The sequence below is a fragment of the Microtus pennsylvanicus genome, chromosome 11 (assembly GCF_037038515.1).
Source record: "Microtus pennsylvanicus isolate mMicPen1 chromosome 11, mMicPen1.hap1, whole genome shotgun sequence".
In the NCBI taxonomy this organism is placed as follows: Eukaryota; Metazoa; Chordata; class Mammalia; order Rodentia; family Cricetidae; genus Microtus; species Microtus pennsylvanicus.
Window position 1 is genome coordinate 58,569,274 of NC_134589.1, and position 126,394 is coordinate 58,695,667.

The 126,394-nt window shown below is 46.7% G+C and overlaps 3 protein-coding genes across 4 annotated transcripts; all 3 read right to left on the bottom strand.

Annotated features, from left to right (window-relative positions):
• Window positions 1-46,495: 46,495 nt before the first annotated feature.
• Tvp23c (trans-golgi network vesicle protein 23 homolog C) lies at window positions 46,496-58,458 on the bottom strand. Of its 2 annotated transcripts, none has more exons than XM_075992167.1 (7): window positions 58,377-58,458; window positions 55,250-55,332; window positions 53,411-53,555; window positions 51,492-51,581; window positions 50,423-50,554; window positions 48,027-48,155; window positions 46,496-47,325 (listed from the first exon to the last, which is right to left on the bottom strand). In XM_075992167.1, exons 1-7 carry the CDS (start codon window positions 58,386-58,388, stop codon window positions 47,299-47,301), a joined length of 618 nt encoding a protein of 205 aa, XP_075848282.1. In that variant the 5' UTR covers window positions 58,389-58,458; the 3' UTR covers window positions 46,496-47,298. The 2 variants fall into 2 exon arrangements, with proteins under 2 accessions (XP_075848282.1, XP_075848283.1); XM_075992168.1 differs by having other exon boundaries at window positions 58,134-58,378.
• A 1,985-nt stretch (window positions 58,459-60,443) lies between these two features.
• On the bottom strand, window positions 60,444-91,974 carry Fbxw10b (F-box and WD repeat domain containing 10B). Its single transcript, XM_075989584.1, has 13 exons — window positions 91,278-91,974; window positions 88,289-88,456; window positions 86,098-86,298; window positions 85,876-86,003; window positions 83,905-84,027; window positions 81,228-81,337; window positions 79,994-80,194; window positions 77,804-77,925; window positions 74,043-74,191; window positions 72,224-72,366; window positions 66,617-66,775; window positions 65,212-65,474; window positions 60,444-61,276 (listed from the first exon to the last, which is right to left on the bottom strand). The coding sequence occupies exons 1-13, from the start codon at window positions 91,789-91,791 to the stop codon at window positions 60,477-60,479; spliced, it is 3,081 nt and encodes a 1,026-aa protein (XP_075845699.1). The 5' UTR covers window positions 91,792-91,974; the 3' UTR covers window positions 60,444-60,476.
• A 7,227-nt stretch (window positions 91,975-99,201) lies between these two features.
• On the bottom strand, window positions 99,202-119,255 carry Trim16 (tripartite motif containing 16). Its single transcript, XM_075992169.1, has 6 exons — window positions 118,456-119,255; window positions 110,119-110,214; window positions 104,495-104,728; window positions 102,716-102,881; window positions 102,268-102,363; window positions 99,202-100,115 (listed from the first exon to the last, which is right to left on the bottom strand). Exons 1-6 carry the CDS (start codon window positions 118,954-118,956, stop codon window positions 99,532-99,534), a joined length of 1,677 nt encoding a protein of 558 aa, XP_075848284.1. The 5' UTR covers window positions 118,957-119,255; the 3' UTR covers window positions 99,202-99,531.
• Between the last annotated feature and the right edge of the window lie 7,139 nt (window positions 119,256-126,394).

Below are 126,394 nucleotides of genomic sequence, written 5' to 3' on the forward strand. Positions count from 1 at the left end.
GTTTCAGTGGTAAACCGTTGTCTAGTCCACGAGGTTCAGAATTCCATTCTTGGCACTGAAGGAAGAAAAAAAGGTTCAAAATATTTGCCTTGTGAAAGGAAGAGTGATAAAGTATACATTTAGACACTGAAATATGCTTTTAGATACACATTTAGGATGCATGCGGCGGCTCTTAGACTGCAAAGAGCTCCTAACTAATGACGGGGAGGAAATGGGAGACCCGCAAATGTGGAGACAGGCTTTTCCAGAAGTCAGTGCGGCACAGTCAGTACGGAAACACCAACCTCGAGGAAGAAGCGCCTGAAAGTGACACCAGACATCTGGTAAGTGTGCACACACTGGAGTAAGCCAGCGAGTGTGAAATCTGTACCAACCTGTTCTAGGTCAAAGGTCACTTCCCTCACATGGCACAGCACTTAAAGCAATGGTATAAATATCCCAAACAAGTTGGTTTGAATCTTTAGGAAATGATAGAAGTTTCAATTTGCCTAAAGTGATGAACTACAAAAGTCTTTGAAAGAGGACAGCAGGGTCCCAAAAATCAACAATGGCCTGGTTATAGATATAGGCTCTAGTAGCGATCATTTAAAACAAGGCTCCCTCCCCTCTGCGGAACTGAGGGTCCCTGCTGCTGTGCCCCATGGCCTTTCGGCATAGTCCTCTCATGAACTTTCAGTGTATGACAGCCATTCGTGTGCCTCTGGAGCTTACAGCTCTTTGAACAATTAATGGCAGTCAGTGCCAGCCTTATTGCAAGCCTATCAGGGACTGGGCAACAGGCCAAGAGTTTTACAGCGATGCCCTCATTTGGATCTCATGGGCACTCTTGAAATAAGCAGCAAATTTCTTATCCCTGTTTCCTAGTAAGAAGACTGAATCCAACATGGTAAAATAATTTGCTTCATCTCAGACAGCTAGCCATGGGGCCTGTGGGCAGAGCTGGATTTGAACCCAGGCTGTCTGACTCCAGAATCTATCCATTTGGTCAGCACATTATGTTAAGAAGACAGGATTGGTGTTCTGTGCTCTACCATGTGGATCAATCTTATAAACATTGGCTAAGTGAAAAGCCTGTCACCAAAACAAGGTCTAGGATTCCATTTATAGGAACTGTTCAGCGTAGACACTTCTTTAGGGCTGAGGGGACACAGCAATGCCGGAAGGTGACGGCTAAAGTGTACAGGGCTCATGTTGGGGTGACAAAAATATCCTAAAATTGATTGTGGTGATGGCTACATAATCTGGGAGGATATAAAAAGTTAAATGGTAAGTGTTCAGCTGGTAAGTCATATGGAATGAGAATTTCATCACAATAAAGCTTTTCAGGAAAACTACTGGACTGTGTTCTAACATATGCCAAAGTGGAGATGAAGCAGAATAAATGAAAGACATCGCTGATGAGTAGTTAATAAGAGCTAGTGGGGCCATCAGCAGGCGACTGTGAAAATTATGTCACTTGTAGGAAAATAGGTGACCAGGACATCCTGTAAGCCACTCTCAGAAGCGCAAATATAAAATGAGGCATGTTTGCTTTCTCTTCTCTCTCTCTCTCTCTCTCTCTCTTTCTCTCCCTCCCTCCACCCCTCTCTCCTCTCCCTCCTGTGTGTGTGTGTAAGGGGGGAGGGAGAAAGACAGAGAAGAGAGAAAGGTAGAAGGAAACCTTGTAGGGGAAAAAAAGAGTTCTACAGGAAAGCGAGTGGAAATAAAAAGATAATGAGGGAGGCCAAATATTGCATGTTTTCTCTCGTAGATGGAACCCAGATTTAAATACATATACATACATATAGCATGAAACAGAAGGGGAAGCACTCAGCAATGAGGAAGGAGATCATCAAGAGATGGGGTGGGGAAATAGGAAAGGCAATTGAAGGGAGGGCTATGAACAAGGAACAGTGATAGTTACGTATGAAAAAGCTAGTTACTGGAACTGGAGAGATGGTTCCGCAGTTAAGAACACTTGTTGCTCTTCCAGAGGACCCATGTTGGTTCCTAGCACCCACACTAGGCAGCTTACAACTGCCTGTGACTCCAAATCCCAGGGGTTCAGCGCCCTCTTCTGGCCTCTTCAGACAGTTGCACACCTGTGAATGTACACGCATGCACATGCATATAAATCTTTTTTTTAAAACTAGTCAGATATACAACTGTCTAGAGAGTGGGATGGTTGATAGATTTAGAGACCAATGTTTGTTTCTTTCTCTTCTCATGCCCTGCTCTAGCAACCTGGGAGGACAGAAGACTATCAATAAATCACGAAGGTGGCTTAGTCATCAAGACAACAGCAGAGCACCACCCAAACACACACAAGCGCTGCATCCTCTGGCTGCCCCACGTCCTCATCAGCCCTGACAGCCTTCTTCTTTTGGATGTCAGTTTCCTCTCCTGGGTATACATCAAACATCCAGCTTCCAGCTATGCTGTCCCGACAAAGCCGAGCCAGAGTCTCCCGGACTCAACCCTCAGCTCTCAGCTCCAGAAAGAACGCTGTGGGGTCGTTGCCCAGAGTCGCAGACAATCTCATGGAGCTGCTTTTATCTTTGGAACACATTACGTCATTTATTTTGCAAGACAGTCTCATTGTTAATTAATTCCATTTTCCATTGGCAAGTTCCTATAAGGTTCCACTCCCGGGACAGTTCTGAAGAAAGACACAGAGCACCAAGGCTAGAGGAGTCCAGGAAGTGAGAGAATGTTTGCCCTGCTGTGTCTGCAGACCGCAGGGGATGCACAGAAAAACACAGGGCTGACTTACAGTCACTTGCACACAGATTTCAAGGAAGGCCTGGGAGATCTCCTGTTCTCTTTTCCAAATCTATAAAGTGGCCACACAACTGCTTGTCAGCCAGTCCCAAAAAATGTGTACAACCTCAAAGGAGACAGTTCCCTAGGTCTCAGGTCTGGGACCCTTGTTTGGCGTTCTCAGTCTTTCCTCTCGGTGTTGTAGCCTTAAATTCCCGATTCTGTGAAATATCCATCCAAATAACTTAGGGGAAAGTTACAAACACAGATTTCCACGGTCTACACCAGGAATGGCTCTCAGTAGCTCTGGCGCACTGTCTGGGAAGCTTTGTGCTTTAGTTTGTTTCTGTTTACGTTTTTATTGATAAATAATTGTGTTGCCTGTGGGGTACAATGTATTTGATGTTTTTTGATCTATGTGTACTCTACCCAAAAATCCACCAGCAGTTGTCCACCAGCTCACATATTTATTACTTTTACAGTAAGAATATCTTTAAATGGGCTAAGGGTCGGAAGGAAGGAAGGAAGGAAGGAAGGAAGGAAGGAAGGAAGGAAGGAAGGAAGGAAGATGGTCATCAGAGACATGAAAGATACTTAACAACTGTAATAACCAAAGAAGTAAAATTAAAATCACAGTGAGATCACACTTGGCACCGCTGGAATGACTCAAAAAGACAAATGATACCTTGTAGCATGGATTCTAATTGGTATTAATAATAAAAGCCCAGAGTCAGATACAGGAGTTAATGCTGAAGATAAGAGCATCAGAGAACCAGCCACTAGAGAGTTTTTTACTTCTACCAATGTTCAGACCGAAGGGGCTATCTTGTTCTCAGACTGCATCTCCAGACTGTGTCTCCACCAAACCTCAGACTCCATTGCTCTCCTGTCTCCTTCTGCCTTATATTCCTCTCTCCACACAGCCATATCCTTCCTGTCTCCTCTCCCTCTTTTCAAGCCATTTTGAGCCAGCTTCCAAAGTCTGCCCTCCTCTTCCCAGAAAGCCTCATGCTTCCTTTACATCCCTTTTGGCATGTATGATGCCAGTGGCCGTGACACTGGAACTAAATTTGGGGTGACCACAGCATCTGGCCTCTCAGCACTAGGGAAGATTCCCATGTGGCTGCTGGAGTTCTTTCAAAGCCACAGTTTTGCTCTGGGCCCAGCTGTTCTCCACAAAGGCTCCTCCCCACCTATTCTCCCAGTAATAGACAACACCCACACCCCACCTCAGCGCAGAACCCCATCTCATCAGCTTCCCGGCCTCAGCACCACTCTCACAGAGCCCACACAGCAACCAGGCCACAGGAGTGGTGTTGAATTTTAAAGTGCTAATTAGTTTATTTCCTACATATTCCCTCAGGATGCTTTTTCATGTAAAGCAGCTCAAAGAAACCACAAAGAAACCAAATCACTTCCCTAGTTGAAAAGGAAATCTGGAAGCAAGTCAACAAAGGGCATGCATGATTCTGTCGACCAAGGCTAGATTGGAGCCTAGGAAGTAGAGAGGGCCCAGCGGGATGAACGTGAGCAGGCCGGAAGTGGGGAGAAAGCTGGTGCTCAGAGGGGAGCAACTGGACCCTCCGGTCAGGGCTCTCTCCCTCCCTGTGACCTTCTCAGGTCCTGTGGGCACAGCTGAACTGTCCTTCAGGGTAGCCTCCCTGACAACCCCGTCCTTCTGATCCCATTGTCACGTGAGTTATGTAAGAGGTTGGTGCTGGGCCTGACTCCTCTCCTGCTGTGAGCTATTGACGGAACCATCTTTTGAAATCCCACAATTTATGCAAAATAATGCCCTTGTATGGCAAGGCATTTTGCATGTTTTGATTGGCATTGCTTTTTCAGTGTGAGCATCAAGATTGCCACAAGGAGGGCTAGAGAGATAGCTCAGTAGTTAAGAGTGCCTCTTGCTCTCCCAGACCAGTATCCATCCACGTGGGCAGCTCACAACTTCTTGCAATTCCAGCTCCAGGGGATCCACCATTCTCTTCTGGCCTCTATAGTTGCACACAAACACACACACACACACACACACACACACACCCATGTGTGCACGTACACTAGCATAATATACTCACACAGACACATACAAATAAAATTTTAAAATATTTGAAAGAACACTACAAAGTGTTTAGAATCTTCTCATTTCTGCTTACTGCGATTCCAGGAACCTGGCGTGACCTGCCTTTGTGAACACAGAAATCTTACACAGAAAATGCCTGAGAAACAACTACCGGTCAATGGCTGGCTCACTGCGTGAGCCCTTCAGGACAGGGCCATGCCAGAAGGTAGTGGGCTTTCTTTTCTTTTTTCTTTTCTTTTTATGCATGCAGAATCCTGTCTGCATGTATACCTGCAAGCCAGAAGAGAGTACCAGATCTCATTACAGATGTGAGCCACCATGTGGTTGCTGGGAATTGAACTCAGGACCTCTGGAAGAGCAGCTAGTGCTCTTAACCTCTGAGCCATCTCTCCAGCCCCACTAGTGGGCTTTCTGTGGGAAATAAATTTGGTATTTCTCTCTTTCCTTGCTAGTTCCATTAAAAGACATGCTACCTACCCCAGAGAGCAGACCTGCCTGCTGACCCACGTCACTCTCTGAGTACCTGCTGGGGCTGGGCATTCCACACACCTGTTCCAAGCAGTTGGCAGCAGGCTACCCGGTTCTGCTTCCCCCTCTTAAAACCTCTGCGCCCCTGGAAAATCTCTTTCCTCTGGGGAAGCTTGACTTCTTCCTTTCTAAGGGGAGCTGGGATAATATCTGCACTATTCATGTAGCAAGGGTGCTCCCGAGTCCCTTACCGAAGGAACCATTTCAGGGATTCCTATCGGGCCACACAGATGGACAAGTTCTGCCATAAGCTTCTACTACCATGTATATGGAACCTGTCTTGGTGCTGAGAACATTGCCATTTACGGGCCAAAAAGAGTCAAGGCATGTTGGGACCCTTTGGAGTCCTGGCCTCCAGCTGCTCTTTCCCGCTAGTGACCTTTTCTTGCCCTTCTGACTTGAGCTTCTGAAAGCTGCGTCAGGGTTGCTTGCCAACCCTGCTTCCTGAGCTCACACTGCCCTGGCCTTGATTGAGGATCAGGCCATGAGGTCTTCGCCTGTTGGCCCACCTGACTGTGTTAGGTATAAAAACCTCCATGCGGCCGTTCAATAAAGGGCTTCTTTTACCAGAAACTAGAGTGGTGTATGTGTGTTTAATCCTGACGTCCTTTGCTCGGTTTCGGCTCCAGGCCGGGCAGACACAGCAAACGCAGAGCATGGAGACACTATAGTAAGCAAGAGTTGATGGTGCACAGAGCGATAGGAAGCTGATTTTGTTGTGTGATAGGCTGGCTTCTGCAACTTTTTTTTTTTTAACTCGTCTTTGGAAAAAAATTGCACATATAATTTAATACTATTTTGAGATTTAAAAATATTGAATATCATGATTCCAATATAACCCTTTGCTCTCTTGGGGTCATGAGCTGTTTTATTTGATTTCCAGATAGTTATTATAATAAAAGCTAATGCCCCTTACAAATACTATCTCAATTACTGGTGACTCCCTAAGAGGGCAGCAGGACCAAGCTCCAAACCCCAGTCTGCCCCAAGGTCACCCTTCTTCATCTTCCCACATCCCAGACAGAGCTCTGAGAGCCCAAGAGCCTCCACTCCCCGGGGATGACCGGGATGACCGTGCTCCACCCTGGGTAGGGAACAGCTGTGCGCTTTTATCTCTGGGACAGAACCGAGGTCATTTCTGCTTTCCTGAAAGCCCAACTCCCTTCTGAGGAATCAGCCTCCACCCAGAGGCTTAAAACACTCTCTAGAAAGTCTTAAAAACGCCCTGAATTAAAACATTCATTACGTTTCCGTGTAGGTTTGTTCTACACTTTGTGAGTGGAACCCGCTAAAGCTAAGGGAACTCTGTGAGTCTCTTGATCCGTGCTGACTTCGGTACTGAAACACTGGAAATAACTTGCATTGTCAGGAGCGTAGGAACCATGACAACCAATGCTGAAAACTGAAAACAACAGTTCCTGGGCTTTGTGGCCTTTTGGAAAAGCGTCTGGTGCGATGAAATCCAGAGGAGAGCACATGGGAGCTGGGGACACCAGAGCAGACACCTGCCCCTGCTCACAAGCTGAGAGAAACTATTTAGCAGAGGAAAAGGTTACCTTGGCTCACATTTCAGGAGAATTTCAATCCATTATACCAGTGAAGGTCTGGCAGTGGTGCAGCTCAGGCCAGGGCTACAGGAGTATAGGGGTGGAATCAGCTGGTTCCCATGGTAACATGAAGAGCAGAGAAAGGAGACCAAGCAAAACCTTCAAAGTCCTTCCACTGGCCAGACCTCACCTGCTAAAGTCTCCCCAGCTGTTAAATTAGTGCTATGTGCAAGGGACCAGGTATTCAAACCATGAGCCCACAGAGGACACCACAGGTTCCAACCTTGCTTACTATAGCAAATACTCGTTCCTGCTCACAGGCTCAGATGAGGCCCCGGTGTGGCGAGGATGCCACCAAAACCCTCTCTATACAAGGCTAGGCCTGCAGCTTCACAAACTGGAGTTTTCTTGATGAAGAAAATGAGAGCGGGCTGGGAGCATGGACCCGGAACTCTGGGAACAACAAGAAGGGCAAGGTTTCTCCATTCTGCTTTTTCCGTTAAACCGTGTGGGACTGGCGCTCTGCTAAATAGGACTGGCTTCTCCCCACTGAGACAGAAAGAAAACAAGGTCCGTGAACATGCAAGCCCGTGCTGCCTCCTGAGCCCCTAGAACAAGATCTGATCAGAAACCACTCTAGCTATTTCTGGTTGCCTCACAAGCCCCCTGAAAGAAGGGCTAAGACTGTGAGGGATAAAGTGAGCTTTGAAGTTTAAATTACTGTGCTGAAGAGATCTATTAAACAAAATGCCTCTAACCTGCAAGCCCCTCTTTGCCTGAGGATGGATAACTTCCTAGAATGCTGGGGGCCGTTGTTTCCCCAAGATAACAAGCCGGGTGGTTTTGCTTCTGTAAACAAGCTTGCTTGCCCAACTGCACAGAATGGGATTGATCACACGTAGGCGGGAGGTGTGTAGGCAGGAAGTACATCAGGATGTATGCTTGCCCCAGATTGGACGAAGGTGGGAAGTACATAGCCTTGTGGGGTTTGTCTTTATAAGCCCCTGACTAATGTGGTTCATGGCCTTATCCTAGGAATTCCCGGTATGGATCTGACCAGTATTTAATAAAGCTTGCTTCAAACTTGGCTCAAAAATTGCAGAAGTGGTCTTATTCACACCCAGTGGGATTAACAGTAACTGTTCACCCACTGTACCTGGACCATCAGTCAGAGAAGACAACAAGCAAGGAGATGAGCTTCCCTGCAAAGGCAGCTGGAGTTGTATGTACCTAGAGACAGACACCATGCTGCCCTCCCCCACCCCGACATCCAGTGTCTTCTGTTTCTGGTCTCCTGCTTCCCATCATATGGAAAGATCAAGTAGAAAGTAGTGGAATTTTTCCCCACCCTTTCTTTGAACAGCTTTTCTGCAAAATATAGGATTTGCTTTAGATAACTTAATCCCTAAGCAGAGAAGGCTCTCAGCCACAAGCGAATGTCACAGAGTGAAGCACCTGTGTGGGTGGGGTTATTTGCAAACTGTGAGGTCCTAATCAGTGTGACTAGGGCAGGGGGCACTCAGACAGAGTAATACATCTGTAGGAAGCCAGAAACAAGAGGAGGGGGAAAGAGACAGGACCCCCTCAGAGCCCTCAGAAGCCATCAAAGCCTGCAGAAGTTGACATTGAACTACTTACACTGGGAGCAAGGTGTTCTGGTTGTTTAAGATGTCATGTTTAACTGGTGTGGTATTGCATGCCTTTAGTTTCAGAACTCAGGAAGCAGAGGCAAGAGGATCTCTATCCGATCAAGGCCAACCCTGTTTACATAGCAATTTCCAGGATAGCCAGGGCTACATAGTGAGGCCCTGTCTTTAATAAAAATAAATAAATAAATAGTATTCAGTTTGTAGCACTTGGTACAGCAGCCCCAGGAATCTGAGATCTTACCCGGAAAAAGAGCAAAGTCATCAGAACCCAGCCCATCTGGATTGTTTTAATGTCTGCCTTCCTTATTCTGGGCTCCACCAACAGGCAAGCAGCTATGACATGATGATCCACAGCAGTGCCAGCCTGTTTCAAGTTCTCTCAGGGGAGAGATGGAGGTTTCTGAAGGCTGTGAGGGAGGCCCGCTCCCTGCCCCTCACCTTGTGTCTGGTGGTTTTCTGGGGAACTGCTTCTGTATATCGGTTTGTCTGTATATCGGTCTGTGGATGGGTCACCCTGTCTTTTGCCTTTGTCCTCACTGCGTCTCTTTTGTCCACATTTGTTCTGCTCTAGGCTGGGAATCAAGTCAACTGATTTGAACTCGAAGTGGAGTTAGCTCCATCACGCACAGGCTCTAAACTCAATCGAAAGATTTTCCTATATGGCTAGAGTATTTACTGTGTACAACTGAGGTCCTGGGTTACATGCTCAGTGCATCACACACACACACACACACACACACACACACAGAGAGAGAGAGAGAGAGAGAGAGAGAGAGAGAGAGAGAGAGAGAGAGAGAGAGAATCAAGCTTCCAGTACCAAGCAGAGAGAAGAGGATGCCGAGCGTTAGGCAGTCAATCAGGAAGGTACCCAAACACAGTCACCTATGGTGTCCATATAGTTACTAAGTTATTAAGTATAAGTCATTATTCTAGTAAGGAAAATGCACCTCTGGAACTTTTCACTCTAATGGAAGGAAAGTAAGTCACAGAAGGCCAGGAAGCCACAATGGCCAGTTTAGGGCCTGCCCTCTCATGTGTTCTAAAGGTTTATTGAATGAATAAATACACAGAAATAAGAAAAGTGAAGACATAGGGGTGGATTATAGGTTCCCAATGCTCCATAGATTGGGACATCAGTGAATGAAGAAGAAGTTGGCTTCTGTGTCTCCGGAAGGTGATTGTAACTTCACTCTCAGTAAAGAGTGTGTTTGTTAAGGAACGGCACACGAGAAGCGGGTATGTAAGAACCTTATGACAAAATCAATCATGAGCTGCTCAGCACTCCCAGGCCTGAGTGGGCACAGTGAGAACAGAGACAGCTTCTTCACAGGTGAAAATCAACCACGAGCCCACCCCCTTTGGTGCCCGCCAGTCGGGCACCATTGTGGTGAGGAAATGGGAGAGAAGGGGCAGAAAGATTCACGTACCAGAGAGGTGGATCTGCAGAGATGAGGACAATGAGGAACAGGCTGACACAGATGGCCTGCTTGCCATCCAGGGCCATGCCGATCCGGGCAAATCTACAATACCACCTAGGGCCACGATGACATCTGAGCCTAGGCTGCTACCCAGGACCACGCCTAGGTTCATGGTCGTACATGTAACAGTTGATGTCTGTGGCCTGTGCTGCCACCAAAGGCCACGCAGATGACTGGGATCTGGGCTACCACTTAGCCTTGTTGATGTCAGAGGGTTGCACTGCTCCTGGGCCCATACAGACCTAAATGACATCAGGGGCCATGCCAAGGGCCATGTCTGGGTCTGAGGCCCTGCTACAGCCAGGATCTGTGTTGATGAATAGGTTCCTGTCACCACCGAAGGTCATGTGATGACCCAGAGTCTGAGCTACCACCTCAGGCCAGGTAAGTGTTCAAGCAGCACTCTGTGACTGGGCCTGTAGGCAGTTTCTCTGTATCTTGGCAGTCACTCCCAAATAGCCATTCAGAGACTGATTATTAATTATAAATGCTCAGCTGATAGCTCAGGCTTGTTACTAGCTAACTCTTACATTTTAAATTATCCCTTATTTCTTCTGTACCCCTTGCTATGTAGCAGTACCTTCTTTTAACATTTTGCTTCCTCTGCGTCTACTCACAACTCCCAAGATTCCGCCCTTCTTTTTCCCAGTGTCTTCTGTGTCCTGCTGTCCTGCCTACATCTTCTATCTAGCTACCAGTCAACCAGACATTTTATTAAACCAATCAGGGTCAATGCCAGTGGTCTGTGCTGCCAACTGGGGCCATGGTGGATCCGGACCTGGGCTGCCGCCAAGGACCATATCTGGGTCCATGGTCCATGGTCCATCTGCAGCTGGATCTGTGTAGATATTCATGGCCTGTATTGCCACCAAGGGCCATGTGAATGACAGGGGTCTGGGCCACCACCTAGAGCTATCTTAGCGCCCAAGGGTTGAGCCTCTGCTGTGCCATGCAGACCTGAGCGGCCTATGCTACTATCCAGAGCCATGGTGTCATGCAGGCCTGGGCTTCTGCCAGGAGCCATGTCTAAGCACATGATCCTGCTGCAGCTACTGTCTATGGTGAGGTCTCTGTGGCTCCTGTTGCCCCCGAAAGCAGTAAGGCTAGGGCTGCACAGAGTTGGTCCCACCCCTCACTAATTGCAGCACTAGGGAGAGCAGGTCCTGCCCCTCACTGGCTGTGGCACTCAGAAGAGCAGGCCCTGCGCCTCACCTGGGCATCACAGTAGAGGTGACCCTGTTGATGGGGGCACAGGTGATCCACCCCCATGAAAGTGTCTAGGAGATCTGGCCCCATCCTCATCTGTCATATGACAGAGTAGGCAAAGGAGAGAAGACCCACCTCCCCCCATCCTCGCCACCTGTGATGGGCGGGAGAGCTGGCCTGGGGTCATGTGAGTAGGGGAACTGGCATTGCACCTCACCCATGCAGCATGGTATTACTGACCCTCTTGCCTTGGTGAGGTGCAGGAGAGGCAGCCTGAAGGGTATGAAAGCAAGCCACCTATGTGCTGGCATGGGGGAGGGAGAGATGCCCTCCCCGCCTCACCCCTGCCACCTGCAGTAGACAGGAGAACTGGTCCCTGGGTCACAAGAGCAGGAGAGCTGGTCCTGCCACTCACCAGCTGCAGTTCAAGGGAGAGCAGGCTCTGCACCTCATCTGGGGTGCACATCAGAGCTGATGCGATTGGCAGAGGGAGGAGAGGCACAGGCGAATGTGGTAGACAGGAAAACAAGCCTGCGGGGGGGGGGGGGAGCATGAGAATGGAAGAGATGGCCCTCTCCTTCGCCGGCTGCAACAATCAGGAGATCATACCGCACACCTTACCTGGGCAAAACAGTAGAACTGGCCCAGGCGACAGGAGTATGGGAGAGCCCGGCCTGGGGACATGAGAACAGAACTGGCCTGGCTCCTTGCTGCCTGCTGAATTGGGTGAACTAGCCGGGGCCATGCTGGAGAACTCTCTCATCATGGTGGAGTCAATGAAAGCTGGCGAGCTGACCAACCCAGCTCCAACCCTGGCCCAGAACCAGTGCTATGAGTTAACCCACCCCAACAGCCACCTTGTCTAGGACCTGCTGGAGCATGTGAAGGGGCTGGATCAGCAGATATAAAGCTACAGGATCTCCCTGACACAGGGCAACAACAGGACATCCAGGAGGAGCCCCAGTGAGGGCCCAGTATCAACAGCGTAGCCGAGGCCAGAGGCCTCGAGCCAGAGTGATGGTCCACTGCAATGAACACGTTGCAAAGATGTGTGGACTAAGATGGACTCTCTGGGCCATACTACAGCTTCCACACTGAGATTTTTATTTTGTTTCATTTGGGGGGAGGCATCCACAAAGGCAGGGGGTGCAGTTGAGGGGAGAGGGGATGAGTGGGATCAGGATTCACGATGTGAAATCCACAAAGAATCAATAATTTAAAAAAAAAAGAACCTTATGACACTAATCCTTTTATGGAGTGAAAACGGGATGTCTCCTCGATGCTGTTTTTCTGTTCCCCTAACGAGCTCTTGCCAAGCTGCCCCAGTGCCATGAGAACTGTGTCCACTCTAAGGAAGAAAGGAAGGAGCATGAAGTCACCAGATTTTGCAATCTGGATCGTGCAACAGCCAAATGTGTTGGGCTCCAAATGCTCCCTCCCTGGATGAGATCACAGACGCAGTGAGTGCTTACAGCTGAGCTGATGAGCTTCAGGGGAGAATTCAGGAACAAGAGCTCCCCGTGAGGGAGGTTCTGAGCCACTGAGAAAGATTCCTGTGCCAAGGCAAAGCCAGTGACACCGGCTTTAAAGCACATTCGCCACCTTCAGAGCCCTCAGTGTTCGTGGCTGCCTCCGCTAATCAGAAGATCCTTTTCTGAGCTGTAATGTCCGCCCAAGAACGCGAGCCCGAGAGACTAGGGCCTGAGCCCTCTGACGCCATGAGCCAAAATAAATATTTCCCAAAGTTGTTTCTGTCAGTATTTGGTCACCACTATGCAAAAGTAACTAAAACACCTAGTTACTGTTTGTACAACCTGGAGACTGGCCTCAGTCCATCTCACACAATTACAGATTGTTTAAAGCCCAGATGTGGAGACTTGACCCCATTGGGAAAGTCAAAGCAGGCGTCTCTGAGGGAGGGCCTACTATGTTAAGATTTTGGGGGTTGAGTAGAAGATAAGTTGAAAAGAAAGGGGAACCTTTCCAGAAGGAATAGAGTGCCCAGTAGTCCGTGGTAAAGACAGCAAGACCCTGGCATGAGACACACAAGGGCAGTATGTAGACAGAAGTTTCTGTCCCCCAGCCTCTCCCAAGCAGCCACTCAGAAGCTTAAGAGTTATGACTTCCTGTCAATAAATGCTTGGTTCTATATAACTATGCATCCTCATACACACCAGTTTCTCAGGCTGAAAGGGGCCATGAGTGGGAACAGTTTCAGCACCCTGCTCCATAGTAATCTTAGTCTGCCATAAGTGAAACGCTATGAACTGGGTGATTTCTAAGTTACGGAAATGAGCTTCTCAAAGTTTGGAGATATGGCATCAGGGTGACAGCGTGATTCTCGTGGAAGCCCTTTCCTGGGTGGCAGACCGCTGCTGGCTTCTTATTGTACCTTCACAAGGCAAACACACTGGGCTCCCTCTCTTAACCCTGCTAACTCTGTTCTTGAGGGCTCCACTCTGGTGACCTAGTTGTTCCTTGGAGGTCTCGTTCTAACCCTACTGGGTATGAGGATTTCAATGCCTGAGTTTAGAGGAGGGAAAGGTGATTGTTCCATTAGCATTTGTAACAGTTGGAGACTGGGCTGGGGCACGGCTCAGTTGGCAGGGTACTTGTTGTACACGCATAAGGATCTGAGTTCGGATTCCCAGCAGCCCAGTAAAAAGAAATACCAGATGAGGCGATACATACCTAGAATTTTAGAACTGAAGAGGCCGAGACAGGGGGATGCCTGGAGCTAGCAGGCCAGCTAATCTTGCCAAGTCAGTGAACTCCAGGTTCAGAGACCCCAGTCTCAAAAGAGTGGGTGAAATAATGATCTAGGGGGCTGGAGAGGGGGCTCAAGAGTTATGAACACTGTCTGTTCTTGCAGAGGTCTTGAGTTTGTTTCCCAGCACCTACATGGAGGTTTACAACCTTCTTTAACTCTAGTTGGGGGGGAAGGGGGTTGAACACCCTCTTGTGGCTTCCGCAGGCACTGCATGCATGTGGTGCACAGACACACAGGCAAAACACTCATACATAAAATAAAACCAAATAACTATTTTTTAGAAACTAAAATGGCAGAAGGCACCCAACATCAACCTCTAGTCTACACACCTGTGTGTCTGTGCACTTATAAAAGCATACACAAACATGTGTTTTACATACACACACACATGCACACATGCATATACAAAACAAAGCAACCCTAGGGAACTAATACAACCTAAGAAGTAAATGTAAGAGAGGAAAAAGAAACAGGACCAATCCCTGGAGCATTTGACACTTCTTACCACTTCCGGTGCCATCACCTGGCTCCAAGCTCAACACCCCAACCACATTCCACCTCCTCCCGGTCAGCTTCCCTGGGTCCACACTCACTCACCTCAGTCCATTCTCCATGAAGAGGCCACAGTGTCCCCCTCAAGGTCAGGTCCCATTGCTTCTCTCTGCTCAGAAGTCGCCATGGGGAGGGGGATGGTAAACCTAGATATGGTACATCATGCAGTGGAACATTTTTGAGGACTAAAAGTAAAGTGTAGATAGTTTACAATGTGCTTAAAACCTGACCTTGCCAACCTGCCGTGAAAGAAACCGATGACGACAGAACCCATGCCATATTATACAACATTCATGCCATTTATGTGAAGTGTCCAGAACAGGGAAACCGTCAGGGTCAGAAGGCCGACTGATGAGGTCAAGGACTGGAGGAGGGACAGACAATGACTGATGACTGGGGTGATGTTTCTAGAATTACATCCCAGTTGACAGCACGACTCTATGTATGCCGTAGAAAACACTCGGTGGAGTCATTTGCATGAGTTCATTTGGTGGCCACTTAAAAGCATTACCACCGTATCCTCTATCTTACAAGCAAAGCCCATGCGTGCAAGGCCCCATCCTGCCCACAGTAGTTCTCTAGTATTTCATTTCTCCTCTGCCAATCCTCTTCAGCCATTCCAGCCACCATTGCTCCCCTCACTGGGACTGCTATGGGGACAATTTCCCTCCCCTCTGCTGAGTCTCCAGGGTGCACCGTCCACATCTCTCTCTTGCTCCACACTTGGCCCTTCTGCGTGTGTTATTTCTTTTTTATGCAGGTTTCACTCTTTTGCCTCTCTCAATTCCTCACCCCAAACCCATCCAGTTGCCTGGTCCAGGCAGCCCCCACACCCATACCTGCAGTGAGACGCCCCCCCCGCCCCCATTGTCTCTCACTGTGCTTGCTTCTCGGCCTTCCCTCACTGCTTCCTCTGCTGCAGCCTTATTCGTTTTGTCTGTCCATAGTTTGTGTCCACAACCAGAGGGTAAAATGAAGGAGAGTGGAATCAGCTGTGTTCCGTGTGCCCAGAGCAGGAATGGTCCCCAGAACAGACTCTGTACCCACACCCATCCGTGGTTGAAGAACACCTCTGTGCCCCGCTCAGTAGGAAAGTGTGGGTTTGTTTTCTCCTGTTTCTCCTTCCTTCTAATGTTGAAACCTTTTACTTATGCACTAGAAAAAAAAAAAACTTTTACAAGGCAGGCAGGGCCCCAACTGTCCACATCACCTCCTGGATGAAACGTTAGACTCCTGAGCCTTTTGAAAATCGTGTTCTCCTCCCTCCCTACCTAGGCCAAAAGGAATCCAACCAAGCTCAGGTTCCCGGAGTGGGAATATCTTTTCTGACACAAAAAGAGGGAGTACCTCTCTTTAAAATGGCCAAAGGGTTTTGTCTTGTTTTCTTTGTTTCAATAATGACCTTCAATAAGCTGCCACGAATCACAGAACTCTAAGAAAGCCACCAAGGAGGCAAACTCCAAACAATTTGACCCACGATCCCCTTGCAATGGTTCATCTCCAGGGCCTGGAGTTCCATGGAACATGTCTTAAGGACACCACCCTCATCAAACAGGACTCCTGGCAGCTCAGAAGTCTCGGCTTGCTCCCCAGTTCTAGCTCCTAGAGTCCTCTCCCTTTCCTGGCAGCAGAAATCACACTCCTGCTTCAGAACCCAGTTTGACACTGACCTGTCTGGGAAGACCCTTGATCTAATGCAAAGTCTCAAGTTTCAACCGAACTTTATTCACACCCATAACACGCCTGCCATAGTCATGATGGCAGTGTTTGTTAGATGCCAGCCGGTAAGCCCCGTATAGTTAGCCACAGTGCCTTCTCTGCATGGCGTTCGACATGGTCACACATTCATTCTGATCACCATATCACGCTGTCTCAGGCAACAAAACTCCAAGGTCCCCACCACCATTGACAAGCAAACCCCAATGGGGTGGTTTATTTCCCATGCTAGACCCTTCCGGCTTGGTCTCTCTGTAATGAGCCTCTGCCTGAGCCAAGGAGAAGAGACTCAGCCCAGGGACAGTGTGCGTGGGGTTTGTACCCACCCTGTGGGCAGTCTATCCAGGGAACCCATCCATAAAGCCAGTCTCAAGTACTCTCAAGCCACCCATGACCCTCTAACCAGGAGGGTGTGTCTTTATTAAAGCTCTTATCCCCTTTTAGCCAAATGTGGTCGCTATAGAGATGGCTTCATTCCTCCCGAAGGCAAGAAGTTCATGGGGAGAATTAGTCAATTCCTTCTGCTCTGTCGGCAGCTTCTGAGCAGAGAGGGGATTACAAGAAAGCAAAAGATGCAGAAATTCCAGAGAGACAGTCTTCCTTCCTTCTTTGCCACGGGGCTGCTCTTAGGACCCACCCTAGAGGGCAGTAAAAGAGCCACTGCTGGGCCTGAGAGGGAGTGGTCCTGCACGGGTGATTTCTTAGTCAAGGGAAGGCACAGATGTCTGGCTGGTGGAGATAAGACACTTCTCAGGAAGTGTGAGTCACCTTGGTCCATCTCTCAAAGCACAGAGGCCTCACAAGAGCATAGCCTGTAGGCACAGCCAGGCCTTCCTCCTAACCCAAGGAACCTATGGTGCCCTTTAAACCAGGGCAGCCACCAGTGCTCGGGTAACTTGCAGCCGCCCTCACCCAATCACTTTCTATCCGGCATTCCTAGCTCTTTGTTTCTTTATTTGTCTTGCTTTTGTTTCCTTTGGAATGTTCCAAGCCCCTTGTATCACTGTGGGCCAAGAATCTGAGCACTCCCAGGGTCAGAGCCCGCTTCAAGTTGTTTATCCCTATGTGTGATTTCCGGACAGAAGATCCAAAAGCAGAATTCTGCTCCAGATTTCCAAAGAACTGACAGTCACAGTTAGTGAACCTCTCTGTGTGTCTTAGTTACCTCATGTGCCCAACTTAGAGTGAAAGAAGGATGGAGCATGCTCTTGGGGACAGCACTTGTGACAGCGCTAGCCCCTTCGATGGCCTCCATACGTCACTAGCTACTACCTGCCGGCCAGATGTGTTCCTTCATCAAATAGAACGCCTTATGCTGTTATTAGTCATTTACTCCAGGAGAATCAAATCATCTGAGCAGATTGGCGTTGAAGGCAGAAATAATGATAAGTTGTACAAAGCCACTGGCCTCCTGGGAGGGCTGGAGGGAGCCCTAGAGAAGATGGGGGAGGGAAGAATCACAGATAGAAGGTTCTACTTCACCCATTTTCGGGTGTGACCCACGTATAGGGACTTTAGGAGATTAGAAAGGGGTATTTGTCAGAGCAAAAGTAAGGTCAATAGAGGCCATGGCCCATCACACATTATCACAGTTCCCGGAGCTGAGAGAAGTGGAGGATGGCAACTGGACACCAGAGCTCACAGCGAGCAAACCTCTCTTGTCTGTCTCCTCAACTCTTAGGTGGGGATGATAACAGGTTTATGAGGAAACATGAGAGAAACACATCCTGTGCCTTGCCATAGTAGCTGTACAATCAATGTTACCAGAACAATTTTAATGGTGTTATTGCTGCTACCATACTTCTGTCCTGCTCCCTGGGTCTCCCACCCTGGAGCCACACCTCAGTGCCATCCTCCTAACCAATATGCTAGATCCTCTGATGAGATTTTTCAAAAATGGAATTAATGTAAGAGAGTCTAGCTTCAATTCTTTACTTCATCGGGTTCTCCATCCTGTCTTTGGTAAAGATGAGAAACCATCAGCTCGTTTCTGCATTTGGGAGCCCTAGGGAAGGAGGTCGCCCAAAGGAGCAGCAGTGCTTGAAGCCCCCATAAATGGACAGCCAAACTCTAGGAGAAATGGGCGTGGATCTGATTGGAGGAGTAGACTGCTCGAACAACAGGACAAGGCTGAAAGAAATGAAGGCTATGTTCCTAAAACTTCTCACAGGAAGGAATAGACACAACCCTTCACCTCTCCCCATAGCTGAGCTAGAAGCCAATCAATTGTAAGAGAAACAGCTGCCAACTGGGGAAGACAACTGCCTGTCTTCTGGACAGCAACAAGCCAGCTGTGGTGTGCAGGGCCACCCTGGGGCCAGCCGTGATGTGCAGAGCCACCCCGGGACCAGTTCTCACTGCTGAGCTGTGCTATGCCGAGAGAGCACCAGCCTTGTGAAAAGGGCAGATTTGCAGGACTAAAGCCCATAAGGCTCGGCTTTTGTGGACCTGTCTGTCTGAGTTTCAACTCCAGGCTTCACCCTTTGGTGACAGTGATTCTCCAGTTGTAAGGGCACCAGGGCAGAACCCACAGCACCTTCTATGGAAATGCCTAGTCCTATTTGGGCCAGAGACACATGCTGGGGCCAGAGACACATGCTGGGGACAGTGGGTGGATTCACGGGAACTACAGAAACCTCTTCTTAACCTCAGGGGGTTTGTTGTCTAGCCCCAGAAGAAACTATGTGGAATTGGAAGTACTATCTTTCTTGAGAACCATCTTTCTCAAAAAAAAAACAAAAAAAAACCACTTTAAGAACAGTAACAGTACCTTTCTGATAGTACTTCTGGTATGTTCAATGGGGCTTTAGAAATAGTTAGGTCATGAGATTGGATCCTTATGGACAGATGAAGGGGCCAGAGCAAGTGTGCACACTCTTCATCTCTCTCTCTATCTCTCTGCCCCAGGAGAAAATGACTACATGCAAAGCCAGGAGAGCCTGGTCACCAGATGCTATGCCTTAGAGTCCCCAGATTCCAGCCTAGAAGAAGCCAGTGGCTGCTCTTTAAGCCCCTCAGTCCGCGCATTCTGGTAAACCAGCCCAAACTAACAAAGACGCTAGCCTAAGACTGTCATGACTCTAATTCTTCACATTTCAACATATTTCTTTAAGTCAAAAATGTATTTTATTTGACGTGTCTGGGTATTTCGCCTATGTGTATGTCTGGGCACCACCCGTGCACCTGGAGCAGGAAGAGGCAAGTCAGGGCCCTCAGATCTCCTGGAACTGGAATTGTGAGCCACCACGTGGACGTGGGACACAAACCCAGGTTCTCTGAAAGAGCAGGCAGTGAGTCCTGTTAGACACTGAACTCTCGTCAGCCCCTTATTTCACATATTCTAAAGCAAAAGCATGTTTCTGGTAGTTAGTCAAACCCAGATTGTTAAACCCAAGTTCTAGGTCCAAGTTATATAAACCGCAGGGTTGGCATGCTTTTGGCGACCTATTGTGGTTTGAATCTGAAATGTCCCCCAAGAAGCCCCTGATTTCAATGCTTGACCTCAGCAGGTGGCTCTAATTTGAATCCTTCGGGAATAAGGCCTGACTAACTGAAGAAGGATAATAGGGTCAACCTTTGATGGTTCTAATCCCGCCTTTGCTTCCATCGCTCTCTGACTCAAACTGCCGCCATCACAGAGGAGCCTTTCCGCCATGCCTTCCCATCTGAGGCAGACTAAACTCTCTGAGATCAGCAGCCCAGATGAATTCCTCCCTCTCCCTTAAGCTGACTTTGTTGGGCAGTTGGTCGCAGTGATGTAATGTAACAACCATTCCGTGTTAGATGATGTGTGTCTGAACTCAGGTATGTTCCCTGTAAGAGAGACACAGCAGATGTTGAAGAAGTCTGGACTTGAGAAACTCAGAAAATGTTTACAATTAATCAATGGGCTCACTAGGCAAGGGTAAGTGTTGTACTAGCGGGAGAACCTGAAGGTGGACCAAAGATGTTGGCCATGGCGTGGTGATGGTGGCACAGCTCTCTGTGTGTGAGGCCAAACACAAGCTTTGGAAATGAAACTCCCATCATACACACTGATCAACATAGGACTCCCAAGTCTCATGGAAAGATGGGGTTTTTGTCTGTGGATTGGTCGAAGCTCAGAAGAGCAAATGCTCACGCTGGAGACGCTAACATGACACCCTTTAAATCCCAACCCTGAGACCAGCGCTCTTGCTTTGGCTTTGGTCCTAACTAGCATTATGAACACATGGTCCATGGCTGTGCCAGGAGCACGCTGGCCTCAGAGGCATTTGGAGGCCATGGAGAACAAACATCTGTAATTCAGAACATTGCCTTGGAACGGGCAGCTTGGGCGTTGGGGTCTTTAGAAACACAAGAATTTTCTTTACAGGAAGTAGTGTGGGGGCAGGAACTGGAAAGGAGATGGTTACAAGAAGTTAGAGTTCAGAGGACCCATGGATTCCTCTCAACTGAAGAAAACAGGCTGTCTCACACAGGGCAAGCATTAAATTTTCCTTACAGAAGAAAATTCCCAGAAAGCAGCTAAGAGAGGCCTCCTCCGTGGGAGCAGCTGCAGCCAGAGGCGGGACAGAGCAAGCACTTGACCTTGGTTGCCTTAAAGCTGTTCTTTAAGGCTTAGTCCCACATGAAGCCCACACCCACTGATCCAGCGGACCTCAGAGTCCATCCAACACAGAACTAAGAAGTGTTTCTAGAACTGTCCAGCAGGACAACTGAATTCTGGAGATAAGAGCTTGGACACCCAGGGGAAACATCTCCTGCCCACAGTTACCAAGTTAGTTAGGACTGGAAGGAAAACTCCAGTGTTCTAAATCCTAGGCAACTCTCCTCCATGGCTAACATTGTCTTGTTACTTTTTGATTGGCACATATTATTAAATTTTAATGGGATCTAGCCTGATATCGTGATGCTGGTTTACAATGATTAGATGGGGCAATTGACAAAAGCCCCCACTTTCAAGAGCTGTCATTTCTTTGCATGGGGAACATTCAAAATCCCCTCTGCTAACTACTATTTTGAAATAGCCAGTTAATTGCTGTCAAACATAGTTACTCTATTATTCTACAGAGCATTCTAAGTTACGACCCTTTACAAAATGTTTTGCTTGCTTGCTTTCTTGTTCATTTTCCCTGTACCTTCTCCAGGAGACAGACAGTAGAGCCCAACTAAAAGTTGAGATAACAGGGTGTTTCTGAAAATGAGGTACGCCAATCTTGTGGGCACTGACCTGAGTGAGGGTTTAAGTCACTCAAACACAAGGGAGAAAAGATCCCAAACGTTCCGATCATGTGTTATTAAAATGTCGGACACGAAATTGTAAGTGTGGGCTGCTGTATCTCTCTCTATTGAAACATGTATAGCATAAGAAGGAAAATTAAGAGATAATGTTGCAGAATAAATTCTAACCCAAGTTGAGTTGGTATAGAGTAATCATCAGTTTTATGAGCTTAATGGGATAAAGTTTATGTCTTCCTTAGGTTGGAGTTGATTCTCTCATTCATCTGAAGATGGAGGATCCCTCCATCTCGAGTGCTCTATCTCAGGACTCCGGAGTCTTCTCCAATCAACCGATAGACGGTGAAGGAGCCAGCCTTGAGAATTAGCCGGTCCATGGGAGCTTAGGAGCAGACCTGGAAAGCACAGCACTCTGGCATCACGGAGGCTCTGATGACATCACACAGAACGCTCGCCTACAAGGGAGGCTGGGAAATGGAGTGTTTCTTGTCTCCAAGACAAAATGGTCATGGACTTTGGTAGATATACAGCAAACTCTGCACAGAAAATCAAGCCCCCTGCTTCCCCATATGTCCTAGAAGAGTGCTTGAGCATCATGTGGGGGTGTATACCTCCCTATTTGGAAACTATTAGTCCAGAGGGCCAGACAGACTAACAGCCACCTACATTCCCTTTCCCACGGAACAGAACTTCCTGAAGACAACCAGATTTGAGAGAAGGGAAGCTCTTAGCAACAGCTCCCATTATCAGGTGCTCGCCCCGTGTACACAGCCCTCAGACCAATGACATAGCTGCTAGTGTCCCATTTTTCCTATGAGGAAACTAAGGCCATCGTGGCTTCCACAGTGGGCTCAAATCACACAGCAGAGGGCAGAACCTGACATCTTGCACCAGCTCCAGTCTACAGTGACAACTTTGTGTTAACTCCAGAGGGAACACGGAAGGAAGCTCTCTCAGACAGAGAGCAAGAGGAGAGAGAGGTGGGGCTCAGGAGGATGAGATGACCTGGGGGGGGGGGTGGGGGCGCGGGACTGACTGTGGGGATGGAACTGGAAAAGGCAGGAGGGTGGGTGGCAGGATTTCAAGGGAAAGAAAGTGGCCACAGGCTCCAAGGTCAGGCTGGAGCTCAACTGTGTCACTCTCTGTCACCCAGCAAGCACTGTGTGGAGAACTCTAAGGGCCGGTTGGGAGCTGTTTGGGAAGACACAGTTCATGGTGACCCCTCTCCCCAATTACGCTCAGCATAGCCATTGAAACTAGACAGGCTGACAGGGTGGGAATACTAGCTAATTGTGGCTAAAACAAAACACCATGACCGCACACTTCATTAAGCAAAAAGATTTTAGTTCAAAGTTCCAAAGGTTCAAGGGCAGGGCGCCAGTATCTGGCATAGGCTTCCTGGTGGATGTCTTCATGCTGGTGGACCAGGCACACACGGGTGGCCCTCTCACCAAGCCACGCCTGAAGTTTCCACATCATCCCCCAGTACTGCATAGTGGGGATCAAACTCTCAAAACCTGCACCTGTGAAGGACAAACCACAGCCACAGGCAGCTTAGCCTGGCCTGGTGGTTCTGCCTCATAGCTCTGTCCCCTCTCCTTCACACCTTTCCAGTAAGATAGGCATCGGGAACAACAGAAAAGCAAACGGCCACCCTCGGTTTGCAGCCAGCGGCAGTAGAATTGAGGCAGAAATGACGTGAGTTTGTTTGGTAGAGAGTGTGGCCTGGACAGAGCTACACAAACCAGCCCAGGTCTCTCCCAGCCTAGCCGAATGGGTGCCCTTTGGTATCAGGAGTAGGAAGAAGAATGGGCCCCCAAACCCGAGACTGATCACCACTGAGGTACAACTGCCTCATCCCGAAATGACTTGCCCCCCCCCCCAAGATCTCTGTCCCCGCTCCGAGCTGGCCCCGCTGTCCATTACTTGTTGGTCAGTACAGCACCTGCGAACGCTAAGTGGTGGAACTGAGCAACCATTAAAAGCACTTTTCGCCAAGGCCCAGGAGAAAATGAAACAAGAAACTGAATTGGGAGTTGGAGGAACGAGAGTTTGTGATAGCGAAGGCCTGGCTGTCCCTGGAATTCCACCTGTAAGATCTTACCCATGAGTCACCGCCTCAATAACGATGGGCATGTCATGCTGCAAGCTGATAGGGCTGTGTGCAGAGGAGGTGCCCCCCACCACCACAGGAGATACCTCCATGCCAATGAGGAGGAGCTAGCTAGCAGGAGACTGCTGGGAATCCCATCCTGCCATCCTGTGTTAAAACCCTCTGCTTGTTGCTTCCTTCTTTCTCTCAACTGCATCGCCCTGTCCACCCAGAGCTAAAATGCTGGAAGCTGGTGTGGCCAAGTGAGAGGAGGCACATGGTTTTCAGTGTGACCCATGGGCTTCCCTGCACCCCCCCCCACACACACACCCCACCCCGTCCTCTGTTTTCCTCTGTCTTCCTCTCTCCCTCTTCTCTCTCCACCCCGCTCTTCTCGAAGGAGAATTATATTCAGCTCTGTGGGTTGTTTTTAATGCATTCCAGATGCCAGAAGAAATCTTGGCCTGGGCTCCTCGTTCTTCTGACTTCGGACCTCTCCCCCACCCCCAACCCCACCTCCTTTCTGGCGCCCAAGACCACAAGGAAAACAAAAGTGCAGGCTGGCGCCATCTGCCGGCAGCTTCCAGAAGCCGAAAGAAGGGGAAGATGAGGTGGGGCAGGACTGGTTTCCTGTAATGGGTTCTGTTGGAAAAATTCAGGTTATCTGGGAGAAAAGTGGTGTGTAAATCAGAACGCTTTAGTCCTTGGCAGGAAGGGACTGAAGACTTGCGGCGTCTGGGAGCCCTCGAGTTCATTCACAGTCTCACTCTTTGGTTGCTTTTCTTTTTCTCCCCACCCCCACGCTCCTTTTTTTTTTTCCCCTTTTTAATTACAGTCTGGGACCCAGCTGTGTGGTTTTTAACATCACATTCTTTGAAGGGCAGAGATTTTGACATCCCTGCTTGTGTTCGCTAAAGGAAACTCGGGACTCTGCAAATTAACTTTTAAGTGTCCGGCCTGGCGACACCGGATCAGTAGAAGTCAGAACGTGGAAATGAAAGCACTAACTGTAGCCAGGGCGGTGTTAATAGAGGAATCTCCAGGGCGGTGTGGAGGCTGTGAAGAGGGTGGGTTATGCCAGGTCATGGAAATGGAGTCAAATCTGTTGGTGGAGGGGAGTGAAGGGCTGGGGAGGTCACGAGGCAGCCAGGAATGAAGTCCCAATGCCCAGGAAGGAGGCCCAACCTGGGGCCGTACGAGGAGCAGGAAAACCAGGTCTGACAGCTGTGTGCAGTCCAACCACAGCCCACGTTCCATCAAGGCTGGACTGGATGGGCATCCAGCATGCTGACTACTGAGCATGCCAGTAGGCCCAGGACCAGGGACTCCTCCAGCCCAGGGCTTCTTATGTAGGGACTCACAAGAAGGAAAAAATTTAGCATGTAAGATTCCATGCCCTGACACCCTCTCTCTTTTGGCTAAAGAAACCTTCATCTTTGTCGCCTCCCTGGGAGTTGGTGACACAGAAGCAGCAGACAGGAAAGATAAAAAGTGGAGTCCGGTGTCGCAGTCCTGGAACTTCCGTTTCTGAGCAGGCTACGATTCTCTTGAATAAGAAATGAAACTTGAGGAGCTTGTTGCAGGGCACCGCTTTCAAGAGGGGTTCATGCTGAAGAGCGATTGTGAGGACGTTAGATGGTTTTAGAAAGCAGCGCCAGTTGCTAGGGAGCAGGCAATTCATTCTGACAGGATGGATGCTGGAAATCCATCCTGAGCAATACCGAGCAAGACCTCTACCACTGAGCTGGAGACCATCCCAGAAAATGCGTTCTTTTGTTTTTCAATGGTTTTTTAATGTGTATTGTGTGTACCTGCTTGTCTGTGTGTGTGCCATGTGCATGCACTACCACAGTGGCAGTAAGAGGGCACCAGATCCCCAGAACTAGCATTATTGACTGTGGAGATGAGCTTTGAGGTCTCACATATGCTCAGGCCACCCCAGTGAGACAGTTCACTTCCTATCACCTGTAAGGTATAGAACTCTCAAGTCCTCCATCCCCATGTCTATCGACTCCTCCATCCCCACAGCCATCAGCTCAGGCTTGTTACTGTCCCAGCTGCCCCAGGCCAAGGCTGGAAGCATCATCCTCCAGTCCTAAGGTTCTTGTGTGCCTTGCTCCTAGCTAGTCAGAAGTTGTATTTCTGCTCCTTGGGGAACTAGGAGTCCCATCCTGACTGTCCTAATCCTGAGACCTTAACTGCCTCCCCGTACTTCCCATAATACAATGTTATTAAGCCTCTCTTACATTAAGGAACTGTGCTTTGAGACCAGGAAATTAACCTCAAAGCAGCCTACAAATGTGGACAGGAAAAGCAGTGGTTGTAGCACTTGAAAATATTTCTAGATCTCCTTCTTGGTCAGGTCTTCTATGGTCATTCTCTCTCCTGTGTTCCTCCAGCCCATTTCGAAGTGCAAAGTACAATTCACTACGCACCTCCGTCAGGTGATGCATACACCCAACTCTGAACAGTGGAATGAGTTTCTCCTCCCCTAACGACTATCAAACCAGACAGTTTCTACTCAAACATTTCTCAAGACACCTAGGTCTGAAGGTTGAAGGGCTGCGCCAGCCTGAACTGATTTGGGGTGCATGCACAGTAAGGTGTCCTCAAGTAACCTTTTAGGAGAACAGCCCTCTTTACTATCTTACATATATGCATAATTGGGCTTACATATGATCAAAATCAGATGCATATGAAAGGGACTATGCTCAGTGGACAAGGGTTTATGTCCACTGAGCCTCAGTCAAAACAGAGAACTATACTCCTTAGTAACTAAATTCTTCCTCTTGAACCCCATAAAAGAAAGATCCAGACAGTACTGGGGGCCCTTAGGTACCCTTACCCACAGGCAGGCACCCCCCTTCTAATCTGCACTATTGATTCATTTTAAAGTTGTCTTGTTACTTTTGAAAATCCATCCGGGATTCTATTTCAGTTTTCAATAAGAAGAAGCTAAGTACCTGTTCACCAGTGTTAGCCCTGGGGTCTGTACCGCCCCAGCAGTGCGCTAGCAGCTGACAGACACTTGCTGTCTTGCCCCTGGTTCACTGCGCTGTGGACAAACGCTGCTCTGCCTTAGGTTTCTGATTGCTTAGGTATCTGATTATTTATTTCTGAAACATCTGGTTTTGGCACAGCACGGTGGTGGCTGTTGACCTCTATAAATAAACATATGTCTCCTGAGGACATGTGAACAAACATAGCAAGGCACATTTAAAAAGCTGATTCCAGGATTCTGGCTCACATTGCTTGTCTGTCATTCTCTAGATCTGGCTTGCAGGGTGGTCTTCACCAATGGTTCTCCTCCCACCCAGTATGAAAAAAACCACTCCCTAGAAAGAGCGGGGAGTCTGGCACTAGCCAGTTAGGGGGACCTGGGGGCTCAGGGATGAGGCAGAAGCAAGATTTTATTGCTTGGTTGTGAGTAGGTTTGGGGAGGGGACAATGGGATCAGCCCAGGTGGTGAAGACACACATGGGACGGTTTGAGACAGTCACTGCCTGCAGCGACAGGTCCTGATAAACAGCAAGAGACGAAAGCATCAAGTCCAAAATGCATCCGATCCACCCAACTTACCCATTACCCTAGCTTAGAGATAGGACGCTTGGGTATCAGTGTCTCCCCTCCTGGTTATTGGCTGAGTGGGGTCTGCGCTCATGGCCACAGCCAATCACGAGAAGGGCTCTGAACTGAAAGTACGGCTTGTACTGAATACATGTCATGTTCACACCTCGAATCGGACTACACCCAGAACCATCTGCAGTAGAGAACCTTTTCAGAAAGTTGACAAATTCCAGCTGTGCTAAGCATCAACTCTGACTGTAACCACAGACTTCCAGGGGTGGTTTCTCTTGGTTTCCAGAGGGTGTTCCGCCCCAACCCCAGTGGTTAACATCCTATTCATCTTTCCAAATTTATTCATATTATTCATCCCTCATAGAGAACCCTCTGGTGCTTGGGGACAAGAGGAAGTGTTACTTCCCTCAGCCCTCTGCATTCTCCCGGGTCAGGCCATCTTATGTAACTAGGTCGAAGCACCTGAAAGAACAATCCAAGGGAGGAACTGTTTATTTGGGCTCACAGTTTCCAAGGGGAAAGTTATAGCCCTCGGGTCCACTGATTCTGGTCTGTCCGGAGGCAGAACATCATTTGTGTTGAGAGCATTGGGCTCAGGCTACTTGCAAGAGGTCAAACAAGAAGCAACGAGAAACTGATGGGGACTAGGAAAATATATGTAACCTCCTTTCTTCAACTGGACACCCACCTCCCGACATCTTCATCAGTTCCCCTAAACAGCCACTAGCTGGAAGCCAGCAACGGGTGAGCCACTTGTTGGACATTTCTCAGCCAAACCGCGACACTCCCTTAGCTGTGGCTGCTCTGTGTCGCAGAGTGGCTTGCTTGAAGCCTCTCTCCAGTACTCACCATGGAGATGGAAGCTCTTTGAGAGGAAAGACGGCCATGTTTCCACAAAACTCGGCTAACATGGATGTAGAGCGCACCTCTGCTTCACATGCCTGCGGGAGAGCAAACAGCTATTTGAATGGTTATGGTCTGAAATGAAAATGCTGTCATCCTCCAGACTCGGGTATTTGAATACTTGGCCCCCAGTTGGCGGTACTGTTGAAGAGGTCACAGAACCTCATAGGTGCAGCTTTCCAGAGGGAATAGGTGGCTGGAGGCGGGCTTGGAGGGTTTGTAGCCCCGCCCCCTTCCAGTTCACTCTTTCTGCTTCCTTTGTGTTGTCCTGAGCTCTTGGCTTCCTGCTTTGGCCACCTACTGCCACCATGCTTTTCTCACCAATATGGACTCTCTCTCTCTCTCTCTCTCTCTCTCACACACACACACACACACACACACACACACACACACACACACACACGTACGCACGTGCGCCAAAAGCCAAAATCGAAATCAACTCTTCCATCAATCACTTTTGGTCACAGTGTTTTCCCACAGCAATAAAATAACTAGTATCCCTGTCAATATACAAGACACTAAGACATTCCTCAACTCAGAGATGTTGAAATTATTATATTGTTTTTTCACATTCTTTATTTCATCTTGAGACAAGATCTCACTATGTGGCTAGCTTAGTGTCTTAAAACTCACACTCCTACTACCTCAGCTTCCTGAGTGCTGAGATTATAGGCCTGAGCTTCCATAGTCAGCTTAAAAGGCAAAAATGCTCTTTAGAAGGAGTGACATGTGGCACTCTCTTGGCCTTTCTATACACCCTGCTTTAGGAAAGATTCTAGCGCAGAGTTCCAGGCAAGGAGCCAGAGAAACAAACGCAGGTCGGATAAGATCAGGGACCAAAGACCAGGGCCGGAGTGTAAGGGGAGTCAGATGTGCTGCCCTCTGCTTCCTCCGGATGAAGGAAAGGAGTCTGAAGTTAGGAAGGTTCCTTTCCATCTGCAAATGGCCTGTCTGCCACCTGAAGTTGAATCCCTGCTCTGAGAGTCCCCAAATGAAGTGATAAGATAATGCTCACTCCCGTTCACCGTCAAGCAACACTCAGTGACTTGATGTTTTTCACTTTGCTTTGTTTATTACAGATTTATGTATCTTCCTGAAAAGTGAAACTGCTGAATCACTGGATGTTTTTATTTTCCAAGGATGAGACCGGCAACGCCCACAGCTCTTCAGACCTCAACCTGCAGCTTCCTGCATCTCATAACCAAAGAGAACAAGGTCATAGCAACCAAGCTTGGTTCACCTTGAGGACCTTTTTATGATGGGAAAATAGAGGAGCAAATGTCCAGAAGGAGTTTGGAAAACCACTGAGGCAGAGACCTGTGGGCAGCGGCAGCCCAGACCCACCTGGGCTTGTCACCCTGTCTCCCTGTGTGGTCTTGGAAGACGGTGTCCTTGATCTGAAGACATGAACTTTGTCCTGCTCTTCTAGCTTGGGGAATGCTGAGAATTGAACTCATTAGGCTTCTCGTTTTCAGAAACCCAAACAAACTCATCTAAAGTCCCGGCGCACGTGAAAGGTATACAAAGCAGTCAGATACGTGCCTGTAGTTCTGCCGTGTAAATGTCCACACGGTAAATAAGCCAGATTGTAGAGGGTTCTTTAAAAAATGTTCCCCATCTCTCTGCTATCATCAGAAAACTGCTGCCATTTCTCTCCTCCAAATCAGAATGGCCCTGCTTACATTAATGCACTTGCTCTAACGGCAAAAACACCACTGTTACAGTCTTTATTAATCATTTTAAACAGCGTATTAAAACTCTCTGGGGAAACTGATAGATACTTCCAGTGTGTAGACTGATATTATTAAGTATTGATATCATATTAATGTCTAATTTGTAAAAGTTAATATGATATCTTTATCTTGCAATATCAAGCTTAAATTACAGAAGAGCCGAGAAGACTCGTGGTTGTAGATTATGGCTTAACCTGTGCTTATTTAGAACAGTGGTTCTCAGAAGTCCTCTTGAATTTCCTGTTCAAACACAGCCCACTGTGCCTCCTCCCCAGAGCTGCTGACCTAGGGAGGTGGGCGGGACAGTGTCATTTGCATCTTTAAGAACGTCCCCAGGTGATGCTGAAACTACTGGTCCAGGGAGCCCACTTGAGAATCATTCATTGAGGCAACTATTGGGAGAGTCAGCAAAGACAAACCCCAGAAGCTTCCTCTCCTTTTCCTCTAGAGACATGCTGAGCGGAGGGTCTAGAAGAGACTGGACTCGGGCAAGGGAGCATGGAGCAGGCTGACCGCGAGCACCTGTAAACCTTTGTCAGGCATTAGTTACCTTGTGTTGCTGTGGTTAAAAGACACCATGACAAAAGACTCTTCAGGAAGAGTTTATTCTGGCTTTTGTATGGTTCCGGAGGGACAGTTCACACTGGTGGAGAAGGCATAGCATCGGGTAGCCAGCAGAGATCACAGCTTCAGCTGCTTCAACCGCAGAAAGCAGGGAGAGTGAATTGGAAGTGGGGTAGGGCTGTAAACCTTCACAGCCCACCCTCAGTGACAGAGACGCATTTCCTCCAGCAAGGCTCCACCTCCTCAAAGTCCAAATAGCACCACTCACTGTGAACCAAGGGCCCAAACACCTGAGCCTATATGCGGGACATTTCTCATTCAAACCACGACATGTCCTTAAACAGACTTCAGTCACACCCTGGCAGTCTTCTACTGCTGACCTAGAAATCCGTGAGACCTGGGTCCTTTGCTCTGTCTCCATATGACCCTGGGATTGTATGGGGCTTCCCCTGAGAGAATTCTATGGGACCAAGGCTACCAGAAGAATACAACAATACCAGCTCCCCCACCCCAAACCACACAATGTTTAGGGGATCACAGGAAGTATTTTGTTGACTGCAAGATGGTGGAAAATAATCCGTTTCTTGGTCCCCAAAATATTGGGGTCATTGTCTCTGCTGTGCCTGCTGATGCTGGGAGAAACTAGGTAGAAGATAGGAGGTCCTCAGTTTGTATCCTGATAGACCCATAGTATATTTAAAATATCCTAAATCAAAGCTGCATTTAATATGCCTAATCTCCTAAACATCATAGCTGAGCCTTGCCTATCTTCAGTGTGCCAGGCACTGCAGGGGCCTAGAGCCGGAAAAACGTTCTTGTTGAACATGTCCGTGAGGGGTTCTAGTGCTGCAATGAAACACCATGACCAAAAAGCAAGTTGGGGAGGAAAGGGTTCATTCAGCTTATACTTCCATATCTCTTTTTACCACTGAAGGAAGTAGGGACAAGAACTCAGACAGGGCCGGAACCTGGAAGCCGGAGCTGATGCAGAGGCCATGGTGCGGAGCTGCTTACTGGCCTTCTCCCCGTGGATTGCTCAGTCTGCTTTCTTATAGAACCCAGGACCACCCGCCCAGAGAAGGCACCAGCACAATAGGCTGGGCCCTCCCACATCAATCACTAATTAAGAAAATGCATCCTTAACCCAGATCTCAACTGAGGTTCCCTCCTTCAGATAGTTTGTATGCCGAGTTGACGTTAAGACTAGCCAGCACAGACACTACGTTGGACATGAATAGTAGAATGGTTTTGCGGGTTAGCTTCTATATCATCGCGATATCAAATCATTTGTTTTTCCATGTCTATGGAGTCATGCGAATTTTAAACAGCCCAGAGACGGCAAGGAATACATTTTTATTACTGTTATGTAGTTCAGACTAGGGAACACTGAGTTATACCTCCTGCTTCCAGCTCTTGAAGCGGCCACTGTGTTTTGGGCTTACTGCTCATGAACAAACCTAAGTGACCCATAGAAAGATGCCCAAGTCGTGACTGCATCACATCAGAAGGGAAATGGTCCAGGCACTCACTCCACAGCACCCTCCCTGCTGTAAGGCTGAAGGAGAGGGAGCAAATGGGATCAGCAGGACCTCATGGACATGTGCCTCTCCTCCCAGGGCCTTTATCTCTTTCTCTACAAAGCTAGGATGCTAAATTTCATTAGACGAGGCTCCCTTTCAGCCCTGAGCCAGAAGCACAGTAACTTTCTGTTCTTCCGCATGCCGCTCCTGGGTCCCCCTTCTCTGAACTATCCTGGGAACGTGCCCTCTCATCACATTTGGGGAGGAGGGATGTCTGGGGCTGGGAAAGGCTGTGAAGAGTCCCTAGGCAACCCAGGCGGACTTTGGAATATACAGTCAGTCTCAGATGGTAAGGAACTTAGACAATGTTGCATTGTGGAGCTTAAAAGCAGGCATTTTTAAGAGCCTGGGCTTACTGAGTCAGCAATCGGGAACATTCTCAAGAGGCTAAAAATATCCCCAAAAGTGAACTGAATTTTAAAAAATGTTCTTTGTGGAAACAACTGAGAGCTTCTTCCTTGAGAGTTAGCCATTTCCTTCCTTTGGGTGGTCACGGAATCACGCAAGCCTCAGACAGGGATGGGGTGAACACCCGTGACCCGAAAGGCTTTTCCTCCTAGATCCCATAACAAGGGACAGAAACGTTAAAGTTTAAATCTCTTAAATGATTTGCATTCTCAAAGCAATGAGGCACAGTGTTGTTCTCGCCCATCTGAAAATCTGAAGGTTCTCTTTCACACTGTCAAACAGCAGGACAAAGGGCATAGGCATTTTCAACCAGGAGCCAAATTCATGTCTGCCAAGTACTTAGTGTCTGGGACTGCTTGACTTTCCAAAGCAAGACACAAACCGTGGGCTCCTCAGTGGTCTGAAACATTTCCAGTAAAATGGAAAACTCACTGTTACCTCTGTGGTCATAACTCTACGCAGCAATGACAGCTATTTTTAACCATTACTTGACACAGTCCACAGTCACTGGGAAAAGGGGCTTGATGAGGGGCTGTCTACGTCAGCTTGGCCTGTGGGGCTTTTGACTACTGTCATTGTCATGAGGGACCCAGTCTAAAAGTGGGTGTCGCCACTCCCAGGGTTTGGGTCCTGGGCTGTTTAGGACTGTGGAAAGAGAGCTGAGGCTATGCGTGCGCCCATTCTTTCTCCTCTCTGCTCCTGACTGCGGATGTAGCTAGCTGCTTCGAATCCCTGCTGCCTTGATTTCCCCACTGTGATGAGTCATACCCTGGAACTGTGAGCTGAAATGAACTCTTCTCCCGAGTCACCTTTTTCAGGGAACTGTCTCACAGCAACAAGGACACCAGGGGAACAACTTCCCCTGGTCCCCACTCATGTGCCCTTGCAGGCACAAAGACAGCAAACATCCTTAATAGCAAATTAAGATGGACTCTCAGTGTAAGGGAGGCGCTGGATTCACACGGTGTCTGCAGTGGTTTTCTCAAACGAGCCCTGAGGCCAAGGGCAGTGGTAAGGGAGGCAAGCCAGCCCTTCTAACTCCCATGACCATAACCCTGTGTGATTGTTAGCTTTGGTGGGGGTGGTTTGGTTTGACTTAGCTTTATTGACACAGCATCTTGACTGTAGCCCATGGTGGGAGGATCATGTGTAAAAGCCATTTAATATCATGGTGGACAAGGAACAGAGAGGCAGCAAGAGACCCATTCCCCAATAACCTACTTCCTCCAGCTAGGTGGGGGTCGAGGATAAAATAACTAATAAAGTTTCTAGGACCAGCAAGAGGGAACTGAGCCTTCAATACCTGGTCCTGTGGACACACCACATTCAAACCATAACACCCAGGGCCTGTCACCAGGGGACAAACCACGTTCAAACCATTACACCCATGGTCTGCCACCAGGGGTCACACCACATTCAAACGGTCACACCCAGGGCCTGTCACCAGCCAGGAGGCCACGGCATCAAGCGACAGACTACACCAAACCAAGAGAATTTTCTTTCACTATGAATGAAGGGCAGTCATTTTCCTTCAGCTAACTGCTAGGGTCAGAGATGCTGGGCCCTAAAGTTAGGGTGGACCACCAGGGTAGCAGTGAGCACACTCCTCAGTGTTAAAAGCATATTACCTCAGCTTGCACAAGAACGCTCAGCAGTGGCTGCTCCTGGAGGTGACCCATGACAAAGACTTGTGTGATGTGGGCTACCCGGCCTGGTGCTGCCGAGGAATTTGCCATCTGCGGGAGCAGGACCGTCCCCTCCGAAAGCAGAGGCCTGGGTGGAAGGCTGAAACCACAATGGGGAAGCGTTTCTTGCTGAGATGTCACCAAGGCCGTTAGGATTCAGACAGGAATGGGAAAAGGCATCGAATTTTTCATTGTTTTTGCTTGTGAGGAACCAGAACTGTGAAGCCAGGAAAGAGATTTCAAGCCTCTGAATATGAGCTCAAGGAGCCAGGACTACAGTTACTGTAAAACTCAGCTTTCATATACCTCCTCACCAACACACACACACGCCACACACACTATACACCCACACCCACACTATACACTCACACACACACACATACACACACCACACACACACACACCATACACACTACACACACCACACACACACCACACACACTATACACCCACACACACACATACACACAACACACACACCACACACACACTATACACTCACACACACACACACATACACACACCACACACACACACACCATACACACTACACACACCACACACACTACACACACCACACACACACACCACACACACTACACACACCACACACATCTCTGGTCATCAACTGAGTTGGCCTGAAAGCCTTAGCAGAACGAATTCAAGACCCTATAGCGGTTATGGTCGCTGCAGCAGTGCACAGCCAGGAAACAGCAGGAACGGAGGCGAGATGCCGGCGATTGTCATAAGAGTAAGCAGATGTGAGAGTTGGACTACAGAGCTCAGATTATTAGTGTGAGACCTATTGTAGCACACCGCACAACTGCAGGGCTTAAGATAAATTCCCGTCTCACAGTTCTAGGGACTGCAAGCCTGAGACCTAAGTATCAGTAGGGTGGTGCCCCGTGGCTGCTCTCCTAGGTTTGTCAGTGGTCTTCTCGCTGTATTTTCCCGCGGCTCCCCTCCGTGTGCCTGAATCAAAACCTCTTCTTACAACGACACCGGTTACATTGGACCAGAGTCCTCCCAGGTGTCATTTTACCCTCATCGTCTCTAAAGGCCTTACTGCTAAACATAGCCCCATTATGAGGCACTGAGGGTTAGGTGTTCAATTATAAATGCAGGGCGTGCAAAACTGACAGAAACTGTTCACACTGTGATGATGAATTTGGTTCCAGAGGCTAAGCTATAAACATCGTGCCATAAAAAATTCAGTATCAATGGGTCCCTGGCAAACTGAGCTCAGCTGACCAATATTGCCCTGCGTGCTCATTCAGTTCCTTCATCGGGATGGGGGCAAGGAAGCAGGTATCTTCAGCCTCATCCGCTGCGCTGGTTAGAAAGCATTACCGAGTCCCAAGCTGTCTCCCAGGACACATGCCCAGCATGACAGTTTAAACCATGAGGTTCCAATAGCCCAACCTACCCCGATCTCGATCTTTGGACCATTCTCCATCTCCTCCCTGGCACTCCTTCATTGACTCATCTGTCCTCTGGATCACGGGCTCGCATGCCCTTTTGTCCCATGCGTGGTGGAGGGCCATGCAGCCCGTCCAGCTTCCTAGCCGGCTAGGCCTCCCCTTTTCCACATCGAGGTGGGAAGTGAACAGCACTTAAAATCTGTTTTCAATTTTTTACCATTAAATATGATGTTATTGTTTAAAATCTCCCAAATACTGATAACAAACAAGGGTGCTTGACACCAACATGTTCTTACAATATTAAATACTGAAATTCCAAGCTAGAGTAGCAAAGAATAAATAAATGGACAAGTATCGGAAATGAAAAAACAAATATATCTACTCTCAAATCATTGAAATGCCAAGCTAGTGTAGCAAAGGATAAATAAATAGATAAGTATTGGAAATGAAGAAACAAATATATCTATACTCAAATAATAATAATATTGCAGGGCATGGTGGTTCATATCGTTAATCCCAGCACTTGGGAGGCAGAGACAGGTGGATCTCTGTGAGTTTGAGGCTAGCCTGGTCTACAGAGTGAGTTCCAGGATAGCCAATTACACAGAGAAATCCTGTCTTGAAAAAAAAGTCTGAAAAAAATAAAAGAAATGTACACTGATTTACATTGATATTGGATGTTCCAATAGAGAAACAGAATGAAAAAGTGAGTCCAGAAACAGACACCCATATAAGCAGGGATTGTGCGAAACAGACACCCATATAAACAGGGATTGTGCAAAACAGACACCCATATAAACAGGGATTGTGCAACAGACTCAAAGTAGGCCACCAATGTGGGAAGAACGGGTGTGCCAATAATTGACTCTCCTTATGAAGAATAAACTAGATATTGTGTTAATCTCTCATGTTACTGCCATGATGCTATGTAACAAGCACCTCCCAAATCTAAACAAAGTCAACTGACATATTTCAGGTTACATTCAGGTCCACTTTCTGTGTCTCCATATTATTATTATTTTTAAAGTAATGGTCTATCTAGGTAGCCCTGACTGTCCTAGAACTCACTATGTAGAACAGGCCAGCCTCAAACTCTCAGAGATCTACCTGTCTTTGCCTCCCTAGTGCTGGGATTAAAGGCATGCACCACCACGCCCAACATCTTTCATATTCTGAGCAGTGGCCACTTGGGCAAGTACTTCTTATGCTGCAGATAAGGAATCTAAGGATAAACCAGGTAGTCATTGAATGTGGACCATACATTGTATCTCTTCCCATCCTGGTAACCAAAGCAATCAGCTCAGGTAGGTTCACAGGCAGGAGCTGGAAGCTTTTGGGAAACATGTAGGAAAATACATCCTTATGGATGCCCAGACAGGACAGATGAGAAGAAATTTATGAGACTGATCATCTCAATGTTCTCAGTAGTTTAAAGTGACATTTGCAACATATATCAACAGCAAATAATTAATTAGAATTTATAAAATGTCCCTCTAAATAAATGAGAAAAATGAACCCGTACACACTAAAAAATTACCAGAATGGCCTCACAAATTAGTAATGTCCACTGTTCATATAACATATTAAGACAGCTGCATGTGGGAAAGATTAAATGAGATCCCCACTTCACGCTTATGTAAATAAATTCTAGACCATCTTTAAAGTTGAATATGTGAAAAATATCATTTTGTAACTTGGAAGAAACTATAGTGTATCATAATTATCTAGGAAAGTGTTTTAACTTAATAAGTCAGTAGAAAAAGTTCAAAATTTTGTTATATTCTAAAAACTTACTTAAGGCACCCAGGGCCGGTGATAGGGCTCAGTAGATAAAGGCACTTGTCAATCAAGTCTGATGACCTGCGTTCAACCCCTGGAACACACACGGTGGAAGTAGAGAACTGACTCCTGACCGTCATCCTCTGATGTCCCCCACATGCACACTGGCAAACTCACTCACACAGGCTCTCCCACCCCCACCCCCTTTCATGCACACATGCACACACACAGAGTTAATTAATTCAAATGTAATGCAGAAAATCTAAAGACATCCTGAACAATCCTGAACAAAGTTAAAGCAGAAGTATTTTTAACTCTTGCAGCATGTCCCATACTCAGGGAAAGGACGCAGAAGTGAGCCTCGCACTTGCCGAGAACATCCAGGTATTCCCTTTCGTTGCACAGGAGTGGGGACATATGCATCTGTGCACAGGGGTACGTGTACCTGTGAACCCCACACTTTGCAGACACGGCTCCTGTAACTTAGTATGTCCTTTCTCCATTTTACTCCTAGAGATAGCAAAAAAATTCCCTGAAAAAATGCATTACCTTCCTTAAAGCTTCTCTGGCTTCTTTTATTGTTTGTTGGGTTTTTTCCCGGGGGGGGGGGGGGAGGACGTTGTTGTTTTGTTTTTTCAAGGCAGGGTTTCTCTGTGTAGTCCTGGCTGTTGTGGAACTTGCCCTGTAGACCAGGCTGACCTCGAATTCTGCTATGCCTGTCTCTGCCTCCTGAGTGTGGGGATTCAAGGTGTGTGCCACCACTGCCAGGCTCTCTGGCTTATTTCACCATCTATTAGACAGTTTTACAAGATGGCACTACTTATGAACAGTAGTACCCTCCCAGAATGCCTTACTCTCAAAACGAGCTCTCTCTGATGTACCAGGCAACCTGCATCAGCCACAGGCCTAACTCTGTCCTGGGTTATACTGCCGGACACGGATAAGTGGTTCCCAAAGGATCTGTGTGGCTATAACCTAAAGAAAAGCGTGAGAGATGGCTTTCTAGGAGGCTATGATATGATGTAATACCAGAAAGAGGAGAATGGACACGGTGTTTACACAATTCAACTACAAGGGATGTCTCTCTCTTTGATGCAGAGGAGGGGGCGTGAAATTAGGCACTGTTAATCCTGAGATTTGCAAGAGAAAACAGCCCCACAGTTTTGGGTCAATTTGAAGCAAGCTTTAATTAAGTACTAAATACTGGGCAGGGAGATGGACTCTGACCAAGTCCACTCACTAGAATCTCAAGTGGCAACGAGACATGTGTTGGAGGGGCTTTTTAAGGACAGAACCACACGGCCATCATATTCTTCACATGGCGTCATTATTTTCCAACAACTACCACTCCCAGCATTCCAGAAAGCTATCTGGTCCTTGGGCACGTGGAGCCTGCTGGTTAACTCTGGCTCTTACAGTGCTGCTCTCAGCTACTGCTCCAGCACCATGCTTGTCTCTTCTGAAACTGTAAGCCAGCCCCCAATTAAATGCTTTCTTTTCTAAGAGTTGCCTAGGCCATGGTGTCTCTCCACAGCAATAGAACACTAAGATAGAAGGCTCTCCAAAGGATACTTCTACCAAGTGGGTGCTGTTCACAACCCTATCTGTTGTCTCTGAAGGGACAGCCCGGCCTCAGGAGGATGCACACCACGGCCACAGGCACTCTCAGATCCATAATTACACATGCTGGTCTAACCTCAGCTAGTCCTGTTGTTTGAAACTTTCACGTTTTCATTGGAAGAGACAAGGCTAACCAAGGATATTCGCCCAACTGCTTCTACAGAAGTCCTGATGTGCTGTGAGACCCAAGAGAAAGCAATGCATGAGTTAGACACACCGAGGCTCTGTGCCTTCACCAAGGTTGGTATGAGGTGGCACACACCTCCTGCTTGCTGAATGGGTGCAGTGGGCTATGCGCTGATAACAAGGGAGCCCCCTGCTGACCGTGCTTACAGACACCTGGAAGGTGTGCCGTTTAGCTGTCCCTGTCAATGCTGTGATAGTGTGTGGCTAATCAAACAATAATAGGCACTACTGTGAAGGTATTATGTACACAGTTTACATTATTGAAAGACTATATTCTGCTAGGTGTCGTTGGAATATTGGTGGCTGGTTAGAGGTACTGTCTGCCGCCGCCTGGCAGCTTTCTCTAAGGTCAACAATGGAAACTCCCTCCCTCCCCAGGAGATTTCCTACTCTCTACCTGTCTTTATCTGGAGAAGGTCCCTGGGCCTGAAGGACTGATCTTATCTAAAGCTGTCTGTAAACCAGAGGACTGATTCAACTTTAGCTTGACCCTTGGCACAGATCCCTGCTGAGAAGTCTTGTGCTAGGGGCTCTGCTATAGGACCCGACTGCCACATACTAAGCCTTGTGATAGGAGTGTGCCACTTAATGCAAATTAGGGTTTGTCGCCAGGCTCCCCAATCCTATCTATTCCTCAGACTCTGAAATAAAACTGAGTTGATTCACCGACATCTGTCTCTTGGAGAGCCGTCTCCTTTCATGCTCATGAGCCACATATAAAGCTTTCTGTCGTCCCTTGTGCCTCTTTCCTCTCACTTCATACCTGTAATTCTAGAACTTGGGAGGCTGAGGCAGGCTTACCACAAACTTAAGACCAACTTGGGCTACAGAGTGAAAACCTGTCTCTAATGTTACCCTAGTCAATGTATGGCTAGGTCTGGCCAGCTGAAGGCCTTAAAGGGAAGAGAGACTTCTTTTCCTGAGGAAGACTTGTCCTTGAGGCTGCAACAGGCAAGTTTCTGGTTTTCCACCTACAGGTTTTGATATTGCCAACTTCCATCATTATTAAAGTCAAAGCCTTGATCTAAACCTCTTTGTGTTTACATATGTGCTTCTCCGGGGACCTAGACTTATGTGAGGAGACAGCACCGGCAGGGCCTGGGTGCTACAGGTTGAGGAGATCTTCTATGTAGTGCTTAACAGTGTAAGCCTAGGGCGTTCTTGTTCAGATCCAAATCTTAGAGTCATTTATTCTAACTGCTCCATGACTTTTGATCAAGCCCTACACCTGTAAGCCTGTTTCCTCCACTGTAAAATGTAGATTGCTATCTCCCTCCTAGAGACACTGCCAGAGGGTCAAAGAGGTACGTGATTTGCTCAGGAATACACAGCTGGTAGTTAGGAAGCCTGTGTTTAACCTCAGCTCCATCCGTGCAGCTTCATGCCCCTTAGCTCTCGGTTCCTTAACACTTTTGTTACAGACACCATACATTGTTATATTTTCTGCAAGATAACAGAGATGTCTTTTAACTGTATAGCTTTGGCTCGGTCCCAAGGTTCCATTCCGCTTGGTGGTGACGCACTGACTTCCAAGACAGCATTTCCTAAACTTCCCATGCGAGGCACCTTCCCCTTAGTTTCTGCAAGTCCCAGCTTCACCTGTCTCCACTTACCCGACCCTGGGAAAGCTGCGGACCCTCCAGCCAGAGTCTTCTCACTTTCCAGATGGGGACTTTGCTAAACGGACACTACATGGAGGTATTCTGCTATACTCACTACACGCAGGTGTCTTGCTAAACTCACTTCACACAGGTGCCTTGTTAAACTCACTACACGCAGGTGTCTTGCTATACTCACTATACACAGGCGTTTTTCTATACTTACCCAAGCAGGTACTCTCTCACCACACTTAGTCACTCAGCATCTATCCATTTATTAGCAATGATTTCAATTAATTGGCGAACAGGAAGGATGGATTTAGCCCTGACTTCCATAAAGGCAAACTAGAATCCCACCATTTCCCATGTAAACCCCGCAATTGGCTGCTGCAGTACCCTAGCAGGTCCATATACAGCATGCATACGTTGGTATACTGCCATCTAGTGGACCACATGCAAGTTACACAAAGAGGGACCTGCAGACAGAGAACAAATGTGTTTCAACTATAAAATTAGAAGCGAACAACATAGTAAACTACCAGTTCATATCTTAGGATCTCTCAAGATCTTTACGGTCATTGATTTGGACTGAGCTCTGCGCTAAACTTTAAACACTACCAAGCCAAGCATAGCTCCAACCCTCTGAGAAAGCAGGGGAGTTAAGGGATCCCTCTAGGCGGCAGACGTTCACTCTACAACCAATCTTCTTCCTTCCTGTTTTCCTTCTACCAAGTGTTCCATGCGCGTGTTAGCAGTAGAGTGCTCTGAACCTCTTCTCAGCACGAAGGCTGCCCAATCCATGTGCTCAGGACGCTGTGCGTTTTGTTCACTTTTTACTATCTCTACTTTGTTTTAAGCAAACTAAGACCTAAGATTCACATCTTTTCCTGCTCTGCTCCATTTGGAGCCTCCATACTTTGCTCTGGGTTAGAACCAGAACCTAAGGGGAGCTATTCACGTAGGGGTTTGTTTCCTAGGCTCTGATCTTTACCTATCTGAGGGATGGCTTTCCATTCTGTTTATATGACCACCAACAGTGATCGCTGTAGGCTTGGAAATACACTGAACATTTTACAGGGATCCTCTCATTTAATCCCATGAACTATTCCCGTCTGGAGTAAATACACGCGACTCTCAACCTCCTGCCTCTCTGTAATCACACCCTGGATGGAGACAGGGATCCAGTCCTCAGGATTACATGTTACTAATACAACAGTCCCTGCTTGCTAAGAATGCTGAGCGGAGGAAACCACTGTTGAGAAACAGGCCAGGGAGAGCACAAGGCTTGTTAAGTCGTTAAGTCTCAAGTTAACCCCAAGGCAGATGCAAATGCTCCCCACTCCAGCCAGATAAAAACAGTATTCAGTAATCACCGTCATCGTTCTGTTTTTCTGTCCTTTACTTAAGCGCACGGCTCTCAGTACTTTCTCTGAGTCTTGGTTTGCTGTGACCCTCTTTCCAAGTCTCGGAATTTTCTAATTCTCCCGTGGCTTTTCCTTTCACCCACTAATCCTTTAGCAGAATGTTTTCATTTCCACATGCACGGATTTCCCCCTTCATTCTGCTGCTGACTTCCCACTTAGCTCCACGATGGTCAGAGGAGGGCTCTGGGGATCAGTTTTGCTCAGGCTGGATGCCTCCAGAGAGCATGGGCAATTCTGGGTCGAGATGTTACTATTAATCTAGAAAGCCGGAAGAAGCAAGTGCTCTAAAGATGTGACTGTTAATGCACCAGCATCAGTCGTATGAGCTAGGAGAGGGGACATTCAGTCACCGTCTGTGGCTTGCATAGCACCCTGGATCCATGCTCTGAGTAGGGGCTGTTCTTGTTCTCATCCTAACTCCATCAGTGACAAAGTAGCCTTGTCAAAATGACAGTCCAGTGTTAGGGCCAGGTCAGCCCTCTCATTATAACAGGATTTCCAGGGATAGAAATATTGGAAAGTTATGAGATGCATAATTCACTGTTGCACAAAACTGCCCTATAGGCAACTAACATCCGTAGCTCTTACCCTGTCTAGGAGGCACCAGCTAACGAGACCCCCTGGAGAGTCTAAATCCAACTCCTGAGCCACGTTAAAACAGTTGCACACTAAGAGCGAAGCAGCCTTCGCCCTTGCAGAATCATCTACCCAGTTTGTACTTGCATGAATTAACTTCGTCCCTTAAGAATAAATAAATAAATACATACATACCTGTCGGGATAAAAGGCTATTTGGCCTATCTGTTATGGGAATGATGCTAAGAGCCACCAAGTGTCTGTCGTCTTCTACCTAAAGATCCACATGAGGAATATGGCCCACTTCCTCCATTTTAACAACCTCTCATTAAAGGCATTGGCATGCCTACTAAATAGCTGTTTTCCCAGACTGCCTTGCAGCTGGCTGACAGCATGTTCATCCAGTAGAAGCCACGTCAGCAGTGATTCCTGAGCCCTTTTTTCAATAGGACTGAATGCCTGTCCTCTTTCCAAACTTAAAAACAAATGTCATTTTCAGCTATAACTGTGATTTGGGGGCTGTCAGAAAACTATGGGGACAGTGTCCCTAGGGGGAAGAAATTACATGTGTAACGCCATCCTCTAAAAAGCATTGAGGAAATGTTTCTTCTTTTCTTACTAAGGACAAAATAATTATTTTTAAGGAGTGTTTCTTGTTTCTCAAAGGAAAACACTAAAATCTGGGTTTTACTCTGAAATGACCTGTTGGACATACTGTCAATGTCTTCCTCGAAGCTCAAGATAAACTCTGGTTTCCCTGCCCTTCCAAACAACCGAGGATGCTGTTTGAAAACTGGGGAGAGGGCTGACAGGTGGCCCCAGAACCTCCAGCCCGGCCTTTACAGGAGCCAGGAGGCTTTGACACTTGGGGGTGCGGGGGTCCCACTACTGTGAAGCTATGAAGATCATTACACTATGCCAAAGTTAGCACGGCTGTATTTGGCCTGCAGGTATATTTAATTTGACTTCATATGTAGTTTTCTCCCATTTAAATTTAGCATATGTATTTAAAGGTCCGATTTCATATAAACTCTCCATTTCTCTTAAAAACCTGAAAGGCCTGCAGCATGGTCCCACACCCGAGAGTGACAACCAAGGGCTAGAAATGCAAAGCTTCTTGTCCACTTAGATGGGACATGGACTTAACAGCTCTTATCTGACTGGCCTGTCATGAAAGTCTCTGTAGCCCCACCTGCACACTGGCCTTGTCCACTTAGATGGGACATGGACTTAACAGCTCTTACCTGAGTGGCCTGTCATGAAAGTCTCTGTAGCCCCACCTGCACACTGGCCTTGTCCACTTAGATGGGACATGGACTTAACAGCTCTTATCTGACTGGCCTGTCATGAAAGTCTCTGTAGCCCCACCTGCACACTGGCCTTGTCCACTTAGATGGGACATGGACTTAACAGCTCTTACCTGAGTGGCCTGTCATGACAGTCTCTGTAGCCCCACCTGCACAGTGGCCTTGTCCACTTAGATGGGACATGGACTTAACAGCTCTTACCTGAGTGGCCTGTCATGAAAGTCTCTGTAGCCCCACCTGCACAGTGGCCTTGTCCACTTAGATGGGACATGGACTTAACAGCTCTTACCTGAGTGGCCTGTCATGAAAGTCTCTGTAGCCCCACCTGCACAGTGGCCTTGTCCACTTAGATGGGACATGGACTTAACAGCTCTTACCTGAGTGGCCTGTCATGAAAGTCTCTGTAGCCCCACCTGCACAGTGGCCTTGTCCACTTAGATGGGACATGGACTTAACAGCTCTTACCTGAGTGGCCTGTCATGAAAGTCTCTGTAGCCCCACCTGCACACTGGCCTTGCACTAACAACAAAGATTCCAACTATCTTTGCAAGAGGAAACATCATCAAACAATGAAAAGGTAACTGAGCTGAGAATTCTAGAAAATGTTTTCTGGGGCCATAGAGTCGGTTCAGTGGGTAGAGAGAGGTGCTTACTATCGAGTCTGAAGGCCTGGATTTGATTCACAGGACACACAGGGTAGAAGGAGAAAACCAACTCCTGCAAGTTGTCTCTGACCGCCGCAGGTGTGCACGCAAACACCAAATAGAATAATTAGCATTTTTTAAGTTTTCTGGCTACAGCTTATTGGCTGTGCCTCTGTGCTGCTTAAACAGGCTGCTCTGCCATGCAATTTTTTGCTGTGTTGTAGTAACCAATTAGCCAGAGAGCCAATGGGTTCATTTTCCACAGGTTTATTTCTCACTTGCAGTCTGGCCCAACTGGAACAGGCAGAGGGACTTTGCTGTCCACATCTCCAGAACTGCCTGAGGCCCCACCACCTTGAATACTACTAGGTGCCATGGTAAGGGGCAAAAGACTGGAGAATCAGTCACACCCAACACCCACTTTCACCCCACTTTCATTAGCCACAATGACATGACCTCAACTAATTAAGCGGCCTGGGAAACAATAATGGGGAACTTGGTAGATGCTATATCTTTACCACAAGTGACCTCAAGTGCATTGTTCCTTTGCTTAACCTTGGTTGTGAATCTGTAACAGGAAGTTACATGGTACACAATGGTCCTCCTCCCTCTTGGGATTTTGGGGAAAAGCAAGTGAAAGAATTCACGCAGGAACATCACTAGACACTTGAGAAGGCAAGGTTAAAGTGACTGCAATGGAGTCAATATGCCTTCACTTGTATGCACACACCATCCCCTTATCACATGGGAGTCAGAGAGCAGACACTGAAGGCTGAAGGGCATGGCAGTGTCTTCATTTCTACAGCACCGTCCACTCCATCAGCGGGACCTACACTGATGGGAAAGGTATAAAGAAAACACCACTTACCTGCAATCTCTCCAGGGCCATTTTCAACTGTGATGCAATAATTAAATGCAGCACTTTGACAGGCATGCTGTGTAAGTAAATCCATAAACTCCCTGGCTCACCACCCTGGACTCAGGTGGAATCGCCCTCTAGTGTGCTATTGGGACCTTCAGAGGAGGAGGCAGGCATCTGCTTCCATCTTCCCTCAGACAGTGGGATGAAAATGAGGAGAGGATGAGAATGTCTGCACCCTTTCCTTTTCCCACCCTTTGTCCTGTACTCTGGACAGAACCTGGTTGCATGGTCACACCAAGTCTCACTGATGAAATCTGGGTGGTTGCCATGCTCTCCAGTCAGGAAGGAAGAAAACTAAAGAGAGGCAGGTGGTAAATCCTGCCATGTGCATAGTTCAAAATCAAATCCGTATTTGTTTAGAATTTCAGGCAAAAACAACATGGTTACCCCCACAGAACAGGTCAGCCTCCCAATCCTCAAGCTTTGCATCTTCCTGATCAAGTACAAACCTATCTCTAGTAAGTGCCCGCCTGCCTCGTCAGGTGAACCAACCGATGGAGGAAAGTCAAACGGACAATGGCACTTAATGAACTCATCCAAAGAAGCAGCAGCCTTTGGAGTGTTTCTTTCCCAAACAGCCTTGTCCTGCGATAGAGTCTCCAGATGCTCCTGTGGCCAAGCGTCTCCTTCAGCAAGTCAACATCCAAAGGTGTCACAAATGCCATGATTAAACGGGACCACACACCTAATGCTTTGTAAACTGCAGTTTTATATAAATATAAAGTTATGCACCTGCCTAGCTACACTCTTAATAAAGACCCTTATTTAATAAACAGACATTTAAAAAATGTCAACAATGGACAAATGTTTTCACAACATAATCTAAAGATTCCAACAAAATTCACAGTAGCTACAAAAGAATTCAGCTGCCTACAATAGGTTACATTTGGTTTACTCTATACTATATTGCTTTGTCTTAGGAGTTATCTTTAATACAAATGTGTGGTTTACAATATTCCCATTATAACAAGAAAAAATAGATTCATACAATGTTTCATAGGCATTTATTATGCCAAGTTTTTAACAATTACTCCCATTATTACATAAGAATAATATTCTTATTAAAAGGCAATATTTCATTAACCCACCGACCACTAAGAGATTTTAGATGGTTCTAGAGTGAATGTGGCCACAAAAGACACACAGCAGCAGTAGCCCCTGGGGGGGGAATCCACCACACAGCTACAAATATCCATTTACATCAAACAGACCTTGAATAAATGACTTATTACCAAGTAAAAACAAAATTTTAATAATCAGTTAACACAACTGTCCTAATTTAGCTTTCACTTGCTTATATACATCAAAGATAAGAAATTTTACCATAAAGAACACAAAGAAACCCTGTCTCGAAAAACCACAAAAAAAATAACTTTCTAATTCATACATAAACTAACATGTTCACCCTTACACTAAATCAAAACTTTCCTCTGAGAACAATGTACAGAAATACTCTGCAAACAGAGGCGAGAGACTGAAGGCCTCTTCCTACATTCTATGGATCAAAATGCAAAGATCCATCAGGTGGCAGACACACGAACTTGGGACATGTTGCCGTCACAGGACTGTCTAGACACAAACACCACCCCCAGCAAACTCTGACTGTCTCCAGCAACACCAGACTTTCTAACCCCATACGGCTTAAGATGAAACCAGGTTTCCTTCTTCTAAATTATGCTTTTAAGAGAGAAAATTAACACAACACCCCACTGCAACACAGACTGAGCTCTGAAGATCAAGAATCTTGTCTGCTGTCCCCAGGGTTCATGGTACATAGGCTCCATCTTCACTCACGACGCCTGATCATCCCCAGCGTTCTGCAACAGAGAAAAACAACCCTTTAACAGCAACATTACTTCACTTCGCCAAGCAGTGCAACTCACAGGACCAGAGCTGGGGACACTGCACTTGCAGCAGTGCCAGCTCGGGCACTACACTGTTTTCATCACCTTATTGTTATTATTTTCATGCTAAAGACATGGACAAAAATAGAAGAAAACCTGTGGATTCCATCATCCACCCCGACATCCAGCTCATCATATTAATCAAGGTGTCACCAGATATATAACCTGAGATATAATGTTAATATCATACCAGGTCCAAGGTTCAACAGCAAAGTCCTTCCTAACTTAAAACACTTCTGAAAATCATAAGGGGAAAGACTTATACAGTAAAACTAAAAGCCATCACAGTCGGGGGTAGTGACACACACACCTCTAATCCCAGCATTCAGAAGGTATAAGCAGGCAGATCTCTGTGAATTCAAGGCCAGCCTGGTCTACACAGCAAGTTCCAGGCCAGCCAAGGGTACCCAGTGAGGCCAGTTTCATGGGATCCAATCAATGCCCTCTTCTGGCCTCTCTGGGGCACTGCACACATGTGGTGTACAGACACACAGGCAAACAGCCACACATAAAAAATTTAAAGTAATTTAAAAACAAGCACGTGTTAAAAAATAAACTCTACAGGAGCCAGACATTGTTGTATCAGTCACAGATCATATTTAAAAAACACTTACTTGTCTTAGGAACTGCTTTCCAAGATATGAGGTAGCCATGCTGGTTAAGTTCTTCTTATTGCCCACTTTACACCGGATATAACCATAAAGGTTGGCACCTTGCAGCACCACACCCATGATTACCACAGCCTGGGAGAGGGGGAGACAATCATAGTTATTAGTCCAAACCGACTTTTCCCTACGCCACTAAGTGAGACAGGGTAGAGTGTGGAGACAAGGAAGCACTGGAAGTCAGAGGCTGAAGCAATCAGACTCCTCAGCCTGCAGAAGGGACCGCACTGATGCTGCTCTGGAGAAGACACCGGACCATTCAAGCGGCATCATTTGCATTCATATTTGTTTTAGTTACTGTGATAAAACAACATGACCAAGACGACAGGGCTTATTTTCGCTTATGGTTCCAGAGGGTTAGAGTTCATAATGGCAGGGCAGGGGCTCAGGCAGGCACGGCAGCTGGAGCATAGGCTGACGACTCACATCTTAAACCACAAGCACAAAGCAGAGAGCAAACTGGAAGCAAGGTGAGGCCTTAAGCTCTCCAAGTCTGCCCAGTGGCAGACTTCTTCCAGCAGGTCACAACTCTGGAGCCTTGCCAAACAGCACCACCAAGCATTCAAATACCCGGAGCATCTCATTTAAACCACTGCACTATCCATATGTGATGTAGGAGGGTCTTCTGCCTATGTGTTACTTTCATTGGTTAATAAAGAAACTGCCTTGGCCTTATGATAGGACAGCAGCTTAGATAGGCGGAGTAGACCGAACAGAATTCTGGGAGAAAGAAAGCAGAGTCAGGCAGATGCCCAGGGTCCAGAAAGACTCAGACACAATAAATACAGACATGTCCTGCTTGTGATGCTTTAACATTGGGGGAGAAGGAGGGAGAAAGGAAGGGGGGAGAAAGGGAAGAAAAGAGAGAGAAAAAGAGAGATACCAAAAAGAGAGAAATGACTCATTCACATAGAAGTTAGGGTTTTTACTCTTGAATACTCACTAGCTTAAAACAAACTGGAGTAACATAATCAGTCATCCTTCACAGAAAGTCAGAGACATATTCTTTGTCATAAAAACATTAAAGAATAAACCTATAAGTTGTTTTTTAAAATTTCACTCCACAGTAGAATGTACCCAACCAAGCAACATAAGAAGCTGCAGTAAAAGGACATGTGAAGCGTTCATGTGAAAACAGTCAGGAAAGCACTTGCCAAGCACACATAAGGAGCTGATTCAGGTGCAGTGGCACACACTGAAATCAGGTGCAGAGAGCAGAGCCTGGCAGAACCGAGGTCCAAGCTGCAACCCTGGGTAAAAAACAAAGCGGCCACCTGAGGCTGTGCTCTATCTTCCACATGCACATGTGCGCACACCCGTGTGCTGCTTTCACACAAATACATGCATACCCATAAGCAGATCAAGAGCAAAAAAAAAAATCATAGAAGTATTTCAGAGGAAATTATTATCAAATCTATCAAACAAAATAACATAATAACAAACAAAAATGGAAAAACTACAAAGACACGGGAATGTTTCTTTTCATCCACATCAAGTCTTTAAGTCAATAAGCACATCTAAGTGTAGCATTCAGCGAGATACAGAGAAGCACTACAGCTAAAATACTATCCACAGGGGAGATCCATAACTGCTGATCCACCACAGCAGCAAATCCACAGACGCTGAATACATCTCCTAATTTGTGAAAGGAGATTATGATGCAAACATATAAAGATGATTACTAAAGTAAAAACCAACAGCACTCACATCATAACAGGAAAAATATTAGTGTACAACAAACAAAACCAAGTTTTCACAGCAAGCCAGAGACAGGAGCCATAAAGTCTGGGGAGCAGGGGTCTAGCAAAAACCAAAATACATGAAGCCAGGGTGCATCAAATGCAATGAACTCAACTGTTACAGAGACTAGACTCGCAGTTTGGCTCAGGGGACAGACTGCATCCTTCGAATGCAGCAGCATCTGTATTTGTTTCAGATGCTCTTCCACATCCTCCTAATTCCCAGAACAGAGATCCCGATTTCCAATGCCTTGAGCATGGTGAGTGGCGGCAACAGTGACAATGAGTTCAACCGGTGAGTCAGCCATGAGCTGGACCGCCCCAAGGGTTGCCCTATGCTGTGAGGTCAACACAAAGCTGACAGCTGTTCTAAGCTCCCCCAAGGTCTGGGATGATCAACTAGCCTAGCAATGAGTAAGCACAAGAGGTACCAACCACAGTTTCCTTAAAAGACCACAACAACCACTGACACCACAGAAACTGGCAAGCGGCTGTGCCCAGATACTCAGGGAAAAGCAGAGGTGGGGACTAAAACTCAGAAACACAAGATGAAGCTGCCCAATCAGGACGGTCCGATGCACAGGTCACGTGATGACTCTTACTCACCAGCCACTTCACTTTGAAGGAGAAGAGCGCGCTAAAGGCAAAGATCACCCACAGGATCGGACAGGCGATGAGTCCTAACCAAAAGATTCTTGACTCAGCTTCAGAAATAGCTTTGTTGTCTTGTGGAGTTGACTGCAAAAACAATTAATATAAAAGTCAATTCAACCACTAATCAGGTTTATCAGCAAAAGTTTCTTTTTAAACAGAAAACACACTGTGCTCAAATTCAAGATTAATAGAGACGATCCACATCCCTCTGTTGGAACCAAAAACACCATGACAATCTTAATAAATGAATTATTTACTTTGTTGTGTGTTTGCAGCAGAACAGGAAGACATGGCCTTGCACTAGCACTGTTTATTCATAAGAAAGCACTGAAGCTTTTCTAGGTCAGAGTTAAGGAAATCCAAGCATCATCTAGATTTCATGTCTCGGCCAAACCTAGGAGCTGACTAGGGTGATGAGTTGTTTCCACGGCAGATTTGATCTCAGTAATACAAGCTCACTGAGCACAGTGCTGCTTTCTGAGAAGTATTGCTTGCAAAGGCTCTGCCAAGCGATACAAAAGCAATTTGACTAGTAGTGTTGCCAAGATTTTTATCCTCTGTCTCCCAAAAGATTTCCACAAGGAAATAGAATGTTCACTATTAGGAAGCAGGGTGACCCAAAACAAACAGACTCCCCATGGCTCCTGAGGGCACCGGCTTAAAGAATAGACCAATCATTCTGACCCTGTACCCAGCTGCAATCTTCCTACAAATAGGAAATGACAATGGGAGCAAAGACATGGGAGGAAGTGTCTACTGAACACAGAAGGATCCAGGGTGACGGCAGCAAGAAAACAAAGCCGGGGATCACCCAGAAGACTTTCAGCAGCAGCAGACAGGCAGCTTAGCATGGCCTGCTCTTAGAATACTGCCTGTGTATGCCTGTTACCAGACAGAAGCGCACTATGCTTTGGAGGCTGTCTGACTTAGTACTAACAGGGCAAGAGATCTGCAGTGGTGCTGCCAATCCTGACCCCTCCTTCAGTACTCAAATGAACCTGCACATTCTTTATCAGTTTACCTTTCTGGACTCAAACACCCAGTGGCTCTTCCCATCCTCATCGATATGATTCCACCAACGTAGGCCAACCATTAGTCTACCAGTGACATTCTGGGAAAGATAAATATGAACACACATTTTAAAGCATTATTTAAATAAAGCATTATAAATCCCATCTTAGTGTACTATTTCACAAAATTCTTCAGCTCTTCCCCCAGAACAGCCAATTAACCCCTATGTACCAGTCTTGGCTGAAGACTAAAACAAGTGGCCAATGCCAAGGTCAGGGTGCATGGAGCTCACAGGATAAGCAACAGGCATACCCAAAAGCACTATCCTTTCTTCTCCCTAAGACAGAGGACCTGTCCTTCCTCTAAACCTCTAATTCCTCCGTAGGTCTTCCCTTCCTTCTTTCTATTTTTAATTTTTAAGATGGGGTCTGCCTTAGTACTACTATTGTTGTGATTAAAACCCATGACCAAAGCAATTCAAGGAGGACAGGTTTATTCAGCTTACACTTCTACATCATAGTTCATCATCAAAGGAAGTCAAGGCACGAACCTGGAGACAGGAGCTGATGCAGAGGCCATGGAGCAGTGCTGCTTACTGGCTTGCTCTCCATGGCTTCCTCAACCTGCTTTCTTATAGATCCCAGGACCACTAGACGAGGGAAGGCACCACTCATAATGGGCTGGGCCCTCCCTGAAAAATTACTAATTAAGATTGCTTCTAATCTTACACTGCCAAGTTTCTTTGTTGTGGACTATTACTTTAACTGCATAAAGGTGTGTTGCATTTATTTATGCTACATTTGCTTAATGATGTAAAGATGTGTTGCTTTGCCTGCCTAAGGTGCCTGATTAGTCTAATAAAAAGCTCACCTGCCAAAAGCTAAACAGTAGAGGGATACGTGGGGCTGGCAGGCAAAGAGAGTAAATAGAAGAGAGAACAAGGGAGAAAGAGAGTGAAACCCCTGGGCCCAGAGAGCCAGCCAGCCAGCCAGCCAGCCACAGAGGGAGCAGGGAAGTAGGACATACATTAGGAAAGAAAGGTAGAAGACCCCGAGGCAAAACGTAGATGAAGAGAAACGGGTTAATATAAGTTTAAAAAACTAGCCAGACATAAGCCTAAACTAAGGTCGAGTATTCCTGACTAATAATAAGTCTCTGTGTAATGACTGGGGAGCTGGTTGGTGGCCCAAAAGAGAGTCCGCTACATTTGAATTGGTCCGACGTTATCTGTGCTGCTCTTATTTTATCTGACGGCACTGTTTCAGTCTAATCCTTTTGGTCAAGCTTTATTCTAGGCCCAATCTCAGAATTATCTTTAGAATGGGATTTTAATCAATATTTATTTCCTTAAAAGTATAATATTTACTACTGAAACGAAAGTGCCCTTACTTCCAACCCCACCTGTAAGCACCAAAAATGCTTCAGACATTGAAACACACACACACACACACACACACCCCTTTTTGGGTGGTGTTGGTGCATACCTTTAATTCCAGCACTTGGGAGGCAGAGGCAGGAGAATCTCTGAGTTTGAGGCCAGACAGGTCTACAGAGTGAGTTCCAAGACAGCCAGAGCTGCACAGGAAAAACAAAAACAAAACAAAACAGAAAAAAAAAAATCCTATGGAGGCAAACTCGACCCTGGTTGAGAAAGACTGACCCCAAGTACTCTGCAGTTTTTGAAGAAAAAAAAAAAGGATATTTCCCAAACACTTGTAAGCAAACTTTATTGGAACTTTACATAGAAATTATACCCAGAATATTTAAATGACACTGGAATAAAATACGTAGAATCTATGGCTGTTAGTGACATCTTTGTAACTTCGCCCACGGCGCCACCACTGAGCAGAGTTCATGCGATCAAACACACCCAGCACTTTAACAACAGGAGGCCTAAAGTAACAGAAAATTAAAACCAATGGAACCTACCTTCACTGCCCAAAAGTCACATGACAGCAACAAGATAATCGTCACCATACAGGCAATGAAGCTGCTGCTGAGCAGCTCACACAGGAGATAGACTACAACCGCACTGACTCGAAAGAACAGATGGAAGAAGGACGCCACTGGGTGTCTGGAAACCAAGACACAATAAGCAGCATTATATTTGACAGCAAGTACTAGCAGACCCGTAACCATGCAATCAGGCAGGGCTGTCCTGGGAAGGAGAAAGCACACCGTCCACCTCTTCCTTAAGTCCCCACCACCTAACTAGGTTCTATTGTTGCAAGGAAATACATTACATGAATTGACTCTGACTCCTCACGGAGTATAAACTTTCAAAGCATCTAACCAGAACCACACCACCTGAGATAATCTAATCACATCACGAGCCCAAACTAAGATGGAAGTTTCATCTCTCCCTTCCCTCCTCCTCCTCATCCTTTTTTTCCTCCTCCTTTGTTTAAGATAGGGTCTTACTAGGTAGCTCAGGCTGCCCTCAATTTCATAATCTTCCAGTTCTCACCTCTGAAATTACATGTATGCATACATGTATGTATGTATGCTTTTGTAAAACAGCTTACTGACATGGATTCAAATACCACACAATTTGTCTACAAATTAACATTTTTAATATAGTCAGTTGTGTGACCATCACCATAATCAATTTTACAACACTGTACTATGTCAAAAAGCAAGTCTGTACCCACGGGCAATCATCTTCTCTTGTTCCCAACCCTTTCAGCCCTAAGCAGCCAATCATCTTCCTGTCTCTACAGATTTACTCACTGTGGACATCTGTGTAAGGAAAATCACACAACGCTTTGTCTCCTGTCACCAACACCTTTCACTTTGCAGTGTTTTCAATGTTCAAATAGAATTTTACTTTATTAAGTGAATTTCTTTAGAGAGAATATATTTACAAGTACATTGAATTTTATTACTTATACAAGACACAATTCTGAAATTTACAAAAGAAATCAAAATGTATCTATAGAAATAATAGTTTCCTTGGTTTTTGTCTTTTTTTTTTAACTGAGAACTGAATCCAGGGCTTTACATTCTACTGCTGAGCTAAACCACACCCTCTACAGAAAATATATAAAGAGATGGTGCAGTCTCAGAAAACGGCAGTCAGCACAGACTTTAAAACATCAGTACTCACATAACTGATTTGTCAAGTTTGCTAATTTGAAAGCTCAGTGTTGAATAAGATTCAACAAGCCAACTACTACAAAGAAAATCTCATGTTACTTGTCAAATCAACAACACGCCTAGCCTACTCTGCCTTGGTATCCCCATGGGCTTCTTTTGAAGACCAGGCCCCAAGATGGCAGAAGTGGGGTGAGAGATGCTGGAGACCTTAAAAGGTGTGCCTATCTAGATGGAGTGGGCCACTTAGGGCAGGTTATGGTTCTGCGTCTGTCTGCCATGAGGTGAGCAGTATTTCTCCACTAAACCCTTCTGCTAAAACGTCCTGCATCACCATGGGCCCAGAAGCAGAGCCAAAGAAAAACAGTGCCCATGCACTGAAATCCTCCCAATACATTTAAAAGTATTTTTCTTTTCTCTTTGGTTCTGTCAGATGTTTTCTCATATCAAAAAGTGGGGCGCGGAGCTGGGTATGGTAATACACACCTTTAATCCCAGCAATAGAGAGACAGGGGCAGGCAATCTCTGAGCCCAGATAAGCACAGCCAAGACTACATAGTGAGGCTGTGTCAAAAAATCCAAAAACAAATGAAAGTCAACACAAATCCCATAGGTTGACAGCAACAGTAGACACAACAGATTAGACAGAAACACAACTCTAACTTAACCTTGTACCTGATTTTGGATTTTCTTGGTCTATTGGTTGTCTCCTCTTCTGCATCAAACAGTGAGACGTCTTCAGTGTCATCATTACTGTCCTATTAGGAAATTAAATATCTATGATAAAAATGAAATTTGGTGCTTCTATGCCTGCTACATACAAACCTACACAATCCTCAAAAGGGAAGATGAGATTATGAGCTAGAACTACCAGGAACTCACAGTTTAGGAAAAGAGGCACCTGTAGGTCCTCCACCCCAATCCCAATAATCTGAAAACAAACAAACAAAAAACTCCCTATGACAACCTAATAGTCAGCTGACATCAGCCTGAGCCCTGAAAGAACACTGAGGAGCAGTTGATGCTCCTAAAAGCTGACATCTATCGGAAGCTACTCTCTCCCAAGTCAGAGAAATCTGAAGCTATTGGGATAAACTCAGAAAACCTCGATGACTTCACCCAGTGTCCTTGACTCCTTGCAGTGCTTTCTCTTATCAGAGGCTAAATCAACAACTACCACGCCCCTAGGACTTGTTCCCTCACTATCTTTCAACTCGGTCTTTCTAATCAATATATAAAATCCTTCACAGCAGTGCCGATCCCAGAGGATGAATAACCCCAGAAGGCTCTCAACAACCCCAGACCACTGCTCATAAGATGAAAACAAACGACCACCAAACGACCACCGGGTTTCTAAGATTCTTCTGTGAACTCCTGAGATGCACAACAGCAGGGGGGGGGGGGGCTATCAACTAGAATGAAGAGAGAGAATTAAAATACCAGTATGCACAAGTGTTGGAAGAAAATGAATGGGGTGACATCAGAGATGGCATGTGGGGACTTTACTGTTTTAAGATAATAGGAATTACAAGGGCAGCCCCTTGTACCCAGAATTCCAGCACTTGGAAGGCTGGATCAAGCTGATTACCATCAGCTGGAGATGGGTGAAGGAAAACAGAGCAGGAGAAACTAAAACACAGCTTTGTGCTAACAGGACCAAGCTTTTACAAGAGTAAAAAAGGTGTGTGGGGGAGGGGGCATCAACAGTGCAACCACTGCTCAACACTTCCCAGTGAGCAAGGGTGAATGGGGGAGGGGGCATCAACCACTGCTCAACACTTCCCAGTGAGCAAGGGTGAATGGGGGAGGGGGCATCAACAGTGCAACCACTGCTCAACACTTCCCAGTGAGCAAGGGTGAATGGGGGAGGGGGCATCAACCACTGCTCAACACTTCCCAGTGAGCAAGGGTGAATGGGGGAGGGGGCATCAACAGTGCAACCACTGCTCAACACTTCCCAGTGAGCAAGGGTGAATGGGGGAGGGGGCATCAACCACTGCGCAACACTTCCCAGTGAGCAAGGGTGAATGGGGGAGGGGGCATCAACCACTGCTCAACACTTCCCAGTGAGCAAGGGTGAATGGGGGAGGGGGCATCAACCACTGCTCAACACTTCCCAGTGAGCAAGGGTGAATGGGGGAGGGGGCATCAACAGTGCAACCACTGCTCAACACTTCCCAGTGAGCAAGGGTGAATGGGGGAGGGGGCATCAACCACTGCTCAACACTTCCCAGTGAGCAAGGGTGAATGGGGGGGGGGGCATCAACCACTGCTCAACACTTCCCAGTGAGCAAGGGTGAATGGGGGAGGGGGCATCAACCACTGCTCAACACTTCCCAGTGAGCAAGGGTGAATGGGGGGGGGGCATCAACCACTGCTCAACACTTCCCAGTGAGCAAGGGTGAATGGGGGAGGGGGCATCAACCACTGCTCAACACTTCCCAGTGAGCAAGGGTGAATGGTGGGGGGCATCAACCACTGCTCAACACTTCCCAGTGAGCAAGGGTGAATGGGGGAGGGGGCATCAACCACTGCTCAACACTTCCCAGTGAGCAAGGACGAAGTTGCAGTAGTCGCAACTCAAAAATGGAGTAGCACACAATCCACAAAAGAACATGTGGGTGATTATGAGTGAAGATGCAGACAGGAAGGAAAGTAGTATGAAAATTCCTCCGCTGCTTTTCAGTGAAACAGGAAGCAAGGTTATCAGACAAAAAAAAAACAGGCAAGGAATATGTTCAAAGTTGCAGCAAAGTTGTAAGGTTGCCAGGGAAAGGGAAGGGAGAGACTACAAAAATGTCAAATGTCCAGCAGGTGGAAGTGTTGATCAACGGTTCACAGTCACAGACTTAACAGGAACAGTTGGCATGGCTGTCCTTCCCCAGCACCCTTTAATCCGGGTGCACCCTCAGAGAGCAGAGTTGGAACCACCAATGGGTTTTCTCCACTCCACATTTCCCCACAGGAGACTGTTCAGTCACAAATTCTGGTTGGCTCATCCTCACACACTCGGTATGTCACTAGCATGTCTTTACTATCATGTTCCGAAAATATGCTGTTCCCCAACCTAACCTCTCCCCTCCCCACACCTTTTGTGGATCCCACCTCCTCAAACACCCCAACCCAACCTCACACGGGGGCAAGAAACCTGTGTGGGACACTCGTATTCTGGACCTGGAGCAGTTGCCTAAACCATAGTAATCCCGCAGCAAATTACTTGTAAAATTATACATATAATCTAAATGGGAGTTCACAGACAACTCAAAGGGAGGAAATACTATATTGAGTTTACTAATCTCCAGCCGAAAGTCAACTGGCTACGGGCACAAACGTGACAACCATCGTGACTAACAGTGCATCAGCGTGGTAACACCTACTCGAAATTAAGGCTCTAGTACTCTCCTCTCCCTACAGGACAGCCTCTCACTTGAGTGTCTGGGCAGGAGAGCTGACGCCTGAAGGCCGCTCCTCCCCTCATTCGGGTGGGCTGCGGGGAACCCGGTCACCCCGACATCAAACCCAGAGCTTCCTGCAACCAATGCCCCACCTGGCGACCCACCTCTACATAGCATCCCCAGCTCTGCGCCTCCTGGGTCCCCGGTCCACCCGACCCTCGGAGAGCACAGAACTCTCTAGCGACAACTGGCCGGAGCCCCGCACTTCTGCCCACCCAGCCTGCCCTTCGTCCAGCTCAGGCAGTGGGCAGACACAGAGACACAACAGCCTCAGAGGCTGGACAAGACCCCCCGGCCCCAACCCAAACGATCCCACCAGCTCCCGGAACCCGACCGCCCTCCCTCACCTGCGACAACATGACGGCCCCGCGCCAATCCCCCCCACTTCCGGGAGCCACGTCAGCCAGCGGCCACCAGGGGCAACCGGAAGCCACTTGCCGGCAACACTTCCTTTTCAGTGAGGCTCGTGGGCGGGAGCAACTCCCCGGACCGGAAGAGCAGTGGGCGGGTCCATGCCACAAAGAGCAGGGCACGTAATGGGAGGGGCGGGGAAAGAGGATCCAAATTACAGACGCGCGCGGTAGGGGGCGGAGCGTTTGGGCGGAGCCATGCCGCAGAGGCTCTGAAGAGAGAGAAGCAGAGATGGGCGGGGGCCGGCGGGGGCGGGGCCGGCGGGGACGGGGCCGGCGGGGGCGGGGTCGAAGGGGCGAGGTCGGCGTGGGCAGGGTCGGGCTGCATCTCAAAGCTGAAGCTAACACCTGGGGATGCGTTGGCGAACAGTAGGTCCTGAAGGGAAGCTTTCATGAGTTATGAAGGAAAAATGGTTTTTGCTGCCTGTGAAGTGCAAACTGGGAGTCATTACCACCAGAATGCTCTGGAAAAGGAGGGCTTTATTCTACAACTTAACTTTGTAAATATATTTCCGTATAGCCTTACTTTTGCGTTTTACATTTTAGGAATACTTAAAAAATAAATGTGTCCTTGGGAAGGAGTTAGAAAAAAGCCAGGAGGCTAACGCGAGCAGTGGGGGTACTACTGTAAAGGCAGAGATGGTCCCGTGTGCCCTAGCACTCGGGCACTTGGGTTTTCGCATCTGCCCCCTATATACCAATTACTTAATCTCTGTACATCTTTCCTCGGTTGTAAAATGGGAAGGACAGTGATGGCTTCACAGAGCGGTTAGTCAAATGGCAGTCTTTTTAAAATTACTGTTTGAAGTCACCTACTGATGGTGTGATCCTGCCGAGATCTCAAATTCAGAGAATTTAAAGCCATCTTTGGAACTGTCAGAGTAGCAGTATTCTGTTGCCCGACCTATGCCAGATTGTTGGAAGAGACTCTATTCACTGAAACCCAGATTTTGTCTGGCCCTTTGCCGGCACTATTTCAAACCTACTGCCAGAATAGTGAAGAAACACGAACGTAATTCCCAAAGGAGAGAAAGCTTGACAAGGTAGTCACATGCCTACCTGTGAAGGTGGACACATGACCTATGTCCTAACCTGCTTGGAGCATGTTTTTTGGTGGCCCGCCCTGTATTATGATTGTGTTTAGTTATCTTTTGGTTGTTTTCATTTTTTATGAATGCAAATTGAATTTGTTACCATATTTTTCAAATTTAGAACATTTAACAGGAAAGTGAATTTCTGACCTGTTTGAGGGGGGGGGGTCTTTTCTTTTTGAAAGATTTGGGGAGTGTGTTTGTTTGCTTGCTTTTGAAATAGGGTGTAGCCTTGTAGTACCAACTAACTTAGATGCTCAGCCCTCCTGCCTTAGCCTCCCAAGAGCTGGGACTTAACGAAGGGGAATGTCTGACTGCTTCTTTATACGGGTCCTGAAGCCTTCAGTGAGCTACATCCCTGCTGGTGAGCTCCTCTTCCAAATTACCTATCTTGCCCCTGACGCCACTCCCTAATTATTTAGATAGGAGTCTCAATATACTTGATATTAGTGGCTCTTTTGTTATCCAATATGAATGTGCTTCATCTTCATCAGATGGAGTCTGTTCTGACCAGTAAAATTAAATACAGTGTTCTAAATACAACTCAACCTTTTGAGCTCCCCACCCTCTTTACCAGAACTGAGCTTCATTCTATGCAAAAAAAATACTAGGAATTTCTATATACTATCCTGATAGTCACTTAAAAGTTTCTGGAAGCAATGCTAACCCTGAATTGGTGATAATGAGTGGCATCTAACTGCCAGTGACCACCTCATCACAGGGATGCCTACAACTCCCTAAGTGGAAGGCAGATGGCACCCTCTCCCTGTCTCTTCCTGTCTTACTGTAATACTATCCATTCCTTGATTCCTAGAAAGGTTTGTGTGAATTGCTAAAGAAATATCAATAAATAAACCAATTAAATGGAAGAAAAGAAAGGTCCAGATACCAACGCTCACTTGGTTTTCTGTTTGCTGTAATAGTACTGTGATTTCTGAAGCCTGGTTTAGATAAATACATTTGGTCCAAGTTCAGGGGCCGCTGTTTTCCCTTGCTTCATGAAATTATCGATAGGCAGGCCTTTGATCTTACGAATCCACGCAGCTTTGCTGGCTTTACCTGGGTCGACGACTTTAGTGGATTCACTGGCTTGATATTCCTTCATCTTGGCTTCTCCATATTCTTTCTCCTCCTTCACAGTCAACAGCATGAACCCGGTGTTCATTCTAAGAGGATCCAGGGTTGTGTAGAAACGTGGCCGTTCTTTCTTGAGAGTCAGGGTAGCTGTGCCGCCACGAGGAGCGAGCATTCGGTTTGGTTTAATGACCTGCATGCTGGTCAGGGGGCCAGCACGGCGCATCGCCCCATCGATTGAACTGGTCAACCGCTCTTCACCCCTTAAACTATCAGACATTCTGTAACGGATAAGTCTGGGCTGGGGTATGGTGGACTGGACTCTGGGACTATGCAGGGATTGTTTCAAGTTAGGCTGCAGTTTCTGGATTTCAAGGGGAATATTGGTTTGTTTCACACCGGTAGGAAGATTGCTGGATCGCAGCTGATCAACTGCATGTTGGACTGATTTTCCTTTGAAACTTAGGACTTTCCTTGGATACGGAATTGAAGGTCCCCAGGCATCAATGATTGCAGTTTGGGGTCGGTGGGGATACGCAAATTCTGCAGAATTGTGGGCTTGTTGCAAAGCATTGACAGTCAGAAGGAATCGGTCAGGTGTCATAGGGACTTTCCAGAACTTTTTCATTGGATGTCTGGTTTCCTCTACAGGACTTTCCACATCATCTGCTTCTTCAAAAAGAAAACAAAGGCACATGAGCATTCCATGGAAAAATAGGGACCGTCTATACGTAAAAGCCAAAACCATTCTAACTGCTAAGCACACTGTGGTTTTGTTGCCCAAAAAACATGTTGTGAAACATCCCAGATAACAACAGAAATGGTGGCAGCTGAAAGGGCTTATCTTTAATGACTATACTAATATCAGTGTAAGGTGTCATATTTTGAACACAGCCTATGTAATTCTAATAGTCCACACTGTAGTAATGAGGGGCGGCGGGGCTGCGTCCTCAACCCCCAGCCGCCTGCCCGGCTAACTTTACCTGAAATAATTACACGGACACTGTATTCTTTTAAGCACTGCTTTGGCTCATTTCTACCTAGCATCTTCTAGGCTAACTCTCCCACCTGGACTAGCCCATTTCTTATCTTCTGTATAGCACCGGTCTTACCGGAAAGATTCTAGCCTAAGTCCATCCTGGGTCGGAGCTTCATAGCGTGCGTCTTCCCTGGAGCAGGTAACATGGCGTCTCTCTCTGAAGCGTCTGCTCCCCAGCGGAGAGCTGTCGAGTCTGACTTCACTTCCTCTTCCTCCCGGCATTCTGTTCTGTTTACTCCTCCCACCTATCTCCTAACCAATGAGAGCCAAGCAGCTTCTTTTATTTTAACCAATGACCTTCCTCCATCACCACACAGTTCAAAAAAATCCTGTGAGAATGATTCTCATATCTCATTCATGACTCCCATAAAAGAGGTCTTGCTGATTTATAGTATGTCATCATCAATCATCCTACTGCAAAGGTCAATTCTGATTTAATTAACCAGCTTTGGTTATGGTCCCCCAGAATCAGGCCTGGATTCTAAGAATGTCACTCCTGCCTAATGCAATCTATCACAGCATGGCTAAAACTTCCCAAAGAGAAGTCCCCAAAATGCTTTGACCAATAGCTATGAATCTGAGATATTCACGGAACAACAGAATCCTTTCTACAAACCACTTTACAGTCGAGGTATCTAAGGCCGTTAAGCTAACAAAGACGTCTTCTTGGATGATTCGACATCTTAGATCATCCCTAGTTGGCCTTTTTTTGGTCCCTCCAGAAAAACAAGGCCCTGTTTTCAAAAATACCTGAGTCAAGGAAAGGTCAAGAAATCAGTTGCATAATCTAAAACCTAACCCAGAGTTCTTCCAATGAAGGAACAGCAGCCAGGTACGGTGCATATAATTTCCTTTGGCCATTGGGTGGTGTCCCAAAAGGGTCAGACAGGGACGGATGAAACTCCCAAGTGTCCCTGTTCTTTGCTAGTTAAACAGTGTTTCATAAAAACATAAACATCTGAGATATAATTAGCTTGTCAGAATCTTCCCCTCTCCTTCCAAATCCAGAAAACATAGATTTTTTTTTTCTTTCTCATTATTCTGTGGGTTTTGTGGTGGTAGGTTTTTCTGGGGTTTGTTGTGGGTTTTTTTGTATGCTAGTATATCTTAGATCTACAAGTCAGTACATATACAGATCTTCATGGTATGAATCTTGGCTACGTAATATCGATGGTGATGGGGTTGAGTTTACCATTGCTCACTCTGATGGCCGTTTGGTTTATTAATGATCAACCTTAAGGAAATGTAAATACCATTTTTATTCATTATGTAAGCAGGTATGAGGAGACAGGCAGTCCCCAGAGCTGGCTTGCATGTGGTAAGGGCGCTCAGAGTGTTAATGGAGTATAAATTGATTCTGTGGTTTTTTTTGTTCAACCATGACAGCGACTCTCTAGTGTTTAAGTGTATTTGCCCTTTGGCTCAGCAGTTTTGTTCCTGGGACCTCACTTTGTGGTCCACCTGTATGTGTGCACAAATGCAGGGTGTCCACCTGTGCGTGTGCACAAATGCAGGGTGTCCACCTGTGTGTGCACAAATGCAGGGTGTCCACTTGCGCGTGTGCACAAATGCAGGGTGCCCATGGCTAGGATGGACCATTACATCTTCATTGTTTGACTCACTTTGAAACACATCTGTGAGGGAAATTTGTTTCAAAGGAACATTATTACTAGTCAAAAATATTAGAAAAAAAACATTAGGCCGGGCGGTGGTGGCGCACGCCTTTAATCCCAGCACTCGGGAGGCAGAGGCAGGCGGATCTCTGTGAGTTCGAGGCCAGCCTGGTCTACAAGAGCTAGTTCCAGGACAGGAACCAAAAGCTACGGAGAAACCCTGTCTCAAAAATAAAAAAAAAAAAAAAACATTAGAAATGTTTGCCAGTGCCTTTCAAAATCATCAAAGAAGCATGCTAGCCATGGTATCTAATGGTACTTCTTAACAACTCACACATACTCACCACATCACACACACACACACACACCACACACACACCACACACATACACACACCCTCCAAATGTCACATACACACACATACACACACCACACATACACAAACCCTCCAAATGTCACATACATATAAACAAACACTCCATACACTCACACACACACCACACATACACACACCCTCCAAACACCACACACATAAACACTCCACACACTCATACACACACATGCATGCACACCACGCACTCACCACACCACATACACACACACATATACACACCCTCCAAACGCCAAACACACACCACACATACACACACCCTCCAAACACCACACACATAAACACTCCACACACTCTTACACACACACATGCACGCACACCACACACACACCGCACCACACACACACACACACTCCAAACACCACACACACATAAACAAACATTCCACACACTACACACACACACACCCTACACACACACTCAGATCTCTCTCCTCTCTCATGAAATCCCCTCCAATCAGCCTGACCCCTCTTCCTTCTTCTGATGTGCCCATTAATCAGAAGGAACCAGTCGGGAGGCAGAGACAAGAAGCAGGTGAGGCATGTAGAAAGAGTTTGTTTCTCTCCATAGCCTTAAGTTGGGAAGGAGACAAGACACCAATTCCTATTAGGAGGAACCAGTGGGAAACCAGTCCTTCTTTGAAGAAAGCATAACAGCACCACTCCGAAAGATGCAGAAGTTTAGGTCGAAATACAAAAGTAGGGGAGAGAGAGACCGGGAGCGGGTGAGACCTTAGCTCTTAATCAAAGTAAAACCATTCGTCTCCTCTTCACCTTCATGTTTCTCTAGCACATCTTCCAAGACACCACTATCTCTCTTCCTGCCATCCCTCTGGGGTGTGCTTGCTTTTCCTTGGTCATATATTTCTATTACCATGATTAGGTTAAGATTGAAGAAGAGACCACAGTCATTATGTAATTTGATTAGATCCGAGTAGTGGGGATACAGCAATAATTCAACTGGTTTTTACTTGAGGTACCACTGTATGACCCTTGTCGCTGACACTAAGTAGACTAGCTCCCAGAGCTGGGTCCCATCATGCTTCCTCTTCCACAGACCCTTCCTACAGAATATCAAGCTTTAAGCATCTGAAACTCTCAGTTTCTCCAGAAGACTAGTCACTTGCAGTGTGAAGTGTTTGGAGGTGACCTGTTGGTGTTCTCTGTAGATCCTGGGTCCAACTTCATGCCACAGGGGATAAGTAGCATAAAGGAGTCTTGCTAGTCTAACCCACATATAAATTGCTCTTTAGATGTCAAAAATAGCATGGAACCATGTACATGCCCCCACCTACATGTCCATACACACCGGCCTTGTAACTAAGTCCTCTAACGACAACATGTTCTGTATAGGACAGTTTCCTGTGGGTAGTAACTTAGTGTATCTCCCCTGAGGACATAATAAGTAATAGCGTAATGAAATATTCATGAATGTTCCCCTCACCCCATCTCTCTCTGTCAACACACACATATGCATGCGCACACACACACACACACACACACACACACACACACTGCCCATCCCACTGGTTATCACTGTCATTCCAATAATCTTGCTGTTTTACCTGAAGATGGCTTCATGTTTAACTTCGAATGGATTCGGGTCTTCTGAGATTTATTTGATAGCAATTCCTGTTTACTAGACAGAGATTCTCTCAGGCTGTAAATCTGCGTGCTGGACTTGGAATACACATTCCCAACGCTCGTGTCTTCCCTTTCCTCCTCCTTATCCTTGCCCTTCTTGGCTTTGCCTCTGTCCGCGTTATACTGCCATTTTACGTTTTCAAACTGGAACAGGAGGATATTGCTGTCCGTCTGGACCACCATCCTGAAAGCAAAACGAGAGTGCCCACAAAAGGAGCATGGGGGCCACCAAAGCATACACTGCAGTTGTGTCTTAGCCAGTCCCTGGGCTGAGGAACTGGGGCCAGGGATTGACCATAGGAATGGGCTGGTTTAGGGTGTTGCTGGGAGAAAGCATTGGAGCACTGGACAGGGGGAGGTAGTTTTGTGACTGTAATTTTTTTTTGTGAATTAATCATGAAAGGGACACCTGTGTCCCGATTGCTTCACTGCTCGGGTTGGCATACCTTTTCAGTGAGTTTCCCTTTCTGGAGCGCCAAGTACCCAGGATGGCCAAGACAAAAGCTTAGGTACTCCACACACAGATAGCTGGAAATTTACTCTTCTCTTCTTTTTAAGCTCATTGTATAGACTCAGTGTTTCTATCTTTACCCTTGGAATAAAAGCTGTCAATGGAGAAGCCTCCTCTCCTCTGCTGAGCCCCCACACAAAGCCCCACATGGCTTCACAGTATCCTCTAGGGTCTCTGGACATAGTGGAGACATTTTATGAAGCATAGTGATCTCTGTTGCCTCGGACCCTCATTCTCACTCCCCAGTGGACCGAGGTTTAGAACTCACATTTTCCACCCCAACACACTTCCCATCTCCCACTCATTTCTTTCACTTTTTTTTTCATTTGCACGGAGCAAGCTTCTTTCCTCTCTGTGTGTGTCTAGATTTCTTGAAACTATAAGAAGAAACTGAAATACATGAGGGCATGCATGTGTGTGTTTCCTCCCTAAATACTGTCATTTTAAGACTTTAACCTGTGGTGTAAACTCTAGAAACGTGTCTTGTTTAAACTGGAAATGCTGAAATGGAGTTTGAGGAATCAGATTCCGTTAAAAACTCCCCGCCAGGTTTCTATTTACTCAACCCAGAGGAAACCATGCAAGCTGGGCATCAAGGCACCCTTAAGAGTAAACCCAGCTCCAACTGTGCCCTGGTCACTAAGTCTGGGGCAAAGGCCAGTTAGTTCCGCAGGAGCTACTACTTCCCTCAGCCAAGCTGGAGGGAAGCATGGCCTATCCTGCCCTGCCAGTAAGTCCAGAGTCCCAGAAAAGGGGGGAGAAAAGCCACCTAGAATTACTCATGGTTCTGCCCTCCACGCCTACCTACCACCCACCTGTTGCCCTGATAAAAGAAGGTTAGCACAGGGTCACCTCTGGCATCGACTTTTATCACCTTCAGACAGTTCCCATTGAGGAAATTATAAATGCGAATCTTGCCGTCTCCACAGGCACTGATGACCCGGAGGTAGAGAAGAGACACCTGCAGCACCTCTCTGGAAGGAAAACAACAACAGGCAGTACCCGCCTTCTGGAAGACTCTTGGGTTGGCTTATGGGCTGTAGTGTTGGTGTGCAGTTGGGAGGTAGGAGCCATATCTATTCATCCTTGAGGTGGTCTTTCCGTCTCTATGCGTCTAGAGTTAGTCTTAACCGTCAGCGATGCCGTGCCCATCAGCAGTGGTTTGCGGATCAGTCACAGGCCGCCAGTCGGCAAAGGAGAAAGGGCACTGCTTCAGGCTCTCAAGGGGGCATGGGGGAGAGAGGTCTAATAAATCAAACGGCCATTTTTTTTACGCAGTTTGATTCTTAGCTACTTATTCATACTGAGAATTGTTTTTTGAATCCTTTTAGAACAATGCTGTTGTGTAAGAACAGTAGAAGGCTAAGGATTAGTTTTATATGAACAGATATCTTAAATATATAGACTCTTTTTTATTTTTATTTATTTATTTATTTTGGTCTTTAATGAGTGGCTTCCATTCCTTCCAACAATGAACATCCTTAAAGAAAATTGGACCTTGGGATGAGATTTGTGTCTTTTTGTGATAGCCAATAGGTAAGGAAGGAGCCAGTGGGAAACCCACCTAGAAGCTTCCAGAACAGCCTTTCTCCAACTACAGCTACACGGTTCAAGTTGGTTTATTCAGTTCTGACAAATACAATGCTTTTTTTATTGATGGCGTTGAAAAGTTGAATGCAATCATGTCAACTTGCTAGATCTTGCATGTAAGGCAAGCCAATTGCTTACGATCTACCCAACCAGATCTACAATTGCTTGTATATGGGTTGTATGTGTCCCCAAATGGTTCATGTGCTAGAATATTGGCCTCTGGGGTAGCAATGTTAAGAAAAACTTTTGTTTAAGAGGCAGGGCCTAGTAGAAGCTGGTTAAATTGCTGGAGGCCCTGCCTTCAGTAGGGATGGTGCAGTTCTCAGTTCGTACATATCTCCAGTTAGTAACTGAGGAAGGCATCGTTAGAAAGCAAGGCCACTTCACACACCCAGTCTTTTATGGGTCTGCACTAAGTTAAGATGTCACCGATGAGGCCCTCAGCACAGGCTGGACAGATACGGCTGCCAGGTCTTCAGCATCCCAAACTGTGAGCTAAATAAGACTCTTTTCTCTACTACTCGCCCAGCTTTGGGTGGGTCATTCAAGCAACCGGAAAGCCAGCCAAGACCTAATTCATCTGCCACTTCATTCAACAACAACAACAAGAAAAATTAATTAATTAATTAATTAATACATAAATAAATCAGATTTCTCTCATTTTCCTCCCCACTACATATGTACACAAGCTTCCATACACTGGCAGCTTCTCTTGGGAACAACTCATAGCATACTTATTGCTGGATGCTTACCACATGGCACAGCGCTAAGCTGGAAGCAGGTCTTAAATACGTATTTATTCTAAAGGTGGCGTACGTGTTCAGAATATGGTCATTGCTACAGAAACATTAAAAGAGTGAAGTTTACCCTATCTGGCCTTAACCTTGGTTGATCTCAGGTCCAGATGAAGATTCTTGAATACCCTAACAAATTATCAAAAGATAAATAGCAAAGGCCTCAGAACGCGGGTGCTTGCTCAGGATATCACAAAGCAGCCATGGTGCCAGTGTGACCTGGATTCCTCCTCAGGTGGTAGTGGAAGGCATCAAACTGAGCTTCTATTTAGACACTAAGTGCCCAACCAAGTTCTAGTGCTTCGATACCGTAAGTAGCCGCACACTGGGTCAGAGATGCCCTCTGATAAAGGGTTTGCCTCCCTGTGCTTTCCTGACTTTGCTGAGCTGGGACCCACACATCCCCCAAGTTCTTGGTACATTTCGTTCAACCCGTACCATTATAGCCTATGATTACAACATAGGCTTGAAGGTCAGATGCCCACTGTGGAGCTGACACCACCACACGCTTGCTGTACATCACAGAGGAAGCACCTCAGCCTCCCAGTCTTCCCTCACGTCCTCCTTACCTAGCTCAGGCCCCATGGAAAGGAATTGTCATTTCTACCTCATGTGATTTCAGCTACAGTTAAACTATCTGGTTTTTTTTTTTTTAAGTTTTCCCAGTACCTGACACAGTGCTGGTTACTGGTCTTAGACTAGCTCAGACCCCTTTCAGACTTTATCTGCCCTGGAGATGTTTCCTGCTTTGCTCTTTCTGAAATTTACTCAGAGAGTGACGACAGTGAAGATGGCGGGGATGCGAACTACAAAATTCCGCCCTTCTGTAACAGCAGCAAAAACTGAAAAAAACTGTCAGAATCCACTTTTTCAGGGTCCTGGGAAACCACAGAAGGTTTGCAGCAGCCTAGGGAGCGTTTAGACATGAGAACTGGTTTTAGAGGCAGTGAGAATGGTGTGTTTTGTACCGTGTTAACTGACCCTAGTCCATTTTTTACTTCAGTTGTAGCTATGGAAAAATAGACACATTCTTGGTATGAGAAAGAACCAGATAGGCTGTGTTCAGGATGAGTTATTTGTACTGCTGAATGGTTTCTTGGAAGACTGTCTCAAAAGATTTGTCTTTGTAACTTAAGAATTCTTTCTGGGCTGAATCTGCCACCCGAGAGGCATAACTGGACTCTTGCTACCTGAGGAACTAGAAATCCATTGGGGCAGATGATAACACTAACTGAAAAAGCCAAGGAATGAGAAGTCTGGGAGTCTTAAAAATCTCCAGCAGATCCCCTGGGATCTAATGTCCACCCTGTCCAGCTCCTGCTTAGGAAAGGTCCGAGAGAGCCTTGAGCTCCTGTCCCAGCTACATTGATGTCCTGTGCTAAGGCAGGTCAAAGGAGAGAGCAGAAAGGAAATTAGCAAACCATTTTCAGATGAATGAAAATAAAAATACAGCATGTCAAAACATACCTGAGATCCCAGCCCTCAGGGGGCAGAAGCAGGAGACCGCAAGTTTGGGGACAGCCTGAGCTATATAATAAGACCTTTTCTTAAAAACAAAACAGCTAAGGCAATGTTTACACCACGAATGTGCATGTTTCCAATCAGTAGCCGAACCTTATACCTTAAAACTAGAAGGGGAGAAAACAACCAAAATCAAGGAGAAGGCAAGAAATAAGGAAAATTAATAGCATAAGTTATTAGAGTGAGAACCAAAGAAATACAACAAGTCATGAAGCAAAAAGCTAATCCTTTGAGACAATCAACAAACTTTGATAGATAATCAACAGTGAATCTTTACTAAAACTGACCAAGGAAATAAGATAGGAAAGGCTTTGGGTGTGGCTCGAGGTGCTTGCCTCGGCTGTAAGGCCCTGCTCAACTCCTAGCACTGAAAGAGAAATGAAACGAGAGAAGGTTCAAGAAACTAACGTCAGGAGGAAATTGGGGGACATTTCTGCTGACGGTGAGAAGTTCTATAGGTAGATGATGGCAATAGATGTACAACATTGGGAGTGGGCTGTAAGCTGCTCTATGTTAATATAGCAGAGTGTATATCAGGAGAGCTACGTCCCAATTATAAATTACAAATAGTTATTATGATACAAGTTGTGGAAAAGACATTGAAGACTATTAAAAGTGAACAAAACGTAAACAACTAAACAGAGTATAAGATCGCCATCTGTCAAACCCACTCTCCGTGCTCAGATTTCTTCTCTCATACTCTTCTCCCACACTGTAATCACAAGTCATAATTTTAGTTGAAAGCGTAATTGGATTCAAAAAGGAGATGCCTTCCTCTAGCTCCTTTTTCAGATAGTAACTGTCTGCCATATTCAAAAGATGAATATCAGTGCAACCACTAGATATAAACGAACACTTGCTGCCAATCAAATGTCTTTCAGCACTTGTATCTAGCTAACGTAATTACAGAGGGCCGGGGAGACCTACAAACAAAGCATTGGCCACATCCTCCAGGTAGCTATCCTCTTCCCGTGTCCATGCCAGGTATCAAGAACCAATGTGAGGCCGGAGAGATGGTTCAGAGACTAAGAGGACTGTGGCTCTCGAGAGAACAGGGCTTGGTTCCCAGCACACACATGATGGTTTCCCTGTGGCTACCTCTAACTCCAGTTCTAGGGATCCAACACCCTTTTCTGACCTCCACGAGCACCAGGATCACGTGGTTCACATCCTTAGATGCAGGCAAAACACTCACGCATAAAATAATGTGAACAAGTCCAATTTAAAATGTTTAAGGAACAAATATGAACGGTGTGTTGGTGGCGACATCCAGCAAGAGTGGCGGTATCCGAAGCTGTCCGCTAGTAGACAGCAGGCCCGTTGGTTAACCAGAAGACAACCAAACTGTCAGGTTTGCTGGAAACACTATTTTCCAGTCTCTAAGTCTTACTGGATCCTGTTAAGAAGCTTTAAAAACAAATAATGAATCCTTTTCAGGAGACATCACAAAGGTGACTTCCTCCTTGAAGTGGCAATGTGATTGTCCAGGTGCTCCACTAGAAGGCTTGCTCACAGTTCCCTGGGGATTAGATCAATTCACTGAGCATAGGTATTTCTCAGCACCCACCTGCTAAAAATGTAGCCGTCGCGGACCACAAAGATCATACCCGTGTAGACACAGATCTTAGCCCCACACACTTCTCACAAGGCCAGTGTATGAGGAGTATCAGGAAATCTAGAGCCTGACTGGTCAAACAGCTATCAGGATATTAAATAGACATCCCCCGGGGGAATCCACTTACTCTTTTTATCAAGTAATATAGCATTGTGTTTCACGGCACTTTAATGCCCTGAGGGTAAAAAGCATTATCCGTTTAGCCTATAAAACCGTAGGCACAGCAGAATCATTAGTTGGCCGAGGTAGCCTTTCACGTGAGCCCAGCTGTGAGCTCAGAAAGCTGTAACAGGCGCCAAGCAGCCAGCAGCACTGAATTTGAACTGGAATGGAAAATGGAACCCGTTTGCAAAGCCGGAAAAGAACCTAGTTTGTAGACTTTGAAGGATAAACTTTTAAAATGTCTTTTGTTATTTTTAACACTTTGACATGTGGATTATTTTAAGGTTTCGTGAGCACATTTCCTGGCAGAAAGACCAAGTTCAAGAATTCTAAGTTTAGATGTGGCGTTGTTTGGGAGGATCTGTCGATGGCTAGTGGATGTGAGTTTATCGTGTGTCACATGTTTTCTGTGATCTCAGCAGACAATAGGCCGGAGAAAGATCACAAGTCCAACCCGGGCTACGTAGGGAGACCTATTCTCCCTCCACCACATTTCCCCCAACAACGCCTGTTGTTTCTCAGGAGAAACAAGCTAGGGCAGGAAAGAATGTCTGACAGGGAGGATGGTGGTAGAGATGGGTAGAGGTGGGGAGGAAGCAGAAAGGGATGAGGAAAAGAAGGGCCGGGAGAGAGCGGCAGTACACAGAGGGACCCATCCGCGAAGACCGCAGTCTACATAGTGCTGGGGAAAGGAGGGAAGGCCACAGCCACACGCACCCCCGCGACTCCCCAGCACCTACTTAGGATGCTTGAAGGCCATCAGGCACCGCTCGTACTTTCCCACCATGCTCCAGGCCATGACCAGGCCATCGACGCCTCCAGAGACGAGATGCCACTCGTTAAAGAACAGGCACTTTACGGCTCCCTCGTGTCCCGTGAGTGTCTGCAAGAGAAGATGCCTCTTCTTTCAGACTCTCTCCATTCAGACTGTCACTCCTCCGCTAGCCAGAGCTGGAGGCTTCTTTGGCAGAATCCCAATGCTATACTCCCCTCCTGTGTGAGTGCCCCACGCTTAGCGTGGCCTGCAGCTGACTTAACTTCTCTAGGAAGGCCAGAGAAGCCCATGCCTCCGTGTTAGCGCCTTCCCCACTCAGGAAAAATGTGAGTAAGTTAAGTTCTTGTTCTGATGGGTCAGCGGCTGGAACAGGCACCATCTCGCTGGAGCACAGAGAGGCCTCAAGTCCCTCTTCCCTGCGGTCATCCTGAGCTCTTTGCCACGTCTCAGAGGGTGTGTATGGGCATCCTTGTGCCCTTAGCTGAGGCTCAACCACAATGACAGGACTGGTATGGGAAAATCCTACATTTCACTGTGATCCTGTGGTCCTGGCGCAAGCGAGATCTTGCTAGTACCCACTAAAGCCAGGAGTCCAAATCCAGCAAGAAAGTTTGTGGACACACGCTGTGGTTTGAATGCACCCCAAAGAATCCAGGTGTTAGAAGTTGAACCCTCAAATTCCTAAGTAGTGTTGGGCCTCTGAGAGGGCTAGCACTGCAATGCTCTGCTCTCGGGAATGTATTATCTGGTCAAGGGCTTGTGGCCTATCCCAGGAGAGACTTTGTAGTAAGAAGAGTTAGTCTCTGCCACGCTTCTCTGTCTCACCATCTCTTGCTCATCTTCACCATGGCATGGCCCGTCACAAAGGCCTTTACCAGATGCCAGCACTGCTCTTAGATGTCTCAGCCTCCAGAACTACGAGCTAAACAACCTTCTATGTTAGACTAAAAAACCTTCTTTGTTAGCCTAAACAACCTTCTATGTTAGACTAAAAAACCTTCTTTGTTAGCCTAAACAACCTTCTATGTTAGCCTAAACAACCTTCTATGTTAGACTAAACAAACTTCTATGTTAGACTAAATAACCTTCTATATTAGACTAAACAACCTTCTCTCTTAGACTAAACAACCTTCTATGTTAGACTAAACAACCTTCTCTGTTAGACTAAACAACCTTCTATGTTAGCCTAAACAACCTTCTCTGTTAGACTAAACAACCTTCTATGTTAGACTAAACAACCTTCTCTCTTAGACTAAACAACCTTCTATGTTAGACTAAACAACCTTCTATGTTAGACTAAACAACCTTCTATGTTAGACTAAACCAAACAACATCTAATGGCTTTCAAGATGTCAGGTGTTCTCTTATCATTAGTAAGGACAAAAATTACTTTTCCAACACTCATTTTTTTTTTTTTTTTTTGCTTTACTGAAATTAGTGGTAGTGGGGCTTCCTTAGAAAAAGAGGAAATAATTTATTGGTGAAAAAAGAAGCATATGTCCATTCCCTTGCCATCACTCGGGCCAGGAAAAGGCACTTTACCTCACCGGTTACAAGGCCCTGGGGCTCATAAACTCTGCAGCCTTCATCCATTGACAATGGGGAGCCCGATGTGGGGTGGAGCCTACCTGACCTACCCTGAATGTCTTTGGAGATACTTTGATTTTCCCTGGTTGCTGGCTGTAACTCAGTTGCTTGAGTGTGATCTAGGGAGCTGCGTGGAGCAACAGACCTTCGTGCCCCTTCTAACCGGTCACCAAGGTTCCTACCCACTGGCAGCTCACCTTCAGCAGCTGAGCTGTGGCAATGTGCCACACCTTGACTATGCCTCGCTCACAGCTGCTCACAATGTAGGTCTCGCTGATCCTGGCAGCCAAGATGGGATCTTTGTGTTTAAATGTCTTCAGGCACTTCCCTGTGTCTATGTCCCATTCTGAAGGGGAGAGGGTGACAGGAGAGGAAAGGGGAAGGGGACAGGGTTATAGTGAAGTTTGCTCCTTGTCATGCAACTGAGCTTACTGAATCTTACCCAGAAACCTTCACCTGGCTGGTACCCCTTCAGGCTCCCCTGCCAACAGACCCATGGGAAAGCCAGCAATGCAGGGGGCCTTCTCTCTGACCCTGGGACTCTGCCTTGGAACGGCCCTGCTGGACAACCAGTGTGCAGCAAGCCTGGATTACGCTTGCTGTTGAACATAGTTCTTGAAAGTCAAGGCATAGCTAGTGCCATGACCCTTCCAGGTGCTCTCTTCCTGGCCACGCCTTCCATCCACAGAAGGCGAGTTGCCATCCTTTCTTGGCGTTTCTCGCTCTGACAGGGTGATGCATTGGTATTTTGTTAATTGTGAACTTGGAGCCTTAATTTGGCCTTTTAAAATGCTGGACTCAAAATTGTATCCTGATCACTCAGTTAGTTTGACGAGGTCAGGGCCTAACTCCCCTGTCCCCAGTCTCAGCCCCACTGGAGGTGTTCTGTTGATTCAGCATGCAGTCTCCCACACCAGCCCTGTGACATGGGTCACAATGCTGGGACTTGAACCCCTGGCCCTGGACTTAGTCAGAATGCCCCATTGAGGGCCTTGGAGATGAACGCTCTCAGATGGTTTGGAGGCTGTGACTACCCGTCCATCACAAACCCTCATCTAGACAGTTTTCACCGTGACTTTTGCACCTCACGAAACTGTGGTGGCAATGACATTCGTTCAGATGGATAAAGACATGGCAGTCGGGGGAGTGACTCCTTTGCTGGGTCTGAGCGCTGTTATTTCCCGTGTCCTTTCTCTCTGCCTGTCCCTCAGAGGTAGTGACTCCCCAGGTCTCTGTTTTCTCTCCTTCTTCCTGCTTTCCTGAAGATGCTCGATCCATGCTCAGGTCTTGCGTCTTTCATTATGAGTTCATCCCACCACAGTCACAGGCTCCGCATCCTCAGATTTGACCAAACACCACAGATCACAATATTTGGTAATGAAAACGGTATCTATACTAGACGCTGTAGACACACACACACACACACACACAGCTTTTGTGGCATTGTAACTAAACAATAATGAACAACTATTTATATGACATTTGCATTTTGTTATGTGTTATGTATTATCTAGAGGGTTAAAGCATACAGGAGGATGCATAGGAGCTCAACACAAGTGTCATCTCTTTCACATAAGGCACACATGCATCCCCAGATGTAATTGGTATCCATGGGAGGAGCTCCTGACATCAGTCCCCTCTGGATACATTGAAATAAACAACTATCAAAGGCCACCTATCTAGATCCCTCTCCCAGTGCATCCGTTTCCAGGAATTTCTCCCTTGAATGTCCTCATGAATCTCATTGCATTTGCTCTCTAAGGCTGCTAGAACATTCTGCCTCAAGGTTTCTGGCTGAAATAAAAGTGGATTGTCTCTTACAGACGTGAGACATGATACCGCATGACGAAAGTCAAGGAGTCAGCATGAGTATGCTCCCCTACAGCAAGGCCAAAGGAAACTCATTTCTCCGTGGCCTTCTAGAAGCTACCCTATCCCTTGGTTCATGACCCATTCTTCCACCTTCAAAGTCAGCAACCTCCCACCTCCCCAACCCTCTTTCACAGTCAGACTGCCATCGGATTACAGTCAAAAACACTTCTTTTTTTATGGAGCCACAGAATACATCAGCCCACCGTCAATAATATTCCAGAATAATCTCCACATTCTAAGGTCATTAACTTAATCATATCTGAAAAAATCCTTTTTTGCTTCCCAAGATGTTTTAGTCCATATGCTGTTGCTTGAATGAAATACCTGACGTATGTGTTTACAAAGAGAAGACTTTATTCGGCTCAGTGGCCTAAAGGTTCCAGGGCATGGTGCTAGCTACTAGCATCAGCTCAGCTCTGTGGGGGACTCTCTTGGCTGTATCATATCATGGTAGAAATGAACGTGTGTGTGTGTGTGTGTGTGTGTGTGTGTGTGTGTGTGCGTGTGTATGCGTGTGTATGTGTAAGGAGGAATACTGCTAAGCCAGAAGCTAGGGAGCAACTGGAGTCTCCTGATCCTTTCTGTGAGCAATGCCCCAAGTCGGCCCCAAAACTTCCCAACCATATTCTTTGTCGCTTCTGCCTGCCACAGTGGTGACCAAACTTCCAACACTTGAGCGTTTAGGGGAAACACAACCTAGCACAAGATAATATAGTCACCAGTTCCAAGATAATATAGTCACCAGTTCCAAGATAGTATAGTCACCAGTTCCAAGGGTTAGGATGTAAACATTTTTGCTTGGGCATTGCTCTGCCCGCCCTACTTGACTCGTCCTAAACTTGAAATGTCCACGACCTCCTCTCTATTTCCTCCCTACTTTGTTCTCCCGCTATAATGTTTGTTATGTCTGTGAATTATATCTTTATATGACTGTCAGCTGAATTTTTTTCTAAATGGCATTATTACTTGCTTTTATAGCCTTCTTTTTATATCCAGTTAATGAGAACGTCCTGGCAATTTCCCCTCTGGAAGTCTCTCACCTGGGCCATTGACTATGAAGCTACATCCACCTGAGTTTCTTCATATTTGCCTGTTCTCAAGTATTTTGAAGACACGGTGGTAGTTTTCTAAAATATCTTCATTTATTCCCTGTCCCCACACAGTCACCCTCTTCCAAGTTCTTCCTAACTCTCACCTGAGTCACTGTCTGAAGTGCATATTCCATCTTGTCGGGGCCACAGGTGAAAGCAAGCACATTTGGGGCTTCCAGGCTCGGTTCTGCATGGTGTTGCAGAAAGTTCTCCATAGCTGGTCCCCAAAGGAGCTCAGAAGAATACCCAATACCACGCACAGCAGTCCAGTCACAACAGACAGTGGGAAGGACTCAGTGCAGCCGGCTTCATCCTCCTGCACATCTGTCTGTCCTTCTTCACGCTGCTTGAACTATCTCCCGCTGTCTGCCTATGAAACTACTAGTCCTTCCGCTCACACTCACGTGGCATCCTGCTGATGGGGTGTTTCCTAATTTACCCTTATTTCTATGGTCCCTTTGAACACTGCATGCAGTTAGAAGCACATGACTGAGAGCCAGTCTTTGATTCAAATCCCTACTTTTTCTTCTTGTAGCTCTGATTGTGACTACTTTTCTGTCTCGGGTTGAGACGGTGACAAAGTCTAGAATCACCTGGGAGATGGGCCTCAGAACACGTCTTTTGGGGATTATCTTAATTATATAATTGAGGTGGGATGATCCACCCACTGTGGGTGGTACCATTCCCTAGGCAGGGATTCTGAAGTACTGTTGGCTGGGTAGATTGACAGACGTATGAACAGATGCACAGATAAGAGAATAAGGAGCAGGTATAGAAACGAGCGAAGCAAAAATTGAGTGAGGCGGAAGATGCCTGAAATTCCAGACCCCAGGAGGCTGAGCTAGGAGGATTAGGAGTTCAAAGCAGCCCAGGCTATATCCTGAGACCCTGTCTAAGGTGGAGAGGAGGGAAAGAAAGAAGGGGAGGGGAGGAGGGGCAAGGGAGAGAAGGGGAGGGAAGAGGAGAAAATGAGGAAATTAAGGCAGATTTCTTACCTTTCACCTGTGCGTCTTTTGCTCCAGATACAAGCCTGTTCTTATATAAATCCAGGCAAGTGATTGTCCCCTGGTGGCCATAGAAGATTCGTATGCAAGCCCCAGTTGTCACATCCCAGTATCTGCAGAAATGGGGGTGGGGTGGAGATTTTCTGAAGGCCCCAAGGGTCCTATTGTACAGGGTTCGTTTAAATAAGTAGGTAGTTAGTACGCAGTAGGTAGTTAGTAGGCAGCAGGGCCTTGCCACCATCAGCACTGGTAAGATCATCCTCACTGAGAAACCAAATCAGCAACGTGTGCACTTCAGGACAAGGTAAGCAAGTCTGCTGGGCACAGACCAACCTACAAAGCTCAGAATCATTCCTCTGTCTACCCATAGCCAAACTGAAAGCACATGGCTGTGATGCCATTCTTAGTTAAATGGAATAAGAGTGCACAAGTCTGTTCTAAAGAGAGTTTTAGACAGAACAAAGAAGGGGGCTGGAGAGATAACTCAGTAAGAAAGACAAAGGCCTGAGTCTGAACCCTGGAACCCAAATAATACAGAGCCTGACATGGTGACCTGTGCTTGCACTGTGAGTGCTGAGGATGTGGCAGATCCCTGAGACTTATTGACTGGTCAGCCTAGCCTGCTAGGTGAGTTCGAGGCCAGTGATACACTTGAGCCCAGAAGGGAAATGGTGGCTCCACACTGAGAAAGAAAATGTCTTGCATTTGGGAAGTCCCAGGTTCAGTCTCCTACGTTGGGAGCATCCTGAGGAGTGAGAGGGAAAATAGAGGCAGAGATAGAGTAAACTAACAGACAGATAAGTACAGAAATAAAGCCTTATGGAGACTAGCAATGATCACACAGTGTCACTGGCACTTTTTCATGAATGGTGCTGACATGGCTGGGGATGCCAGTGAAGAGCCTCTTAAAACAATACAAGGGCAGAACAAAGATGGTTTGGGATACAGTGGAGACCTGAAAATGAAAAGCAAAAATAAACTAACATAGGGCTTTAACGAAGACACCACAAAGCCAGACATGATGCTGAATGACTATAATCCTCAAATTCAGGAAGCTAAGGAGGGAAGGTTGCCCTGAGTTCAAGTCTAGCCCAGTTACATAGCTAGATACTTAAGAAAAACATCACCCAAACTCATGCACACAGACACCAGATGTCGTGTGACCAAGATCATCTGTGGGAGCACCCTAGGGCTAAACACCAGAACTAACACAAACATTCATCTGTACAAATATTCACCCAGGAAAACACTGCCCCACACAAATCAGCTCTGACTGCTGTGCACATCATATGGCAAATCTCAAACCGAGTCCAGGGCAAGAACCAAGTGTTTCCAAAGTACAATTTCGTTTATTTATTTTGACTCAAAACGTGGGTATAAGTAGATAGTTAATATTTTTGAAAATCTATAAGCAAGAAGAAAAATCTATAAAATACAAAAGAATAATCAATATAAAACTTTGGGCAACATTACCCCATCTGGAAAAAAAAAGAAAACAAGGAGGAGGAAGTCACTCAGAGGTCAGGGAAGGGCTCTTTCCTGGTCTGAGCATGAGTGTTCATTGCATTCTTTAAAATATAAGAGGCTGAAGGGATGGCTCAGCCATTAACCCAAGTTTGGTTCCTGCACCTACACCAGACAGCTCTGGGGCATCCCACACCCTTTTCCAGCCTCCAAAGGCAACTGTGCTCATATCCATATACCCATTCACAGACACACACACACACACACACACACACACACACACACATATATACACATAATTTAAAAAAATTTTAAATCTCTAAAACTAAAATAAATGAATATATAGTTCAAACATGATTTGATTCCACAATATATTCTACATTAAAAAAACTAGTTTCCATTGAAGGGATTTATTTTTTTTAAAACATAAATTATATCTTTATTTAAGAATATTTTAAAAAATGAAAAAAAAATACCAGATTTTCAATGTCCCCATCTGATAACTTACAAATCTGTTTCAAAGTTTAAACAGTAAACAAAATCTTGACTTTTATCTTGCAAAAAAAATCTACTTTTATAGATATTCTAGAACTATTAGAATTCAAGATAACCTATAAATAAATACAAATGGAAGAAGCGTGCCATGCGTGCCTCTCACAAAAGGCCAGTCTTTGCTGGCCCTAGGCAGAACAGTGACCATGACCTTGTGTCTCTCACCTGATACTCAGGTCGTAACTCCCACTGAAAAGGACCTTCTTCTCATTAGACAGGAAGAGAGCCCTGACGCTGCCTGCATGGCCTCGGAACTCGGTCGGCATCTCCTTGGCCTGCAGGACGTTCAGAAGGTGGATCTTCCGATTGGATGATACGGCCATTAGATCTCCCCCACTATAGTGGGTGATTCTGTTTTGGTCCTTCCTGAGTTCCAGGGTGTAGAGGGGATGGATTACAGGAAAGAGGAGTTAGCATCCTTCCTGGGCTCCCATAGCCCCTGACTTTTGCCTGCATCCGTGGAATAAGGAAATGTAGGGCCTTTCAGAAGGCAAGGCCAAGTGATAATGGGACCTGATGATCCCTGCCTCACGCCACAGAAGTCAAGGAGGATTAAACCCCAAAGACATGGGTAAATTTACTTTAAAAATTATATATTCTGCTTATGTACACTATGTCTCCCAAAGGTAGACTAGACGGAGAGCCGTTCCCAAACCTAATTGACCATGGTAGTCTGTTTCTCATAGAAAACTTGAGAGGAATAAAGTTGGGAAGTCCCATGCACACTGAGTTTTCTTTCTGTCTTTCCCCCTTAACCAGTAGCCCAGGAGCAGTTGTTAGGATCAGATTACTAGGCCCATGAGTACCACTGACAGTAAACAAGGATGTGGCCCTTGGTCACAGCGACCTTTACAGTCACTCAGCTCACCACTGCCAGGTGAGAGGAATTGATTTCCTAATCAGAAAACTACCACAAAAATTGGCTATTCTGAACAAGATAACCAAATAATTGACCAAGCCAGTGGAAACACTCCTCCATGGCCTCTGCATCAGCTCCTGCCTCCATGTTAGTGGCGGCTGTCTCTTGGTGATACGATTTCAGGAGACTTGTATTTCTCTGTGCACTGGCTGGGATTGAAAGGACTTTTCTCCGTGTGTGCTCTCAAGTTAGAATAAGACAACAGAGAAATTTCAAGGAATCAAAGATTTTATGTGTGTAATCTGTACAAAAGTTTTTTCGGTCAGGATACCTAAAACTAAAGAAGGTGTCCTGGGCTGCAGGAACGGTGCAGGTTGAACATTCGTTGTTCAAACAGGAACTTATGCAAGCTCAAACCTGGAGCCTAAGTGGAGGAGCTCGGCCTTCCCAAGTCAGTGAAGGTCCAGAGAGGCTTACAGTGCCAGCCGGAGTACCACAGCAAGGGTCCCTAAAGATCGAAGTCCTCAAGCCAGGGCTTACGTGTCAGAGAGAATGCGGATGTTGTAGGTGCCGCAGAAGACATTCCTCTCCTCCATCTGTACCATCTGAGTTTCCTGGTTCTGGTACGCAGTCCACAAGTTGTAATCATTCTGAAGGAGACATAGTCAGAGTCAACGGTAGAGTCCTGGATGCACTGCCCCCATCCCCAGTCTCCCATGGACTCTTTCCTTCAAGGATGTAGCTGCTGTTTAGGGTTGATGGCGAGAGGCCCATAAGTGGGCACTAAAGTTACCTGTGAGAGAAAACACTAAGATGTGGGTACTACACTTCATGTTTCACCTCTGAATTTTCTACACTTCAGCTCTGCGCGTTTTCATGGCTGAATTCCAAGTGTTGCCTAGAGCGCAACTCTACTGAATATGAGTACACGTGAGCAAGCTCACACGGGCATGCTCACGTGGATATGCTCACACGGGCATGCTCACGCGGGCATGCTCACACGGGCATGCTCACGTGGAGATGCTCACACAGGCATACTCACACGGGCATGCTCACACAGGCTAGATCACGTGGACATGCTCACTCAGACAAGCTCACACAGACAAGCTCACATGGGCATGGGCATGTACATCAAATTACAGCTGCCTTTGACCAACCATCTCACAAAATCGGGATGTTGCATTTGTAGTACAGGTACCCAGTAGCACAGAACACAGCAGAACATCAACCACATGGGAAACTGTGCTGCACTTGGTACAGTTGAGTCCAGTGCGCGTATGCACCTGACCATGTCCCTGCAGCTGACTCACCAAGTAGACCACTCGCCCACATGGTACACTCATCATCTTACAGGTGACACATTTCTGAGACTCAGAGAGGGAAAGTGAGTTTTATCAAACCTCAACAGGGTGATTCCCTTTGCTTCTCGCCTTCCCTTCTTCTTCCCCCCTTTCCACCCTCCTTCCCTCCAGGCATCCACCACACAATTTCTGAATGGCTCCAGCCTGCCAGGCATGGCAAATTCTAGTATAGAAGACTGAACTGAACATCTACTTCCGTTCCTTTTCCCAGCCCTCAAGAAGCTGGAAAGCAGACACACTCAACTTGTAGGAAAGAAAGAGGGAGGCTGTCGTGAGAGCAAAGACTACGACATCATGTGTGCATCAGGCAGGGCCCAAGAACATCCCCTTGGAAGTCTCCTTCAAGCTCAGCGTTCTCCTCTGTGTCCTGGACCCTCCTTAGATGCCTTCATCCCTCTGTTAACTCTTGAGCTGTAGCCACAGAGATGCTCCAAAAGAATCAGCAGACCTGCCTTATCTCCAGGGCCCATGAAGCTTTTTAGACATAAAAGAGAAATAAGCACATGCACGTGTGTGTGTGTGTGTGTGTGTGTGTGTGGTGTGTGTGTGGTGTGGTGTGTGTGTGTGGTGTGTGTGTGTGTGTGTGTGTGTGTGTGTGTGTAACATGTGCCTCTGTCACTCAACTGACTAGAAGTCCTTAAGCTTTTCTGACCCTCAGTTTCTTTATTGACAAAATGGATAGATGAACCAACTTGGAGATGAAAACTTACAGATAAATAAGATTCACAAACGTCTTTTCTTAGTTTACGTAGTTTATGAAAATGTCTTCTAACTGGCAGCTTTCTTTTTTTTTTTTTAAGGTAAGAGGTTCCATTTTTTTGCTTTTGTTTCTGAGCCAGTTCAAGCTGACCACAAACTCACTATGGAACCTAGCAATCCTGCCTCAGCTGAGATTTCAGACATGTGCCACCACACCTGGCAATATAAGAGATTTCACATAACTCTGATTTTTTTCCCTTCTCCTGAAAGCTCCAATTTTCTGGGAGGTCAGATTCCACAGTCCTCGATGGCATGATTAGCTGGAGCTGTGAAGCTACCAGGCCCTTTGGGAGGGCAGTAGGCTCTCGGTTCATCACGGTCTCTCTAGCCTTTACGGCCCATGCCGCCCACTCTCTCCTCTGTGTTCTCTGCCTGGCCCTGCACACACATGAACAAACCATCTCTAAGTTGTACTCCGCGCAGGTTCCCTATGGGCCCCCAAGTCAAGCCACCCTTCCCTGAAGTATCCTTTTAGTACCAACTGAACATTTCTGAATAAATGGAACTTCAGCAGAGCAGAAGAAGTAGAAATCTCATGGTCTCGGGGATAACTACAATGCCTAGATAGTAAATGCACAATGCTCCAAGTATCTTCCCTTCGTTCTACAGTACTGCCTAAGAAGTGATGAGCAGAGCTATGGGTAATGGAGTCATCCTCCCATCAAGGAGCAGAATGGACCTGGCAGTGAGGTAAGCAATCTGGCATTCTAAACAAGCCTTGGCCCTCTTTTCCTGCTCTTCTCATTCTAAAGCAGCGGACTCAAGTGCCCTTGAGATGTGTGGATTCCCGGGACAAAGGGGAATCCGAGGCATGGCTGACTCTGTTCCCAGCCTCTGAAATCTCCACTTAGATGACTTTAATGCCACTGACATAGACCACTGGGGAGGACACCCAGTGAATTCCACTCATCCAGCAGACGATGCCAAGGCTTACGTAGAAGGAGTGACTTGTATGTGGGTAGCAGCACAAAACTTATGTCTCCTTCAGAGAGTGGCACCTCCCACGAACCTAGGTCCTTGTTTGTGGGTGTCAGCCTTCAATGGCCGACAGGAACACGACACCTGCGGCTGCTTACCCAGACATCAGGGAGACCCACCTTTGTTCTCAGCTTCCACTTCTGACTTTTTGATCGCGAACGCTTCCCGTCGTCTGCTATTTTAGGGACTGGAATGTTGACTTTGCTGGCATAATTAGGATCTATTCCCCTTGTGTAGGACCCCTGCGTGGTTTAAAAAGAAAGCAAGACTTCACGTGGACATCAGCACTCTATGTATATTGTACTACCCATAATAACTAAAATGTAGAACTAAGTAAGTATCCATTAAAGAAGAATTTTAAAAAGTTTATGTGTGTGTGTGTGTACATGTATGCATCTCCACAATAGAATGCAAGAAAATAGAAATACAAAGGAAATCCTGTCGTTTGCAGCAATGTGCACAAAAGCAGAGAACATCATGTTAAGTGAAATAAGCCAGACACATAGAGACAAATACATGATCTCACTGTGCAGCATCTAACAAAGTTGAGATCATAAGAAGTATAAAGAATAGTGATCACCAGAGACTGAGGTGTTCCAGGAGGGTAGGTGGCAGAAATTGTGGTCAAAGGACACATAGAGTTAGACGGGAAGAAGTTTAAGAGATCTATTGTATGGTAAGTTCACAATAGCTAATGAAGATATATTGTATTGTATTCTTGAAAATGCAAAGCTAAGTGCGCGCTCTCTCTCTCTCCAGAGAGAAGTGATGTATTCATTAGTGGCATTTAACCATTCCACAATGTATATATACTTCAAAACATCATATCCTATATGATAAACACTTACAATGTTATCAATCATCTCGAGAAAAATACTTTGTGGTACTAGGTGTTGAACTAAACACTCTACCACTGAGCTACATCCCCAGACTTAAATATATTTTTAAAACACACACACATGAAATAACTCCTCTTCGTTTCTACTCTCCAGGAGAAAACAGGGAAACTAGTTCTTGATGAAATCTGAAGATGGTCAAGCCCTGAAGGCCCAGACCTGGACAGTTAAGACAAGATTCTGTGTGGACAAATCAAGAAAGATAGTGAATGCCAAATGCCTGGAACGAAGCCGGCATGAAAGAGGGGCAGTTCCTGACAGTGGCCTGCTAACTGTGCCTGCGTCTCTTCCTTTGTCACTACCCGAACTACAAGGTTCGGGGTTAGATCTCAGGTAAGAAACAAGGGTAGAGATGCCAGAGATGCTTACTGTTGGAGAAAACTTCCTGTTAACCTGAACCCACTGCATGTGGGCCTTGTAAAGATGTGGATAGCTTGAAGCTGATTCAGAAGTTTGTGGCTTTCTGGTTGAAGAAGCCACTGTAACTCTTTGTGCAGAGGGAGAATTGTCTGCCTCTCTAAGTTTGGGATCTTGCAGTTCTAGAGATGATGATGACTTAAGAGATCTACTGTATAAGTTCACAGTAGATAACGACGATAGATTATAGTCTTGAAAAGGCAGAGTATTATTGGCGTGCTCTCCACTATATAAGGTGATGTATTCATTAGTTAAGGACAGGCAACCATCTCAGAAGCTAAGGTTCCCAGAGTTTTGCACATGCTAGACAAGCTCACCACCACTGGGCTGGAGTCCCAGTCCTCTGAGTGTTAGGAAGCCCCCGTGTTCTTTAAAGATTTCTGCTTTAAAAGGATTTTTTTGGTCCATTTGTTTAGTTTGTGGGTATGTGTCTATGCGGGTGGGCACATGTACCACAGCACACGTGCGATCACAGGAAAACTTGCAGAAATTTGTTCTCTCTTTTCATCACGTGGATTCAGGGGATCAAACTCAGGTCATCAGGCTTGGCAGCAGGTACCTTCGGCCACCGAACCATCTTTGCCAGCCCACCCCTAAGGTTTCTGTGTTCGTCCCTGCTGAGCACAGTGACTGTGGAAAGGCAGGAGGTCAGAGCACTGGGGAGTGCTGCACGTGTGGGTAGGAAGCCATTTGGGGGTCTATCAGGGAGATGCCAATGTTCAACCTTACTATGGAAACAAAGCTGATCCACAGACATTCCCCTCAGACCCAAAGTACCTGCAAGAAAGTAATCTGGTTCTGGATGAAGGAGTGCATGTTCAGGTCCACCTTGACCTGCTGGGTCAGAGCGGCCCAGTGCTGGCTCACAAGGTGACACTTGTTCAGACTGTTCTTATCCAGCATTCCTGGGAGAAAAAGAAAGAAGGTGGACCTAGAAACCCCCCACAGCTGGGCCCCGATGGGAAGTCTCTGGGAAATCCCCCCAGCTACCCAGCATACTTAGAATGTACTTGGAGATGTGGAGGGGCAGGTAACGGATAAAGTCCCGATATTTGCTGGACCCAGAAGACAGGACTTGAACCTCATCCAGGCTCAGCAGCAGGTTGCACGGATCATCTGCCAGCCTTGATACGCCCGCTTTTCCAGAAATCTGTTTATTCATCTCAGAAATACACTGGAGCAAACTCTTCCCTTTTTCCTCTAGAGCAAAGCCAGAGAAAGGTAGGTGGTTGGATTGCATCTGTGATAACTCTAGTCCCCGGGCAAATCCACTGCGAAGCCTGCCCCCAAATAGGTCTCCGTGTCTAGCCAGGGGCCACCGACTCTTCTCATCGGGCTCTTTTGCCACCGAAACAGAACCTCATGACTCAAACACACAAGTACTTTTCGGCTCCAGATGTAGAGTAAAGACAGATATGGCATCTTAGCTGGAATTTCCTATAAAATGCTCCAATGAAAGAGAAATCAGTCCAGAGAGTGCTTGTCGCGCAAACATAACTACCTGAGTTTGATCCGAAGCACCAACTTAAAAACCATGTGCAGTGGTCCACACCTATAATCCCAGCACGGGGTGGGGGGGGCGGGGGCAGGAAACAGAAAGATCCCTGGGACTCACAGTCTAGCTATCAGTGAGCTCCCAGCTCCATGAGAGATCCTGCCTCAATAATTAAGATGGAGAACAACTAAGAATACCTGAGGTCAACTTCTGACCTCCACGTGTACCACACAGCATCTACACACACACACACACACACACACACACACACACACACACACACATGCACGCACATGCACACGCGTGCACACACAAACACAATACGCTAGTAAAAGAAAAATTGAAACAATTTAAAAGGAGGGAAGTAACGAATTAAAATTGCTGGGTTAAAAGTGTCGCTCAGTGCTGAAGCACTTACTAGCAAGGATGAGGCCTGAGGTTCAGTGACCAGCATTGCACAATTACTAAGACTGCTAAAACATCGATCATCGTTGGTCAGTATGACTAGAGGTCAGATGGCTAGCTATTGTGCTGTTCTATGTACCTCTGAAATGTGAATTTTTCACTTAAAAGGTATTTTGTATTTCTCATGCCTTGTTCATGGGCTGTCATCAATCACACAATGTTTCAGACAGTGGTGGACAGAATGTAGGACCTAGCCTGGTTATACAGTAGGCTACCCCGTCCAGGTTTATGAACATACACGTCATAACGTTCACACAACGGCAGAATCAGCTGGCAATACAATTCTCAAAGCACATCCCTAACTGGGTGTGGCTGCACACCTGTAACCCTGCCGCTTGAGAGGCTCAGACAAGAGCTACAAGTTCAAGCCCAGAGTTAACTAACTCCTTAGCAGATTCCAGGTCAACTTGGACTGATGACCCATGAGTTCATGTGCCTCATTTCAGAGACCATCTTGGGAAGGTCGTCTGGTCTGGAGCCACACTCCATACCACATTAATTTCCCTCAGAAAACTGTATCCAGTGCTTCAAAGACAGCCGCGGATGAGGTGAACTCTAGAGGGCAACCGTGTACCACACCAGGTACAGACACACGGTGGCCAAGGATAGAGGGGAAAACTGTGGGATGCTCTAAAGAGCTCCTTTCTGAGCTCTTTTCAAGAGTGTCTTAGAGAGCCCGCAGGAGTGAACGCATAAGCATGAGAGGCAATCATGACCAGCGTGTAGCCTTCTACCCTTACCAGCTGTCCAAGAGCCTGGCACAGAACACTAAGGGCAAGCTAGTTTTCACAGCTGACGTCCCCAGCTTGTACAGCCTTGTCAGCGCCTCCAACCCCACTGAGTTTCCCCGACCTCATATACAGAAGCCCTTGACTTTATGTAAGGTCACATCCTGGAAAAGTCATCGTAAGTAAGAATAATACCTCGCTGCCACGTGCCTATGATTGTGATAAGTGGGGGAGTCAAGAAGGACCATGAGTTCAAGGTCAGCCAGGGATACATAATAATAAGACTGACCCAAAAAGCCACAACAAAATGTTTTTACTACCCCATAACCATTAAAAAATAAAAAAAAGAAATCTTAAGTCAAACTCTGTAGGTGCTGGTGTTCTCTGACACAGGATGCCATCCAATCACACACAAAAAAAACCACCAAAAGATTTTTTTTTTTAACCAAAAACCCTGTCGGGTGAACAATCTAACTCACCTGATGCTAGAGCCTGGACTTACCAGTAGCGTCTTTCTCATTTTCAGCCCCCATTTTATTGCGCGAAGGTCTGGACATAGGGAACGACATGGGTTTGGGTCTAGCTGCCCAATGGACATATGAAGTGTCAGATGCAGGGTTGTAGCTTTTCTCGGGGAAAAACATTATATCGTTGGAGTCTTGATTGAGGCCTGGTGAACAAAAGCCAAGACAAGTTTGCACTGAAGTAGGTGTACAGAGGGAGATGAAGTAGAGAGACAAGGCCTTGTCTTTCCTCCTTTGGTTAAATGCAGTCAGTTTCTGGAATCTCTCAGTCAATTGCTAATTGAAAAGTGAAAGCAAGCAACCTGTATCTGCAGCAGACATCCACGGAGCTCTTGTCCCTCGTCCCTGACCAGTCCAGCGTAACAACTGCAGCCGCATTTGGTCCGGAGTCAGCATTAAAAGTGAACTAGCGACAGCTTAACATTCCTGGGAGGTTTGCACAGGCTCTGTGCAAATACTATTTTAGATTAAAAAGAACTTGAGCATTTATGGATATTGAGGTCCTAGAATCAACATGCATGCATGTGTATGCACACACACACCGAAAGAGAGAGAGAGAGAGAGAGAGAGAGAGAGAGAGAGAGAGAGAGAGAGAGAGAGAGACTGAGAAGCATCCATGCAGAACAAACCAGAGACTTATTAGTTTTACTCGAGGCCTCTGAGTTTCTGTGTAAAAATCTCGGAAAGCCTCCCCCGGGGCTCCACCGGGAAAGCTATGCTGCAGACTTTGTTAGCCTTCTGTATTTAAGGAGAGAGTGGTGGAGCCATGGGAGGAGCTGCTGGAAGGATGGCTCTCCGAAGCTCTCGCTGATTCCCTTCAACGTATAACCGCCCTTGTAGCAGATTAGAAACCTTAACTTTTAAGGAATACTTATTTTCATGTGCACTAGAGTGCAGATGCCCTTAGAGTTCAGAAGAGGGTGTGAAGATTATGAAGTACCCAGTGTGGGACCTCTGCAAGGCATCTCTCCAGCCCCAGAACTTCTTAACTGTTTAAGAGAGATGATCTCCCAGGCAAAGAAATTTGCCTTGATCTATAACTAGTCTTATACAACCCCAGTGTAAATCGCTGAGTCTTACAGCATTGGATGGAGTCGTAGAAAGAGAACTATGGACATATGTGCACATTGCACAAAAGAGCCCAGTACAGTGGAACATGTTGGGGGCTTTCTGCTGCCATGCTGGATGATCAAGCCCCAAGGCTCGGATTCCCCAGATTTTGTTTCTTTATTATAAACTTAGGGAGCAGCCCACTCATCTAACTTAGTTTCAATGCACTTGGATTCACTCATTTTTTTTCCTCAACTGTCTCGTCCTTTATATCCTTGACACCAAAGATACAAAGAGAGGGGTTGGAGAGATGGCTCAACTGCTACTTGCGGAGGATACAGATTCGGTTCCTCACACCCACACGGCAGCTCACAATAGTTTGTAACTCCAGTTCCAGGGGATCTGATGCCCTCATTTGGTCTCCACAGGCATCAGACATCTGCATGGTACACATACATACCCGTAGGCAAAACAACAAAATAAAGATAGATACATCTTTAAAAAGAAAGGAAGAAGGGAGGGAGGGAGGAGAAAAAGAAAGGAGGGAGGAAGGAAGGAAGGAAGGAAGGAAGGAAGGAAGGAAGGAAGGAAAGCAGGCACACAGAAAGGAAACCAGCTGACATGTATGAGGATCTCGTTGCATCATCTGACTTTGAAATTCCTTTGAAAGTCGTGAACGGCAATGTATGCCTATAATTAACCCCAGCACTTGGGAGGCTGAGGAGGAATACCCTTGAGTTTCTAGAAAATAAGTGAAATGTATGCCCTGGCAATGCTGAAGCACGCATGGGCAGCCCATATATGGCAGGTCTGTTGACCTTGTCCATATTGGGTTCCATGGTCTGAGTTGATGAGGACGACTGACCAGGTCTCTTCCTCAAGAGGGCACCAGATCACATTACAGATGAGTGTGAGCCACCATGTGGTTGCTGGGAATTGAACTCAGGACTTTTGGAAGAGCAAGTAGTGCTCTTAACAGCTGAGCCATCTCTCTGCAGACCCTGTCTCTAAAGCGGGGATGCGGGGAGTTCCATTACCCCACAGATAGGACCACAACTCAATACCCACTTTCAAAAGCTCAAACTCCAAAATTCCTCTGTAAGACCACCCCTCCTGCTCTCCTCACCACCCCTGGCTAAACCTCTTCTCCAGTCCCTAATCTCCCTGAACCACTCTATGCCAGGGTCTCTCCCACTCGAAAGACTCCTGCCTCTCTTCTGCTTTATTTTGCTTCCAATACTTTCCTGTCAATACTCAGGACCAAGAAGTTTCTCAGCAAGGCCCAGCAATGTCTTCATCAGCCAGAAACAGATGCCTGGACCCCTCAGGCCCACTGGACAGCACCTCAGACCAGCTGCTGGGCCAGGCTCATTTTACCAAACCCTGTTGGAGACTCGGACACAGACTACTGCCTGTGAGCTAGTGCCCTGAGCAATTTGGACTTTTAGCCACATTTTATTAAGATTTGGTTTCACACTTAAGCAAGAAATAAGGTAAAATGAAACATTTTTTAAGCTGTAAATTGTGTTGTTTGGCTTGACTTCTGCCCATAGCTGCTGAGAATAGTTTCCCCATCACGTCCCTCCAAGCCCAGTCAAACACTAATGCAAGAAAGAAATGACACCAGCTTGCAGTGGTCAGAGCCTGGGGTCAGCTACTCCCGGCTGGAGGCAGACAGAAAGTTGTGTTCAGTCCCCATGGTTGAAAGGTCTGTCCTTCCGTCTGTGTTTGTCAGCGGATAGTTTTCCAGAATGAAGTCCCTCTCCGCAGTCCCTCCTTTGGTAAACGATCGGGTGTCAAGACAAGGTTCACAGAACTGTACCCTGCACAGTGGGCGGTCACCGTCCTCCCAAGTCTGCCTGCACCTGTGCCCCGCCACAAGCCTGCATTCTGGTCTCTGGGGCCCTGTGCCCTCACCTGAGATATTGTTCCACTCTTTGACGAACAGGACTCTGATCGCATCGGCGGCAGTAAGCAGTAACTTTGAGTCACACATCTGCAGCAGCAGGAGGGTGTAGTTGGCCTTGGTCCGATGGGTGCTGTTGCCGAACCAGTACAGGATCTCCTTCATCTTCTGCTCCGCTGTTTTATCCAACATCTGGTTCAAGGAGGACTTCACAACCTTCTCCTCCTTCCCCTCCTTCCTGCTGAATTTGATCCGAGACCTGTTATAGATGAAGTCCTTCCCCTGGGTGGTCTGTAGGATATTCTGGAAGTAGTGTAACAAATACAGGCTATTTAACTGTCCCAGGATGCTAACTAGAAACCTCCTCTGGGATATGTCGCTGACCCTCCGGAACCACTCTTTGGTAACAAAGATCTTCCACGCTAAGACACAGGTTTCACACTTCTGGCACACAGGAACCCAGTCGAGTCCCCTTTCACAACGAAAATAGAGGGCCTGCTTAAATCTTGGTTCCATGTTTTCCATGACTCTTGGATGACCAGTTCATTTTAACCTTGCCCGTTAGCAACAATATCAAAACACCAGAGAGACAGGGGAAGCAGAAAAATAGCCTCTTTGGAGCCTCTTCGTGATTAACATCTGGAGAAAACAGAAGCCACTGCGATGGATGGAAAACTGGTCTGACCCAGAAACTGCCTGTAGAAGTCTGGCTTTTGTACTGACCTCCTTGGAAACATAGCTTTACCGTAAATCTTCTAAGACTGGCACTGCAAAAGTAGAGGCAGTTGCTGTATATTCTGGAAGAGCTGCTCATCTCATTTCTCTATCAGGTATGCTGTTCACCAGACGTAAAATATACACAGCCCCCTTTAAAAATAAAAACGTCCGGAGCTTTCAGTTGTTGTTAAAAATGACTCTTGAATATTCATGAATGTAGACTTAGGTGTGATCTTCTTACATTTGTAGTCACTAGACAGACGTTCCACTGCCCCCCAAGTTATTGCCATGGTGGAAGCACAAATGTTTAGCATCAATGGAGGGTATTTAATCACTTCTCAGTGCCGGACAGAAATCTTCAGGAGACCACTGCCTGCTCCAGAAGTTTCAGTTGTCCCAAGGATAGCCTCAGTCACAGGCCCACCCATGTTGAGAGGGGAGGTAGTGTGGCTTGGTAGTGGAGACTGTGAGGTCTGGGGTACGGCTTTGGAGTCTGGTCCCCAGTGCAGCTGCTCCTTGCTCTGTGGACACCAGGAGGTTGCTTGATCATCTTCAGTTTCCTCGTCTGAAAGTGGATGTAACAGTGATGATTTCTACTTCACAGGGGGACAGTGAGGCCTAAGTGAGATGCTGTACACCTGAAAGACTGCCCAGCACTTACATCACCCCCACGACACAGTAAGTATCGCCACATCATCATTGCAGGAGTCTCCGTGTGTGTGTGTGTGTGTGTGTGTGTGTGTGTGTGTGTGTGTGTGTGTACGCGCGCGCGTGTGGTTTTTAAAAGAAAAACTACATGAAACGTATGTCATACCTGCTATCGGGGATATTGTCCCTTCAGCCCTGACTCGTGATACCCCCCAAAAGTAACGAGTTGGGTTATTAGAGCCAAACACATGTACATAGGGCTCCTCAAGGAGAGTTCTGCTCACCCTGACATCCTGGGAGAAAACGCGGTTCTCCCTGAGCTTCGTAAAGCATTCACCATGAAGCGTGACCAAATTCTCAGCGTTGGTGAGAATGCATGAGTGTCCCCTGTTCTAGTGCTCATAGATCTGAAATGTTTCCAAATGACTAACGAAGATGGGGTACAGTGATCACCTAGCAGCAGTGACGAGGTACGCTGAGATAATTCTCCTCCTTCATACAAGACTAGGCTCATGTCTTAGCTATGTGGTCTTCGGCAAGCTACAGCTCCTCTGAGCTGGCCTCAGTTTCTCCACTTAGGAGACCTTCAGGGAGGAAAGCAGATGTATTGTAGCTGATGTGTGGATTTAGATAAACCCCACGGACTCAACCAATGCTATTATTTTGATTACTCCTCTGGCATTATATAACACAGATGGCTTTCCAGTGCCCTTCTGAAGGCTAGAACAGTTGGAGAAGGCAGTGGAAATCATCACTGGTTGCCTGCACTGGTGATCACATGTAAGGCCCAGGGTTGGGGACAAATGAGGTTAGTTCTAAAAGCTCACCCTCTTCTGTGTAGAGAGAACTGGAGAACAGGCAGAGGGCATTGAGATCTGAGCCACCACAAAGCAGGCAGATAGGAAGAGGAGGCCCAAAGCACACTGTCCGAATACACAAGAGCAAGTGCCACAGCTGAAAGTACCTGGTTTGCAAAGGCTTGACTAAATTAGAATTCTAATCTGTGAGACTGGTCTACATCCAGAAGCAGTGAGAGTTATTCAAGTTAGACATAAGGATGTATTGTGTAATTCCATCATGATTTCTTGTAGAATGGCCTTTCTTAACCTCTCTGATCTTGGAGACATGTCCTTTTCCATCCATGTTATGGAAAAAGCAGTATCCATGTCTCAGGGATGCCAGGATTGAAGTGAGAGAAGAAATGAGAAAGAGTATTCAAAAATAGCATTTGTGGTGGTTTGAAAGAAAATAGCCCCCAAAGGGAGTGGCACTATTAGGAAGTATGGCCTTGTTGGAATAGGTGTCACCTTGTTAGAGGAAGTGTGTCACTGTGGAGGTGGGCTTTGAGATCTCCTATGTTCACGGCCTACCAAGGAAGCAGCATTAGCTGGAGGACAATGAGCCTGTAATGACAGTTTACATTAAAATCATGAGGCAAAAAAATAGGTATTTGTGCATATATACACATGACTTCCTTTTTTCTTAGATAGTTAGCAACATTACTACTTAAATGATTAATTTGGGGAAAAGATTTTTTATAATTTATTTAACTTTATCTTATGTGCATTGGTGTGAAGATGTCAGATCCCGGGAACTGGAGTTACAGACAGTTGTGAGCTGCCATGTGGGTGCTGGGAATTGAACCCAGGGCCTCTGGAAGAGCAGTCAGTGCTCTTAACCACTGAGTCATCTCTCCAGCCCGAGGGGAAAAGGATTTTAACACTGCACAGCCAAGTCCTGATCCTCAGTATTTTATAAATGATCTAATGTCACTCATCTTTTCTGGTATCTGGTCTTTCTGAAAGACAATGGGACTTCCTGAATACAGTTTCCAAGGAAATCAAAGCTAGAGATAAAAAGTAAGCATGTCCACACAGCCTAAGTGGCTCAGTCTCTGCGAGCTATACAGTTGTAGTGATGTTTTGTTTGTGTTTTAACAAATAAAGCTTGCCTGAAGATCAGAGTGCAGAGCTAAGTCACTAGAGTCCAAGGGGTTATGGCTCACACCTTTAATCCCAGTACTTGAGAGTCTCACACTTTTAATCCCTGCACTAGGGAGGTGGAGACAGGAATGATATGGCTGGGCAGAGAGAGGAATAAAAGGCGGGAGGAGACAGGAACTTAGATGCAGTCTGAGGGTGCAGTCTGTGCAGTCAGTCTGAGGACACCGTCTGAGGAGGCCATCTGAGGACAGGATTGGTAGAGGTAAAAGGTCCCTCTAGTGGTTAGCTGCACTGTTTCTCTGATCTAATATCTGACTCTGGGTTTTCTTTTTATTATTATTTAGAACAATTAGAATTTGTGCTATATGCAATCTGTGCTATGCATATGGATTTTGGGTGCATGTGGCACAATGACCCTCCCTGCAAGGGTCACCTGCCCTGGCACTCGGATACATGAGTGGTACAAATGGGGAGTTGGGCATTAGTACTAAACCAGAAGGGATCTTTCTAAAGGAAGAAACTCACACACCTCCTTTCTCCAGTCTCCAGGCTAATGTAGTGGAGGCTCTGAGGCCGTCCACTAAAGATGACGACCATCTATATCCAACCAGGGGAGTTAAGTAGCCAACACGTTACAGAACTCAGCCACTGAAGAAGCCAAGAAAAGATGTAAATTAGAAGCGGTGAATCCAGACGCAGCCCTGAGTATTCTGTTATCATCTTAAAGAATCAATCAATTCCTGTTTCTCTCTTCTCATATGGTTTTCACTTCAGTTTAAATCAGTATCTTGTGATCAAAAGACAAGGCTTGCTTTCTTCTGGGTTAGTCTCAGACCATACACTGTAAAGGCCGCACTTTGAATCAGCCTGATTTGCAGGCATTCCTTGCCAAAATATGTTGAAGCAAGTTGAAAAGTTCTGCGGCTTGAACGTGGATCTAGAGAACACGTGTTGAAAACTTGATGCCCAATGCCATGATGTGGGGTGGTGGGGCCTGATGGGACACGTTTGGGTCATGAGGACTCCATTGTCATGGGAATATTAATGCTAACTTTAAAGAGTTCAAGGCTGCAAGGTTGGTCTCCTTGCCCTTCCCTTCCACGCAGAGATGATGCAGATGAGACGCAAAGCCCCTGACTTCAGACGTACTACCTCCCAGCGATGTGAATGGCACAATGGTTTTCTCTACAGTTTGCTCAGTCTTCCATGTTATGATATAGCAACACAAAACTGGCTGAGACAGAGAGATAAGAACACTGATGTCCATGGTGACTGATGTCACCAATCCTGGGACATTGACTAGAAATTCATAAGATTCCTGGAAAATGGACATCGCTTTCAAAAGGCTGAGGATAAATTGGGGCTGGCGATGGTTCAGTAAGTTAAAGCACTTGCTGAGAGCCCTGATGACCTGAGCTCTATCCTGGATCCAACATGGTAGGAGGAGAGAACCGACTCCCCAAGTTGTCCTGCTACTTCAGTATACATGCGACATATCGCCTACCACACACACACACGTGCACACATACACACAAATGCTTTTAAAAACAAACCAGGTGGTGGCTAAAATTACATCTGACTGCATCAAAGTGATTTCCTTCTGAGGTCTGGTTTGCTTTTCTTTGTTTTTCACATAAGTCACACAATGTGGGGGGTGGGGATGGAAGGGGACAGAACACAAACAGTTGGCACACGCTTCCACAAGCTTGGGGAAAGTCCACAGCTTGTTAGAAATACAAGAATACAAAAATAGTCTCCTCTCTCTCTCTCTCTCTCTCTCTCTCTCTCTCTCTCTCTCTCTCTCTCTCTCTCTCTTCCTTTCCTTAGTTTTTATTTGTGTGTTATAGTTAATTTTTAGTTTTCAAAGAAAATGGAAAGTGGTATGTCTATCACTTGAGGCAAGTGACAGAAGTGAGCAAATATGTGAGACTCTTTCGTTTTGCTTTGATATATTACATCAAAAGGAATCTTAAACCTGAAAACTACTGGGCAAAAGCTGTAAGAAAAACAGAAGTTCAAGCCAGGTAAAGAAATAGCTAAATGGCTCTTTTTGTATGAGCTTGGATATTTTGGCCTAATCAAATGACATTTCAGGACGCTGAGTCTGTGAGAAACTGGAGAGAATGGTGGAGATGAGGACAGTGTTGACTTTTTTTTCTTAAGAACAATCACGTTCGGTGGCACACAAAATCCCTGGTTTTGTGGTAATACTGAGGTGAAAAAAAATCATAAGTTCAAGTCAGAAATGGCTTACAAGTTGTCTTCTGACCTCTACATGTGTGCCATGGTTCTGTCTCTCTCTCTGTCTCTCTCTCTCTCTCTGTCTCTGTCTCTCTCTCTCTCTCTCTCTCTCTCTCACACACACACACACACACACAGTCAATAAATAAATGTATATTTTTAAAAGTACTGGAGATGTTGTTCAGTTGGTAGAGTGCTTTGCACAGATGCAAGAAACCTCGGGTTCCGTTTCTAACGCCAAGTAAACCAGACACAGCGGCACACACCTGTGATCTCGGCATTTATGAGTCCTCTGTCTCAAAAACATCTTCTGGAAACAACAGTCTCACAGATGCTGCATTAATCTAAAGCAGAGTCCTAAAATGATTTATCAGATAGTCTATAGTAATTAAAATGGCAACTAGGAGCAATAACAATAATAATACTGAGCAGGCTTATTTCAAAACAATAGGAAGACAGGATTTGTTCTCACAACAAATGAATAAATATTTGGGGCGATAGACGTGTTAGTTGTTCTTCTTTGGTTATTATACATTATGTACATGTATTGGAGCACCACACTGAATTTCATAAGCATACATACTCATTGTGTGTCAATTAAAACTAAAATTAAAGACAAAGAGATTTAATCTTAAAAAAGGAAGGGGCAGGCCAAGATCATATGATTTTCCCTTTCAAAGAGTATTCTTTAAAAACTAGATCCAAGAAATTCAGACATTGGATTTTGCTCCTGGGAAGGTCCTTACTGAGCTGAGCATCACACTGGTAACTCATGCTTACAACCCAGGCACTTGAAAGTGAGAAAAGAGAACTGTGGGTCTGAGGTCAGCTGAGGATAGGTAGTGCATCCCAGGTCAACTGAGGCTACATAGCAAGGGCCTATCTCAAGTAAAAAGTAAAGAAAAAGTATTTCATTGTGTTTGGTGGGAAAGGAAGAAAACAGCAGACCATGCCACCCCGAGTTCTGCCCCCGAGTAACTGGTGTGTAACTAAACCCAGAAGCTAAGCAAATCTGCAACATTCTGGATTAGGACCCCTCGTAATCATTGTATCTACCAACAAGGTTCAGACTTGAGAGAAGACGGTGGAATCTGCCAGAAATCTGCTTGTTAGGTCATGCTAGATGACCGAGCATGAAAGTGTCTCCGCATGGCAGAGGTGAGGACGGAAGCGAAAGCCCTGAAATGCCACACTGCCCACGTCCTTAGAGACCAAGGTGTAGAGTCTAATTCTAAAGCAAAGCACTCTTGGGACAGGATCACAAGACTGGTTGAACAGGAAGAGATTTTTGCCTTGATACGGGTCATGGGAAAAGACACGGAAATAACGTTTCTGGTAAATCCCACCTGGGACTTCAGGTTAGGGCTATCGAAATCTGCTTTAAGATGGTGTGCCTGAAGGCTCGGTGGATGTTTGTCATCTGTCTGAAGGAGAATGCAGTGGTCAACAGAGTGTCGGGGAGACACGGGAACCGTGGCAGGAGGTATCACCTTAGCACAAACATGGGAATGGCTCCTAGGCGAGGTGAGCACTGTCCCCAAACTCCTGAAGAACAAGTCCTTTGCACAAGAAAACTAGACAAGTCCATGAAGTCTGGGTAACTTTAGAGGAGAGGAAAGACTCCTCCCTAAAGGACCTCATTAAAACATTAATTCTAAACCTTGCTGTTCAAAACCATAACGGGCTGCTGCGTGTGAGGGCTGAGGGCTTGGATGGTGGAAGGCTGGGTGGCCAGGTTGAGCCTGGCACATGCGAAAAGATGAGCAAACTCTAAGAGCGAGGTGAAGACATTGCTTGTTGGTTGTGCAGTTTAGCGTGTGGGTTAGCCCTTATCCATAATGTCCATGACTGTTGAATGTTAGTTAGGGGTTTCTGCTGCTGTGGAGAGACGCCAGGACCACGGCAACTCTTAAAAGAAAAGCATTTACTTGAGGGGGCTCACTTACAGTTTGGAGGTTCAGTCCATCATGATCATGATGGGGAGCATGACTACGCCTTGCAGGCAACAGGAAGTCAATTGACTGACACACTGAGGGAAGCTTGAGGAAAAGAGACCTCAAAGTCCACTCCCACAGTGACACACCTCCTCCAACAAGGCCACACATACTTCCTAACAGTGCCACTTCCTTTGGGGGCCATTTTCTTTCAAACCACCACAATGATCTAATGAGGTAAGCATAACACATGGTCCCAAGTTCAACAACATCCCGCCCAGACTTGAGTCCCAGCTCTATGCCTCATTTACTGAGTGGCCAGACTGACCATGAATAAGCTAGCTAACTGTCCTAGCCATGTCTCTTACTATCTAGCATGAGGACAATATAAATGTTTACACCATGAAGATGATGTGAACCAACACAGAGAAAACACTCCAGACACCGTCAAGTCCGTAAGAAATTCACAACGATGTGTTTGTGATTTATTATGATTCCTGTGCAGTCTTGCTATGCTCTGAAGAGCCTTAGTTATAAATTAGTCTATAATTCTATAAATTGTAAAGGGTGACAATGACCTGAGCAGACCCATCATTAGAAGATTTGGGGGGAAGCTTTGGTGCCTTAGAGTTTCTGCATTCGTGCATGAACTGTAATGACAAGCAGGCAGGAAAGTTCGTTCATTTAGGATCCACACAGTTCCCAGAGCCAACTACCACCTTAAAACACCAGCTGCTGCCAGTCGTCGAGGTTAGCAAAGTCTGGGAGGCGGATCCTAGAATCTAGGGAGCAGCCTCCACGGAGGATGGAGCAGGCTTCTCGGGCTCCTCTCCCAGATCCACAATCCGGATGGCGTTTTCCTTCTTAGACAGCCAGAAGGCAGCGTAGACTGGCTCTGAGAACTTGCAGTCAAACTTGTGGATCAAAGTCATGGTATCATACTCTACGCCATAGAAGGAAAGGGTTCCTCCTGGGAAGCTGACGTAGATCCCAAGCCTCCGGAAAGGGCCTGCCTTGAGCGGGGTCTCTGTGTCGCTGTGCCAGGCTGTGAACTCCTTGCCATTCCAGTGAATGCTCCAGGAGAAGTTATTTCCAGAAATGCAGCTGTTTCGCTCCTCCCCTTTACGGTCAATGCCTTTGCAGGTCAAGCCGACATAGGTGCCGCCTCCAGAGATCTCCACCTCAAAGTAATACCTGTGCAGGTACAGGCTCTGCTGGGACAGCACCTGCCGCCAGTGCAAGAACCTGCTGGGGAGGTCCGGGTAGGGGTGCTCCCAGGGCGTGGTGTTGGTGACCTTGCGGTTGTCCTCCTGCAAGCGAAGGTACCTGTGTGCTGTGTCTGGGTCAAATGTGATGTCGCATGCATCTGAGGAAACATAGAAGACAGCTTTAAACCCAGCTGCATGTTCCATAAGGATGCTACAAAAAATCAGCTGACTGCAATGAAGTTCCTTCTGCTGGGAGGTGAAATGATGAACTGTCGACTACCGCGTCACTTTAAGCTCTGGCTGACATATAGACATTTGCTTGCATTTATTATATACCACATGGTATTTGGAAATATGTTTTCACCATGGAATGGCTAAATCATGCTGATTAATGTGTAACATCACATATATCATAGTCATTGCTTTTGTATATGGGTGGTGGGGATACTTTCTTTTTGCAAGTCTACAGTATGTATGTATGATACAGTATGTATGATAGGCCTCTTAAATGTGTTCTATCACAAAGCATGGCTTAGGAATGGGGCACTTTTATTTGTTGTGTGTGAATGTTTGCCTGCATGTATGTCTGTGCACCACATGCATGCCTGGTGCCCTCAGAATCCAGAAGAGGATGTTAGATCCCCTGAAACTAGAATTGGACAATTGTGAGCTGTCATGTGTGTTCTAGGAATTGAACTTGGATCCTCTGGAAGAGCAGCAAGTATCCTTAACCACCGAACTATCTCTCCAGCCCTGATTGGTTGGTCAATTGCCTTAGAGTCTCACCGCATAACCTAGGCTGGCCTTGAGCACACCGTTCTCCTACCTTGACCTCATGAGTGCTATGCTTAGAGGTTGCCAAGGTTATAGACATGTTCTACCATGTCTGGCTAGAAATACAGTGCTTTTGAAAATGGTAACAGTTGGGTATGGGCACACACCTCTAATCTCTAACTGGGAAGCAGAGACAAGAGGACCAAGAGTTTAAAGCCAGCCTGGGCTACATACATGTGGAGACCCTGTGACAAAAACCAAAATGCTACCAGACCACATCAATGCAATAATAATAAGATTTTGTCAAGGCAGACGTAAAAGTGACCTATGTGATAAATGGACAGTACATTTCAAAATGCCAAGTCATGAAATGCAAAGAAAGTCTGAGGGACTGATACGGACTGGAGAGGATTAAGAAAACATGAGAACATGGGTCCTGGTTAGCTTTGTCAATTTGACACAGCCTAGAGTCACCTAAGACGAAAGCCCCAATAGAACTGTCTCAATCAGATTAGTCTGTGGGCAAGTCTGGGGAGGTTGTATTGATTATTAATTGATCCAGGAAGGCCCAGCCCACTGTGGGCGCCATCAGCCCTCAGTTAAATAAGCACGAGGCTATGATTAAACAAGCCGTCAAGCAGCATTCCCCGTGGTTTCTGCTTCAAGTCCCTGCCTTGAACTTCTGCCCTGACTTTCCATGATAGACTGTGTCCCAAAAAGGTAGGATGAGATAAACCCTTTCCTCCCCCAAGTTACTTTTGTTCAGACTGTTGTCACAGCAACAGAAAGGAAACCAGAACACACATCTGTGTTCCTGAGTTCAACTTTGGGCCAATGTGGTGGTTTGAATGAGAATGCCCCCGCACCTCCAGGCTTGTTTATTTGATTTCTTGGTCCCCAGTGAGTGGAACTGTCTGGGAAGGATTAGGGGTGTGAGCTTGATGGAGGAGATGTGTCACTGGGGATGGGCTTAGGGGTTTCAAAAGTCCACGTTATTCCTAGTATCTCCTTTCTCTTCCTGCCTCTAGGTTGTCTCTCAATGTGTAAATGCTCAGCTACTGCTTCAGTGCCATGGCTGCCTGCTACCATGCTCTCTGCCATGATGGTCGTGGACTCTAACCCTCTAAAACTGTCAACTCCCAATAAACACTTTATTTTATATTTTATAAACTGCCTTGGTTATGATGATTTATCACAGCAATAGAAAAAGTAACTAGAACAGCCAGAAAAAAAATCTACAAAGTTGTTAATAATATTGCAACAATGCTAATTTCTTGCAGGATGTATCATAGCTATGTATGACATCAACATCTAAGAGAAACTGAGTGATAGGTAGATATATAGGAATTTTTATCCATTTTTTGTGTTTCTTAATTTATTTCAGGAAGAAATTTTTCAGTTAGAAACTTTATATCGTTTAGGTATAGATGAGCGGTTTATAAGAACCTAAATCCTCTATAAGATACCGTGGTTCTTGCTTTGGAACAGCAATCCACTGCCATCAGCATGCGGAAGGGGATACCTTTCACTACTTACATTGGAGAAACTCATCCCGGGTTCTGGGCTCAGGTTTTGAGGTCCTATACTTGCGCTGGACAATGGCAGACACTTGAGTTTGGATGTCATATTCCTCTAGAAAATTAGAGAGTTGTGAATAGCACCTGTCCAGGTAGCTGGGAGAACCCAAGAAACAGGCTGCCCTTGCCCAGGCTTCTGGAGGGTCTGGTGCCTGGGAACCTGGGCACACTCCATGTACCAGACAACCCCTACTGGAGAAGACCCCAGGCTGACACAGAAGCCACTCAAAACCCAGGCATCAGCAGCCTGAGAAGTCAGTCCCAGAAAGCTGATGCAATATGACAGATTTACTTCCTTCAGGTTGCAATTATAAAGCCGAGAGAAGAATCACCAATGGCCTAGCCAAGGAACAGCTTTGAAATGCTTCTTTCTCCCTTCCTTCCCAGATTCCCTCTTAGTTCCTCACCTTCCCTGGCAGACTCCTGGAGCTTCTCCTTATAGCTCTCCAGCAGCTGGATTAAGTGCAGGGTTGAGTCTGTGATGACCTTGCGGATGCCTGAGAGTTTATCCTTCAGCCCTATGTAAATGCTGGGGGAGGCAGCCTCTTCAGTCTTCTTAAACTTGCAGTACTCCTGCAGGAAGGGAAACAGAGTCAGGCAGCTCTTCTCAGCATATCTCTTTCTGCATCTGTGAAATGGGCTGATGGCAATGTGTACTTCTATGCTTCGGGGCCCTACAGAGGAAGTGGATCTTCTTAAAATCAAGTGGGGAAATGGGTTTCTTTCTTTCTTTCTTTTCTTTTTTTTTTCTTTTTTTCTTTTTCCAAAACAGGATTACTCTGTGTAGCTTTGGAGCCCGTCCTAGCACTCACTCTGTAGAGCAGGCTGGCCTCAAACTCACAGAGATCCACCCACCTCTGCCTCCCGAGTGCGAGCGTTGGGATTAAAGGCCTGCGCCACCACCGCTCATCTGGAAAGTGGGTTTCTTACTGTCAAAAGATGTATGATCACAGACAGCTCCCATGTATAAATCAGACTGAGGACCAGAGAGTAAGAACATTCTTACCTCGGTCATTTCTGAATTCTTTCTCTTTCCATAGCTTAAGTACAGGTTGTGGTAAGGATAGAAGAACTGGCTACGGCTGCTGCATTTAGAGATTCCCAAGCCAACCCTCAGTCCTTGTCAACCCAACGAATCTCCATGTTTTCTTTGTGTTTGGAATTGCAAAACAAAGCAGAGAAAGAAAGAGACTATCCACATTTGTTTTTTGTTTTGTTTTTTGTTTTTCTGGGTTTTTTTTGTTGTTGTTGTTGTTGTTATGTCTCACTCTTTGAAAGATTAACTACGGCTGTCTTTGGGTACTGAGGTTACAAGCATTTTTGTTTGTTTTTTTTTTTTCATATATTTCTGATTTTCACCGTATTCGATTTTCTGCAAATAGAAGGGAATTGTTTAAAAAGCAAAGGCAAGAAATTGTTTGTATTTGAAATAATAAAACTGAAAGAAAAGTTGCAGATTCTTTACTCTGACCTGTCGGTTTGGTAAGTGAGGAATATGATACTCTTGAGAGTTTGGGTGGCTTTTTAAAAATGCTTCACGTTGGTATCTAGTGACAGATCTAAATGTGTAGTGTTATCCTGCAAGATGGCATGGTCGTTAGACCTAGGGCTAACTGATTTATGCCTCTCATGTACATGATACATTGTGAGATGGAAAGTTCCATTCCCTTGGCTAAGCCCTCCTCAGTTACCCCAGTGGCCACAGCCCAGTCTGAAAAGCAGCCGGTCTCTCCAGTCCCACACTGCCATGCAAACCTCAACGCACCTACCAGAGTCTGTCAGGAAACAGATCTCTGCACTCTTCGCTGCCCCACCTAAAGTCCTTCATGGTTGCACATTGGTCTGGCCGTGCCAGGCTCATCTTGCGTCACTGCAGACCCCACACCCACATCTTGTCAAAGTGCCTTGGCTCCTTGAGCCAGGCACGCTTTCTCACAGTCCCGTCTTTGCACATGGTGGTCTCTATCTGGCGCCGCATACAGAACCTAGAATGTGAGTCCCCTTCCAGGGTCGTCCCCACTCTGCGCGATTCTCTCTGTCCCTCCTGGATTGCTGTTTCCTGATGAATCAAGCCCTGACTGACTCTCCTGCTTCTTCAGTTCCCTGTGTGAAAAGACAGTCCCGTTCACGGGTGTGTCTCAGGCCAGAGGCGAGGAGGGTCCCGGCCCCGCCCCCAGCCTCGGTACCTCCAGGAAGAGCACAGTGTTGCTGATGGCGGCCAGCCTCTCCAGCTCCTGCTTGCTTTTCTCCATCTCTATGCTCCTGTACTCCAGGTGGGTCTTGATGCCGTTGACCTGATTCAGCGCAGCCTGTTCCTTCTCTTCTAAGAACAGCATGACATCGGCCTGGGCCTTCCTCACAGCTGCAAGGAGTTCCCCAAACTTCTCTTCAGTTACCACCTTTACCTCTGACACTGACGCCTGGTAGGGAAGGAGTGGGAAGCAGGCGAGACTCCATCAGTCTTCCAGCATGGTCAGAGCACAACACCCATAACCAGGAAGCTGAGAAGTCCAAAGATTAAGAGACACCAGACTGTAAGAGGCAGTTTTGTGCTTGTGGGAATTCTGGGTTCCTGGGAAAGCAGATGTGCTCTTCTAGGTATACACTAATTCTGGGGTTCTCAAACTTCCTAATGCTGTGACCCTTTCACACAGATCCTCATGTGTGGTGACCCCACCAACCATAACATTTTTGTTGCTATTTCATAACTGTAGTTTTGCTACTGTTATGAATCATAATGTAAATATCTAATATGCAGGATATCTGATGTAGGACCCCTGTGAAAGGGTCATTGGACCCCAAAGGGGTCATGACCCACAGGTTATGATAACCACTGTCCTGGTTGTCATAAGGGCAGTAGTAGTGTTCATTATATTTGATAATTATATATTTCAAGAGAGAGAAATGATTGTGCTGTTTTGTGTAAGTATTCTTAGCCTTTCGTTATGCCTTGTTTAAATGACCATTAGCTGAGCCAAAAGATATTCCAGGGTCTCTAGCAGGCAGTCCCCATGAATGTTTAGAGAGTGTTGGTGACTGTGGCACCCAAACAATTGCACATCACTGAGTGCACTTCCGAAGACAGTCCTGGATATAGATTCCTTTGTCCTAATCCCCATATCCCCTCCCAATAGCCCAGGGCCCATTCGCTGCCTGCCTCAGCATCTTCCACACCCCCACTGCCCACATAACTGAGATCTCTCTCCAGGTTCTGTTTTCAGTTCTGCCAATTTAGGGCCAGGGCTAGGCCTACATCAGGCTTCTGAGGGAAGTGAAAGTGGCTGATGTCCTCAGGGAGGCACACAAGCACCCCGCTCTCCAAGGAGGCAGCAACTCAAAATGAGTATCCTGATCAGGAAAGGGCTGTCACAGTGCCAGTGGGAGCCAACAGCTTTGGAAAGAGAAGGCAAGAAGGAAAGATGGCAGCAGATAGAAGAGCCTGGTTCAGGCTGGACCTTGGAATGAAATGCTGGGAAAACAGTCTCCAGTCAGCCTTTGTGATCTATAGCTGTCAGCAGAAGGGAAGAGAGCAAGGGGCATCCTTCCTGGAGAGGGTCCTGAAGAGTGTATGGAATGCCCACACACTCACTGCACGTCAGCTTTTCCACTATCTGCTGGTTTCCTCGGGCTAGAGCTGGATAGAACGTGAAGCAAATACGCTGTGGTACCATTAAGAAAGAGAGAGAGCAGTTTCTCCAAATTCCTCCAGCCCAGACCAGGAAAAGCCCTGGGATAAACGGTCGTGTGCAGGAGACAGGGCAGCGTGAGGCAGCCTGGGGTCCTTGCTGCCTGTCTGGTTACTTGTACGATGATATAGAATTATAAGTGCAGCAACCAGAATGAGTCAGAGCTGCTCTGTGGCAGACACTGGGGCAAACGTCCCATCTCCTCGCATCTACCCTAACAAGAAGACACCATGATGCTCCCTGTCACTGAGATGAGAAAATAGAGACACCAGTGATTTGCCCCAAATCAGAGAGTTATGATCAGCACCCGTGTGTTTGATCACAGCCATGGTTCAGATGTGGTTTGTTCATGTGCTGGGTTCCCAGAGTGTCAGGCATTGCAGTAGAAGGAAATGGAAGAGTCATAGAGGGCTCTGCCTGTACCCTCGGGAGGAACTGAGGCAGTTTTTTTTTTTTTTTTTTGGACCCCAACCCTCATCAGTTCCTGTGAAAGGGTTGTTATAAAAAAAAAAAAGGTGAGTCTTAGCTGGGCAGTGGTGGTGCACACCTTTAATCCCAGCACTCAGAGAGGCAGAGACAAGTGGATCTCTGTGAGTTCGAGGCCAGCCTGATCTACAGAGTGGATTCCAGGACAGCCGGAGATACACAGAGAAACCTTGTCTATAAAAAACAAAACAAAACAAACGAAAGTGAGTCTTGCTCTTCTGACCTCTCTGTCTCTCTTCTGTATACATTCTTGCCACAATGGCGTTAGCCACCATGAGACCCTCACAGAAACCACCTTGTACACATACAATTATGAACCTCCAAAAAATAGTAAATTCGAGCCAAACAAACTATATAGCCATGGAATATAGACTCATCATTGTACACTGTCTCAGCACATGACTGGATTTCAATCTAATTGTTAAAGTATATTTTAACACTGAAAATAGACTATGAAAGAAAAGATGGAGGAATCCACCTTGGAAGACAAGTCAGTTTTGTTTACAGCCTTTGCTTTAAGGGGTTGGAGTGGAGGCTGTAGAGCTGTTGGTATCTCATCCAAGCTCCACATTAACTAACTCTTTCCAGCCCTCTGGCTCAATCACCCTTCGCACCCACCAGGCAGTAGGAATCCATGTTTCATGAGTCACAGAAGCTAGTAGGGACTCCCTGTCCTGTCCACTCCCTATCCAGATTGGCTTTAAACTCTTGGCAATCCTCCTGTCTCAACCTCCCAAGGGCTGAGATTACAGGTGTGGGTCAACATGACAAGCTTGCATATGCTTTCTGAACCAGGGTGTGTTTGCCTGGTAGGGGTTGAATGTAGCTTTTCACTCAGAGATCCAGGAATTGTATGTACCTGGGCTGCTTCTATCACAGGAGGGTGGGCTGTCTGAGCAGAGCGGATTCCCTGTCTTACGTGCTAGAGACTGGAGAAGAGTCAAGAATTCCTAGACTAGTAAGTGATGTTAACACGACCAGCGCAGTGCCGCGCTGCTTGGCTTTGCTTCTCTGGCTTATGGCCACTTTTTAAACAGACTCTAAAATCCAGGCACAGAAAAAGACATGGAAATCAATATGAGGATGTCGTGGGAAAAGAACCTCCAGAGTTACAATATGTAGGTTCCTCAGAAAAAAAAAACAGTTAAATGAGGCTAGATGGCCTTAGTCTGAAGACAAAATTCAAGGCCATATCCTTCCCCATTCCATCAGAGGCCACCCTGATGAAGGCTAGCCTAAGGGAGTCACCTGATGATGGATGATGTTGGTGGATGAGGCTCAGGCTCCTGCTGTGGCATCTCCTTCCTACACCTTCCCATTGGGAAATGTTTATTTGCATATTAATGAAATGTGTGAATGATGTTACTTATTTCCCAAGCCATGACAAGTATGGCATGTAAATTCAGTAGTTAATGGTTTTAAAATTCTGAGGATATACAAACACCCATTCAGAATGTACTGAATCATTCTCCGACAAGAAAACAACAATCCCATATTCTCCCATCCAGGCAATTGGAAGAGTCCGAGACAGTCTTAACATCTCTCTGTGTGTCTCCACATTCCTGGCACTATCTCTCTGGCCACCATGTCTTTATGGAAACTAAGTAGGAGTCAGATTAAAGAGCCAGAGCAGTGCCCTGTGGGATCCTCCAAATCATCCAGAACTTGCAGATCAAGTTTCTGAGACTTTACAGGAGCAACTTTTTTTCTTTCTTTAGAAAGAGACTGTCCCTTTAACAAATAAAATGAGGTCTGAACAGAGGACACTGATATCTGACATTAGAGATTGCTTAGCTTTTTTCAGAGTGTGCGTCCCATGACATCTTGCAACCATGCAGGACCCTGAAGAGAGAGGCAGGACTCTCTAGGTATGTCAGTTCCCTTAGGCCCCTAGAACAAAGGGAGTCCCTCCATCCCATAGGTTTTCATGGAGAGCAGGGCTAAGTGTTACACTGTGACCTAACCTGACTCAGCCTACATGCCAAGGGGCATGAAGGGAAGCACAAAGTAGGACCATAAACCTATTCTGCAGCTGCAAGGTAGAGGTAGGGCTTATCAGCTGTGTGTCTTAAGAGGGAGAGACTGCAGGGGTGTGGCCTGACTGCTAGGAGGTACAGAAAACACAGTAGTTAAAAGGTCTGTGACCTAACAGCTGTTAGTAAGGAAGGTTTTTATCCTTCAACACATAGTTAATTATAAACATTCAGGAGACAGAAATTAAGTTGGATACTGGTTTAGAATAAATTTATAAGTAAGTGGGTAGGTGATGGATAATTAGATGGATGGGTAGTTGGGTGGATGATGGATGGATGAATGGATGGGAAGATGGATAGGGGGATGGGTGGATTGTTGGATGGATGGATGGATGGATGGATGGATGGATGGGTAGATGGATGGATGGATGGGTAGATGGGTGGATGGATGGATGGATGGATGGATGGATGGATGGATGGGGGCTGGATGGATGGATGGATGCATGGATGGATGGATGGATGGACAGATGGGCAGGCATGTAGATAAGTAGATGAGTAGGTGAATAGATAGTGGATAAAGTGTGGGTGACTGGTGGAGAGTCAAGTAGACAGAATCATTCATTCTCAGCATGCAAGATGATACTTCCAATTCAGTGCCACAGGGCAGGTGTCCTACATTCTCCTCCGAGTTGGTGACTCTTGGCTTGTCACCAGTGAGAGGTATTTATGGAACTTACTATTGGGAAATTGAAATCAAACCAGAAGAGACCAAAGCTAAACTGCCTGTCATAGCGCTGGCCTCACCAAATGCCACTGGCTAATCTAGGAGTTCTTGATTCTTTTCTCCAGCTTCCAGCAGATCAATTTACTGGGATGGAAGAAGCCAGAGGACACAAAGTTCCTGGAGCTCTGACTAAACACCTCCAATCACAAGCGTACACACACACTTCCGTTAGTTAAGAAAACATATATAATCCTGATGTGGTGGTGTACGTCTGTCATCCCAGCAGCACTTGAGTGGCTGCTGCAGGAGGATTGCTATATTTGGTCCTACCTGTTCGACATAGTGAGTTCTAGGCTAGTGTGAGCTACAAAGTGAAACTGTCAAAAGAAAGAGAGAGTGTGTACCACCCAAGGGGGGAGGAGGGAGAGAGGGAGAGAGGAAAACTGTTAGTTCAAGACTAATCCAGGTGTATTTCATATTATTAAAAAGTGAACCATTTAACCAGTTTTAAAACTTAAGTCAATTTTAAAAATATCCTTACTATTATTTTATGTGTATGGGTCTTGCCTGCACTTATGTCTGTGTACCACATTCCTGATGCTCCTAGAGGCCAGAAGAGGTCATTAAATTCCCTGAAACTGGAGGTAAAGACAGCTGTGAGCTATCACATGGGCTCTGGGAATTGAACTGGGGTCCTCCTAAACAGCATCTGCTACTCTTAACCCCTCATCCATCTCTTCATCCTACTTACGTCAATTTTATAAGAAATCCTGACAAGGTGAAGGCACCTCATAATGTGGCCAACTGTGCCTACTACGTTCACTTGTTGAGATCTCTGCTGGATCTTTAACCCATGTCCTATAGCCCCAAATGGGTCTCGCTAACCCTGCAGTGGCAGCCTTGTATGCTGAAGCCAGAGAGATCACCCGAGTCAGCCTTACCAAGACAGACTTATTGTTGGCTTGGAGTCTGGCAATGGCGTTTTCGTTCAACTTGAGCTTCTGTTCCAGCTCCAGCTGCATGCACCGAAGGTCAGCCTGAGGAGGAAAAAGGAGAGAATTCAGGAGCAAAGAGTCTGGTGTGTACAGAAAGTCCCCAAGGACAATAGTACTTTCTGTCCTCCGCATCCCTGCCTTTCTCCCCTGGGAGGAGAGCATGACCTTTAAAGCTGATCTCAGAAGCCACCCTAGAGGCACAAAGGGACAGACAGGTGTTAGTGGCCTCCTGGGACTGCATGAACTGTGCTGAGATAAGGGTCATTTATGTCCCACTCATAAATGCAAAGAATCTGCATTCTGTCTGTGTCCTGAGAAGACTAATTTGTCGGGCAGAGGACATCTCAGGACAGAGTAACTTTCAGGCTGAGTCCCGATTACTGCTCACCACTCTCATCCAGGTCTGCAGTGAGAGAGGGCCGTAAGCGGGTAGGAAAAAATACGCAACTTGTCAAGGAAATTAGCATGGGAAATTAAAGATGCAGACAAGAGTGGATTCTAAATGATCTGCAATCAATAAAGGGGTTAGCCATATCGAAGAGAAGCCTCGCTGGTCTGCACGGGACGTTGGGAAAGTGCTTTGAGAGCAAGACTTTTCATCGAAAGGGGTGGGTTTTGAAGATGCAAATATACTTGAGAAGCTCTGGACTGAGGCTGTCACAGCAGGGCTTCGCCGCTCAGAAACAACTGCCTGGTGAAGGATTTCAGAAGATTCAGCCAGTGACGGACACGGGGCCCACTACGGCTGTCGTTCAAGGGGCTGAGCTACATCTTGAGCTGCCAGTAGAGCTAGGCAACCCCACCCACATGGTCCTGGCTTTGCAAGCATGATAGTGTAAGAGTCATGGAGGGTTGCACCAGGATTCCAGAAAGTTAGTGAGGCCAGGCAGTGTGTGGCAGAGACCCTGAGGGGGCACCGTATGAAGGGAAGCTTGTAAGGAGGAGTAGCAGTGGGCTCTGTCCCACCGCCTGGCTAGCTTATACCCCGAAATAACAACACACAAATTGTATTAATTAAACACTGTCTGGCCCATTATCTCTAGCCTCTTCTTGGCTAACTCTAACATATTAGTTTAACCCACCTCCGTTAATGTGTATCACCACTTGACTGTGGCTTACCGGCATGAGTCCAACCAATGTCTGTCTCGGAGAAGAGAGCCATGGTGTCTGCCACACTTCCCTTCTTCCCAGCATCCTATTCTGTCTACTCCGCCCACCTAAGGGCTGCCTTATCAAAAGACCAAGGCAGTTTTTTTTTATTCAACCAATGAAAGCAACACATAGAAAGAAGACCTCCTACACCAGAAGCTGAAATTGGGGACATTCCAGAGTCGTAAGATATCTGTGGAGTAAAGCTGCGGGTGTAGAACACAACCTGCCCGGGAGAAAGGCTGTGTGTGCTGTAGTCAGCAGAATAGGGGGTTCATCTGGAACCCAGATGATTCCATCCCTGCTTTGGCTTAATTTTTCCTTGTTATGCCCCATTCCACCCTTTCAGAGTGAGAATATTTACTCTGTGCCTTGTTTATCAGAACCATGTAAACTGTGTTTGATTGTACAGAAGCCCACAGTTAAGAGATTGCCAGCCGTGGCGCACGCCTTTAATCTCAGCACTTGGGGGGCAGAGGCAGGTGGATCTCTGTGGGTTCAAGGCCAGCCTGGTCTACAAGAACTAGTTCCAGGAAAGGGATTGCCTTTAGTCTCGGAAACTACTTTGGACTTTTGAACAGTACTGTGACTATTGAGGACTACGGCACTTTTCAAGTCAGAACAACTGTATTTTTCATTATGATGTAGCCATGTACCTGCGGGGGTCAGGGATAGACAAAATGTTGTGGTTTGGAAGTGAGATGTCTCCCAGAGTCTCATGTGTTTGAATACTTGAGTGCTGGGAAGCAAAGCTGGGTCCTCGGGAAGAACAGCAAGTGTCCTGAACTGCTGAGTCATCACTCCAGCCTTTGCTCTCTGTTTCCAGCTGCCCAAGCCCCTGCCACCTTATCTTCCCACCATAACAGACCGCACCCCTCCTAACCTGTAAGGCAAAAACTCTACCTTCCTTAGGCTGCTCTTTGACAGGTATCTGGCCAGAACACCAAGAAAAGCCGCCAACATTTATGCATTTCTTATTATTTCACAACATAATGTCTCTAAATATTCATTTCTTTGCCTGGGAGATAGGGATACAATGCCTACTTCTCAGGCTGAGATAACACACTAAGTGAAATTAAGAAGAACTCTACAGAGCCAGGTACACTGTAAGAGAGCCGAAAGTGTCAATAATGCTATCTTTTCTGTGATTGGTCACCACCATGCTTGCTACCTTAGCTGCTTTCTATTCTCGCTGTGTTTGCACCTGGAGGCAAGTTCTGCCCTCCCTTCCCCACCCCTGCCCAAGCCAAAGCAAGTGCCTGCCTGAGAACCTTAGGTTTGCCTGTCCTGACTCTTCGCTCTTGTCTCGTGGGCTCAGAGGACACCACCATCTGCCAAAAAGACAATCTGCCAACAAAGAGTACCTAAGCCTTTGCAAACCTCAGAAGATCTGCCACTTTCCTACGTCCACAGTGAGACAGCAAAACACACACACACACACACTTAATAAACAGCTCTCAGTGCTTTTAATAGCTTTGGTCTGTGTTTCCAACCAAGTCATTATGCCCAATAAACCTCAGAAGTCATAAATTAAGCATCTGGCCACTTTCCCACGAAGCCTGGGGAAGTTTCACACCTCCCTTCACCCCTGCCCTCCCCCCACACACACAGTGAAGGAACAACTGTAGGCAGAACGTGGAGACATTGTGGAGGACCTGCAGACAGACTTTGCTAAAACCCTAGGTCTCTGGAATAAAGCTGAGGGTACCTCGGTCATGGCACCCCGACGCTTGAGATCTAATGCCTAGGAGTGGGGAGTGGGGAAAGGAGAGGAGGGGTGCCTTGCCTATTTGAAGGCAATCTTGGAACCTTTTGCAATGACCCAGTCCCGGGGTCGAGGAGGGAAAGGCGAGCTGCTCGTTTGAAGGAATCGGAAGACACAACAGAGCATGCCCTAGCAACCTGGTTCATCTGAGCAGCGATACCACAAGGGTGTTTTGAAGCCATTATCCCTTCGAGAGACACCCAGGATATCCAGCAAGGGGCTTCTTGGGCCTCTGCCCTCAGACTTCCATAAAAGGAGAAAGGGATACCTCGCACCAAAGGAGGACCCCTCTGAGTCACCACGAAGGAAGGCACTCCCACAAAAAAACATTACCACAAAAGGCGGGGCTGTCTGAGAGTCCTGACTCTCCAGTTATTCCTGTTCCTAGAAAATGAAGGGCTAAGGAAAAAAAGAGAAAGAAAGAAAGAAAGAGAGAGAGAGAGAGAGAGAGAGAGAGAGAGAGAGAAGGGCTTCCTAAGACTCTGACCTCAGTGTCCCGGAAGAAAGAAAGAAAGAGAGAAAGAAAGAAAGAAAGAAAGAAAGAAAGAAAGAAAGAAAGAAAGAAAGAAAGAGAAGGGCTTCCTGAGACTCTGACCTCAGTGTCCCCTAAGAGAGCGGCCCTGCTCTCATCCAAGCCATGGGCAACAGCCTGAGAGCCAGCCAGTGCTACCTGGGCGCCCAGACAGCCCGGTCTTCTCACAGAGCGCACAGAGTGGGAGAGCATTGAGAAAGGAGCTGACTGGAGTTTGAAGACCTTGTTCCTGGCTGAAGGATCTTGTAGCATCATTTAGTTTCCGCTCTGTTGCAAGGCCAACTTTGCCTTTAGGATGATAAGAGCTAGACCTGGACTCTGACTCCATTCCTCCGCGGCTGGACCGGGACCTGCTGCATGCCAATAAGATCAGCTAAGCCACACACTCCTGGCTCTTGGAAAGCGTAGTAGGATAGTCTGGTGCTTATGAGTAAGCGAGTTATATAATACTGGCCCCAAGGACCTCATTTGGGTTTCTGTGAGAAATTATTGCCCTGCGTGGCCCTGTAGCACCTATGGACTCCCAGCAAACAGACTGGGTGATGCTCGGTGAGAGTTCAAAACCTTCCAGTTCTCAGATGGTTGGTACCTTCTTTTCACAGATCCATCTTGTGTGTACAATCAGGGTCCATCTTGACCTTCTGGAATCAAAACTAAGTTTGAGCTGGTAGCCTGGAACTAGTGGTCTTCAAAGGCCTAAGGCATGGCTTAACTCAGGCCTTCCCTCTCCCAGGAGCACTGACTTCACTTCCAGGCCGGCTCCCCACTTCAAACATGCAGAGTTATGTTGCCCCACCCCTTTGGTATGCCGTGAAGTTATAGTATGTGTCATACCTTCCTGAGCCCAAATTCCCTGAGGGCACACAGTACAGCCAGCATCCCACTTAACCCATCAAGTGCACTCTGAAGAGCAGGAGGGAACTACATGCAATTTTGGGAGCAAAGAAAATAACAAAAGTAGTCCCAAGAACTTAAGTTTCACACACACACACACACACACACTCACACTCACGGGTTGGGGGCTGGGGATAATAGCAGAGATGGAGATCTCGTCTCCACGCTGTCAGGCCTGAGATTATGATAAGATCAAAGGAGCCTCAGGACAATGAACTAGAGCCTAGAAGAGCATTGAGGTCTGTTAGGAGCGACTGAGCTCTGGAAGTTCATCAGGATGGACCAGTGGTTGGGTGCAGCCAGCTCTCGACGCCTGGTTTTCATCCATCATTCTAACTGGTGGGAACCACGGGCACCTCAGAAAAGACACACATGCCTGACGGAAACGTCACTCTGTGCCCTCCTAGCTGACCTTACTTTGCCATTTCCTGCACACAACATGCCTGCACGAGTTATTAGACCTTGGCTGGTTCCAGAGTGACCTTCAGAAAGTAAGTTTACTTGTAGGAGGTGTGGTCCTGCTGAAAGGGACACTGGGTCTCTGGAATCTTCGATATGTCTAGTTAAGTCTTTTAAAACAGTCCTAATGGTGCTTGTCTCTTCAAGGTACTGTCTTCTGAGCTGGACTCTTGGGCTCCTTGTAATAAATCTTTTGCCTTCTAAGACCTGGTGGAGCCGCTCAGAGTGTGGCCAAGCCTACAGAGTAAACTTGCTCTCTGGATTAACACTAAGGACACGGGATGGAAGGACGCAGCTCTCCAAAGCAAACCAGAAAGAGAGGGGTCCATAACACAGGGCTGTTGCACTGTACACCCCCCCACACACACACACATACAGCCTCTCAGCCAGGCTTTGGTGTTTCGCAGCTCTGTCCTAAGATGTCTACCTCTGGGGTTCCGTACGTGCTACACACTGCTCCTCCTGCCCAAAGTGCTCACCCACATCTCTATGGTACTAGGTGGTCTAGCCTTCAATTTGTATTGCGTCCATGTTGGTATAGGCTCAGAGAATTTCTGAGGGAACCAAGCATAGATGTTCTGAGCAGAGGTTGTGGATGTGGGATCCAGAACAGGGGTGGAGAATTTCCCCCCTACTCAAATCTAGTGCATTGTTTGGTAGAGATTGGGTTTTAACATCTTCATTCATAGGTTTTCTAGTTAAAAAACCATAAAATTCAGATTCTACATCCAAAGAGAATAGCAACATGCTGTGCCCAAATGTCTCTAATGTACATACACCAGATCTTGGCTGGTTTTTTTGTTTCAATGGTTTCTTTGTTTCAATGGTTGTTTTGTTATTGTTTTTAAGTAATTAGGTCTGGGGAGACAGCTCCATCAGTGAAGTGCTTGCCTGAGGAGCTGAGGAGCTGGATTCCACACCCACACATTGGAAAAATGCTGGGGGTGTTGAAAGGATAGCTCAGCCATTAAGAGCTCTGGCTCCAGCAGGGCAGTGGTGGCGCATGCCTTTAATCCCAACACTTGGGAGGCAGAGGCAGGCAGATCTCTGAGTTCAAGGATACTCTGGTCTACAAAGCAAGTTACAGGACGGACTGCCAAGACTGTAACTCAGAGAAACCACATCTCAGAAAACAAAAACAAACAAGAGAACCCCAGTTCAATTACCAGCACCCACAGAGGGGCTCACAACTGTCTGTCCTTCTGGTATCTGGCATGCAAGTGGTGCATAAACACACGTGCAGACAAAACATCCATACACAGAAAATGAAAACAAATAAATATTCTTTAAAGCTGGGGGCTGAAGAGATGGTTCAGCCATTGAGAGCACCGCTGCTCTTGCAGAGGACCTGGATTTGGTGCTCAGTACCTACAAGACAGCTCAACTGTTGATAACTCCAGTTCCAGGAGACCTCATACCCTCTTCTGACCTCCACAAGTACCAGGCACACAGGTGGTGCCCATACATGTATGCAGGTAAAATATACACAGAAAATAAATCTAAATATGTGTCAGATTAAAAAGCATTTAGGCATAGTGTTACGTGCTTATAACTCAGTGCTTGGGAGGCAGAGACAGGTGGGGATCCCTGGGTCTTGCTGGCCAGGCAGCCTTGACCACTTGGTTAACTTAAGTCCAAATGAGAAGAAGCCCTGTCTCCAAAAACAGGAGCTGTTGGCAGTTGATACTTGCTGGGGAAGGGAGAATCACTCTCTTTTGAGGATGTGGCCTGGTAGGGTTCCCAAGCTTCCATGGGTGGTTCCACATCCATGCTCCAATCGTCAGCACTAACTGGACTTAGTGAGTTTTATATAAAAGATGAGCCGGGCGGTGGTGGTGCACACCTTCAGTCCCGGGAGGTAGAGGCAGGTGGATCTCTGTGAGGCCAGCCTGGTCTACAGGGTGTGTTCAAGGACAGTCAGGGATGCCACACAGAGAAACCCTGCCACGAAAAACCAAAACCAAACAAACAAACCAACCACGATAAGTTGGGAGGGGACGTATTGTGAAGAGGTGGAGGGGATGGGAGGAGGTCCATATAATCATATTTCATTGCATACCTGAAGTTAGCCTCTGCCTCCACATGCATAAACACATATATAGACCCACATGCACACAGACTCCCACATATAAGATAAAGAAATATTAAGATTACAATGTTGCGATTTGAGTTTTCCCTCACGTTTCTCTACTAAGGTGGCATTCCAGACGCTTCTGTGCCTCACTCACCCGTGTGAACTTGAACATGTACGGTAGAGACAGTCAGAGCCGTCACAATAATTACTGAAATTTCGGATGGGAAAATCCACAAAAAAAGACCTTTGAAGCGGCAGTACTCTTCAAGGGCTATTTCCCTCAGTTGGGCGGGGCCCTTTCCTCTGATGCCTTTGCTGATTTCTGAACTTTCCTTACAGGACTTCCCTTGATAGTGGAAACACAGGACACAGTTGACAAGTAGCTTCCCAGGCCGGAAATGGTGACTCACTAGTATCTGGAATGCAGAACTTTCCAGAACAACGCCCAGTAGGACTAGAGAGAGTCTACCTCTGGTGGAGAATCCTGGTGAGGAAAGTCCTTTACCCAGGCACCTCTTCCCTTTACTGCCCAAGAGCACGTGGCTCTGTCCACTGCGGGCAGTGCACAGAGGGAACGGCCTTGGGTGTGAAGCAAGACCTAGGGGACAGGAGTCAATCCCACTTCCTGCTGGGAAAAACTCAAAGTGGAAGCAAGAAGGCAGGTAGAGCTGTGGAGTCCGTGCCCCGAGACCTCATCGGGGTTTTTTGGCTTTAGGACAAAGGTGAGCAGTGCTCCAGAAATGGTTTCTTCATCTGATAGAAGTAAAGTGTCAGACTTAGAGCACAGTATTTCCCCGCCACTCCTGATAACCCTATCTGGTAAGAAACTTTTATTTGCCAGTAAGTTAAGTCGTCCTTGGCATTAACCTCAGTGTGTGTTTCAATTCTGTTAACTTGGTTTTTTTTTTTTTTAACTTTACTGCAGCCTTTTAGACTGGCTTCTTTTGCAGTAAAAAGAAAAAGAGAAATGAAGTTTGAGGTTTATTCTTTTCTCTTGGACTTCCGCCAAGGTTTGTATTTTGTGGGCTGATAGCGTCTGTGGCTCACAGTTCCTGCAGGGAGAAATATCACCCTCCTGAGGCAAAACTTCTACAGCCCACACCCAAACACACGTTACCAAACACAAGAAACGGGAGGAAATTCCCATGCAGGGACACAGACAATAGAGATTGCACCGCACCGGGGACACAGAGATGGGGACAGTGACCTGCTTTTGTTTCCAAAGCCACTGGCTAGAGATATTGACTTACACTAGACCAACACCCAGGCACTACAAGCTAAAGTCCTTGTCTGTGAACTAAAACCACAAAGTGACATCCACAGAGCCAGGCGGGGCAGCATGTCCGACCCCTGCCTGGGGACACCGTCTCCCACTGCCCCCTCCCATGTGAACAGACCCCCATCACTCACTTCTTTGTTCCTGCGGGCTGCATCCAGGGAAACGGTGTTGTGACCCCTGTGCTCGCCCTCGCCACATTCCTGGCAGACACACTGCTGGTGTGTGTAGCAGAAGGCAACCAGAGGGCTGTGGTGAAGAGGGCAGGTCCGCAGATCCTCGTCCTTTGAAGGTTCCGTCAGCTGGTGGCTGTGCAGTTTGCTGTTCTCCTGGTGTGGCCGCAGGTGCTCCTCACAGTAATTCACCATGCAGGTCAAACAAGACTTCACTGCCTTTACTCTGCTGGCCCCAAGACAGAAGTCACACAGGATCTCTCCCTCACCCTCATTACCAGGAGCACTGATCTTTGCGGGATCACAGCCCTGCTCCTGGGTTTCCTCCCTTGGCTTCCCCAGAGAGTCCACATCCTCTTCTTGTACTGGGAGAGCTGACCCAGGGTCTGGGCCAAGAGGGGCCAAAGGGTGAACGGTGATCCCAGGCAGTGGCCCTGGGGCAATCAGCTCCAATTCAGCCATCTGGAGGCTCTGCAGACTAAGGCGTCCTTCCTCTGCCTCTTGGCTCAGGAGCTGTGTAGCCCAAGTCAGACCAAAGAGCCACGCCCAGCTGATTGCAGCTGCCCGGAGACTTTAACTGTTTCCTCCCTCCCTTCCTTCCTCCCTCGCTCCCTCCCGAGGAAGCTCAGTTACTCAGACAGTACTGGGCTCCTCCGGATTGGCCAGTAGCCAGCAACAGTGACAAGGCGGCTAGATTTTCAGGCTCAGGACATCCTTTTGGCTCTGAAGTCTCTTCACTGGCTCAGACTTCTCTCACTCCTAGCCCAGCCCAGAAACTTCTATTCTTATGGTCTCCCCCAAAGGCTCTGCAGGAGACCACGTGTTCCTGTGGGTCTGGAAAACAGCAAGAGAAATTCCCAAGTTCTTTTAGAAGCCTATGTGGATTTGAGTGTTCCCACAAGCCATATTTTGCTTTGCATGTTTTAAAGGGATCCAGAATGCACGAACTTTGACAGTAGAGCAGCTGCTTACCCTAAATGAGCCACCAGCTTGGTCCCCCCACCACCACAAAAACCTATGACCTAAATAAATAATGTCGTCTAGCTTCTCTTGCTTTTAATAACTTGCTGACGAGCTGACATCTATTTTATTTTTGTTTATGTGCATGTAGGTTTGTGTGTATAGGTGTGTGTGTGTGTGTGTGTGTGTGTGTAATACAGAGAGACTGAAAGACAAATAGGCAGACAAACAGACAGACAGACAGAGCTCCAAATCTGGCTTCTTTCTCAGTTGCTTTACACCTCATCTTTTGAGACAATCTGTCCGTGAACCTGGAACTTGCTAGGTCATCTAGAGCAGCTGGCCAGCAAGTCGCAGGGATGTTCTTGTCTCTGCTGCCCCGGTGCTTGGGTTACAGGTGAGCACCATTGCATGGAGCACCATTGCATGGGCACTGGTGATGAAACTCGGGTCCTCACGCATGCCTAGCAAGCGCTTTACCCACTGGATCATCGTCCTAGCCCCACTTCGAGTTGACTTTTTTTTTCTATTTTTCAAGACAGGGTTTCTCCGTAGCTTTTGGTTCCTGTCCTGGAACCAGCTCTTGTAGACCAGGCTGGCCTCAAACTCATAGAGATCCGCCTGCCTCTGCCTCCCGAGTGCTGGGATTAAAGGCGTGCGCCACCACCGCCCGGCGAGTTGACTTTTTTTTAACTCTCGTTTGAGGAGCCACACAGCTGGGCCCGTTCTTGGTCTTCCACTCTCTCCCATGAGTGCCTCTCACGTGGAGTCTGATGACAATGGTTGCCTGGGTCACTCCTCTGAAACTCGAAGGCATTTTTGGTGAAACTGACTCATCTGGATCTGAACAAGTGACCCAGTGGGTGGCCTTTTGGCATTAGAGGATCAGAACTTCTATCTTAAGAACATTCTAACATTGATATGTTCTGACCATGCATCCCATGGGGAGCCATGAAGACCAACCACATCACCTCTACCCACCCTACGTCTTTATCCCACAAATGTCACCAGACCCTATTCTCCAGGACTTGCCCTTGACTGTGCTTCTTCCCTCTGTGCCCACCTCAACTGCCTTCAAATATAATTTTTTTCTCTCTTGCAAAACTCCTGGTCTCCGCATTTGCCATCCTGTGCAGCAACCTGGTTCCTAACTGCGGGACATGATGCATGATTCTAATCCTGACCCTCCAGTGTCAGCTTCAAGTGCATTCCTGGAGCTGGCTGGGGATAGGTGATGGTGGGGAAGAGGAGAGGAGACCAGGGAAGACACTGTCTCCTTCACAGATAGCTCCACACAGCCTTTCCAGGCCGTGATCTCCAGGGAGGGTCAAGTGCTAACCTAGCCCTACATCCATCTAATAAAAGTGTTCCTAGATAGCGCATCCTCACCTTCTCGGGTTGTCATAACAACGTGCCGCAGACTGACTGACTTTGACAACAGAAATCGGTTAATTTCCTGACAGTTCTGCCATGTGAGAGGAATGCACAGAGATGCCCGTACCGTCGTCTGAGGCCTTACTCCTTGGATTGTGGTGTCTCCCCTGTTTTCACACCATCTGTCCTAAGCTTATCTGTGTCCTGACAGACATCAATGAGACTGGATTAGGGCACCGCCTTACCTCAGTTTGACTTAATTACCTTCCAAAGGCCGACCTCTGAATGTAGTCATGGTCTGAGATATCAGGGTGGTAACACAGTGTGTGAGTTTGGAGGGCGAGGAGGGGGTGAAACTCTGCTCATGACATGGGGCCAGAGGATGGAATGGGAAGCAAGTGGTTCCTGATGGAAAGAGCTCCCCCGGATATGGCACGTCACAACACGTTGTTTAATAGCAGGATCATTCTAGGCACACGTACCCCCAACTTCTGCATCCAAGAGATGTTCTAAGTCCCTCCCCCCCAGGATTTGTTCAGGTCCCTATAAGGACTCAGGTGGGTTTGGAGAACTTTTGAAATAGAAAGAGACCAACTAAGGAAGAAGAGTTTGGGTTCAGTGAGCCCTGGACTTTAGAATTGGGATTGTTCTGCTATGGTGTCTGCATCCTTGGAGTTAAACTCGACAGACCCAAAGTTATTTCTGAGCAGCCCAGGTCAAAAACCCAAGAGATCCACGGGTTTCTCAGAATCAGAGTACTTGAATACACCATTGAACACCCATACTGTGATTTCCTAGTGTCTGCACTATAGCCATGTAAGTGACCCAAGCGTCCTCGTTCCTAAGTGCACCACCCTCAGAAGATCCCCAGAAGATGCTTCCCAGAACCCAATTTTATGGTCTTTATATCTCCATCCAGGAGAAGAAAGCTTGCCCAACCAGCCCAGTTCATTCTCAGACACTTCTTCAATACCAACGGACATTTCCAGAATGACCTAGTACTTACCAGAAGCTCAACTAGTTTGCCCACATGCCTCTGCTCTTTCTCAGAAGGAGGAAGCGAAGTGGTTGCCCTGACTGGCTCATTCCACAGCCTCTAAGGTGGGAGAGAAAGAACGGAGTCTGCCATCTCCAAGGGACTCCCACTCACCCCTCATTCCTTCACTGCCTCATTCCCAGCCTTTGTCTTCCATTAACCCTTTCTGCTAACACTTTAATGCAGCACATGGGCAGTGCCTGTCTCTCTCTCAGTGCCCCAAGTTAACAGATACCACACAGCCATGTGATACTTAAATGTGGGCCCCAACTTCACATGGCATATCATCTGCCTTCTCCAAACCTCTTAACTGAGACACCAACCGAAGCCAAGGCTGGAAAACAGTTCTGATTTGGTTCCTGGAGAACTATGTCTAAGAAGGTCTAAATGTGTGCCCAAGCTCCCTGGGAATGGGAACAATGCTCCAGAGACATGGAGTGGAAGACAGCGGTCTCTCTGTAGGCCCATCTCAAGCCTCTAGGACCACGGGAGTCAACAAAATGTCTGAATTGCTTCAACATTAACCTACAAAGCAGAGTCTTCGGGATGTCACTGCTAGGCCTAAATGCTGATTCCAGTACCAAGGACTGGAAATCTTCTCCCCAACCCTCAGATGCCCTTAAGGCCCTTCAACACCTCAACACCAGAAGACTGAAGATATAACGTCATGGATTCTCTTATAGTCAATTTCTAATTTTCTACTGAACCAAGTGTTCTGCTATGACCCCACACACACACTTCCATGAAGACCCAAGCCATTCTGACAATTTTAGTCACATGGTTAGTTTCTTTTGCCTCCTTACACAGTAACTGAAACTCAGATGTCCCCTAATGTCTCTCTCTGATTCTCCTGCCACTTCTCAACTGGCCCCAGCCCCTTTCTCACCTCTTATAATTGTCAAATGTAGGAGTCCTCTTTCCCCACTACAGTATCCAGACTCCATTCCCCAGCCCCTCTCACAAATGTCACTTGTTTCAATCTATTTTTGTTGCTGTAGAATAAAACATCCAAGGCTGGAACTTTATGAAGAAAAGGGGGTCGTTTAACTCACATTTGGGAGGCTAAAAGCCGCAGATCAAGCAATCTCATTTGTTGGACTTCTGGTCAAAGTTCCCTTGGTCCCATAACAAAGCCATATACAGAAAAAACACACATATAATTCAGTTTCTCTATAGAACAATCTATTTTGCATGAGCTAATCAGGGTCCCAAGAGAACTATATTAATCCTTCTGAGGGCAGCGCCTTCTAAAACCAAACCACTCGCCAGTGAGCTCCACCTGCTAATCTCAATCTCGATCACCGTCTCCCAATACCATACATAGAGAGTAAAGTGTTCGGCACACAAATCTTTAGGGGGACACCCTCACATAAACCATAGCACTGCTCCCAGTACCACCTTCTCCCCTCTTCCTGCCTGCCAGCTTCCCAGTGACTCCCCAAAGTGAAGGAAGATGAAAGCCTCCCTTACCACCCCAATACTGCCGCTCATCTCAGAAATTCTCTGAATGTTTCTCGCCAACTTTTGGTTACACCTAGGTTTCTTTTTAAATTACTGCAAAGTGCCCATAGCACAGGACACAAGTAATAAAAACTTGTCCACCTCATCCACGTTTAGTGTGTGTGTTTCAGTGGTATGCGGCAACAAGCAACACCTATCTCTGAAGCTTTTCATCTCGCACAACTGACAGGCTGCCCTCATGAACCAGTAATTCCCCGTTGCCTCTCCCTTCAGACCAGAAGCCATCCTTCTACCTTCTAGCCCAGCTTCACTACTTTATGTACTTTGTAGAAGTGGTCCCCATTTTTCAGTTAGCTGGTTCCACCTGGCGTAATATCGTCAGAGTTTACCCACGCTGTAGCATGTGGCGGATTTCCCTCCTCACTCCCGACTTCATATCCACTGCAAATCTTCCCCTCGAGATTTACGAACTGGGAATCGTACTCTCTGACCACATCTAAAGCTCACTTGCCCCGTGGGGGAGGAGATTCCCCACGTTCATGGGGCACTAATTGTGCATCCTTGGCTTCGTGGAACCCCAAGCATTCTGCCTTTCGTGCAATGAAGTGCCTCTCTCGTCCAGTCAAAGCCACTATAATTTCCTCTAATTCCAAGGACAACCCTGCCACCAGAACTGTGAGGACCAGGTGTGGTTTACAATCTTTTCCAAGGACACAGAGGTTTCCTTACACAGAATGGTGATGACTCGCATGTTACACACAGCCGATGGATGACTGGCGAGCAGGTGGGTGGGAGATGACGGCTTGCTCTCTGAGTTGAGCTCCTGGCAGCTGGTAGGTTCTCGGCACACCAGTCACTGGTGGAGAGGTCATGGGCGGGGGTGTTTGACTGTGGAAGGACAGAGAAGCCCATGCAGATTGCAAAGTGTCAAGGAAACCTCATTCAAAAGCAAAGCAATACTGCAGAATAGAAAGGAATACTGTCAAGATGGACAGGTGGCTGTGTGGAAGAATTAGATCTAAGCCACGACTCTAAACTTAGCTTGTGGTTTTTCTAGAAACCCCCGTAAACCTCAGAACTCCTGAACCTAAAATTGTGTCATCCTTCTGGAAAACAGCCCTGAATTTTCTGGCTCCCCTTGAGATGAGGAAGGAGGAACTTGCCCCTGGTCTAAGGCCTCTGGCCCAGCTTTCCACCTATATCAGGAAGGTCCTTGGGTAGCTTTAATATCTATTGCTAGAAAAGCCAGGCAACAAAATGAAGGACCGAGCAGTAAAGGCTTACGGGATCGTTGCTCTAATTTCAAAACATACTTCTCGTAATCTCCCCTTCACCAAGCTTCCCACAGCTTGTTCAGGGATAGTGACACACACTCCCAGGAAGGAGGGATCCCCTCGGGGCATTCCACACTCTTTTCCTCCACAGACACAGGAGAACTTTCTCGTGGTGCACAGGACAGCCTGCTAGTAGCACAGGAAGAAGAATATGACCTGCCTGTCTTGCTCAGCAAATAGAGCAGAGCCTGGAAGATTCTGGCTATGGGCAAAGAAAACTGGCTGATGTCAGCTTTGGACCCTCTCTCTCTCTCTCTCTCTCTCTCTCTCTCTCTCTCTCTCTCTCTCTCTCTCCAGTCTTTCAGAGGCACCCACTATCCTCGGAAACCACCTGGGCAGGATTCCTTCCTGAGTGGCAGAAGGTCTCAGACTGCTCTTAGCTTCCCTGTTATTTCCCAGGCTCAGCAGGGCCAAGATTAGCAGAAGCCTCATTGTGGATCCTCCTGGGATCCTCCTGCAGGCGGTGAACGTGGGGGTGCACTCCATAATGCACTCAGAATGAAGAGTAAAAATTTGGCTCCCACCCCACTTACACATTCCAGACACAGAATATGGCATTTAGAACATTTGAACCGTGTTTCGTTGACTCTCCATATTGCCCTTCACACAGTGCTAAGAAATATGATTTAAGAAGTCTCAGAGTAATAGCCCAAATTAAACTCTCGTTATCTTCACGGGCTCCGACTAGAATGAGAGAATGTTGTACACACAGAGAGCAAAATAAATCTTTAAAATATGTGAGAACTGTTCCCTCCTGCCTGAGACGTAGCGTAATCTTCAAGGTCGGCTCAGACAGAGGTCCCAAGTCGCTGTTGTTGCGAGTGCCAGTTGTCCGGAACTTGGGCAGTACCCAGCCCCCAGTCACGGTGCCTTCCTCCCGCATCACTGTTTGCCAGGGCCCTGTGCATTCCAGAGAGCTGCACTCACCTTCATAAACGGGAGAATTACCTTAGACCAGCCCAGGTGTGTCAGCAAAGCTCAAGGCCTCACCAGCTCAGGTGGCCAATGGCCAGGCAAGTCAGTCTTGCCTAGGCAAGGGCCTAGAGGGGGATCTGGTATAGGATCCAGGTTTCATTTTTACTAGTGAGGTCTAGGCCTTCAGAGTAGTAAGGAATCTCGGAGAGTCATTCCCATGCTACACTTTCTCAACAGTCGTAATTAGAAAAATACATACTTCCTTCTTTTTTTCTTTTCTTTTTTTGGATTTTTGAGACAGGATTTCTCCGTAGCTCCTGTCCTGGAACTAGCTCTTGTAGACCAGGCTGGCCTCGAACTCCCAGAGATCCGCCTGCCTCTGCCTCCTGAGTGCTGGGATTAAAGACGTGCGCCACCACCGCCCGGCCATACTTCCTTCTTTAACTCTAAGTAGGGACTACAAACTCAGAGCCCCGAGTAAAGGAAAGAAAACACCACACACACATACACTACACCACACACACACTATACCACACACACACATACCACACAGTACACCACACACACACATACATACCACACCACACCCACACTACGTAATTCTAGGTACAAAAATTTAGCATGTGAACTGTGTCGTTTTCCAAATAAATAACATATCCTTTGCCCTGCCTGGAAGCAAGGGTTTCGGCTCCAGATGTGTGCAAGGTGGGGGTGCAGTAAAGAAGCTGCTGACACGACCACTCCATGATACGGTGAAGGCTTTTTGGGTTTTTGTTTTGTATTGTTTGTTTGGTTTGGTTTTTCAAGACAGGGTTTCACT

Coding starts and splice junctions, on each gene's coding strand:
- Fbxw10b (XM_075989584.1), bottom strand. CDS start 91,791: ATGGAAAACATGGAACCAAGATTTAAGCAGGCCCTCTATTTTCGTTGT. Junction 66,776..72,223: donor ATGGCCTTCAAGCATCCTAA/GTAGGTGCTGGG, acceptor TTTTCCTTCCAG/AGAGGTGCTGCAGGTGTCTC. Junction 61,277..65,211: donor AAACATGAAGCCATCTTCAG/GTAAAACAGCAA, acceptor TTCTTTTTGAAG/AAGCAGATGATGTGGAAAGT.
- Trim16 (XM_075992169.1), bottom strand. CDS start 118,956: ATGGCTGAATTGGAGCTGATTGCCCCAGGGCCACTGCCTGGGATCACC. Junction 110,215..118,455: donor CAGCCCGCAGGAACAAAGAA/GTGAGTGATGGG, acceptor TTTCCTCCTCAG/GCTGACCTTCGGTGCATGCA. Junction 104,729..110,118: donor CCAACAATAAGTCTGTCTTG/GTAAGGCTGACT, acceptor CTTCCCTACCAG/GCGTCAGTGTCAGAGGTAAA.
- Tvp23c (XM_075992167.1), bottom strand. Junction 53,556..55,249: donor CCAAGAAAATCCAAAATCAG/GTACAAGGTTAA, acceptor CTTGGTTTCCAG/ACACCCAGTGGCGTCCTTCT. Junction 51,582..53,410: donor GTGACTTTTGGGCAGTGAAG/GTAGGTTCCATT, acceptor TATCTTTCCCAG/AATGTCACTGGTAGACTAAT.